The following is a 140,920-nucleotide window of genomic DNA, read 5'->3' on the forward strand; positions in this document are numbered from 1 at the left end:
GAATTGCACCAGTGAACTTGTTTTTTGTGAAATCCAACCGCTGTAAGCTAGCATTGATTCCCAGATTTTGAGGTATGACCCCAAAGAACTGGTTGTCATATAATGAAATGTTTTTCAGTAGCTTGAGCTCAGTGATCATTGAAGGCAACTCCCCAGTAAGATTGTTACTATATACAAGGAGATACTCTAGGCTTGAAATCCTCCAAATGCTAATTGGAATCTCACCAGTCAAATGATTGATAAACAGTTCAAGGTCATGCAATTCACTTAGCATACCCAATTCATTCGGAATTTCCCCCTCGAGTTGGTTGTCATACAATAGCAGTCTTTGCAGAGACTTGCATTTCCCAAGTTCAGGTGGAATTTTCCCAGACAAACGATTTTCAGAAAGGTCAAGTTTCACTAGCTGATCCAGTAAGCCTAAGGAAGAGGGAATAACACCTGTTAAGTTACTATGCACAGCAACCAACTCTATCAAGCTACTACAATTGGCTAACCCTGGTGGAAGACCCCCACTAAAGCTGTTGAATGACAAATCCAAAATACTCAAATTCTTGCAGTTGCTGGAACCTAAGGGAATGACGCCCTGGAGCTTGTTTAGGCTGACATATAAATAGATGAGGTTTTGAAGATTGTTAAGACTGTGGGGCAAAACTCCCACCAACTGATTCCCACCCAAATAAAGTTCTTGCAGTTTAGTACAATTCCCTAAAGACTCAGGAATGGTACCCGACAACCTATTATTAAATAAATAGAGAACCACAACCTTACTCAAGTTGCCAACATTCATAGGAATGAAACCACTTAAGTTGTTATCATTCAAATACACAGACTCTAAACATGTAAGTTGAAACAATGATTCTGGTATTGCACCGCTCAAGGAATTAGAATACAAGTTTAGGAAGCTCAACTTTTGCAAGTAGTTGAAGCTATCAGGAATGGATCCAGTAAACCCATTTGCGGACAAATCCAAATGAATAAGGGAAGTGCAGTTGGCCAAACCTGAGGGTATGGCACCAGAGAAATTATTACTGCTCAAATCAAGGGTGCTCAATCGGCTCAAGCCAGCAATCTGAGGACCCAGTTGGCCTGAAATGGCAAAACCGGTGAGGTTAAGAGTGAGGACATGGTTGGAATTGTCACAAGCAATCCCAACCCATTTGCATGGATTTGGGTGAGAAGCATTCCAGGTGGAGGTTATGGAAGGAGGCACGGATGACCAGTGGGAGAGTAGAGACAAGAGAGCTTCCCCATCAGAATTCAACCCAAAAACAGTACAACTGTTTTGTATTGAAAAGCAGCAGCATAACAACAATAACAGGAGAAACTTATTACTGATCATTTTTTTCCTAAACTCTTAACTCTTAACAACAGGAGAGATTGTTACCTTCCAGTTCCACCTTGCTAGTTCAAGCTCAAGACTGCAAGTTGATGAAAGCTGAAAACACCCCAGCAAGCATTACTTGGAAGTAACCCAGTAACCCTCCCTCTGAGAGAGAGAGAGAGAGAGGGAGAGGAGAATGAACAAGTACAAGAAGAAAAGAAGAAAACCCAGGTTCTTGTGGTGATTTGGTAATGAATATAAATAGAGACGGTTGATTTGGGTGATGGGTGTGAATCCAAATTCTACCATTTTGAACGTGGTTTCTGCAACAGGTGGGAATGCAGGTATTTAGTTAAAAAGTTACAGAAGCTGCTTCGTAATTTTGCTTTGGGAACAAAAAAAACAAAGTGAGAAAGGAGAATGAAGGAATGAATGGAAATGATAAGGACATGTCAGAGTATGTGGTACCATTTCCAATTCAAATGCTTCCCTCGAGGGACAGTAACTTGACTTTCCCCTGTCTTCCATTTCATGTTTTACTTACTCACAGACATCACCTACCCTTTTCCCCCTTTCTTTCTGAGACATTTCCTTTATTATCTCTCAGCCTCGTAAGCTTGAAAAGGAATGGTTTTAGTGCAATCATCAGCACCATGATTTTTGTATTGATTTATACCTTTTAACTGCCATAATAACGACCTTGAATTTATCCATTAAATGATTTACAACCACTAATATTTTATTTTATTTTATTTTATTTAACTTATGTGTAAATAAAATAAAATATCAATTAAGGAAAAAAAATATCCAAAACATGTTAATTAAGAAAATAATGTCACATGAAGCAAATTAAAATTATAAAAAAGAATTAGGTAAAATTCATGGTTGATTAATTAATTAATTAATTAATTAATTTAAGGCTTGGGAAATTGTCCCTTAGCGTGGATGTGAGAGCAGTAGGGCAGAGGAAGAATGGGGAGTGGGACGACTCCACTTCCAACTCAAAACCTCTTTTATTTATTTAGTAATAAAAACAAAAGGGAAATGAGTGCTTGGCGTGCTTTATTATTTAATTTAATAAATTAAATCTAAAATTAAATAAATACTTTGGCTTTGGCTTTGGCTTTCATCAGTCAACAGTTTCACACTTTACACTTCCCAACTATAAAACCCCGGTTTTGCATTGTCCCATTCACATTGACTCCCACTCCTCTAAATTCTTACCCATTTAAATTAAATATATTTAATATTTGAATTCATAATTATTTTTATATTAAATTTATAATTTATGTATTTACTGATTTTTATTGTTATGTTCGTAAAAAAAAATCAATTGATATGTAATTATGCATTATTTTAAAAACATTAAAATACATTCTTATATACTGAATGCTTATTTACATTTCTGGTGCATTACACACAGAGGCAAAGGGAGGGCCTAGTAGGGGCTCTTGCCCCCAAAGTTTTAAAAATTTATAAAAAATTTTATTTTTATTTTTTAAAAAAATTTATAATTGTCTTTACAAATATTAAATTTTTAATAGAACTATTTTATAAACATTATCTTCGTTCTCTAAATCTAAAATCCTAAGTCCGTTATTGATTATACATATTCAAAACTAGTCATTGTGCTTATTTTATTTTGTTTTTATAATTTACAAGATATATACAAATTATATACAAAAAATAACTTTAAAAAGAGAAAAAATAAAAAAAAAATAAAGTATGAATAGATGAGAAATTTCATATATCATGTAAATATAGTTTTTTGAAAAGTAAAAGATTTAGATAATTATTGGTTTTTTTAGAAAGAAGTGCTCAAGAATGCAAAACAATTTTAAAAACGTTGATTGTTAAATAAAGACCAGAGAAGAGGAAGACTAATTAAATTTTAATTCGTTGGAGATTGTCCCTTCTTGTTGCCTTGTTGTTGATGTGGGAGTGGGCCAGAGAAGACCAAGACTCTTCTTGCTTTCTCCTTCTTAAAAGGGAACAATGGAAAGAGCGAGGAGGCTGGACTGTGAGGGCAGAGACTGGACAATTTCACGGCAGTCCACTTCAACTGAAAAGCTCAATAAATGCTTTCTTATGGATGCGTGTTTGGCGCGCTATATTTACAAATTTAATTAATTAAATCTAAAACTCAATAAATGCTTTCGCTTTGCTCTCATCAGTCAACAGTTTCACACTTCACATTGAGTCCGACTATATTTTAATATTTGTAAATATATTTTCAATTTAAATTATACATTGCTTGTAAAATTCGGTCGACCCCATTCTATTACCTATTCTACATTAATCCTTTTTTCTTTTATAAATAATCATAATTTAAAATTTTCAACAATAAACATAATTTATAAATTCAATATATCGAGATAAGTCTCTTTTGAAATACCCTTTTCTCTTGTATTTAGGGAATAGAATGGAATAAAATAAAATAAAGTAAATATTCTATAAAAATATTATTATATAATTCGATTTACAAAATAAAATAAGATAAAAATTACTATTATGATTTATTATAATATTTGATTGATAAAATTACTTTTAAAAAATAGATATACCTTTTATAATAATATGTAATTATCTTTTTTTATTTTATTTTTAAAATATTAATGATTTAAAACTTATTTAAAATAGATCATTTAAATATTTATATTTTAAATATTAATATTTATCTATAATTTAATCATTATTATGCTTAAATATTAATAATTTTAATAAATTTCTAAATTTGAATTATTAATTTTTTATAAAATTTAATTAAAAAATTAAACTTTTTAATTTCTTTTCATTTCTATTTTTTTTATAAAGAATATTTTTATCTCATCAATTATTCCCCCACCATGGAATAACAAATTTTATGCGAGAGGTTGGAATTAACTAATCTTTGATTTAGAGCGATTTTGGGAATAGAGATTGAAAATAGAGCCACTCCCCAACCAAACATAGTGATGTGTCCCAATTTTTCTTAGTCCAAATTTTTCTATATTTAATTAAAATCATCTTCGTGGGTCCTAAAGAAAGAGCAGAGCTGACCACCTTAAAACTTAGAAGGCAAGACTAAGGTCAGAGCCGCAGGATTAACCTCCCCCATCCATAAGGGAAGGGAGATGGGGCTAACCACTCTGCCAATAGGTTTGGCCGACTTCACTGTTGTAATAATAATGGCTATGTATGTTGCTAAGAGAAATGGAACCGCTCAGCTAGAACCACACTGAGCAAGTCAAAAACCACCATAAATAGTTAGAGATATTAGGTATAATTAGTCTATAACTGAAGGATTCAAAATAAACCAGTCAGTCACTGTTAGAAAATTCTTTTAATTCACTGCAAGTGCAAAACATTAACCGTCCCATGTCTTTTTTACCATTTTTCCCATTTCTTTTCACCCTACCCTAAGCTTGTGCCCTGTCCACAAAACTCCATCACTCTAACTGCATCATCATATACCATTTACAAAGAAGAAAATAGAAGAAAGACCCAAGACTTCTTCCAAAATAAAGAGCAATGGAAAACGGGCAGTTAGAACATAGAACAACCTCGACACCCGTTGCAACCTAAGAGCTGTCAACCGAACATCCGCATGGGGATGTTTCAACTCTTGACTACCACTAAAACATTACCTGAAACAAACATATCAGCTGAAGTACCCTTCACCTCAATGCTCATACAGAGTAGCTTATCCTGCATATAAATCACAGCGGCATACATCTTTCTAATGCCCTTAAAGTTATGCTTTGAAGACCTTACAAATAAATGCTAACAAGATGATAACCGTCCTTTCACTTGACTGGAAGCATATGGTGTGTCTAAGGCTATGGCAATGGTCATAATACTTCCTCATAATAAATGAGCAATGCTATGCTTTCCTACCGCTTTTTCAGATCATAGTAGTGACATGATATGAAAATTAGGCTTATCTTAGAATGTCATGTTATTAATGTAATGTATTTAGATCACAGTGGCATACATCTTCCCAAAATTGTTCCTATAGTTATGCTTTGAAGACCCTAATATGGTAAAAACATGTTAATCATTTTTTTCCACTTGACTGGAACGAATAGTGTCTATGGCTACGGCAATGGTTCTAACAATTAAACGTACAGAATGAAAAATGGTATGATTTTCTACGCTTTTTAAATCAAAATACTGCCATGAAATGAAACTGAGGATTATCTTTGAATGTCATGTTAGTAATGTAATGTATTTAAATCAAACTCCAGATGTATGCTGCGTGATGCGGTTGAACCTAATATAGGACAACAGTAGTCCAGCATCATGGTATGGTCAATGTTGAATATGAGGTAGAATAGCACGCAAAATACCCAAAACTGTAGATAATGTGCTACTTCTACAAATGTTAAAAGTTATCTCAAACCCTATAAAGTTAACCTGCCATAACGCATGCTGCAGACAAATGCATGTCTTAGGTAAACTGATATAACATGAGCAAATGGTGTGTTCATGAAACAACTATGTGCATTCAAACACATGAGAAGAGATGCTAATGCTGATGTTGACAATGAAATGGATGCATGCAACAGCTGCAAGATGCATCCTAGCATGTAACAGTTGTATTTGTTGGAGCACAGAAAACAGAGAACATCCCCTTGATCTACTGGTAAGTCATTGATGGTGGAGCACCATTTGCACCAGGGGAAGCAATGGGATGACCAGAGTCCTTCCTTTTACCAAAAGGATTCTTAGAATATCTAATTTTTAAGTCAAGAAAGAAAACCATCTTCAAATAGGCATTTATATTGCAAAAGTTATGAATGCAATATGTAAGCTAATAACATCACCAAAACAAGGATGGTGCCAGGGGGGTAAGGGAGTGGAATGGAACCCCCTAGCTTCTCCCAAACTCTTATTTAGCCCCATAGAAGTTTTTTCACTTTTCTTATTTAGTTTAACTTGGACCCCTTGATTTTTCTAATTTCTTTATTTAGCATTCAAAATTTTTAAAATTGTTTTGCATTCTTGAGTACTTCTTTCTAAAAAACCAATATTTATGTAGTTCTTTACTTTCCCCAAAACTAGATTTACATGATATATGCAACTTTTCAACTATACATACTTTTTTTTTTATTTTTTCTCCTTCTAAAGTCATTTTTTATATATGATTTGTTTATATCTTGCACATTATCAAAACAAAATGTAATAAGTACAATGACTAGTTTTGAATCTGTGTGATGCACAAGAAATGTAAATACAACAAAGCATTCAGTATATAAGAGTGTATTTTAATGTTATAAAATAATACATAATTGAATTTAAATTGATTTTTTTTACACAAATCACAATAAAAGATAGCTTATAATTCAATTATTAATTTCTAATGACTAAATTTATGAATTATAAAGCTAATATAAAAAAATTATGAAAATAAAAGTTTATTGCCCCAACCCTTCTTAAAAGGACCGAAAGCATAGATTGAAGTTCTTAGAATACAAATTCGACATTAAAAAAGTATCGTGTTCATCTAAAATGGAGATGTTTGTGGAATGTCATCTTCTAACCTACACTGAGATTAACAAGAAGCAGTACAAGGGGTAATTATTAGGTAGACAACCTGTCGGATTGTAACATTGAAGACACATTCCCATGAAATAGCACATGCACACAGCACCGATAAATATGCAACAGTTGACAGAATAAAGAAAACCAAAAACAAGAACATTTAAAACAGTAAAGCCACGACAAAATGCAAAAAGGATACTGTATTCGCATGCCAACAGAACCAGAACTAGGGATCACAGCACCCTGTAAATTGTGGTGCACATTGGTTGCAGTATTGACATCCTGCAAGTTGGGGAAACAAACTCTAAGCTTATGGAAATACCCAAGAAACTTTCATTCCATGAATTATCAAATGCATCCAAGTAGATTAAGAGAAGAAACTTACTTCAAACTCTATAAAGCAGACAGTATGCCTTTCTTGTCTCAAGATCTTCATTTGCTTAAAACCAGGTTGACTGCATGTACAGCAGCAGTATCAAATCAGTGAGCAACTGAAAAGTTACATTAGAAATAAAACAGGTCATAAACTAGCCAGGGGTTAAGACATTCTTACACACTGAATAGGCCCCTTAGTTCTTCCTCATTAATATTCTCTCCAAGATTGCCAATAAATAAGGTATTGCAAGGAGGGTTATCTTTGGTATTCTGCCAACAAAAAATTTGTTAAAAACAAAATAATGAAGAACCTGTAAAATTTACTTGGTTACTCATTTGACAATCAACTGCTGGATGTATCATAATAGGAAAAATAATCATACCACTTCAAACTAGGAGAAAAAAAAAAAACCCTACTTATAACAAGGATCGGAAACTTGAGACTTGAGAGAATCAAACAGCTATAGAAGAAAATGCCCTTGTTATAGCAATATATTACCCTAATACACAATCAAACAGCTATTATACGCCAGCTAAGGTATTTGCTTCAAGTTCAGCTCAGGCATGTTCCTCCATTAGAAAATTTTTCTCCAAGAAAATTTCAGAAAATGCAGCAAATCTGAACCTCATCAAATTTGTCAGTCTCTTCTACAGAATACAAATTCTTTACAACCACAATTATTACATCCACATTGGGAGCCCTCCCCATCTCCTTTCCTTTCTAAAACATGAAAAAAGGCAGGTTGCAAGCTAGGGGTGTCAGAATCCTCGCCAAGACAAAGAGGAAATATTTTCAGGATAGAAGAGTCTTAAAAGGAGATCTTTCTTGCATATGCAGAATTTGAGAAACACATTCATCCTTGGTTGTTAGAAATGCATAATGAAAATTTTAAGCCTTGCGAAATGCAAAGCCTGCTGTCATAATCCTATGATCCAACTTGTACTATTAATCATAGAAAATATCTTCTTAGATCAAAAACGATAGCTTAGTCTAGCAAAACATATTAGGTAGTGATGATAGAATGATAACAGTTCTATCAATTAAAAATGAGATTTAAAAAAGAAAAATATATTAAGGACAAAAAGGCTAGCCAATAGTGGACAATAAAATTGAAATCATTTGTATATACTTGGACATGCAACATGTACAATATACCAACAACCATAAGGAAAACTTAATAACAGATGACTGGTGGACACGGACACAAGTATCACACCAAGAGCCTGTTGGTTCCAGTGAAAAATCAGGGGTCCAGGGCAGTGAGAAGCACTCCCACCACACTACTCCATGCTACTAAACAGGCCTTAACCAAACAAGGGAAGTCCAACATCGCAACTGCCAGAAATTCATAAACAGAAAACATGGCTGCATAAAAGTATTTTTGATGATTTTAAATGTTCTTTTGGTACATAATGATCTATAATAGTGAGTATGTATATTTAAATATGAATTAGTTTTCATTGGCTTCCAGGGAAAACTGCACATGATGGATGCCGCATGTAAGTTTCTCAGAAAGAATGAATAGCATCCTCATAAGTTGCAAGCTCTCCGTTCACTAACAATTATCCACAAAAGCATTGGGCACAAGGTCATATCTCCAGTGTCCGACAAGCCAACTTTTCAGTTGAAGTTCATTATAAAGCCAGGTATATGATAACAAACTAGAATTTTTCATCAAAGTCAATTATTATGAAATAGATAGTAAAAAAGTGCCATGTACATAATTTAGAAGGACCTAAATGGGCAATAAAAATTGACACAAAATCTAAGCCATGGGAGAAATGGCATGTGGCAAATAGAAATTACCTGAACAGGCACGTAACTGCTTGGAGCCGGTACAGGAGCAGGGGTTGGCATTGGTACTGGAGGAACAGGATAACCTCCATACGGATCATATGGAGGAGGAGTTGGAGCCATATACCTAAGCCAAATACACCAAATGTTTAACTTAATAAGAAATGCAGTAACTACAGCTGAAATTATTTACTGCTAAGCAAACTATGATCATAGCAGTATCCAACATTCTGGCATAGCTTCTTACCCTTGTGGTCCCCAAACAGGAGCAGGAGGAGGGTGAAATGGAGATGGAGCTGTATAAGCACTGTGTGAATAATCACCACCAGTTCGCAAACGTTTGCTTTGATCATATGCATTAGAATCTGCTACTATACCTACAGAATAAACATCACAAAATAAAAGTGTGATCTTGATTATAGCACAATTTGCATTGAAATTTTATCAGATTACTATGCCTCTCCCTCTCACTCACTCACGCACACCACACACACATTCCCACCTATAAAGTGGTCAATAACCAACGGCCAATATTATATCTTAAAGGCTTTTCAAAGTAAAAGGATATTCCACTATTTATATTAGGATTTTGAAAACAAGAACAAAGTACAGAAAACCTGGAAGCAAATAATTAATTAATCAGTAGTCAATAAGTATTGGGAACTACAATATGGCAATTTAAAAATAGGAATTATTCATGTGCATCAAAATAATAAGCTGGAACAGTCAACTAAAGATCTAATTCCTGTGGGGATAAATAAACTTCAGAAGACAATGTTAGGACTCTTCAATGGGAAACTTCAAACCGTACAGACCTTAATCAATAAAATCAAATTTCAACATAGAAAGAAAAGCCCCAATAAAAATTCAAACAAGTGACAACCAAAAAACTTCTTCCTGCCATTTGGCCCACAATTTCCATAATTCTCGCTCCTTTTTGTCAAAACTTATGATATTGCTCCATATTACCATAGGGAAAACAAAGAAAAAGGACAGAAGATTAAGAAATAGATGAAGAAATATATTGGTTGACAATCAGCTATCTAAATGGAATTTTCAACTTTTGGATTAGTTCCCAAGAGAGAATAGCTGTTTTAGAATAAAATATTCAACTTCATTGGTGCATAGACCAGACAAGTATGCTACAAACAAGTCAAAAATAATCATTACAATAAAACGCTAACAAATATTTATTTACTTCTTTTAATATTTGCAATTTTCTTTATCGATTGAATTTTAACACTACAGATCAAAAATATCAGAAGAATCTCCAGAGCATACATCTAAAATCAATCCTGTAAATAAAAAGTATTGACAATATTTCAGTCACATTCAAACCAATAAATGCACTACTTTCAAATTTCCTTTCTCAGTCCTCTTCTGTTCTTTGAGCCATCATCTCATTGTCTTTCATTGTTCAGGATTACTTCGCACCAAATTATATGTTTTGCACAAATTTATCTCCAGAAAAAAAAAAATCTGTCTATATGTTTCTTGATAACTAAGCAAAGTCTTTTTCACTCTGGCATTGAAACCCAGGTGTTAAATGGTGACTCACCTCTTTTAACAAATAGATTCTTCTTTGCCATCTCTATGTGCAATACCGACTTTGACTCAGCATCAAAAAGCATGTCCTAATAACCACAGAATCAAACACAATCAGTGCTTCCAAAAAAAAGGATTGTATCAGATGGTTAAAATAAAAACACCAATTAAATATTTATAACACCTGAAGGGAATCTTTTGCAGCAACTGCAAGTTGTGCACTTGAGAAGAGAGCAAAACCCATGGGCTTTTCTCCCTTGTAGTTCACTTGCGAAGCCTCATAACCTGGAAGCCATCTCAGCAAATTCTGTAGCTCTCTCTCTTTAACATCTTCAGGAAGACCCGTAATGAAGATAGTCCGAACCTGAACTCACAACAAAATTTTCTTTTAGCTTTCCAATATCGAAGGAAAGTCCAAAGAACTTGTACATGCAAACAAAAAATAAGTCCTCCAAAAGTATTTGCACACGAACATAAACGTGCACATATCTACACAAAAATAAGGCTCTGATTTGTTGTTACTTCTTCAAAAGTTGCTAACACAAAAACATTCATTCACTCAAACACGAACAAATAATTAAACTGTAATGCACATTCAAAGAGAATCGTGTCGCAGCTTTAAAAACCAAATCATAGATTAGCATAAATATTCATATTTAATTATTAAAAAATATTATTTTAATTTTCGGAAAGAAAAAAGCAAATACAAATTGGAAGCTCAATATCTATGTGAATTAATCTATATACAACTGATTTGAGAGAGAAAAGAAATGGAATCTACAAAGCTGAGCTAAGCGAAAAGAAACTAATATATTTGTAATTACTTATAAATAAGGTCCGATTACCATCAAATCCTACAATTCAGACTCAAATCTATGGCTTGAATGGAGTAAATCGAGTGAGAGAAAGAGAATTGACCTCGTCATGAGAGGAAGCAGGTGGAGGAGGATGGTGGACAGAAGGAGGTGGTGGAGGAGCGGCTGCTGCTGCGGCTGGTGGGGGCGGAGGTGCTGGTGCCGGCGGCCATTGCTGGTGATATGGGTGGATTCCAGCACCCGCCATGTCAAGATCTCGATTGAAACCCTAAACCAAAACTCGAGGTCGAGAGGAGAAAGAAAAATAGATCTATGAAAACAGAGAAATAAAAGGACGAGAAACTAATAATAAAAAGGTAAATAAAATGACAGACGATAAAATTAAGTAAATGGACCTAAGCCGGCCTGCTCCATCATTAGTTGGTAGGACGGAGCGGCTACCCGTTCAGCACTTGGAACAGGTCCGACTTAAACCGGGTCCTAAATTTTTAAGCTAAATTATTTAAAAATATTAAAATATTAATGTAAAAAATATTTTTTTAATATACGAATAATAAACTTAACTTAACTTCGATAGATCCAGTTGGGTGCTTGAATTTTAAGCCATCAAATTGGATTTGATTCGATTTATGAATATGTGTTTTTTTCATTTTATTCGTTATTATTTTTTAATTATAAAAAATTAAAATTTAGTAACTATTTTTTTTACATCATAATATTTATAAAAAGTTTAAATTATTTAATAAAATTTAAATAAAAATTTATTCTTTTATTGATTCAATCAAATTCATATAAAATAAAATATTTTAATATTTTTATTTTAAATAAAATATTTTAATATTTTTAAATTTTGATTAAAATTATATAAAAATTTATTAATTTAAAATATATATTTACTGCTCCAAAAGTTTTAACATCGTTAATGAAAAAATAAAAAACTAAAATATTTTTTTCTCTTTCTCTCACATTTTTTTTTCAGACATTGACCGATCGGTGACACTTCCTTACGCCGACCACTCATCCCATGACCAGGATTTGACATTCTTCTATGTCAAGGAGCACTAGATCTGGCGTAATCTAGAGCTCCAAATCTAGCCCCTTTTACGATAGCTCTCTCAGCAGGGAGTGTGTTAGATCAGATCGGTTCTAGAGAGAAAACAAGGTAAGTTTTTTTAAAAAATAAAAAATTAAAGTTTATATAATGTTGTAATTTTTGATATGTTTGAAGGTAAAATTGTCAAAAAAATATTACAACGTCGAAAAACTAACAAAATTCTTATCGGTTAATTAACAATTGAACTTATATGTTCAGTAATATACTATTTTTAAGATAAAGTGTTTATTTCTCAAACTAACGACTTATATTATTTTCGCATAATTTTGATCAAAACTTAAAAGTGTATAGATATTTTATCTATTATTTTAACTCAAATAAGTTTATATTTTTTTTTATAACCAAATAAGTCATTGACTTAGTCAAACATAAAAGGGTAAAATACACTTAATATTCTCAAGTTTTAATCATAAGTTTATATAAATTTATTAATTTTCAAATTAAACACTCAATCCCAAACGTATAGACTATATCAATAACCTAAATGTAAAATTAATAAAATATCTTTTGTTCACTAATGTCTTTTCTCCCTGACCAATTGTTGAAAGGGAATACTCCGATTGATCACCTCATGGCCAGATCTGATCATTAAAATGCCAAATACGATCAAATAAAGCTCCCCCTAAACTGGGGAGCACCACCTAATTTTCTGGTGCTCCTTCGATGAGGGGAACACCATGCTCCCAATCAAGTGCTTCCTCGATCTGGGGAGAATTTATCTAGATAGATCTGGCACTCTTCGGTTAAATCCGACCACAAGGTGACTAGCCATGGGGTGGCCAGTTGGTGAGAGGGAGGTGGGATAGATTTAGATTTTTTTTAATTATAATTTGGTAATTTGAAAATTAATGAAAGGTAAAATTATATTTTTAAATTATCTCATCATCAAACAAACAAAAACATCAATAATTTGACTAATATGTATAATGAGAAATATTATTTTGGAACAGAGTGTTTATTTTAAAAATTAACAAACTCGAGTAAAATTATGATTAAAATTTAATAGTGTTAGTGTGTTTTACTTAACATAAAATGACAAATGATATTTTGAATAATTATAATTAATTAACAATTAATAGATAGAAATACAAAAACTTGATTAAATATAATGAAATAATAAAAAATTATTTAAATAATTAAAAAACTTTTTAAATATTATACTTTATTTATTAAAAGTACTATTCCTATTTAGTTCCTATTGATAATATGAAATATTTTATTATAAAACATAATAGTTTGTATTATTTGGATGAAAAATTGAGAAATAATTTTTCACCATTTGCAATAAGTGTCTGGCAATATTTAATATGACGAACAAGCGACATCCATTTAATTAATGAAATTACGTAAAATCAATATAAAGTAAGTAATAATAACTAAAATTAGAGTATTTATGTCAATTTATTTTTCCATAAAATATATTTTTTGTTTCACATGCATTTATAAAATACTTACTCGCTCTTGTAAATAAAACAACAAAGATGATATTTAAAAATATTATTGAATTATTTACAAAAATTGAAATAAGTTTTTATTTATTTATTTCATTCAATTAAGGTTTGTACTTTTATTTTAAACCAAATTATCTTTCATTAGTAACGATTAATTAATTATCATTAGTTAAACCGTCACTTATTATTTTTATACCAATTAATATTAACATGACATATTAACATCTCATAATAGATAATAATAATATATAATAATATGATTATATAATATTTTTACTTTTCATATTGATACCATTTCAATCGTTATAGGAATATAAAATGATAAATAATAATTAATTAATAATACATAATTATATTTTAATTATAAAAATTTATTTAACTGAAAATGAAAATAAAAAAACTTGATTAAATATTATAAAAATAGAAATTTATTTAAAATGTATTGAATATAACAAAAGAATTATTCTTTAAAGTAAAAAAAAAAAAAACTTTTCTAATGGGCTAAAGTGGGCCGTTGGGCCTATGATGAAAGGTCTACACTTTGCCTGCTAACCCAAAGAATTAGCAGTCAGGCGGAAAAGGACAGGCAAGTAAGAAAGTGAGTAGCGAGGGTTCACCATTTGGCTTCCTAGGCGCAGTCAGCAGAGAAGAAGAAGAAGAGGAACAGAGAAGAAGCGAGCAGAACACACCATGGCCAGCACCAAAGTCCAGCGGATCATGACCCAGCCCATCGTACTTCTCTTTCTTCCCTTCTTTTCTTTCCTTTCTTCACATGCCTTTTAGGTATTTTTCTCGTTAGACATATTGTTTAATTTTTTTAATTAATTTCTGGTAATTGCAGAATCTGATTTTCAGATTTCTCCAAAGCGTAAGTCTCTCTCTTTCTCTTATTTTTTTTTTCAAATTATGTGTAAATATATATATATATATATATATATATATATATATTAAATTGGTGGATTTTCGTAACAATTTCTATTGGATTATGGCAGAAAGCTCGCATTCAGATTTGGCTTTTCGAACAGAAGGATTTGAGAATCGAAGGACGTATCATTGTATGTTTAATTATTCTAACAACTGCTATATATTTTTTTTAATTTTGTTTATATTTTGTAGAAAAGGAATATTTGTCTGTTGATTTTTGGATAGTTACTTTGCCAAAGACTGATTTTGGATGGCAAAAGAAAGAATCCCTATGTTTTAATTAGTGTTTCTTTTTAGTTATTTGATAATTTTTATTCAAATATAGTGTTGCTTTTTTAACTATTTTATGATAAAGTTGAGAAAATAACTTACAAATAGTGTAAATCAAGTGGGTAGACTAAAAATTTACTGGAGCGTTTAAACTGACAATGTTTACGGCCGTTGTTGCTAATGCTATCTATGGATTTTTCAAAGTGCAGATGTTTTAGGACCTTGTTTTTGCTCTTAAAAGTTAGAAACTAGGAACATAGAAACTGTTTCTTTTGGTCTAGGCATTCAGTAGAAACTGTTTCGTTTGGTCTACATATTCTTCTTCCTTTAGAGATGTGGTACATGTAAACTTAATGAGATTGCAAGTTCTTTGGTCCCATAAATAGCATGGGCAACATGGAAAGTATGCGAATTAAAATATAACATGCACGGATTGTTTTTGCTTTACAATGTTGCATGTACGATTTGCTTTTGTTTGTCTGTAGTTAAATAAAAAAATAGTTTTTTGGTGCTAGTTATTACTGTGGCATTGCTTCGAATCTTAAGAATTGGCCATGGCCAAAGAGACGGGGGAAGATTGAGTGATGCTGGATGTTATGGCCTTCTGTTGGAAAACCTCTCCTAGCATCTATTACTTGTGGTGTTTGCATACAATAATATCTATAATTTCAGAATTCAGTTAATTAGAGACATTCAGTTAGGTAGCTGTTTCAATTGTAAGTTGTGGATTCCCAAGGATATATTGTAATAGGAGATAAATATCCTTTTTTTTTTCTATTTGGGGGAAGGGGGATTCAAACTCAGCTCTTTGACTAGGACCATTGAGCTAAATGCTCAGATGTCGGAGAGAAAAACTCTTATGTATGCATGAAGTGGCTGGCAATAAAAGAACCCCCTCTCCCCCTCGTAAAGTTCCAATTTCCCATCTCTTAAAAAGGAATAAGTTATGAAAGCTTGTTATTGAATATGCTGTTAATGTGACCAGAAGAAAGTAGATCGATGCTTTACACTTCTGCTTACTAGTGCAAAAATGCACGAATTCATATACTGTTGATCTATCTTATCAAATTGCATTGTAAGCAATGTATAAATAGTTTTTCTGCATGCACCTTCTTATTTCCTCTGTGATATGAGGATTAAATCGTGCTTCTTTTCATTTGTTTCAGGGGTTTGATGAGTATATGAATTTGGTTTTGGATGATGCTGAAGAAGTCAACATTAAGAAGAAAAGTAGAAAGTCACTAGGTAGTTACAAAACATTATATTCTTCAGTTTTCAAATGTTTTCTCTTTCATTAGTTTTTGCATTTTCCTGTGACATTACTAATTTAATCTTTGGCTTTGTTTAGGGAGGATCCTGCTAAAAGGGGACAACATAACTTTGATGATGAATGCGTATGTTGATACTCTCTCTCTCTCTCTGTCTCTCAGAGTTTATTCCCCTACATTCTTTCCAATGTGTAGGCATAACCTTCTTTTCTACTCTAAAATGTTTCTTTTCCTCCTTTTTATTTATTTATTTTTTTTTTACGTCCAGGGGAAAGTAAGGAACAAGTTCGAGGCCACAGTGCAATTTGGTTCTCCTTGCAGCTATTACTATAATGAATATGCTGCTCTATTGTAGTAGTTTAAATGGTGTATCCTCTGTTGCAGTAGATTTTATGACAGTGGAAATGCATTTTATGCATAACCAAACTGCAAACCTTTTGTATTGTATCATAGCAAGAACAGCTTGATGCCTTACAATTATTTAGATCTGTTGAGATTTCAGCATCTGCATCTATGTCCAACTTGATACCTACTAAGTAGTTTTTCTTTTCACCCCTCCTTCGCCTCTAAATTCTCCATATTTAAAATGTTTCTTCTTTTTGCATTGCATAGCCATCTGGGTAGATTTTCATACCTCTATGCTACCGCATCCCAGGCGTTGGATCTTTTATATTCTGTTGCTGGAGTTGGCTGACTTTTTGCTATTGATTGTGATGCTTGTGGTTGTTGGAGGGTGTAGCAGTGATGACAATTATACAAGCCTGGGTAGTAGCTGATTGGTTGGTGAAGGTGAAAGATACTTTACAGCATTAATTGAGCTTTGAAGCTAAGGCTTTGTTAGAATTTGAGGGAAAGGCAGGAAAATAAAAGTTATGTCCAACGCCGTGTGTCAGGGTCTAGACCGAATTGTAGGGTATTGCTTGATTTTGGTTTATTGGGCTTCATGGTTTTATTTTACAGTAGGCATCACACTAAATGAAGATGATGTGAACATTTAAATACTTTAATGTGAGAAACATGACTCTCTTATGAGATCGTAATTAGTGAGGGAAAGTTACATTAATAGCATAGAAATAACTTTTTTTTTTTTTATAATTCGGAGGGGAGAGATTCGAATTGTGTTTTTTAGATAGGGGATTATGTATTAATCAATAAGCTAAATGTTTGGTGCCAATAGTATAGAATAACTTTCATTATCAAGGATTGCAGATTTGAAAGCTTTTCACACACTAGAAAAACAAAAGGAAGGTCAAGAAGAAATACTAAAATAACCCTTGACCCACAACCAGCAGTGTTGTGGCATAAATGACGCCTCCTGACCATCACCTAAAAAAATAAAAACAGAAGCACCTTTGCTTTCTGACACATCTCTGGGACAAAACATTGCTATGATATAAAGGAGGAAAGCAGGACAGACTGCTTCTTTATATTGATAGCCAGGTTTCATTCTCAACTTGTTGAGCAGCAGAACCTGTATAGTTTACTAACCCCTCCAAATGGAATATATCTCTCCTAAACCAAGCCATTGGTGTTGTTATCTTTCTCTATAGTTTGAGGAACACAAACTCTTCAATAGCTGGTACTGTTCCTATCTTCCTGAGGGCTTCCTTGTCTGGTTCTTCATCTACTCCAATTGCCATGATGGCCTTGTTCCTTCTCACTGTCCTCCCCACACTCATGAAGCTCACATTTATGTTACCTTGACCAAGTATGTTCCCAACCTGGCCAATCATGCCTGGTTGGTCGATTTGCCTGCACAAGATGAGGTTCCCTTCTAGGCTCACATCCACTTCAAAGGATCCTACACGAGTCAAATGTGGTACCCCATATTTCACTCTTCCTTCAATGCTGATTTCCCCATTTTCCGACACAGCACTGGCAAACTTGGAGTCAACATTGGATATCAGCACCTGGATTGAATGAACAGGGAACTCAGGGGATGCATCGACAACCACACGTTCCTCACTGATCCGTAGCCCTTTTTCCTTGGCCGTGAAATCTGCATTGACCAGGTTGATGAATGAGGATGATATTGGCTCGATGATACCTTTTGTGATCATGGCTCGCAGAAGCCTTGTATCCAAGTCATCAGGGTCTCGTGCAGATTGGTAAACCACCTTCACAGATTTTATTCCCCTTCCCCCAGCCACCAGCTGCACAGCTAACCTACCCAGTTTCTCAGCTAAGACAACATATGGAGCCAACTCTGTCATAACCTCCTGAGGAACCATGGGAGCATTGACAGCAGTTGCAGAAAGTTCTCCTTTCAATGCTCCAACTACAGCCTCTGCAATTTCGATTGCAACACCCTCCTAACAAATTGTATTGGATGCCAACGCATTCAAAGAGTTAGAAAAATGTGAGAAAAGTGTGAAGCCATTTGGTAAAGAGAGGAAATAATTGTACCTGTGCTTCCTTGGTGCTAGCACCAAGATGAGGTGTGACAACGACATTCTCATGCTGCACTAATTTGCTGTCTTTGGCTGGAGGCTCCTCTGTGAACACATCAAGTGCTGCCTGTGCCAAACCATTGTAAGAGAAATTATCAGTCTACGAAGTAAGAAAGGATTGCTATTTGCATGGGGAAGAAGCTGTCATCTGAAGTTAGAACTCGATTTGATCAGACAAAATTTCTTTATAGTATTTATGATTGATATTGAACAACATGAGAATGTAAGGATTAAATAAAGGTTGCTTAAGTTATCCCATTAAGCTTATAACAGTGTCCAACAGAATCAAGTTGCAAGGCAATTAAACATGAAGCAGGGAAGCTTACCTGTGCCACTTTTCCACTGTCAAGGGCCCTCACCAATGCTTCTTCATCAATGACTCCACCTCTGGCAACATTGACAATGCGTACACCCTTCTTCATCTTCCCAAAAGTGTCATCATTGAATATCTTTGAAGTAGTGGAAGTGAGCGGCATATGCAAAGAGATGAAATCTGCAGTGGAGATGGCCTGATCAAAGGAGACCAGATCCACACCAATAGCTCGGGCTCTATCAGCTGGGGCATATGGATCATGAGCAATAACATGCATTCCCAAACCTTTTGCCCGTCTTGCAACCTCTGATCCAACTTTTCCAAACCCCATCACTGCTAGTGTCTTTCCAACCAAAGATACACCCACATACTTGCTTCTTTGCCATTTCCCTGTCGAATTGCACCCAATCAGTCATCTTTCAGCTATGTCACACACACAGAAACAACTAATCCCTCAAACATTTTTACCAATTTATCATTCAAAGTAGGAACAAACATCTAGCTTTGTTTAGAATTATTGTGCAAGAAAAGCTTTTTGCAGAAACCCCAAAATCAGCATATAGTACTTGTATAAGAGTGTTCTTACTCTATGCATAGTGAGTGAAGCAAGCCTTTCACCAAATTATGTCAGGAAAATAACATGCCTAGAAATCAAACATCAGCAATTTAATTTTGTCTAATTGCATCAATAATTTTCTTCCCTTTAATCAGAAGAAAAAGGTAGATGATCCCACATTCCTGGCATGCCAAGCGAGTACTTCCTCTGTTTCACCAATGATTGTGTTGTCACTTTCAATTCTAAAACTACATGATTAAGCTACTTAACAATTTACAAACACATGCATCATGCATGCATGTGCTTGAATGTGTTTGCATGCATACATGTATGTACCTTTAACAAATGTAAACTAATTATGTGTATGAATGGCATTAGCCATGTGAACCAACTACCCACTAGACCCCCGTCGGTGAAAAAGTATCCAATGATATTTTTCTTCTTTATTGTCTGGGACACAGACAATGATGTTTCTCCTTGGAAAGCAACAAATGTTATGGATCCACAAATCCATTCAAAGATCCAAAAGTGTCCTCCACAAAAATACAAAAGACCCAGAAATGTTTGCACAAGGTGGGCGGAAAATCGACCTTGTCAAGCTGCGATGAGGCCATTATACTAGTATACAATAATAGTATTACTAACTTTAACCAAAACCATAAGTACTTCATCATTTCGCTATGACAGCAGATATCATAAGAGCAGATCTGAAACAGTTAATTAAGATGATATTACGGGAGTAGATAGGGTGCTTCAATCTCATCTCAGGTGGGTATAGGATTCTGAAAAGCTTATAAACCTGAGTACTGTGCACCTATCAGTTAGCTTTCTGGAAAGAGAGTAATGGTCACATCACATATAACAAAGAATGAAATAATTTCAAGGAAAAATGAAGAGAAAAATATTAGAAAGAGCCAAATCTTTCATCATGAAAAACTTGATTGATTTCCAGCTCTAAGCTCTTTGTTTCTTTCTGATCCCATATATTCCAGAAAGGCAAGCAGAAAGAGAAAAAAAGATCAAACAAGTTGAAAACAAGAATAAATTAAGGCACCCTTTACCAGCTTTCATGGAGGCATCAGCCTGGGCAACGTTTCGTGCCATGGCGGCAATCAACGCAATACCATGCTCGGCGGCTGCAACAGTGTTAGCGGTGGGAGCATTGACCACAAGACAACCGAACTCGGTAGCAGCTTGCAGATCAACGTTGTCAATGCCGACGCCAGCTCTTCCCACCACTTTCAAACGCCCTTTGGCCGCTTCCAGAACTTGCCTCGTCACTTTGGTCCCACTCCTCACGATCAACGCATCGCACGACGAGATCTTCTCACAGAGTTGTTCAGGGGAAAGATCGTAGGAGCAGTCCACGTCGCCGAAGCTACGTAGAAGCTGAAGACCCGCTTCTCCAAGTTTCTCGGAGACCAAGATGGTCGGTCTTGTCCCTGAAGAAGAGACACCCTCCGCCGACAACAACGAGCTGGTCTCACGAGATGACTCGGCTGTTTTCAAGGCGCTGCTGGTGATATTTGCTGCTAAACAACGAGACAATGATTGCTTAGAATCATCCTGACAACCCCAAGAAGAAGAAGCAGCAGAGAGCTTCAAATCAACAACGGGTCCTGCTGGGTTTGTGCTGTGGAGGAAGGAGAGAAGCTGCGAGGGTCTTGAGGAAGAAGACGTTGGCTGCGCCTGAGAGGCGGTGATGATGGAACAAGGGTTGAATATGGAGGAGGCCATTGCATTCGAAAACATTTGATGATTGATGTTTCTTTCGTCTTCGGCCGGTCTGTAAGTCTTCTCCAAAAGTTTGTGAGGAAATGGAGGGGTGTTTGCTATATTTAATAGAGCTTTTTGACCGCCAATTTTGGGATATTACTATAAAAGGATTTTACCTTTGCAACCTTCCTTCCGCTTTCTCGTTTTTACTCCTATCCGAGTCAATTAATTTGTTACCATTTTTAGTATATAATTTAAGAGATTTTTCTATGTGAGGTCAAAATTTTTTGCTTCTCTCAAAAATCCTATACGTAAAATTATTTTATATGTACCTATTTATAATTAAATAGTCTCGTTACGAATAGGTAATACAGAAATATAATTATCATAATGAATTCACATAATAATTCGTTTAAAGTTTTGAGTCAAGCCGATTAAGTTATTCGGATTAATGTAATATTTTTTATTTCTCTTTGATGTATATTTTTTTTAATTATTTTTTAAGTAAAAGAATTGACATAACAATCATTGAATAATGTGCCAAAATTAAATTTGGTATAATTTAAAAATCATTTTGAAAAGTCTATAGATAATTTATAAAAGTCAATACAACACATGGTTGGTTGGTGGCAAAAGTCAAGAGCTGTGTCATTAAGTTAACTCGATTTGATTGTCGCGTTGATTTGAACATAACTACAAACGAAAAGTGATTAACAACAAATTTTTTTAGTTTTCTTTTAAATAAAAAGTTATATCTTCGTGTGAAAGTTATTTGGCTTAAAAGTTATATCATATAGTGTGTTATAATATAACTATTGGATTACAAGTGAGTTTTTCAAATGAATAATTATATTTTTTGATTAAATGATATATTAAATAAACATTTTTAAATTCAAAAATTATGAAACAAATGAAAAACATTTCAACTTAAAAAATTAATTATGAAAAGTTATCTTTTTATATTATAACTTAAAATATTATATTTTATGAAACAAATGGTTAAGATAATACTTTTATATAAAAATTATATTATATAATTTGTAAAGGTATCTTTAAAACATAAAGATACCTTATTAAAAGAATTGTGTTGCAAATTTATATAAAAATTTTATTATCAATTATTTTGACACATAAAAAATTAATAAGACAAGAGTAAAATAATCAATAACAAGAAAATATTATGTTTTGAAAATAAACATAAATACTTGACTTCAACATCTATTAAAAAAGTTTATATTTTTTATAATCTATTTGTTGCAAAAAATAAGTTATAAGATTAAACAACTTTACAAACTTTCAAATATATTTAACGATCTACCATCGTAAAGTACAAGACGAAATTAGACGTAGATTTCATTATATTTTAAAGTTATTTGCATAATTTTCCTATTATATACCGAGTGATAAAAGTGAAATAAAGCTTAAAAAAGGTCTCAAGTCTTAAAATTAGTTTTTACCAATTCATTAAATTCTAACTAAACTCTATTTACACCAATAAATTTATAAATTTTATTTCTTATAAATAATCGAGCAATTGAACTCGGAAGATTCAAACGCTTTAATATTTTTCTTAAATTATGCCTTCAACATCAATTAGAAAAATTTTTTCTATGCTGATAATCCTTTTAAATGTCAAACAAGTAACTATCTCATTAAATAATAATGAAATATTAGATAGTACTCCACTTTCAAGGGTTGTCAATTTCTTTGGGGTTGGTACCAATTCTGATTTATCCTTTTACTAGTTTATTTGGTAGTAGTACAAAATATTTCTGCTGACAAGGAGGCTAAACTTTAATTAGCCAATTGATCATAATTTAATTTCATAAAAAGAAAGTTAAGTTATAACAAAATAAAGACAAATTAAAAATATTATGATTCCAAATATCAACCAAAATAAAAATTACAGTGAGAAATTTCGACCCATTTAAAATATAATAATAAAACTTAATATTGAACTATAATATAATAACAAATTTAAATTTAATATTTTCATAACTTATATACGTAATATGTATGATTTGATTTAACTAACACCGATATGGAAGACATTATACTACACGTTGTTAAATTAAATAAACAAAATAATAATAATTTTTTGTATATTAAAAAATATTAATGAATTAAGTAATCTTCAGTGATTGAGTATTTAATTCGAAAGTAAATATTTTATTTAAAAAAATTAAGTGGGAATCTCTCTTTTCCACTATTTTATTAAAAAAAATAGCCTAGCGGTCAAGCCATCATGACGGTAGACCATTTAGTCTTTGTCAAGCATTATACAAGAGAATGGTGGACCGGCAGCACCCATCATTATGGGAGGGCCGAATTGCAATTTTGGTTATTTAAATAAATAATAAATAAATAAATCCAAAACTATAGGAATTATATAATATTAACCAAATTAATTTGTTTGTACTAAGGTTTGGGCTGTGCCATGTGCGCCTTTGGATCTTCATATTTCTCTGTCTGATCACACTTACCTTTTGTCCTATAGTAGGAATGTTGAACAATAAAGTACTAGGTACTTTATTGATAAAATACTAGTACTCTATGAGTATGTGATAATTTTTGAATTTTTACTCAAATTTATATCTAAATATCCTAAACATCACTTTGTTAAATAATTGTACCAGTTAAACAATCAATTAAAATTAAATTTTATGTGTAGTACAATAAAAATTAAATTAATAAATTAAAAATAATTCATAAAAAATAAATGAAAATGTAAAATCATTTTTAAAATAATTAATAAATTTTAAGAAGTATTATATTAATCATAAAAAATTATAAAAAATTATAAAAAATAATATATATTATTATTATTTATAATCGAGTTTGGGTAGTGGGTACTTTATGAACATTATTTTAATCTTACTCGAACATATAACTGTAATAATTTTATTATTCAAACTCTACTCTAACTTAATTATAAAATACTCTAATTGTATTTAAACGGGTCGAATAATATAGAGTATCAATTAAAAGCCGCCCTACCTCTCTGCCTCATTCACAAGGATTAACCTGTTAGCTTTACTGTTAAAAGTGAATGGAGATAGATAAGTAGGTAAACCATACACTAAGTGGTCATCTCATCATGAGACAGGGACTTATCCATACGCCTGGCGGCTTGAGTTGAAGCCTCATGTACGTTGGGAATCTCCCCTTTTAAGTTGCTTAGAAAGAAGAAGCAAAGGAAGCAACAAAAATGGAGAAGAGAAGTTACCTTGAGATTTGCAGTGAATGATCAAGACCAAACTCAGCTGAATGAGGCCAGAGAGAAAAGAACCTGAAACATTTACCATCACATGAAGTGCATTCATCATAAAAAGCCCATCACATGATGGAACAGATAGTTGGAGTTGGCTCATAAACCATTTTATAGTATAAGGTACGCTGTGGGCACTGACAACAACTTCATGAAGTGAATTTGTAGATTTCTTTTCTGGTCCTTTGGCTTCTCCCACACTGCTTATGGTGGCATACCCAAGCTTTTTCCTAAGTAAACAGGTCAAGTATGCTGAATCAATTCCTTCTCCAGTCATGGCAACCTGATCTTTTGTCTTTTCTTGCTCTCTCCACCAAGCTCACACCTGTCAGAGAAAACAAGGATTAGAATTCAGAAGAACATTGAACATATGAGTTTTTTTGATAAATTAATTTATTCAAACGATGCAATATATACCATCTGCTACTGCAGCAATCCTCATGGCCTTGGTTTTTGCATTTGTCACAATGCAGCAAAACACCAGAAATACTTGGATTCTGGCCAAGACAGCCACCGGTTATGAGGAAAAAGAGCAAACTGTTGGCAAGCTAGTTGAAGACATACCACATATGAAGGAGTTTCTACCTCCTGATCAAAGTCCTCAACCTCCTTGATTTTGAGGAGGGGTTGTAGCTAGTTGAAGGGTTTTCCTGGTTTGAGGTCTACAAGGCACAACAATTCTTTGCATCTCAAAATACACCGTAGTGAGTAGGGCTGCAGGGTATTTTGTTCAACTGTAAGGGAAGACTCATCGAGTTATTATCATATAACTTGGAATGATTTACAGCAAGCTGCTTATGTTTCTGGTTTGACAATGTATTGAAATTTTGATGAGTCTTGCTACAAATCACATAGTATTAAGAACAGTCTAGCAAAATACTATAAAGTTTAATAACTTGGCAAATGAGTAGAAGCCTGGACAGAATTAGTATTGATTATTAGAATGCATGGTGCTAGAAACTAATGCTCAGCTATACTGTTTTGCATTAAACTGATATTCTCAAACAACACTGACCTTTCACCAATCCAAAGGTTGACCTTTCAGATTGATGATTCTAGAGAGGAAACCGCACAAAGAGGGAATACATGCTCAACAATGACTACAACAAGCAAACAGACAACATAGTCATAAGACTCACCATTGTAAGTGATAACTCCTCATTAATATTGACAAGAAAAGTGTAATAGCAGCAACAATTCTCTTTCATATTTCTTTTGGGGCTGGTACACTAATAAAAACAGAGAAATCCATGACAGCAAACTCTAGCGCTTAACAAATGATGCAACAAAGTCACTTTAATAATAGCTACTAAAAAATTACAGCAAATTTCTTTGACAGCACATATGTTAACTCGTTTAACATCACAGGCTTAGGAGCACACGACAACCCTCGGCACTAGGCTTTTGAGCCTGCAACGCCTTCTTCTTTGATCTTTTCAGCTGCTTCAACCTCTTAGCTATCCTTTGGTGGGGGTCTCCTTGCACTTGGGGTTTAGCATGAGTTTCTGGGTTGTACTTAGATTGGGGACACGCCACATAAACAAACGAAGTCGGTTCTGGCCTTGTAACAGTTTGCCTTGAAGAAGATGGTTGGGAACTTAGCTTCTGCTCTTTAGCAATTTTGAAGTCCAAATCAGCCTCGATATATTCCACCATTGCAGGCTTGCTCAAAGGTTGTTCATCACTGGAACATGAATATCATCATCGTTTCTGAAGTCACTGAACCTTGTGCTCTTGTTAAATATGATTCGGCTCCATTTGTCAATCGCATCCTTAGCAAGTCTTTTGTTGGAAACTGTTTCCTCCTCAAAAAAATACTAATTAATTTTTAATGATTAAAGTTTTGATATTATTAATGTTATTGTCAATTATTTTTTTTCTTTTTTTTTGTGTTTGATTAAAGTTAGGTTGCTAAATATTGATATATTATGTTAATTAATACATTAAAATGTTCATCCATTATTTTCTAGTTATATATATTAATTTATGATATATTTGAGAGAAAATAAAAAGGGGAAAGCTTAGTATTGCATATGATACTATTTGTCAATCTTATGTGGTTATAGTCATGTTTAAAACTTATTAAATAAATAAATTAACCAGTAAATCAACTATATAACTTGTCAGAATTGATTTAGAAACTAGACCAAACCCACATTTAACAGAAAACCAATGGTTTGACAATGAACTGAAGTGACTTTGTAGTATAAGGTAGAATGTACTGCTTATCTTTCTCAAAAGCCCCATCACATGGTAGTTGGATTTTGATCATAAACCATTGTATAGTATAAGGTACACTGTGGACACTGGCACTGGCAACAAACAAATCAATTAACTCGAACAGAAGAGAGGAATGGAATAATAAAGAAAAAGAATCCAATAAAAAATTTGTAACACCCTGAGTGCTAAAATGAAAGGCCATGTTCTGCAATTTACATTTACATGACAAGTACTATCAGTTCATTCCCTCAAAACAGACCACTTCTCATTCTTCTGCACCATTCTTTTTGCCTTTACCAGACATGTTATTCTTACTGAATAAACCAATCAACAGAAAAAAAGTACTCGTGTTGAGCCAGACATGTAATCTATCTATAGAGAGAAAAAAAATTGCAGAAGAACCAATACAAACAGAAAGACATAGCAGGGTAGCAGCATGGTAGAGCCTTTTCATCACCAAAAGGTATCATTTGAGTCGTGTTCGCTCTTTGATTATCTTCAGGCCAAGATATCTGGCAAAACAAAGTAACACCGATTAGATTAGTTAGTCTGTTTTAACTTGGATAGTGAAGACAAACTGAATTGACAGCAAAGCCAACACTTACCTGCCAAGCATCATCAGAGTGGCCTGAGGGTTGGTTCCTGGTGAGACACTAAACGTTGATCCATCAACTACTCTGAGTGCATCAATTCCAATAACGTGGTAATTGTTATCAACCACTTTCCCAACAACACAGCCGCCATGGTAATGCCATATGGTGCTGACAGTACGCCGGCAGAAGTCAGCCATCTGTTCGTTGTTCAATTGATCAACAGGCAATTCAGGGCCAACAAATCTGAAATTTCTAGTCCCAAACCATTCGCGGAACTTGAAATAATCCATAGATCGACTCCTCAACAAATCACCAATCCTGCGTGTGCCATTCACACATCTCTCCACATCTATGGGATTGGTGAAGTAATTGAACCGCACGATGGGATTGAGCCGGACATCTGTTGAGGCCAACCTTAATGAACCAGATGAAAGAGGGCCAACAATCTTCTCCATGATGGTAGCCACAGTTAAAAACAGAGGGGAAGAAGGTGTCCGAATGAACACTGACCGTGCAGGGGATGTAAAAGGGATGACATTTGAAGCTGCCTCAACATAAGCCCCGGCTTCAGTTATCCCCACAACTTGTATCAGCGAGTGCTCCAATGGGACTGGTGGCACAATCGAGATGCCATTCCTGGGATTATCATAGAGGAATTGGCCTACATATGGATGGTGGTATGCAACCGGGATTCCCCAGCTAGACAGGTATGACCTTGGACCAATCCCACTTAACAGCAACAATTGCGGGCTTCCAAGAGCTCCAGCACACAGCAGGACCTCGCCTTGTTCCTTCACCATTGCGTGGTGATACCTTCCCATTTGGTCACGAAACACTACCCCTATGGCAGACTGCCTCTGCCTAGCGATGGCATTTGAAGAAGATAATGATGCTAACAGTACCCTTTCAACACTTGCATAGATTGCTACTTTAATGCTCCCGGGTCTTGCGTAATTCAGAAGATCAGCAGCGCTATGCCTCTTCCCGGAGCTATCAAAGGTGGAGCCGCCGATCTTGGTCCCAACCAAATGGTCCAAACTGAAGCCATTGTAAGGATCAACTCCTGCCTCTATCAACCCATCCCTAACAGCGGATTGCCAGTTCTTTAACTCTGGCCTAAAAACAACCCTCCTCTCAACCCACTGGTAGGACTGGTTAACCAAACTAAGATCCCAATTTACACCTGAATGCTTATAAAACTCTTGGTCAGCTCGGCTATAGAAACCGGCATTGATGGCACTGCTGCCACCAAGAATGCGGCCGCGGGCGTTTGGGACGCCGTCCTCGGAAGTAAAGGCTTGAGCAGGTGAATCGTAGGTGTCGACCTGGGTGAGTGTAGTCAAGAACCCTTCTTGAGTCATCAACTGTTGGTTTCCATAGGGAACTCCACCTCGTTCTAGGACAAGAACCCGATACGACTGCGACAAAGTGGCGGCTAATGGACAACCTGCCGTTCCTCCTCCTACAATGATGTAGTCGTAGTAGTCTTCTGATGGAAGATCCGTCGCGTTCAACACAAAGTTCAAGTAAACTGGATCTGTACCAAAAACATAAAACAATCACAAACCCACCAAGAAATTCGTTTTACAACTCATTCTTTGAAGAATAAAAAAAAAGCTAAAACATTGAAATTTTCTGTCATTTTCCAAAGAAAGCAGAGAAACCAAACAGAGGCAAAGAAAAAGAAATTTAAACTGAATTGAACTGAACTGACCGCGTTGAGGATGTGGTCTTGCAAGAGAAAAAACTGGGTATAATAGCAGCAAGAACGCAACGCATTCAAGGAAAAAAACAAAGAATCTCCCCATTTTGCTTTTCCTGGAGGAAAGAGAATGTTTCTCTTTGGTGTTTCTTGGAGGAGAGAGAATTTTCTTGGAGAAATAGTAGAGAGAATGTGGGTGAAATTTTCAGTTAAAGATTCAGTTGAAGATGGTTATGTCGATTTGGGCGCCAATCTAAGAGCAAAGGGTCCTCCAAGAATCCAACGCTCAAGATTCCTTCATCCATTAAGTTTTTTAACTTTTGTTTTCCTTTATTTTCCATTTTCATTTGCTTTTATCGCCTTTCCTAATGAGAAAAATCTGTAAATAATCTGAAAACTAATTTTTTAATTTTTTAATTTTATCATAATATTTTAAAAAATCTATAAACTATTTAAATTTTTTAAATAAATTATTATTTTTTATTATTCAATTAATTTTTAATATTTTTATTTTAAGTTAAATAAATTTTTATAACTCTATCATTAATTAAAATGAAATTATACTTTTTATTTTCTCCATGACAATAATGTAAAATGTGGAAATATCACATTATTATATTGTCATGTCAAATCATTATTTATTATTATATATATGTTAATATTGCAAGATATAATATAATAAGTGATGCTTTAATTAATAAGAATTAATTAAAAATTAGTTACAAAAATTAATTTAATTTAAAATAAAATTATAAATATTTAATTTAACATAATAAAATAATAACATTTATTTAAAATTTTAAAATAATTTAAAAAGTTTTTTAATTATTACATTTTTTCTTCTCTTTATATTTTTTTTCTTTTCTTCTCCCTTCTTAAAGGAATTTTTTTTGTCAAAAAGGAATATTCTTTATGGAAATTTATTAAAATTAATTTATTACTTCTGTTTGGTATAATGAATTATGATCATAATTTTTATTTTATTATTTTATTAATATTAATATATCACTTATTTATTTATTATTTATTATAATTTTTTTATGAAGATTTAGATTTTTGCTCAGGTTTCAAAATAAAATTAAAAAATAATAAACAAATTTAAATATTATTTTATTCTATTCTTTTACCTTAATATTTTGTATTTCTAATTCTCCTTTCCATATGCATTGTTCTGTTACTAAAAATTTTGAATTCTCTTCTTATTTGTGTTACTTACTCATTTCTAATTCCCCCTTCCATATCCACCATGCATTTACTCATTCTCCCCTGCGTGTCCCTACCCGCAATTTTTCTAATTTCCTCCCTTATTTGAGTCACGACAATTTAATTTTTATTTTAAATAAAATAAATTTTTAATTTTAATAAAAAAATTAACCATCATCAAATCGAATGTCAATCATAGAGCAAAAATTACCTTAAATTAATTATATATATAAATTTTTCTTATAAGATCACTTCATAAATTTTTAAGGACATGTAATTAGAATTATATACTCGTCTTCGAGAAATCAACTCTCATTATCCCACCATAACGCATGTCGAAAATAAATAATTACTTAAGGTAGCTTTTGATATCCTTTTCAAGATTATCATGGTGATTTAATTGCATCGTGATCTTATTTCCACATGAATACTATAATTGATGACCTTAAGATCAACATTTTTTTTTTGTATTTTTTACTTAATAATAATTAATCGCAGAAGATAAAAATCACCATATTTGGTATCACATAAAAAACAAACATATTTTGTATAAAATATCAAAATAACCACTTTTTAGAAGTTAATAAATTGACAAGTTATGATTAATTAAATCAATAAACAAATATGAAAAATATATATAGCATAATACCTAAAAAGCCTCTTGAATTATTCATAAAATTTAAATAAATTCTTATTATTTTATAATATTAAATTAAGTTCTTATATTTTTATTTTATGATTAATTTTCATTAACCATGTTTTATTGGTCATAAGTTCTTATGCTACATGATGCTGATCTGGCATGATACCATATCATACTAGATGATAATGTACTTCATTGAAAGTAATAAGAGAATAAAGACTTTTAAATTTTTTTTGATAGTTTAACAATTTTTTTTAAGTATTATGTCATATAAATTTATTTTTGATAAACTAACTTTTAATCTTTGAATGGAATAATGAATTTAATTAATCAAAATAATAATGAATTTGCTATCAAAACAAAAACTATGTGCATAACCAAAGACAAAAAATGTGGGGAGAAATATGTACTGTCATTTGAATTGGTTACAATTTTTTTTTTGAGAGAGTAAGGTTTGTTTGATAAAATTAAAAAAATTCAGCACTAAACAAATTAAATTTTTAGTTCTAAAAAAAATTAAGTAGTGAATCTTTATTGCAAAAATCATTACATGTTCTAATTCTAATAAAAACTAAATAATAAATAGATGTTTTGTTGTTTTTATTTTAAAAGTTAAAATGAAAAATAAATAATAAAAAAATATAAGGTTAATGTAATTAAATATAAATATAATTTTCTCGAATTAGTGTAAAATCACCAATTTTTTAGCAAATGTAGTGAAAAAGTAGACTTAGTAATTTTGGACACGACACATGGTTAAATAAGTTTGGGTTTAATCTTAACATATTTAGTGTCTAATTATTTGGATATATTTAAAACTCGAAAATTTTCTTATCCTAACATGTTAAATATGAGTAATATGTTTAAAATATGTTTAATTAATCGTATTATTGTATTTAAATGTATAAACGATTTTAATCATCTTATCGTATTTAAACATATATACATGACACATTTATCAACTTGTTAAAAACTAATAGTTAAAGACTATTTTTGCTTTGCTTAAATAATTTTAAATAATTATTTTAATAAGTTTTTCAAAATTTATAAAGATAAAAATATAATTATGTCATGCCTAAACCCTAATTTTGAATTTTTTTTTTGTTATATTTGATGTTATTATTATTTTGTTGGGTTATAATTATTTTTATAATTATTGATATTAAATTTAAATAATAAAATTATATTTAATTATAAGTATTTTTATTAAATCGTGCTAAATGTGTTATTTTTATTATTAATTGTGTTGTGTTGTATATTGACACGTTTAATAAATGTATTATTTGTGTCGTGTTACACGGTTATTAAACATATACATATACATATTTTAGAGTGAAGACACAAATATTATTTATGTAGCATTCATGTTTAACCTTAACGTGTTTCGTATTTAATTGTATTTAATATATTTAAGATATGAAAACATGAATTGTCAAGTTTATAAAAAAGTTCATAAATTTTACGGTGATCACTACACACTAAACACTATTAAAAAATTACATAATACTTGAAAAAAATATATAAATTATTAAAAAAATTTAAATAAGTCTTTATTTTTTAAGTAAAATACTCTTACTCTCTAAGTTTTGATTGAAATTATATAAAGGTTCATTAGCTTTTAAAATAGATATTTAGCCCAAAAAATTTTTTTCGCTAGACACTTAGGTTCAGCTATTAGTCAAACATCAGTGTTTTCGTTAATTTGATGACGTGACAAGTGTAAAAAGATAATTTTATCCTTTATTAATTTTTAAAATTACTATTATATAATTTTATTAATTAAAAAAACCTCATCAGATAAAAAAATCGATTTGGTGCTCCTTTCCCTGATCGGTGCTCCCCTTTCATGGGGTGTTGGGGAGCATCGATCTGTGCTCTTTTTTTAAAATTTTTTTTAAAATATAATAATAATTTTTAAAATTAATAAAGAAAGAAATGACATTTTAATTTTTTTTAATATTTGCTAATGGTGTTTATATTTTTAGGGTAAAAGTGTTTATTTTGGAAACTAATAAATCTGTTTGAAATTTTGATTAAAACTTAAAAGGTTGGGGTATTTTACCTTTATTTTTTCATTGTGTTCAATAAAACCCTTTTACTTATATTTTGAAAATTTGATTAAATAGACTTTTTAAAATCAACAGTTAATTAATTATTATTAATTATTATTTTATATCCATATAATATTAACATGACATTGGTATAAAGAGTAAAAATACCACATGCCATTATCATTATGCTACTTGTCATCCATTAAAAATGTTAATATGTCATATTAGTCTTATGTAACATAAAATGTTAAGTGATATTTTGATTAAAAAAAATTTCAAGAGTTTGATTCAACGCAATAAAAAAATAAAAATTTATTTAAATTTTACTAAATAATTCATCAATCTTTTTAATTATTATGGGAAAAAAACCTTAAAATGGGAGAAAAATAAACACTATCGTGGAATTGAAGGAAAAACCAAAAAAAAAATAAGCGAGAAAAAAAAAATAGAAGAAGCAAACTCAAAGAACTGAAAAATAACGGTCGGCATCAAACATAAACTAAATCCGAAAAATAAACGGAAAAAGAAACTTACAAAAAAGACAAACAATCTTAGTCCCAACGAAAGGTTTTTTTTCCTTTTTGTTTTAAATTCGAAAGGGTTTTAAACCTGATTTTGTGTCATTTATTTTAAATTATTTACATGCTCTTAAGATTTTTCGATTCTTTTAAAAATTATTTTATTACAAAAATTTAATATTTTTTTCCTTGTCTGAATAAATTGAAAAAAATATTTTATTGTTGGAATCACCTTCGAAAAAAATATTTTTCACCTAATTTTTAAAATTTTTTATAATATAATAATATAATTATATGGTTTTGGCAAACCCGGAGCCAACCTTAGGTTGCCTCCTTTTGTATTGGTTTTTTTGTCGTTAATTTTTGAATTTAAAGAAAATAGTTTTTTTTTACCTCCCTCCCGCATCTACACCTAAGCGAGATGTGGCGAATATCACGCGTTGAATGGGCGAGTATTATGAACGGTCCAATAGTTGAACGGCAGCTGTCTATGAGATGCCCGGAATGATGACGTGGAATAAAATAGGACCTGATGGCGCTTGGGGTAGAAGTTGTTTTAAACGTACAATTCAAATAACCTCGTGATAATGATATGCTACGCACAGCACTAGATTTTTAAAAAGTGAAAACACCATTTTGTTTCTTCTCTCGCCGGCACTGGCACTCGGCAGAGAAACAAAAAGCAAAATTCAAAAAAAGAAGAAGAGGAAGGAAAATTCAAGAAGAAAAAAGAGGAAGCTCTTTTTTCTTACATCTGGAGCTCTGCATTTGGGGAGATCGATTAGATTAATAGAAGGAAATAGGAATTAAAAATGTCTTCTGAAGAAGAGAAATTATTGAAAGAGGCGAAGAAATTGCCATGGGAAGATCGGTTGTTGCACAAGAATTGGAAAGTAAGGAACGAGGCTAACATTGACTTAGCTTCTCTATGCGATTCCATCACGGATCCGAAGGACTCGAGGCTCCGCGAAATCGGTCAGTTTTTTTTTTAAAATTTTTGAAAAATAATTTTCTTAGGTTTTCTTTTTTTAGTTGTGAACGGCGCAGATCTGATTACTCAATTGTTTGATGGATCTTTGTGATTTTCAAATGTACAGCTCCGTTTTTCAGAAAGACGGTGGCGGATTCGAATGCCCCGGTGCAGGAGAAGGCGTTGGATGCTTTGATTGCGTTCTTAAAAGCGGCTGATGCTGATGCTGGAAGGTGATGCCGTTTTCTTTATTGAACTTGTTTTTTGCTGAAAATGTGGTGTGTTTTTTGAAATCTACATTTTGTGGGGTTGCTTCCTATTTTTGATCTCTGAGTGTTCCGGTGTTAGGTATGCGAAGGAAGTGTGCGATGCCATCGTGGCGAAGTGTCTCACTGGTAGGCCTAAGACAGTTGAGAAGGCTCAGGCAGCCTTCATGCTCTGGGTAGAATTGGAAGCTGTTGATGTTTTCCTGGTATGTTTGATAATGTCTTCGAAAAACTTCTTTTAAAGCTATTGTGTGATCCAAATTAATATTTGATAAATTTTGATAGAGTGGGGAGTAGAGAAAAGGAGGAAAATATCATGAAAAGAAGAGTAATACCTTATTTGTTAGACTCATTGCTCTGCATTGGTATTCTTCATTTACTGTGGGATAGATTAAGATGTGCTCAGGTTTCTTGCCTTACATACAGTGACTTGGATATATTACAACAATGTATAAAAGCATAAACAAATCCAACCTTAATGAGTTAAATGTTATTGGATTGAGGTTGGGTTCTCATTCTGCCTTTTCCTAAGCATGCTAGAACTCTCTGTTATATAGTTGTTAACTGAAAATGAAAATAGAACTCTCAGTAAAATGTGTTTTACACTCTCACTTCTTTTGTACTTATCTTGACTTACAGCATGTTTCATATTTGTGGTTTAGGAGAGGGTCTAACGATGCCAAAATTTAGTAAGGCAGATGATTGAAATGTGTATTTTATGAGATGCAGTGCTGAGTTAAATGGCTCGTAAAGTGTTTTGCTGGATAGTAAGTGAACTTCTTTGTAGGTTGCATAAGTAAATTTCATTAAGGCCTCTTCAGACCTGTTTGAATGGGTCTGCTTCTCTTGAGTCTAGACCATTTTGCTCTTCATTGGTGGTATTTTGTTGGTAAGTGGTTAGCCACATTTGCTTCACTTGGATTTTTGACCCATTATGATGACAGATGATATTGTTGGGAGTTTGAAGTGAGAGTCTAGTAATGCAAATGGTTTGGAAAATAGAGAAGAGAATAGAAGAGACAATTATCCTCTCTATTGTACGGTAAAATAGAATATAGAGTCTGTAGAAGGTTCGTTTCGTGTTAGTTCTCTATTATTGTGACTGCTAAAATAGCTTTTTAAGGAAAAGAACCAAACAAAAATCAGGACTTGTGTCTGTTTTGAGGGGGCTGGGGAAGATTTCTTTCATTCCAAATGCTTTCCAGTTTCTGCTCGACAACAATGAGAGAGAGAGAAGCTTGAAAATGAAATGAACTCCATTATTTACTTTGCTTCCTTCTTTCCACTGGACAAAAGATGCTATGAGTGCTTAAGTGAGGATTCCGATCATCTGCTACTGCATTGCTTTGCCTTTGGTTTTTATGCTGAATTGCTTTCTCTCAAGAAGTTAGTGGTTTGGCTAGAGTAATTTCTTTGGATGAATGCTTTGAAGGATCAAGCTCTGATGGGTTGGTTACTGGTAGGTCAATGCCTTAAACAATCTAGCTTTGCTTATTCCTTTCATATGCTCTCTACTAGCAATTGGACACAGACAAATGCGTGTGATAATAATTTTTTTTATTAAACTAATAAATTGAAATATACATTATTAAGCTACACCAAACATAGTTGGGAAAAGTTTGTCTTATCTCATGTTTACCTTTTAACATGGTTTTGAAAATTAAAATTTGAAAGTTTAATCAGTTCTTCAATAAAAATTTGTTATTGAGTTTTATTTTTTTGACATAACTCGTAAAACTCATAACAATAATTAAAGGTAAAATAATGCTAGATTATTGACAAAAAAATTAAAATTGTACTCATCATACATTCTAGAATAGTTAAAAATGTCAATAGCATTCTCAAATATGTAAACAACCAAACATGTTTAAGAATAAAAGAATTAGGAAATGGCAATGTATCTGAAAATTGTGATTTATCTTCAAATCTGTTGAAGGATTGACTTACAAGCAAACCGGCCACCATTTGGTAAGGGAACAAAAACTCAATCAGTGATTTGATTTAACAAACAACCAATATTTAAAAAAAGAAAAGCAAAAAAAGTGCAATGTAGGATTAACTTGATCACGTGCACAGTGAAAAGTTAGGTGAAAATGGAATAACAGTGCCTGGCTAGAAAAAAATCATTCCATCAGAGATGAGGAAGAAAAAAATAGTAAGTTAATGACAAAAAATTAACATATCTTCTTATATGATCTGTTTTTACTGGCAACAACTTTTGCTTTACAATTTTCTCTGCAACTTGACAAAGAGTAGCAAAGAATGGGAGAGTGAACAGTGAAATGTTGAAGTCCTCAGTTTAATTATCCTATATGGAACATTCTAGATGTGGTTTAAGTATATTTGGACTAATTTGACCTGACAGTTGATTGGCTTTTCTTTATTTTTAAGGGCAGTAAAGTACTTTTGTGAACATTTGAAATTTGAAATACGCATCAATTGAGAATACCTAATGAATATAAACTCAGTTTACATAATGAGAATACCTAGCTAGAGGTAACACCAGACTTAGTAATCGGTATTATCTATATTGTTGTAATTTTGTTTGCTCAACCACTTTTTACATGATATTATACTTTCCCAATTTTGCATATATGGCATTCAATTTTAATTTTTATTATATATTTTCTTTTATTCTTATATTAGTATAGATAGTACTATTATCTATTCTAAGTTGTTTTTATTTAAATTATTTATTCTAAGTTGTTGTTATTCAAAGTATGCAATATTTTCTAAATATTGTACATATCAGATAACTACTTTTATGAAAATAAAATTACGGTTTGTATGCATTTGCGTGTGCCCAATTGCTAGTATGCTCTGTACTAATATACCTTCAATAGTAATATGTTCCACCTTCTTCTCCTTCCCCCTTTTCTCTGAAAAGAAAAATATTTGCCAGTTAGGTAATAGAAAGAAACTAAGCTGATGAAAGAGTTTATAGAATATGATTAGAGATGATTCCTACAGAATGGATCTAAATTGTTTAGAATACTATCTCAAATCAATAGAGTTGATACAATTAAACATACCTGTAACAAACAAGATACATATTATTGGACATTCATTGGAGTATCGAATACAAATGAGACTTAACCTTTTTGAGCTACATTTCCTTTTTTCTTTTCCTCATTTTCTCCTCTAAGTAAACATGCAATTTCCTCTCCTCATGTTGGGGCTACAGGGTTGTTTTCTATAGTTCTAAACTAAGTTGCAGGGCATTAGGACTCTGTTGTTGGACAAATCTGAAGTTGCTTAATATGCATCGTTCTATGAAGGTTGAAAGGAACTAGGAAAGGTTTTTGGCCTGACACTCTGTGATGGATATAATCTTAGTGTTTATGTATATTTGCAAGTTCTGATATTGCAGTGCATGATTAGAGCTTCAAGTACGACTTCTTTTCTTCTTTTGTAATTATGGAAAGGTCTGTTTACCTACATTTTGCTTTATCTCTATTTTTCTTTGGTTTCTGTTGGGGCATTTGAAACTGTTTGGTTTCTTTTGCCAAACGAGAGAAATTTATGCTTATTGTACAGGGGTTGTGAGACCGGTCTGCACACAGCAATGCCCAATGCTTATCTCTCTCATATATCGGGGCCCAAGTATTTCTAGATGTCCTTGTCTTCCTGGAGAAAGTGTTTCATATTTCTGGATTTTGGGTTCTTTAAGCTGCGTTGTTGTCCGAGTCTTTATGCATCTCATTTTTTCTGTAATTGGTTTTATTTGGTATAGGAGAGATGTTCTGGTGACCCCTTTACATGTTTTTGTGGTAACCATAGGATTCAATGGAGAAGGCCATAAAGAATAAAGTTGCCAAAGCAGTGGTGCCCGCAATAGATGTCATGTTTCAAGCCTTAAGGTTCGTATATGAGATCCCCTCAATGCAAACCATGCATTAAGTCTATTACTTGTTCCTCTGCAGCTTCTTATTGTCTGTTTGCAATTAGTGAATTTGGAGCCAAAGTTGTCCCTCCTAAAAGAATCCTGAAGATGCTTCCTGAACTTTTTGACCATCAAGACCAAAATGTCCGTGCATCCTCCAAAGGACTGACTCTTGAGCTCTGTCGTTGGATTGGAAAGGATCCTGTCAAGTCAATACTGTTTGAGAAGATGCGTGACACTATGGTACAATAGTATTAAGTTTAATCTGCTCTGCGGATGCCCTTTTCCTGTTATATTGAAATAATTTTTTTTTTCTTTCTGCCTTTTAAGAAAAAAGAGCTAGAGGCTGAGCTTGTGAATGTAACGGGCACGGCCAAGCCATCACGGAAGATAAGGTAAATTCCATGTTTAGAAGCCCTTCTGCAATTTTGCACTGTGCTAAATATGCTTGAGTTTAAAATTGTGCTTTGTTGTAATTATGCATGTATTTAGAGAAGTGTTGTGCTTTCATTTCTTTGAGCATGTATTTGAGCTTAGGTGGTATCAGTTGGAGCAAAGGGCAAATCAGGGAAATGAAGAAGAATGAAGTACTGCTTTAATGCAGGATAACTGAATAAAAGTACTTTGAATGAGTCATGTGGCATTTCTTTTAAGTTGTTGAAGTTGCCAAAGCAATCTTAACTCTGGTTGCCATAAACACAAAAAAAAAAAATGCAGCTTATGACGAAAAGACATAAAAATAATGCTTAAACATCAACTAGTAGGGGCCATTTTGAGCTCATATTAAGAATTCAAATATTGAACATGTGGCAAAATAGGGTTCACATATTAGAATGACTTTGGTACAGCTTCAAAATTTTAGAGATTACTTCCAGGGATTGGTAAAAATGTATTTATCTTTTGAGATATTCAAATAAGTAATTGAATTGTTGGTGCTTTTTTACAATTTTATCTGTCACAGTCGTATATGTGCATGAAAATGAATGAGAAAATTCAATTGGAGAGACACAATTTGAATATTGTAGTGAAGTTTCATGTGTTCTTGTGTCTGTTACAGCTGATTTAATGCATATCCCTACAACAGTTGTATCTGCATGTTTTTAACGATTTATGAGTTTGTAATTTAGTTTACAAATTTTTTTGTCCTATTTTAAGCTCTTCATTATCTTTTTTAGATCTGAGCAAGACAGGGAGCCAGAACATGAAGCTGTTTCTGAAGCTGCAGGCCCTGGCCCTGTTGAAGAATCTGCAGATAATAGTATGTATTTCATTTTGAACTTTGGATTGCATTTTTTTTATATTTTCTTAATAAGGCTAATCTCATACTTTGGCTTGTATATCTGTATTGTCAGCGCCTCAGGAAATAGATGAATATGAGCTTGTTGATCCTGTTGATATATTAACTCCTCTGGAGAAGTCTGGATTTTGGGATGGAGTGGTTAGTACTCTCCCTGTATCTGATATTATTTTGACAAACTGTACCACGTATTTAGTTCTTCTCTTCCTTTTGATATTAGTGATTCTCAAATTGGAATTTCTGAGCTGCTGACTATCTCTTCTGTTTATTGAAACTTTGTCTCTGTCTTGTAGAAAGCTACCAAGTGGTCAGAAAGAAAGGAGGCTGTGGCTGAACTAACCAAGCTTGCATCAACTAAAAAGATAGCACCCGGTGATTTTACAGAAGTTTGTCGGACATTGAAAAAGGTTATTAATCTGCTCTCATTTTTTCAAATCCCTCATAATGGGGGAAGGCCAGTTTGCTTCAATCAAAATTCAGTCAAAATAGTGGTTGAACACTGTCTTGGTGTTTTGTCTGCATGAATAATACCATTTTCACTACATTCCAATCAAAACCCTTTTGTTTGTGTTCCTGTTTTACTACATAACAGGTTTATTTATCTTTTTTATCACATTCAATCATGGTGTCATCATACATGTTTTACTTGTCTGAGGATGACATCATGTCTGCATGAATGCTCTACCATTTTCGCTACTTTTTGTCTAAATCCTTTTTCTTTTTCCCTTCGTGTAGGAGGTTCCTTAATCTTTTTCTATCTCATTCTGAAGTGGAACCTGGATTCAAATTTTTTTTTTTTTTGTTATTTACTTGATGATTAGTGTGACTGCTACCTGTGGTTGTGAAGCATTTTTGAGTATAGGGTTATGTTGATAGTAATGGATGCATACTATGTCTTTGTGTCTTACCTCTGCATGTCAAACTCTCCTCCAACTTTTAACCTTTATGTTCTGCTATGCTTTTGGTATTCGATTTGCCCAAGTTGTGTTTCTGCCTGCAGCTTGTTACAGATGTAAACATAGCTGTTGCAGTTGAAGCAATCCAAGCTGTTGGGAATCTTGCACGGGGATTGCGAACTCATTTTGCTGGCAGTTCACGCTTTTTATTGACAGTTTTACTTGTAAGTGCAATAGAACTTAATTATTCATGAATGCATGTAACTCCATACCGTGTTTCTTCTTGTCTGTTTTCGAAGTATGCCTTTTTTTGTTTCTTTAAATCTGCTTTACTTGTGTCGTTTTACTCTCTTGCTTCATTTTTATTTTCATCAAGTCATTTGGTTGTGAAATTTTAATTCTTTAGGTGAAACTGACAGTACAATGTTTGTCTGTGCATTAGTTGAGTTGCTTTAGTCCTCTCCTCTGAAAACAAGTTGCACTTTTATGTAAAAGTTCATGCTATTAAGGGTCATCCAGCTCTGATATTGATTTATTGTTTATTTTGTTCCATATATAGATTTGATCATTTATGGATGTATTAGGGGTTTAAAATAAAGTTATTTCTTGTATGGACATTTTCTTCTTGAATAGGAAAAATTGAAAGAGAAAAAACCTGCTTTGACCGAGTCACTCACACAAACACTTCAAGCAATGCACAAAGCAGGATGCTTAAATCTGGCGGACATTGTGGAAGGCAAGTTCCTATTTAACCTAATCACTAATTTTCGAAGTTGTTGTTATCTGGAAAGAGAACTTATATTGTTTTTTCTACTTCCTATGAAATCACATTTTGATTCTCTTTTTTGAGTTTGTTCCCTGTCTTATGGTGCAGTTTCTGACTACGGTTTACAACTATATTTTGCTTTCAAAATATAATTGTTTACTTACACTGACCCTGGTTAGGTGGTGACTGTAAATGCTATAATTGTTTAATACATGATGTTTCTTGCAGATGTTAAAACTGCAACAAAAAACAAAGTTCCACTTGTGCGTTCATTAACTTTGAACTGGGTCACATTCTGTATTGAAACAAGTAATAAGGCTGTTATTCTGAAGGTGCATAAGGATTATGTCTCAATCTGTATGGAGGTCAGTACAGCGTTCCTTTGAATAATGCATATTCTAGGCAAGAACACTTTAATCCTGACAATTTTTATCTATTTGTGCTTCATATTGATCGGAGTCTCCATGCTGGGTCCCTTCCCTTTCCCACTGGGAGAAAAGAAATGCAGTAGGAATTAAGGAAAAAAGAGAAATGCTGAGAACCTTTTGAAGAATTCCATTATGTGATTGTGTACATGTTCAGAGAACTTATAAATAAAACTTACATGTTCAGTGTTTAAGTATAAGTTAATGCTCTTATAGCTTCTTAACACTTTATATACTGCTCTAACCATCAGCATGCTATGAAATTGGATTGCAGTGTCTTAATGATGGGACCCCAGATGTGAGAGACGCAGCCTTTTCAGCTTTGGCAGCTGTTGCTAAGGTAATATTTTCACTTATCGTGTTATCCTTTCTTCAATTCCATAAGCTCAGATATTTTACCCCAATATAATTTGTCCCATACTTATTCTCTCTTAGTCTGTCGGTATGAGGCCATTAGAGAGGTCATTGGAGAAACTTGATGATGTTAGAAAAAAGAAGCTCTCTGAAATGATTGCTGGATCTGGTGCTGCTGTGTCTGCTAATACTAGTTCAGGTGTGTAAGGTTTTCTGTGCATGCTGACCATTGCATTTAGTGTTGGAATTCTTGGAACACTTTTTAACAGGTATTATGTCTTGGTTTCTTACAATTTATCATGATTTTTCAGCTGCTGTTCAAAATTCAGGTGGAGGTGTGTCTTCTACGGAGGTGAGTGCACTCTTGATGATTTTTACACATGATACTATCCAGTGTTATTTATTTGCTGTCTGTAACTAAATGATACATTCTTCCTGACATTACTTAGATCTGTGACCTTAGTGAGCATCAATTTTGCTAGGAGCATTATAATAGAAGTTAGGATAAAACCTATTTGTGGCATACTATCTAGCATGGCTGGTAAGCCTTGAAGTATATGCAGAAGATCTTATAAATATTCACAAAGCAAGATGAAAGTGTTGAGTTAGATGAATGTCAGAAAGGAGTCTTCTGATTTTTGGTGATCACACATGGATGATTGGAAGTATAAATGCTTAATATTTACATGGTTAACTTTACAAAGGCATCTCTGGGCATATTGATCATGTTATTTTTGTACAATTTTTTGTATTACAAAATAAAAGAAATGCTTGATGATGTCTTTATTGACATACGGTGACTTAAGTTCTCTTTTACCATGTTTCCTTTTGTAATCTGCATGTGGAAAATTGTTCAGTTTTACATTCTACAAAGAATGCCAGAAAAGCCAATTATGATGAGAAAAACACCTTAATGACAGTATCGATAAGTTGAAAATACTACAAAAGGCTGAAGATACAGTTTATGATGTTTATATTTGATTATTTACTTCTATGTTCTATAAATGCCGGAAAGGTTAACCATAATCAAATGAGAATAAACACCTTACTGCCAGAATAGATAAGTTGATCTGATATGAAAATACTACAAAAGGATGAAGATACGGCTTATTTTGTTTATTATTTTAATAAGATTATTAGTTATGAATTAGGATGATTTATATTGACACTTGCATTTTGCACGATTTATATCCAACTTCTATGTAAGTACTATTTCTTATTCTTTTTTTGGTTGTCTTGTCTGTCATGCTAAAGAATTGAGAAAATTCCATCATGGATCACAAGCTTATGATGTTTTAGTCTATTGTGTCTATGCAGGTTTCAGAAGGCTCATTTGTTAGGAGATCAGCAGCGAGCATGCTTAGTGGGAAGAGACCTGTTCCTGTAGCAGTAAGCTTTAATTATGTAGTTATTTGGTTTCTTGAAAATTGTTCTAGTGTCACACCAATTGAAATTTTGAACTGTTTATCAGCCTGCCAACAAGAAAGGGGCTTCAGTGAAGTCAGGCAACAATAAAAAGGTAGAAGGAGCTGGGCGGCCAGAAACAGCAAAATTGACTGAAGCACCTGAAGACATTGAGGTATACTTATCTGTTAAAGCTTTTTCTGATTGTCATTACTGCAATAGCTTGAAAGATCTTAATATCTTTACTTTTAATTTGTCTGACAATTACAGCCAGCAGAAATGAGTCTTGAAGAGATTGAAAGCAGATTAGGTTCCCTCATACAGGCAGATACTGTTTCTCAATTGAAGAGTGCTGTATGGAAGGAACGTCTTGAAGGTTGGTTTTTTTGTTTGTAACATCCTCTTGACTGTTTGCATGTCTATAGTTAATAGATTTGATGGTGTATTTGATATGAGATGGAATGTACCGAAGGTTATAGATAGTTGTTACGTTGCGAATTCATAATCATGCAAATCATATATCTATATCTATATATATTATATATAATATAATTATATCTTATATTATATTTAAATACATATAGAGTCGGCTACTATGTGTAATTAGGAGTGCTCATAAATAATAACTGAAAGCATACTCTCAGATTTTCATTATTAGAAGAGGTGCTTGTATCATATTGATACAGGCAACTAATGTCTTTTAGTTTTTTTTTCCCCTTTGATTTCTATCCCTTCATATTCTATTAATCATTGAACTTGATGGATTTATTTCTTTTTCTTGCTTTGTTATTATTTCTTGAACTAGAGAAGAGAAAGAATCCAATTTTTTTTTAGCCGGGACTGTATTGAGCTGTAATTTTCTTTATAGAGTTTCTTTTAAAACATTAAAAGAATGCTTTAAAAAATTGAATCTTTTGAAAACAATTGGACTGCTATTCATTCAATTAGATAATAAAATAGGGAAACAAGGGTTCATATAAGGTTGCTGTATTATTTACTAGCTAGAATTGCTATTATTAGTTTCAAAAGATAAATGTCTATATTTTCTCCTCTAATTCTCTCTTTAAACTTGGGTGATAATAGTGCTATTTTACATAAGAAAGTATAATACAAGTTATCTTTGAATTTTAATTGTTGCTTTCTAGTACATTTCTGTGGTTGTCAAATAATTTCAAACTTTTATATTCTAATATAAGTTTATATCTTCTATTCTTTAACTTGATTATAACTTTATCATGCCCTTTTTTTTTTCCTTTCTTTTGTTGGGTATCTTTGGATATAGAAGATGCTTAACTCTATGTTTTAAATTATAATATTTGTATGCTAAGTGAATAAATAATTTTAAATATATTATCATTTTCTTATTTCAAAATTATTTGAAATAATTAAGCATGTCACTAGTTCAATGATATTTATATTTATGCATTGTTGCTTTTAAATTCAGTGCTGAAAGTGAGAAGGTTATGATCTTTTCCTACCAGTAACAGTGGTTCTGTACAGAGTGTTAGGTCTTTGACTAAAATGTTGTTCTCTAAGATTTGTAAATAATATCTAAAATTCTATGACAAGGATGGAGAATATTGCAGCACAAGGTACAATATGGTTCCTCCGGTTGGTTTGGGTCTAACTCGCTAATCTGATCTTCAACCATGTAATTCTGAATTTCTTATGTTACTTTTCATTCAGCAGAAGCTTCTGCTAAATTTCTTCAGAATTGCCATCAGGATAAACTCATTTATCATCTGCTTTGCAAGAGGTTTTATTTGGGTTTCTGATTTTCTTAGGCTATTGTGTTAGTTATGAGGTTTATTACAGACATGGCATCCAAAAGGAGGTAGTTATGGAAAAGACGTGAAGCCCTTGAAATTAGGACCCATAAATTCCAAATATATGTCTTAACTGTTGTCTTTTATTTTTTGGGTTTATGTATTTTTAATTCATGAGTTATTAGTCATGGCCTTTACTAATATAATTTCTTGAGCCGAATGGTCTAGTTAAAATTAGCTAGTTTATGGGTTAAGTGCTTCATTTATTGTTTCTTTGGTAGTCTTGGAATGGTTTTTTGCTAGTTAGAGTTATTTTATGTCAACTGAATTTTCTGACTGGGGTACCCAAACTTCTCTGATTGCAGCCATATCCTTACTGAAACAACAGGTTGAAGGTATACAGGACCTTGATAAGTCTGTGGAGATTTTGATTCGTTTACTTTGTGCTGTCCCTGGTTGGAATGAGAAAAATGTTCAGGTATATCAAAGATATATGCAGTTTTAGATGGCAGTTTTTCTTCTTTAACTTCTCTATATCTCTCCCCTTTTCTCTTAATAGTGGGAAATATCAAGACTTTTAAATTGAACAATGCAGGTCCAGCAACAAGTTATTGAAATTGTCACTTATCTGGCCTCTACTGCATCAAAATTACCAAAGAAATGTGTTGTGCTTTGCCTTCTTGGTGAGTTGTAGGTTGAGACATGCCCCCATACCGTTTTTCAAACAACTGGCTTTCAAAATGTGTTGTGGTTGTCCTTCTGCTATCAGTTTGCTTGTAGGCTTGTTTTTGTGCCTAAATTTTTTCTATCTTGTGACGAACTTAAATCTCATTCAGTCCGACATTAGGTTACCTGTTTTTATTTTGCCTAATTGACAGGTATAAGTGAAAGAGTGGCAGATATCAAGACTCGTGCTCATGCTATGAAGTGCCTCACCACTTTTTCTGAGTCAGTAGGTCCCGGATTTGTTTTTGAAAGGGTAAGTGAAGTTCAAATAGCATGTTGTGATCATTAGTTCTATTTTGCTATCAGTTCAGTCGATTGAGCATTTACCGAAGCAGAGATTGAGATTATTCTCTTCTGTTACATTTGTTTTCTAGTTTTGTTTTGCTGTCACTTGAATAATGTATTAAATAATTACTTTTGTAGCTTTATAAAATCATGAAAGAACATAAGAATCCCAAGGTTCTTAGTGAGGGTTTGTTGTGGATGGTCTCGGCTGTTGACGACTTTGGTGTATCACATCTGAAATTGAAGGTCTTTCACTCATCTGAACTATTTCTTTTTCTTGTCACTCATAATTTTTTATATAACTGTTAGCGTGGTTTATTTATATGATATTAATTTCATTGCAGGATCTAATTGATCTCTGTAAAGATACTGGACTGCAGTCCAGTGCTGCAGCCACCCGAAATGCTACAATTAAGGTTTTGGGTGCTTTACATAAGTTTGTTGGTCCAGGTGATGACTGATGACCTGGAATTGTTCTGTATAGATTGTCTATCTGACTTTAGTTTGTAATTGAACATTCTATGAAATTTCCTTTTCTCACAGATATCAAGGGGTTTCTTACGGATGTCAAACCTGCATTACTTAGTGCCCTCGATGCTGAATATGAAAAAAATCCATTTGAGGTATGTACACTATAGTGTTAAGCCACTGATTGGTTAAGTTGATAGACCAACTAAATTCTGACGTAGTAATCTTGAATCATTGAATACCATAGTACCCTTAAAAAAATTATTAAAAATGAAATAAGTTCTGGACAGTAAAGCAATATCCTTTCTATTTCTCTTTCTCTCATTTTTCCCATACTTTTATCTGCTGTTATCCTGTTATCTCTTGGGTATTTTTTGATTACTAATTTGTAAAAAAATGTATGTATGGACACACATGTTGTGTGTGTCTCAAAATTCTACTACATACCAAGTTTAAGGATAAGTGACCCAGATACTGATTGTATTTTATGTATTGCTGTTCAGGGTACTTCTGCCATTCCAAAGAAAACTGTCAAGGCGTTGGAATCCACATCTTTGTCAGTTGGTGGACTTGATGGTCTGCCACGTGAAGATATTAGTGGAAAGATCACTCCTACCCTGTTAAAGAGCTTGGAAAGTCCTGATTGGAAGGTACTGCACTATTGCTATCAATATGTCTGATCATGTTGGCATTCTCTATTCTTGTGTTTGTAGTGCATGCTGATGCATGATCATTCCCTTAATTTGAATTTATGGTGTTTTACCATGTTGTTTATCCATTCTAGGTTCGTTTGGAGTCTATTGAAGCTGTCAATAAAATTTTGGAAGAAGCTAACAAGCGCATTCAACCTACTGGAACTGGTATGATATGGCTTTGAGAACTTTTCTGGACTAATTGGGGACCATCTTTGTTGTTTATTCTGCTCCAGCATATTTTCTGTTCTGGTAAGCATTCTGATCAGTGGGTTATTTGACTCCAGGAGAACTATTTGGTGCTCTTAGGGGGCGGCTATATGATAGCAACAAAAATTTGGTTATGGCCACCTTGACTACCATTGGTGGTGTTGCATCTGCATTGGGACCAGCCGTCGAGAAGGCAAGCAAGGTTTGTGGACACTATTTATTAGTTAAAAGATCTTGTTTATGTTTATTGTTTTGAAGAATGAATTCATGCATGAATTTGTTCGTTGCAGGGAATTCTATCTGATATTTTGAAATGCCTTGGTGACAATAAGAAGCATATGAGAGAGAGCACTTTGTCTACTTTAGATGCTTGGAATGCTGCTGTTCATTTTGATAAAATGGTAACTGTTTATCTAATTTTATTCTGGTAGTTTTCATTAGCTTTGTTGTTAGGTATCTAAAGTAATTTTTTTGTTTTAGGTTCCTTACATCACTTCAGCACTAATAGACACTAAGCTTGGGGCGGAAGGACGTAAAGATCTTTTTGATTGGTCATCTAGGCAACTGTCTGGACTTAGTGAATTTTCTGATGGTGTGCATCTACTCAAATCAGCTGCCACTGCCATGATGGTAAGTTTTTGTTGAATAGATAAATATTTCGTGTTTCCTCTTCCTATATTTGTTTCCGAGTCATTTTTAACATATCTGCATCGCTGAAATCCATCTTAGGATAAATCATCAGATGTTCGCAAAGCAGCGGAGGGATGCATTGGTGAAATTTTAAGAGTTAGTGGACAGGAAATAGTATGTCTACCTAAATTATGTTGCTGTTTGAATTTAATTTTTTTGTTGTATTTGACTGTATGATTTTGTTATTCATTTGTGTTTAGAGTAATGCCTGAGCATCTTAGCTTTTGTGTATTGCATCTTATCAGATTGAAAAGAATCTTAAAGATATACAAGGGCCAGCTTTAGCTCTTATCCTTGAGCGGATAAAACCTTATGGGTCTTTCCAAGGTGTGCTTTTGTTTGCTTCGCCTTGTTTTTTCCATCTCCCATTCCTCTCCCTCCCAAATCCCAATCTTTCTATATACTAATCTGTTTTTGTATCTCTCAGAATCACTTGAATCATCCAAAGGAGTTTCTACTGGACTAGCATCAAAAACCAACGCAAAGGTTGTAAAGTCTACTTCCAATGGTGTCACAAAGCATGGAAATAGAGCTGTAACTTCGGTAGGTTTTGATTGCTTGGGTTTGTTGCTCTTTCATTGGAAGGCTATTAATCATCTTGTTTTTATGTGGCTTTGAAGAGAGCCATCCCAACAAAGGCGTTGAGACCAGAAACCATGTTGTCTGTTCAAGACATAGCTGTCCAGTCCCAGGCTTTGTTGAACGTCAAGGATTCAAACAAGGTAAGGTTGGGTGATTTATTAATTTGATACTTGTTTGGAGCATATGTATATAAGTATTCACACTTATTTGGTGCATAACCATCTGCATTCTTATGATGTTTTCTTTGGCCTTTATCACAGGAGGAAAGGGAGAGAATGGTGGTAAGAAGGTTTAAGTTTGAAGAGCCGCGGATTGAACAGATCCAAGATCTTGAGGTTTGTTTTTGTAGACCTTTGCTTATAATGATTTGCTTTCCCATTAATTAGTATTGATTCGCAAGCGATGCATGGTATGCATCTCTATTGCAGAATGATATGATGAAGTATTTCAGAGAGGATCTACATAGGCGCTTATTGAGCACAGATTTCAAGAAGCAAGTTGATGGTCTTGAGATGTTACAAAAGGTTTTTCCATAATTACATTCTTGTTAAAAGCTATTTTTGGGGTTATGTGAATACTTTTCTTATCTCAATCTTCTCAAAATAATTGCAGGCACTCCCTTCCATTGGGAAGGAAATAATTGAAGTTCTGGACATACTTTTGAGGTGGTTCGTTTTGCAGTTTTGTAAATCTAACACAACATGCCTGTTGAAGGTAAATTTTGTTTTCTTTCTTTATTAATGCTTCATTTTCTTTATTTCTCCTGTAGAGTTGATAAATAATGGGCAGTTTGTGATATAATGATGTTTTGGTTTGCATTTAATAGGTGTTGGAGTTTCTTCCAGAACTTTTTGAATCGTTGAAGGGTGAGGCATATGCTTTGACTGAGTCAGAAGCTGCCATATTTCTTCCATGCTTGATAGAGAAGGTCTTGTTCATGATCTTCAGTTACATGAATTTTTCTATCTGTGTAGATATCTGCATTTCAAAGAATGTTGCTTGGTGGTGATTTAAATTCTTTTGAGAAGCATGTGGCACATTCGCGAAAGTGAGCCAAGCGTGTTTGTGAGCTTTTTGGACTCGAATCATGGAATACTCAAAACTAAACTGTTTCACTGTCAAGTTGAGCTGGCCAAGTTTGAGTATCGTAATACTTGGCTTGAGCAGCTTGCCAACCTACTTGAGCTTTTGACTGACTTATATTCCAATAGTATATTTTATATCTAATATGCAAATATATAAACAAAACATGAAGTCAATCTTCTTTGTGCTCTTATCTCCATGATAATGGAGCCAAATCTAGTTCAGAGTGAGTAGCTAGATTTTTTCTCTGTGTTGACCTCAAGTTTTGAAAACTGAAGCTTGGGTGAGATCATACTGAGTTTCAAGCGTTCGATCAATCAAGCTCAAGAATTTTCTAGTTTTGGTTTGGTTAAATAAGACTCTCATATGGGACTGATATCTGCATGTTGGACAAATATATTGATTTCTAAGTATGATTGCAGGTGGGACATAACATTGAGAAAGTTCGAGAGAAAATGCGGGAGCTGGCAAAACAAATAGTTCAAATGTATTCGGCCTCAAAAAGTTACCCTTATATTTTGGAGGGTCTTCGTTCTAAAAACAACCGTACTCGGATAGAGTGTGTCGATCTTGTTGGTTTCTTAATTGATCATCATGGAGCTGAGGTTAGAGAATTGGACTCTCTCTCTGGCTGATACATTCTTATAGTATAATTAACTCTTTTTGCCTCTTAACAACAGATAAGTGGTCAATTGAAATCATTGCAAATTGTTGCAAGCTTGACAGCAGAACGAGATGGTGAAATTAGGAAAGCTGCCCTAAATACACTAGCTACTGGATATAAGATTCTTGGTATGCCATGATTTAATGCAACTCCTATATTATCATAATGTTGTATTGCACAAAAACATGTTAATCTTAAGAGTTCTCTTTTGTAGTTATTTCTTGTGCTGCTTATTCAACTCATTTCAGTTTAGAATTCCTCCTATGCTTCTTGCTTCTGCTATGTGATTGTTGAAGTGCTTTTTCATCTGTGTAGGTGAGGACATATGGAGATATGTAGGGAAGCTAACTGATGCTCAAAAAAGCATGCTAGATGATAGATTTAAGTGGAAGGTCAGTGCATATTTTGCTTTTATATGTTTCTGTTTCATCCTTTTCAAACGTAATATGATATGTCAGGTCCGAGAGATGGAAAAAAGGAGGGAAGGCCGGCCTGGTGAAGCAAGAGCTGCTCTAAGGCGTTCTGTAAGGGAAAATGCGTGAGTATCTTTCTTCTATCCTTTTGATGTGAGGATTTACCTCACAGCTCCTTGATGCTTTTGTTCTTTTATTTTTATGATATGATGATTAAAATTAGAAGAGTAACATTAGGCTTTTTCTGTTCTCAAAGTTTACGTATAATGTCTACTAGTTTCTGCTCTATGAGTCTTGTGCTGTTGGTTAGGGTCAATCGTTTGTTTAATCCTCTTAAAAACATTATGATGGTCCGCAAAATACTTTTACATACTCTTATTTTGTTTTGTCTTGTGTAATGTGGTGCCATGTTCTACAATTTCTGGTATAGTTTCTGTAAAAGCAGATGGGTGTATTGTGGCTGTCAATATTAATTTGAACAGTCAACTTTAATTCTGAACCTGTTGAATTATCTTTGTAAGAACTGAGGAGAAATTATTTGGTAAGCTTTCCTATAAGTTAGCTGTATGCTCAAATTAGTCTGTGTGCGACACGTTATTGAAAATGGTCATGTCAATTTAATGTCGGACTACAGCTTAATGGCAAAAACTGTCAGATTAGTAAAAGGTATCTTTCCCCCATTTCATTTTACGTGACAATTCTTTTAGTGCCTATAGCTGACATGGTAAATACTAGATAGGCCCTCCTAATATTTTCTTAGTTGCTGAATGTTCTAAAGATCTTGTAGCTTACTTCAATTGTTCAACTTTTAATCCTTGTATCCTTTTGTTTGCCAGGCCTGACGTAGCAGAGCAGAGTGGTGAAGTTTCACAATCTGTTTCTGGGTCAATATTTGCAAGGTTTTATTGATTTTTAGCACCTTTTTGTGTCATCTTTATGATCATGGATTTTGGTTTCACTATGATGGATTTACTAATGTTGATCTCCTCACTTGCATTGTTTTGAATGTCTTTATAAACTCAGGAAAAACTATGGGCAGCCTGACCTTAACATGGAGAGACATTTAATGCCTCGTGTGCTTGGTGGTGTCACTGGCCCCACAAACTGGAATGAAGCTTTGGATATCATATCTTTTGGTTCCCCTGAGCAGGTTCCTAACTTTGTCTAATGTTAATCTTTTTTCTCTTTCTTAATATGATGTCTACCCTATTTGTAAGAAGGGTCAAAGTTGTCTATCCAGAAGATGTAGAGAAAGTCTTGATTTGAAAATTATGTGTGCTAACATTAGTTTTTTAGAATGGAATTCACAATGTTGCATTGATTTGTTGAGTTTGTGAATAATTCCTTTCCATATTAAATTTTCATTGCTCGAGATGTTCCATCAAAATGAAGAAAAATCTAGGTTTGAAATGGTTGGCATATAATTAAGGAATGTGTTTAATGGGAATGAATTAACGAATAATTAGTGTCTCTGATGGCTATTTCATAGAGCCTGGATCTTCTTTTATGTTTATTAGTATTAAGCATTGGTTTTCATATTTCTGATTCTAATTAGTAGGATGCCTTTGACATAACCTTAGTCTTAGAATCAGATGAAGTCTCTTGAGTAGGTTGGTACACTTTTCTTGTTTGAGTTATGAAAGATTACTTTTAATATATTATCTGTGGTATGTCAATGTAATCAGGTTGGTTATGGAGATACTGATCTCATTTTAAATTCCTGCCTTTAACTATACACCATCTTTCATGTGCTTATTGTACCTCTGCCAGATCTGTTTTTCAAAATCAACATTTACGTTCTTCTATCATGTTATTTTGAAACACACTTGACATGGTTTTTCATTATTTTGAGTGGTTTGAAGTCAATTTTGTGTTCCAAATGTTGAATGAGAGCCATGTTCTGAGCTTCAGATACATTTTTGCAGTCTGTTGAAGGAATGAAAGTTGTCTGCCATGAGTTAACACAGGCCACCAATGACCCAGAAGGCAGTTTGATGGATGAACTAGTAAAGGATGCAGATAGACTCGTTTCATGCTTGGCAAATAAGGCAATCCAACTTTGTAGTTTCATTGTGATATGATTATTAATTTTCCTCAACCATTCAGTTCCTTATGTATAGGATTAAATGGGTTACTTTTGTTAGTAACACTTTTTTCCTCCTTCGTTAATTCCTTTCCTTTGTCTCTCTTAATGTAATAGGTAGCCAAAACATTTGACTTCAGTTTGACCGGAGCATCGTCAAGATCTTGCAAATATGTCCTAAACACGCTTATGCAGGTAAATTTACAATCTAAAGTACTAGTAACTTTTCTTTTTTAGCCTTTTAATAGAATCTGATTGTGGTTGGGGGATCTTATCTTATCTTTCTTTCTTTTTTTTTCTACCTTCATAAAAGAAGTTCTTTCTATTGCTCTGTTCTAAGCAGTAAGTTAAATTAATTTATCTTCTTGTTTTGGTGAAGAAACTTGGTGTTACTGGATGTTTTGTTGCAAAATACTGATTCTTTTGAGCTTTTTGCAGACATTTCAAAATAAGAGACTTGCACATGCAGTCAAGGAAAGCACACTTGACAATCTTATCACAGAACTGCTACTATGGCTTTTGGATGAAAGAGTTCCCCATATGGATGATGGCAGCCAACTTCTGAAAGCTTTGAATGTCTTGATGCTTAAAATTCTGGTTGAACTGCTTTAAAGTGCTTATGTTTTTACCTCAAATTTATGTAGCTTCCTCCTTATGTTCTAACTGATGGTTGTACATGCAGGATAATGCTGATCGAACCTCATCCTTTGTTGTCCTGATTAATCTCTTGCGTCCTCTAGATCCCTCAAGATGGCCTTCACCTGCATCAAATGAAACTTTTGCTGCAAGAAATCAGAAGTTCTCTGATCTGGTTGTCAAATGTCTTATTAAACTCACAAAGGTAATATTCATTCTCGTTGCTTCTAGGAACATTCATAGTCTGAAAGAATTCATGAATAGAGTGCCAATGCTTCAAGCTGCCACTGAGTCATTATCCACAAAAGCGACATAATTTCCCCTTGAGTTCTTGTTTTTGTTGACAAATTAATTTGTTCAAGAATATCTCTTCATGTAGCCATATGCGTATCGACAATTAAATGGTCGGGGTTTTCCTTCTTTCTGTCTTTTTTGTTTTTTGGATCAATCTGATGTCCTAGAAAATTTTGAACAAGATTTCTTGCCACAATCACTACTAGCATTCACCAACTTAGTAATCCATCAAACAAGAGTTTTGTCATATCAATTATGCAACACATATACTTGTGAGGAGACCATTTGCATTGTGTGTGATGTTAAACTAGAAGGTCATCTACGTATTCATTTTCTGATGTTAAACCTGGACGGATTGCTAAAACTTTTTACTTAGTAATTGATGACGAAATATGAGAACTTGGTCATGAAGACAAAGGGAAAATTTATATATACTCATCAGTATCGAGAGACTGAATGAAATCATCAGAGTACAGTCACTTAAACTGATAAGAAAAATTCCTTCTAATTGTTGCTTATGCTGGAGAATATTCTATCATTTTCTGCTATAGGCATTCATGTATTCATCTATACATGTGTGAATTTGGTTGTTCTCTAGTTTAATTTCATGATATCATCAATTGCATTCTCTGGGATTCAGGTTCTTCAAAGCACTATCTATGATGTTGATCTTGACCGCATCCTTCAAAGCATCCATGTGTACTTGCAAGAATTGGGGATGGAAGAAATCCGGAGAAGGCACGTCTTAAACTCAATATTTTTCTTTTTTGTTTCCTCTGTGTTGAATGTTGTTAATTTTTATCTTGGTCTTGAATTGATAAATTTATTTCTGTTCTCTGATGTTTCTGCCTTCATGATTCTGATTTAAGAGCTGGAGCTGATGATAAACCATTGCGAATGGTAAAAACTGTTCTACACGAACTTGTCAAGCTTCGTGGGGCTGCAATAAAGGGTCACCTATCTTTGGTGCCCATAGACATGAAGCCTCAGCCAATTATTCTTGCCTATATTGATCTCAATCTTGAGGTAGTAGTAAATTTAATAAATGAACTATTCCAACTTTCTTAAGTTTGTGTATGACAACACCTTTTTTAAACTACCCCATATTTTTAATTTAACAGACTTTGGCTGCGGCAAGAATGTTGACATCAACTAGCCCTGGTCAAACTCATTGGGGTGATTCTGGAGCCAACAATCCAGCACCTGCGACAAATTCTGCAGATGCCCAGTTGAAAGTATTGTTATTATTTTCAATACTTGATATTTGTCTATTACTAAAGTTGTGATTGTCCTTGATGTTTATTAAAATTGATTATTCCTTCTTTAAATCTAATTTCTCCCTTTGAATTCAACAATTGTCTTCTTACAGCAAGAACTTGCGGCAATATTCAAGAAAATTGGTGACAAGCAAACATGCACTATTGGTCTCTATGAGCTTTATCGCATCACTCAGCTATACCCCAAGGTAATTAATGTAGTTTCTATTGTTCATCTTGAATGTAGCTAAGATTACTGTGGAGACTTATTTTTTTTTTATATTTGTATTAGGTTGATATATTTGCTCAGCTCCAAAATGCCAGTGAGGCATTCCGCACTTATATTAGAGATGGCTTAGCTCAGGTTTGTATTGTTACCCTTGCAGAGTAAAATTTACTAGTCAGATGTTATGCTTGCTTATGCGTTTTACTTACATTGCAGATGGAGAAGAATGCTGCAGCAGGAAGGACTCCTTCAAGTTTGCCAATGTCAACCCCTCCCCCTGCTTCTCTTACTGCTTCATCGCCTGAATTTGCCCCTCTTTCCCCAGTACATACAAACTCTGCAAATGATTCTAAATCATTAAATACAAAATCTGACCCAACGAATTTCACTTTGCCACCATCATATACTGAAGATAACAGGGCTGGTAATGCCATAAATACAAGAGTTCTTGGCTCGGAAAATGCATTGGCAGACCAAAGAAATGAGAGAGTTATGAGTGGGGGTAATTTGCTGTTGCCTTTCCTTTTGATTATTGCTTGTTCATATACTTTAAAAGAAGGATTTACCAGGGAAGCTATTGTTGGAACTGCAGTAACCAGTGGCACATTGGATGCAATCAGAGAAAGGATGAAGAGTATGCAACTAGCAGCAGCTGCTGGGAACATAGATTACGGAACCCGGCCTTTGATGTCCGTGAATGACAGCTTAAATCTCGGACTCTCTACTCAGACTCGTCCACTAGATCATCCCGCTATCGAGAATCCGGCACAAGGCGGCATACTTCCCATGGACGAGAAGGCATTGTCCGGGCTTCAAGCGCGGATGGAAAGACTAAAAAGCGGAGCACTCGAACCTCTTTAAAAACAAGGTGAGATGTACACAAACTCTCTCCTTTTTGTGCATTTTCCTACAACCTGTCATCAAAAGCCCTTGTTGTAAATGAAAAAGGGGAAAAGAAAATATACAGTGCAACAAACCTTAGAAATGCACATGTACAGTGTTTCCTGCGGCATCTGTATATTTTGTATTGTTCAGCCCTGTTGCCTTCTAGAATATAATTTAGTTGTAGATGCACCAATTTTATTTTATTTTTAATTCACTTTAATTTTAGAAGGTGCTATTTTGGGGTTTTTCGTGAACTCTGTATCTGACTGTAATATCAGGCACAGGCATATTTGATAGAGTAAAATTTTGTTGCTGAGAGAGTTGGATGGGGTGGAACCATTGGGTTAAGAATGTTGATAACTATTTAATGAAATACTTTGATTTTCCCTTAAAATTTCAATTAAGTCCCAATGTGTACTGCTAGCTGAATTCCCGTTCGATTTAGTTTTTATTTTTCTTTGTACTCGAGCTTTGCTCAAAAAATAGTAAATTTTAACCTAAATTATCTTCATTGATCGAATTTTAGATTTCTTTTAATTCAAATTTTGTTTGGAAAAATAATAAAAATCCGGGTCATGAATTTAACATAATTATGTTAAAATATCAATAATTGTTGTGAAAATTAGGACATTTAAATTAAATCTCAAATTCAAAACTTAAATATGATATTTCATTTGTCTAAAGTATTTACTAAAAACTCAAGTAGGTCACATTTTACTTGAATAGACTATTAAAACAATTCAAATCAGGTATCGAAAAATTCAACTCGTTATTCGAATAGTTTTTGAATGAAACTTCAATAATTTCATAATACATTGTAAAGCATCAAGCGTTAAATTATTAAATTATTTTATCATGTGCCCAAATTCAGAGATGCAAAGTGAGAACATCCCCAAGGGAAAATTTGTTTTTAAAGTTTTGCCCAATCGCTAAAGAATGGGGGGAATGGGTCCAGACTCCAGGAACCAGAAGCAGGGAGGGCCAAGCATTTTTTTGCCTTGAAAAAATTTCCCATTCCACGAGAGACCCCATGTCTGCCCATTGGCTCAAACCCCCATTTTCTTCCCTCCCATTGGATCAGTAAAGAACACTCTCCATCAGAGCGCGTGAACCTCCCTTTTTCTTTTTTCTTTTTTTTTGTTTTTTACTTTCATAATCTCGATTCCCTCTCTATTATTTATTTACAGTTTTCCTTTTTTTTAAAAAAAAAAAAAAAATAAACAAAAATAAAAAAGATTTGGCTGTCCTGTCGTCTGGCTCCCTTCAATTTCAAAGCTTTATAACAAATCAAAGGGGCAATTCTTTCTCCCTTTACCTCTCTGTTCCTTTTTCTTTTGAGTATTCTTAGTATTTTCCTCTGCTCCTTCTCCTCCTCTTCCTCCTCCCCCTCCAAGAACCTTCCTTGCTGCTTCTCCCCTGAAGAATAAAGAGCAAAACAGACTCTTTCTCCCATTGACTTCCTTCTTCCCTTCCTCTCCCGAGAATCTGTATCCGAGAATAAGGAAGGAAGGAAGGAAAGAAGAAAGAAAGGAAACCCAGAATCAAGAATCGAGGATTGAAGCAAGAGAAATAGAAAGGGGAAAGAGAGAAGTTGGATGAGAAGAAGGGAGATATGAGACCGATTAATCAACAACCACAACCACCGGCAGGTGGGTTTTCCTCCAACTTCTCCTCATCATCGTCGTCATCATCAGCCCATAGGAGTCGTCCACGTAGAAGAGCCGACCTAACCTTACCGCTTCCCCAACGCGACCCTTCTTTCGCCGTCCCTCTTCCGCTTCCGCCGTCCAACAACTCCGCTACATCGGCCTCCAACGCGAACGCGACGGCCGTTCAGCAAGTCAACTTCTCGGAACTCGACCGGGTCAACCGGGTAGGGAGCGGCACGGGGGGCACCGTCTACAAAGTCCTCCACCGCCCTTCGTCTCGCGCTTTTGCCCTCAAGGTCATCTATGGGAACCATGAAGAGTCCGTTCGGCGTCAGATCCGCAGGGAGATCGAGATCCTTCGTGACGTGGACCACCCCAACGTGGTCAAATGCCACGAAATGTACGATCACAACGGCGAAATCCAGGTTCTTTTGGAATTCATGGACGGCGGATCTTTGGAAGGGACCCACATACCTCAGGAGTCCAACTTATCAGATCTAGCCCGACAAATCTTGAGCGGGCTCAACTACCTTCACCGGCGACACATAGTCCACCGCGACATAAAACCCTCGAATCTGTTAATCAACTTCAAGAAGAGGGTGAAAATCGCTGATTTTGGGGTGAGCCGAATCTTGGATCAAACCATGGACGCATGTAATTCATCGGTTGGGACTATAGCCTACATGAGTCCGGAAAGGATCAACACGGATTTGAACCATGGGCGGTACGATGGATACGCTGGGGATATTTGGAGTTTGGGTGTCAGCATATTGGAATTCTATTTGGGGAGGTTCCCTTTTGCGGTTGGTAGACAAGGGGATTGGGCTAGTCTTATGTGTGCTATTTGTATGTCTCAGCCGCCGGAGGCGCCGCCCAGTGCTTCCTATGAGTTTAGGCATTTTATCTCTTGTTGTTTGCAGAGGGATCCCGCCAGGAGATGGACGGCGGCCCAGTTGTTGCAGCATCCTTTCGTAGTCAGAGGAATACCAGGCCAGAATCATGCTGCTCAGAATCTACACCAGTTATTGCCTCCTCCACCTCCTCTTTCTACTTAGTAGTGTTTGCTTGTTCTTTTTGGTTTCTTTTCTTCTTTTTCTCTGAAAAAAAATTTTTCTGTAAGTTTTGGTATAATGAGCATGTTCCTTCTTCTTTTTCTTTTCTTTCTTATGTTTCCATTAATCAATCTTCTTCTTTCTTTCTTCTCTTTTTTCTTATGATAAAAAGATAGTAATCTTTACAATATTAGAAAAGAAAAGGAAAACTGTCCGATATGATTTTCCTTCCCTGGTTTTGGTTTTGTTTGCTTATTCTTATGCTTTTCATCTGCTTATTATTATTATTATTATTATTATTATTATTATTATTATTATTATTATATGAATGAGTTGCAATGCAATTCATGGGTTTTGGTTAAAACTTTTGGAAATGACTTGTTGATGATGGTTAGATACAAAGAGAAGGTTTAGATTTTGCCATGGTCATCAATTGTATTAAATAAAAGGGAATGGATGTCTTATCTCTCTGTCTGTCTGTCTGTTCATTATGATTATCTACCCTGGTGGTGGAGGCAAATTATAAAAGGGGAAGTCCCACATCTTGGATTGGATGCCATGCTTATTATTCTTTGGAATTCTTGTGTTGTTTTTGGATACCCTTTTTTTGGGGTGCTAAAATTGTGCATCAGTGGCCCCTCTATTTTTTGTAAAGACAATGCTTATGTCTTTACCTCTTTCTAATAGCTGTGTATGCAAATGGAAAACCAGGGTTAATTGGGTGGAATCAAAAGGTTTTTCTTGTTGATGATGTAAAGTTGTTCCATATCTGGAAAGATATGTTAGTACCCTTTTTTTCTCACCTTTAGATTGTCCAATTTCCAGTTCCTTAATTGGCTTTTTTAGGGTTTATTACTTTACATAGAAAGTGTGATTAGTCATATTGTGATGCTTTTCGGACTGGGATAATTCTTACACTGCTTATTATTCTCTTTTGTCGATTCATATACAGCATGATGCATCATTCTAAGATACTTTTGTGTGATTGGAACAATGGGACTGAGGTAGAGCAAATGCCACAGATAGCATTTGTCTCTGTGTTTGATTGTGGTTATTATTGTTTGCTTGGACTTTTGAGAATGTTATGTTTTAGCCTAACCTGCTCAGTGGAAGTCAGTCTTATTCTGTAAAGTATGTTCTGATGTGGTGGTTTGAGTTTGTGTATGGTTTTCATTGAGACTCTTTTGCTGTTCCAAAATTTGGCCAGCCTGTCTGTGTAGTTCATTCTTGTGATTAAGGAGAAAGGGACAATAATGATAAATCAAAGTTTGTTCTGATGATTGTATGTGCATGCCAGTGGAGAAAAAAGGCTTCTTATAGTTGTTGTATATTGCTGAAAAATGGCCTTTGCCAGAGGAGTGCCTGCCTGCCTCTTGCTTGGCTACAATGAGTTGGGGTTGCAAAGTTTAGGAGATTGATTGAGTTGGGGTATCTAGCCATCATAATTTCATGATAAATTCAAGTGAAGTTCTCTTCTTCTTCATTTGATTTGGGAAAATGGAGTTAATAATTTCTAACTTATGGTTCGATGTCAGATGAAAGTTTGGGGTATAAGATGTGAGAACCTTTATCGAAAGTTTCATTCTTGTATTAGAAAGCAGTTAGTATAGGTCTTACCTTCATTTCTAAGGGCCAAGGAGCTGGGAGTTGGGACCCCTGGATCTAATCTTGCATTGATGCTGGAATGTTTGAGATGTTGTCTAGCCATGCAAAAACAAAGGCTCTACTTATCCTGAAAATAAAAAAGTCTAGGCCATAAACATAAGTTAAACAAATAGTAGTGGATTATTTGGGTAAAGAACTTCTTTCCAATTATTTGAATATAATCTTTTACCTATTTTTCTTGCCACTTTCCCCTTTGACTTATCTTTTCCACCTGTTATTTCCTTTACTTTTCTTCTCGTTTTTTAAGCTGTTTAAACAAGAAATGTACCCTCAGGTTTTCCCATCACCCTTTCCATCCTTTCTCCTTGCGGTTCTCATTGGTTTGAGTTCTCTTCCTAGGGCTGTCCATGGAATTCTTTGACACAAACAACGAAATAAGAGAATGAGAGGGGAAGTATGCGAGAATATGTGGAAGTGAACTTAAGACTAACAACTGGTATAATCCCTCAAAGATTGGATATAATTTGCTTGGAATGTGGTACCGATGGTGTGAAAGTCACGCTAAGGAAGATAAATCAAGTGGAAACGAGGCAATAAGGTTGCCAAGGAAGATTAAAGGTCAAGAAAGATGACACAGAGAGAAAGTTTAAGCTATGGATGAGATAGCCCAGAGACATAAGTTGAGTGGCGATTTGCCCACAAGGAAAGGGTCCAATTTTGATGTCCTAAATCAATAGGCCATAAGTTCCATTAGGCCGTAAGGCCAATATCAAAAAAGCATACCAAAGGAAAACTAATAATAATAAAGCCTAGTTTATGTTCCTTAACACCAAAACCTGGGTGCATCTTCTGTCAAGTGCAAGTCTTAGTGCCTGACAAGAACCAGCCAACTTCCAAAGCATAGGAGTCTCAAGAAAATAAAAGTCTACAAAACCCACAACGAATAATGACCAAAAGAATTTATGGCCCATTAGTGCCTACTTTTATAAAGGAAAATGTTAGGAAAGGCAAAAGGCAGCGAAATGAATGCGAGTGAACAACACATTCCTAACCCAGTGTCTAGCGCTACAGAGCAATTCCATTGCATCGAATCTATGACAGATAGATATACAGAAACAAGTAAATGAACCAACAAGATTCAGTAAAATAGCAGTGTTCAGTGTTCACCATATGCCATAAATATGTATCGTACAATTATCGAATCCTTGAGTAACAGAGTTCAAAGCTTAAAAAGTTCAAGGTTGGATGCACATCAATTTTTAATGTACCAGCAAAATAGTTGGGTAGATGATTCCCAGCAGCAAGCCGATCCAAATTACTGCCTTGTTCCTTACATAAACTCTTACAATTTCGGCTAACAAAAAAACTCATACAATTTGTTAGTAAACAAACTTCATCACCTTCAATGTAAGATATTGATATTTACCTAATGGAAAAATGTGTTTGGAGAAGTGGAGCTATATAATGATCTAATTTCTTCACAGACATAGCAAGGAAATTTCAGACTTGATTGTTCAAAGGCTTATCATAACCACGAGATGAAACGAATCTAAAGTGTTTGTTGTGTGTTTTCATCAGACAGTCAGGGATGCACCATTGTCTGCTGCTGTAAGATTGAGGATCATTGTAGCTGCCTTAAAAGACCTGATTAAAAGATACCCAATGACAAACATTTCAACTTCTCAAACCATAAGGCAAAATAACATGAACAAGACAGTTAAAAGAGAAAAAGTAATGTAAGCATTTTGCAATGTACTGGTAAAGTCAACCTACTTAGTAGAATATTAACTTTTATGCCTAGGATATGTTGTAAAGGAAATTTGATTGTTTTAACATACGTACAAACCTAAATAATGTTGTATTAAATAAATTTTGTTATTCATTTAATTTTACAGATCTTCCAAACAAAATGTGATTTCTTACACTAATGCTTTCTTTTCATCTGCAACGTGTGCGACCTTCAAAATTCAAACTACTTATTAAACATCTTTGTCTCATTATTAGACGTATAAAAGTAATTCATGAGGATGACAATAATCTAAACAAAAATTAATGACGCTAACTAATTACTGAGTATAGTTTACCAAGAAAAGTTATCGGATTTAAACTGATATATAGAGATACCAATTAAAATCAGTCAGATCCCAAAGTCAAAGGATCATAGTCAAAGGTTGAATTGGCCCCAAAAATGGTTAGCAGGAAAAAAGCTCAATCCCTAATCTAGAGATGTGCCAGATAGATCAATATAATTAGTAATAAAAGACTCTACTTCTCTTTTTATTTTGTCAAGGTTTAGTTCCTTACAAACCACTCCATAATACATGTCACTCTGTTTGTGTCCTGCTCAGTATCAATTTGGATTCTTGTTATATTTTAGTGTTCCAGTGGTGTAGCTCCTTTTGATTGAATGAGATGCATGGAAGTCCCCCATTGATAAGCAGACTGCTTGCTAGAACACTCAAATCATCCATTTGAGATTTTTTATTCTTATTTTGATACTATAACACCTTCTCCCTTCAGTTTCTCTCCATCAAATTAAAATTTCCCCACATAACCACATTTCAGATTCCATTCCACTTTTTAACCCCTTCCCCTGATATCCTCCTCTACTTGAATTTATGTCTCCAAACCACTCTCTTACCAGCATTATTTTTACATCTTGTGTTCCTAATTGCTTGGCTTCAAGTCCCTCAGTATTGTTTGGATCTCCTTGCCAAATCCTCTTTATCATTACAGCACTCTAGTGCAACACTAATCCAATTCTAAATTAAATTAATGCAGGGGAAAGGGAAGATGAAGGATGGGAATATGCTAGTTGAGGGAGTAAATCTAGGACTTTATTTTATATTTTACAGGTTTGAGTTGTAACTTTTACAAATATGTAGGCTGTTTTAGATTATTTAGGTTATTTTGTAACAATCAGTGTTTTACCCTTTTCCAAGTATTGGGATTTAGGGTTATCTTTGATATTTTGCATTTCATTGGGGTTAAGGGTATAGTTATAGATACTTATGTTATTTTAATATGGAGTAGGTTTGATTGTTGATACATTTGACATTGAGATTTTGAATTGAGAAAGACTTCACATTTGAATTAATGCAATTGAGATTTTCAAACTATTATTGAATGTTATAATTCTGGGTTATCTGTTCTACATCAGAGATTCTACCAAACAATAGAACTAATTGAAAAATAATAAAAACCTAAATGGACTGATATAAACTTTAGGTTTAATAATCCAGCTAGGTTCAAGTCTGTTGTGTGCATGGCTAAACGAAAGAATAAAGGCTATGCCAAAAACAGTTACAATCAAGGCTTTGCAAGTGGTAAAATATGCTTTATAGGGCAAACGCCACAAAGAGACCACTGTCCTTTCATCATAGAAATTATGCACTGCAAATGGTGGATTCAAATTCTTGGCACGTAGTGGCTCCTATTTAAAACTCTGGTCACAGGTAGCCTACTCTGTAATTTGTTTTGACTAGAAATTCTTTCAAGCTTCTAAGCTAAAGCAATCTACAGTACTCACTATGTTACAAAAGCAAACAGTTTTGAAAGTGGGAATTAAAGCAAAGATATTCGCAACTATATTGTTCTTTTGCATCTGCCATGATGCATACATTATATATCCCAACTCTTAATAGCGCTAGAATCTATTTTGTAATGTTTAGGTTTAGAGAGAGCATATTTGAAATGTTTGCAATAGCAATCTTAGAGGAATTTATCTTCCAATGAATTGAATTAAGAGACTAGATTTTAAAAACAATTGCAATGGATTAGAATTTACAGGTTGTTAATGCATTTGACATGAAGAGCAAGATATTTTAGCTTAATTTATCCTGCTTTCTATATGATTCTGGAATATAATAAAATTGATATCACTTAAATGCACAACTGCATAAACCGAAAAATATAAATAACTCTTACTAAAACTTAAAAGAAAACTCTGCATACCATGCTTCAGGTGTCTGATATCCTGAGGCTGAACTTCCAAAGCAAGATTGAAGCATCTCAGTATTTATCACACCTGGACTAAGTGCTACAACAGCAAAGCCATCAGGCATTTCCTTTGCCACCGCTTTACTTAAACCCTCAATAGCCCACTTTGATGCACAGTATGGTGCAACCTGTTGAGACACAAGGATGTTTCAAATTTGGTTCACTATTACTGGAAAAGATTTAATTCAGCTTTAAAAAATGCAAACAACTGCCTATAAATTCATTTCTGTTGTTTTCACCAATGGTTCCTTCATTTCAGATAAACAACTATGAATTTTCGCTTGGGCTAATCATAGCATTTAATATAGGATAATAAATACACGAAATGTGAAAAAGATGAAATCCTGAATTTACCAGGGCAGCACCAGATCTTCCCCATCCAGAAGACATATTAACAATAATCCCTTGCCTTTTTGGAATCATCAAAGGGATAAAGTGACGCATCACATTTGCAACCCCTTTAACATTTGTATCAATCACAGTATCAAACTCTTCTGCTGGTACCTCCCAAATTCTGTTGTTTTTATTGATTGTACCTGCATTATTTACTGCCAATACCCTAATGTTAGCAAAGTAAAGACTGAAAGAGCAGAAGCTACATGGATTTCAGCTTAGCACGAAATGTGCTCTAAAGCTATTGATTTATATTCACTCCAATTTTAGATTAAGAAACAGACATAAAGCAAAACGAGACAATTGCCCTATCTATATTTTTGTTCGTTTAATAGCAGTTTTTCAAAATTAATGTGACTATGGAGAGTATGATTTGATTAACGAATCATAAACCAATGCTTCGCTAATGATTATGTACTCGGATTGAGTATAGTTGAAGACATGCCTAAACATTTTCGACTAATCAGGCAGATACTTCAATTCCTCATAATTATGTCAAACTAAGGACAAGTGTTTTTAACTTGTAAGAAATGAGGTAACCTAGAACTGTTCCAGAAGCAGTTAAACAGAGCTTAATTTCAAATCTAACGTTCTTCTTTTTGGGACAAGAATTGGAAACTAGAATAAAAACCTAAAAGGCTAAAGCAAACAGCATTACCGATTATGTCTGGAACAACCTTCTTTTCCATTACTAACCGAGCTAGCTCCTCGACGCTGCTATTCGACCTCTGCAAATTCAAACGAAAAAAGAAAAAAAAATCATTTCAATAGCCAAAAAACAGAGCAGCCTGTAGAAAGAGCACAGAAGTGGAGTGGCGAATAGGGGGCGAACCACGTCGACATTGAGGAGAAGGTGACGGTCGGGGGCGGCGAGCTCCGATTGGAGGGAGTTGAGTTTTTCCTGGGCGCGGGAGCACCCGATAACCGTGTGGCCTCTCTTGGAAAGCTCGAGGGCTAAGGCTCTCCCCAGCCCTTTGCTCACTCCAGTTACCAAAACCGTCTTAGCCGCTCCGTTAGACCCGCTAAACGACGCCGTCGTCATTCTTCACTTTTTCGCTCCTCCCCTCCAAGGACACAAACAAACAAACGAAATGGTTATACTTCCTTTGGATTTGAATTTCGAAACTTGAAAAGCGTCGATGTAAATTAAAGAGCAGTTGCCATTGCCACCGCCTTTGATGTATATAAAACAGCGTCTAGAAGTAACGGTGGACATGAAGTTCAACCGCGCGTTGCACGAGATTAGATATAATTCAAATAATATTTATAATTATTAATGATATTATTAAGTATTAGACATATACTCAAACGAACTTTAATAAAAAATTTTATTATGTTTAATTATTCTAAAATTATAAAAATTGTTTTTATTATCATTTTATAAATTAATAATAATTTTTAACTTTTCAGTATCGTTTTCATCCAAAAATAAATTAAAATATTCTAATCAATTTTTTACTCTAGACAATGATATACAGACGTTCACTGCTAGTTCTGCAGTGATATAATCGATAGTTTAAGAAATATACATTGTCATTTGAATTTAACTCAAATAATAAAAGTCTGATAATTTTAGATAAAATTATTAATATTTTTTCTTTGTGAAAATTTTTAATATTTTTTTAAATAAAATATACATATACTTATCACTGAATCAAATAATGGAGTACAAAATTTCTAAATAAACAACCCGCCGGTAACCCGACTTGATTCTCTTCTAGATTATTAAGCTCCTGCTGAAATGTACTATTTGTTTGCCCTGAAAAGAGAAGGAAAAGCTGATGTTAAAGAAAGACTTCCATTGTGGAATCAATAAGAAACATAACCATTAGTCCCTAGCGTTCAGAGCAGGTGCATGAATGGTATCAAAGCAAGCAGCTAAAAAACAGCTATTCCATTTCTAATTTGCAGGCTATGGGGGATACTCATCCAAATTCAACAAATATTGCATGAATAAATAGATTGCATCTACTATAATCGGATATCGGCTATCCCATCCGTACTCTTGATTCTTAACAAATCATCAATCTGCTATACTTATGAGTATAGAAAGGACACTGTTGACTTTTACTATCACTTACAAGCTTAAACATTATCGATAGTTTACAAAATAAATATTTGTTCTTAGTATTTAGTGTCAAAGGGATGAATAAAAACTGGCAAGGCCGAGAGTTCTTCAACCCGATTTAGCACAAATAATTGCTTTCATGTGGATTTTGCCACCAGCAACACCCATATGTTTTGTTGCTGGGTTGAGAATACTTGGCCACAGAAAAGGGCATACAGTACCCTTTTCCATGTGTACATTCAGCTTAAAACCTGCCTAAAATCATTTTAAGACCATGTTTCGCTCTCTCAATAAAAATAGCCAAGGGTTCTCCAAAAGCAACCAAAGGATGCCGACAAAGAGACTCAAGCAAGAGATTCAAGGAAATTACATAACATAATTTTTTGCAGGGAAAATAGAACATTGAAATTCACCTGCCAAGGAAAGAATCATCTTCAGTACTGATAATTATTTCTTCACCTGTTTCGAGATAAGGTGGTACCTGAGGAAGTCGCAAATTAGGTAAAGAAAAACACAATGTTTTCAAATTGGCTAAAAAGATAAAAGGGCATCAGAGCAGCAAATCCATAAGTAGAAATGCCAAGAAAGCTTGTAACTAGATGCCCTATAACAATGATTATGAGCAAAATCAACAATTAAGCAATAAATTCTTCTAGTATATAGTCCATGTAATTCAACCCAATCCTGCCCAGCCTCCAGCCATAGACAGAAGGTTTGTTGGCCCATTCTATTTGGTTAAATCAGAATATGTGGATGATATAACATGTGGGTTTGAGATTCCATACACTTAATGTACATAAATTCATTAGCAAGCATTATAGTTGAGCACAACGAAATTATAAGCCCCCACCAAAACTCTCCCTCCACTAGTAATTTCTTTGTCCAATAGGCATAACAATCTACATGCACAAGGATGTACAATGCTTAAGGCTAAAATTTTATAGATAATTCAAAGAAATAGAAATCAATTGCATGTTCAACTTACTTGAACAGTGAGGCCATTGTCCAGCAAAGCCTTTTTATACCTGCAGCAAGAAGAAGTATAAAAACAAAATCCCAAGTCAAAAGGCCTACAAGTGATTTAGCAAGTAGAATTCTTCGACGGAGCACATTGCCATTATTTAACAAAATATATCATGATGTAATATGCAGAGACATAACATTTGGAATTACCACAAGCAATTATTTACTAATTTCTTAAGATGAAGTAAAATTAGGAAAAAACCATTAACAAAGAAAATGATTAACAACATTATCATACTGAAGTTTGATTGAGAAAAAGAAACTAACGTATCCTACTATCAGGGCAGAGAGAGAGAGAGAGAGAGAGAGGGAGGTAGATATTGTTTGTGCCATTGTTGAAAGGGAATTGCAGAAATCTAAACTGACCACTGAAGTCAGAGAGAGAAATCACATGGATAGGGACAGAGAGCAGATATGTTACAATGAGAAGAAACTAGGGAGCAGACTGGATTCTAAAGTTTTTTAGGTGCAAATGATTGTGAAGCTTTTAAAATCCTAAATGGATTTTGCCCAAATTCAAATTTGGCTTCTTTAAATCACTTCCTAAACTATGAATTTGGATTTATGTCTTGAGTTCAACCCAAAATATATATTCATCTTAAACACACATGTCACATGCACATCAGAAGCAATCACATTCATAACACAAGTCACACATTCACAAATTGTTTCTTTTTTTTATTTGACACATGGACACCCATTGGGCCTAAGGCTACAGAAAGCGAGGCAGCCCTTTTCTATTTCATAAATCTCAAGATTCAAACTAGAGACCTGCAAGTTGGAGTCCAAGGTTCTAAACGCTGGGGTGTCCCCATGGGGACAAATACAGAAATTGGTGCTCATTGTTCACCATCTCAAAAAACAAAAGAACACGTGTATATAAGCAATATTAAATCATGGATACTCTAGAGATCCAAACGATAATCATTATTGACTTCCCAACTCTAGAGCAAGGGTCATATAACTATTTCTCACTTCAAACGCCAAAAAATATATACTTATACATGTCCTTTATAATGCATGTTGACAGGACAACCCATGAAGGTATAGCAAGTGCTATTGTTTGGATATTTATCGTAATCTTTTCAGCAGCTTATCAAATACATATCTATCATGACCAAAATTACTGGAACAAGTTCATGCAAAAATTTAATTAAGCAGCATTTCTCAGAAAATATTCTGAGGCATAAACAGGTTAAAATGACATAGACATCAATATAGTTAAGGATATAATGAGCATTTATAAGATGGAAAACATACCGAGGGGTGGACGTAATCCCCTTCATTGGAGCTTGTGTTTCCTTAATAGTACATGTTACACGCTTTGGAACTGATGCGCTCAAAGGTCTTCCATCATATAACTGCAATCTAACTTTCATTTCCTCTGTTATGCATGACATAATATTTAGCAAGACAATAGGAGTTCAATCAAGACAGCTAACAACCATGGAGCATAAATTGCAATTGCAATCAAAGAAAATGCTGACCATCAGCAGCAGAGAGCCACGAAAGAAATCCACAACATATTTAGAGGGAAAAAAAAAAAAGGAAACTAAATAACATTCTAGGACACTAAGGCTCAAAGCTTTTTATCAAGTCATTGAAACTAATGGAGCACTCCAGCCAAAAAAGAATAAACTGATGGATTACTTCAGCAGCAGCCTCCAAGGGTGTTTAGGATGCTTGAATGGTTCTAATGCCAAGCCCTAATTTAGCACATATCCAATGATGAGAAGCTAAGACGGGAGCTTGAGTAGGCATTTTTAGTTGTTTTTGACTACATAGAGTTATGTTTCTTTAAGTTAAAGTCATTGGCTCTTATTTTATTTTTCTGTTTTTCATGTAAATTGTATTTTCATGATTTTCTTGTTCAGATTTTGATCTAGGCTCTTGGTTTGTGTTTTCCTTAATCCTTATCCTATTGCATTTGTTTTATATTAAGTTTGCTGTATTCTATTTGGAGTTTGAGTATTTGTTAAAATACTAACCGGAACAGGAGTTCTATTTCTTTTAGCATTAGAGACAATAGGAGTCTATATATATCAATTAGCAATGTACTCTTGCTATTGAGATATAGAGTAATATCAGATAATTTCCAGTATTATTGCTTTGTGATTGTACAATGCAATCAATCTAAGGCATGACTCATAAGGAATTCTAGGTGTGAAGCTTAGGAATCCCTTTTTTTATCCCTTTCTCCTATTCCAATTTTTCCTGTTTTCCTCAAGTATTGAAATCTGAAAACAGCCATAAACCCTAACCTCCTAGCTGTCCTACATCAGAAAACCTAATGAATCGCAAAAATGATACGTATAAAGGTAAGAAGCAAGACAAAGATAGTGATATATCAACAATAAAGATATGCATGAAACTAATGGTTGATTTTTATTTATGGAAATCAATTCATTAAAAACTACATACAAGAACTATAATACTACTGCAATATTCATTTATTATAACTAACTGCAGAACGATTCCCTCCAAATGGTTGTCTTTCCTAAGAAGAGAAGACAGGTAGCCATTAGGTCACAACAGCTTCAAATATAAGTGGGTATAATTTGAAAAGGCTACTTTGAATAAAACAACTGCCCCACGGCTCCCAACTAGAAGTAGCATTCACTAGTAGATGACAGCTAGAAAAGGAGGTTAAAAGCATGGTAGATCAAGTTGCCTGTTTTGATGGCACTGTAACAGGGATGGTGATAGCACAATACTGTGGCTAACGCAACAGGAAGATCATTATGCATGTTGTGGTAAGTATGGTGAAAGTGACAGTAACAGGGGGAGTCAATTGAACTACAGTGTTAACTAGAGGTAGCAATGGCATAACAGAAAACAGAGGTGCTTGGTATAGAAGATGAATTACAATTACTTCCAGCAGACCAAGTACACAACCATTACACAAACCAGTCTTAATGTTGATCAACCTTTTAGGTATGCAGCAGACGTTCCAAATAAGTCCAATGGTACTTGCAGTTGGTCAAATGTCTCAGGCCTGACAAGCAATACAAAAGAAAGAAAACTCATTGATTTTGTAGAAATTTGTTTTTTCACTGTAAATGCAAAATATTTAGAAAGTTAGTTTTGGAAATGGATGGCAAACCAAATAAAACTCACTCAATCAGAAATGCAGTGTTCTTTTCAGTGTACAAACATGAGAAAGACTTCTCCTCAACAAATACTCCTGCAACAAATAATATATAATTAAGCTAACCGAGACAAAGTGACGGATCCTAAGTCATATCAATTGTTCAAACTCAATGCAATACCATAACCATAGCCCACAAATCCTTAAACTTAAACAAACCGGTAAGTTAAGACGCATACTTTCAACAGGCTCCTCAGTGCCAAACCGTAAACTTACTTTGTTTCCATTGTCAACATCACGAAGCTCCAGCTGAGTTTTGGAGAATAAACAAAAGAAGAATCTGACATTATGAATGTTTAGAAAATAAATTAAGCAAAACTTTTATACCAAAAAAAAAGTTAACCAATAATACATTTTTCTCAAATTTATTTTCAAGATACTATACAATTTTTGATGCCTTTTAGCAATTTGCTTACACTTTCTCCCTTCATTACATATGTTTTATCACTATTTCAAGGCAAGTGTGCATTCTGAAAATAGGCAAAGAAAATCTAAGATTCTAATCAGCACCCAACAACTGAATAAATCATAAGATTACATAGGAGAACCTGCATCATTGCACCTCCTCTACCTCGCTGCTTATGCTCTGATTCTACTACCTGCAAACAAGTTATATAAACAAATCTCAAACTACAGCATTACGTAGCCTAAAAACAATCTTCAAGCAACAACCAAGGCATCTTTAATGGGACAAAGTGCAAATAAGTACCTGGTAGACACGTCCTGAGGCAGTCATAGATTAAAAGTAGCATTAGTTAACAGGTATATCACTTCATGGGGAAAAAACAAAAGGATTTAAAATAAATTTTGGGTTATGAAGTTAAAAGCTAACCCGATTTTTCAATTACATTGCCAGGCCGAAGCTGCAGCACAATCAGGAGTGATCACAATTCACAAAGAAAAACTTGTTAAGTAAACAAAAACAAAACCCAAAAGGAAAAATGTATTAGCTATGCAAATATGAAGCAAGAGTATAGTGGAGTAGCGGAAAAGAGAGAAGTTGTACGAGTGAATGTGATTAAACATGAAGATGAAAAAGGGAAACAAAGATTACATGGATAGCATTGACTTTGACGCCGCGGTCTTGAGAAGCAGACCACGGAGAGCTAAGCAGAGAGTGATGGGAAGATGGGCAAAGCGAAGCGAGAGTTGGATTTGCAGCATTGGGTTTGAGAAGGAACGATAGGGATGCGGACAATCTCTTGCCAACTTCAAGAGCCTTCATTTTTACACACTGCTTGTGTTTGTGTTTATGCTTATGCCAAGTCATTATATATATATATATATATATTTGTCACATTGATAGGAAATTAATTATGATTTAATCAATTTCATAATTGTTAAATATATCTTGACATAATATTTTAAAAATTTTTAAATTATTCAAAAAAATTTAAATAAATTATTTTTTTATTACATTTAATCAAATTTTTATATTTTATTTTGAATTAAATTTAATAATTAATTAATTATTATCGATAAAAATATTTATCATTTTATATCACGTGACATTGACTTAGTATGTTAATACGATATAATGACATAATTACATAATTTTGTTTCCCTCCAAGTCAACATTGTTAGACCTAACAATTTTAGATATGATGCGAGAATACACAGGGTTAAACAAGTTTGAATTTAATTTTAACGCGTTTTATATTTAATCGTGTCTGATACGCTTAAGACACAAAAATTTTTATGTCTCAATTGTATCAGACACGAGTAACATGTTTAAACATGTTTAATTAATTATGTTAATCATGTTATCGTTCTAATCGTATTATCATATTTAATAGTGTATACGTGACACGTTTTGAATTTATTAAAAATTAATAATCAAAGACTATTTTAGCCTTACTTAAATAATTCTGATTTGAAATTGTTCATGATTGATAATACGGTTAATGATATGTATTTAATTATGAATGAAAATTATGAATGATTTTAAATATTATTAGTATTTTAAGATTAAATGTTAATGAGGGATTTTATCATATTGCATGATAATGAATTTTATGTATGTTATTTATGTTAAATTTTATTATATTTGATGTTATTATTATTTTGTTTTGTTATAAGTATTTTTATAATTATTGATTTTAAATTCAAATAATAAAATTATATTTAATTGTAAATATTTTTATTTAATTGTGTTAAACATGTTATCAATGATGTAAACGTGTCAAGCATCATGTTGTGTTATACAGTTATTAAACGTATATATGTATGTGTTTCAGATTTAAGACACGAATATTATTTGTGTTTAACCTTAACATGTTTCGTGTCTAATTATGTCTGACACATTTAAGATACGAAAACACAAATTGCATGGTCTAAACATGGTTAACGTCATGTTAATGTTATGTGGATATAAAATGAAACATGACATGGCATTTGACTACCGTGGTCGATTTAAGATTTTATATGAGAAGTGATTAAAAAATAACCATACGATCAAAATTTGTTTTATATATAATAATAAAAATAAATTAAAAAGTAAGGGATGGTGGCAAATTAAAAAGTGACGGGTGGTGCCACCACTTTCAATTCGGACAATTAATCAACTTCGGATCTATTTAATTCAAAATAAAAGTAAAAAATTTAATAGAATGTAATAAAAAATAAACCTTATTTTAATTTTCTTAAACAATTTTAAAAAGTTTTTTAAAACATTATGTATTTTATTTTTGAATATCAAATACCCTAAAATATAATAAAAGATTAAAATTAATTATAAATAATATATATATAAAAATCTAAAAATATTATATTTATTAAAAAATTAAAAATATACGACCTAAATGTTACAAGTCGGAATTTAAGCCCAATAAAAGCCCACATTTCCAACCCAAAAGGCATGTATGGTGGTAGATTTACCTCATTTCTTACTGATGTGAGATCCATAATATTCTACTTCATCCAATTTTACTAATGTAAGATCCATAACATTCTAGCTCATCCAATTTTACTAATGTGGGATTTGCAACAGTTTACCCCACCCAATTATTTTACGTGGGATCTGTGATATTTTACCTTTCCCAAATTTATAACGCTCTTGTTGCACTAGCTCTTTTATCTGTAAAAGAAAGAAACATTTTTTTTAAAGCATAAAAGAAATAGACATTTATATTAGTCCGAATCTACCTCGACCTTTGTATCTCTCATGAAAGTCCACATAAGTAAAGATTCGAGTCTGCATGATGTGAAGATTTGGATATGTTTTAATACCACTTGTCACGAACTAGAACTTAAATTCAAGCTCAAAACTCATACAGTCTTAAACTTTCACATCAATGAAGATTCGGGGTCTGCATGATGTAAAAATTCAGATTTGCTCTAATACCACTTGTTAAAACCTTAAATAAAAGAAGAAAATAGAGAGTTATTTAGAGCAATGATATAATTTGTTATTTCTCTGATGTGTGTTACAAATAAGGAGCAAAGGCTTATTTATAGACTGATGGATAGAAGAGAGCAAAAGTCGATTCGGTCATTTTTTGGTTCGATTTTTTTGTAAAACAGACCAAAAAATTAATCTCTTTTAACCGATCGAACCACATTGTATCAAAAGTCAATTTCGATCGATTTTAAGAGGCTTCGGTTCGATCAGTTTCAGATCGGTTTTTATGGTGTGACTTGGGGTTGACTTGGGCTGTGAAGGATTCAAATAGAAAAAGAAACACAAAAACAGATGATTAATAATAATGGATCCATGGGCTATGAAGGATGTTTGTTAGCAACCGATTGGTAGTTGAAGCACCAGTTGAAGAATGGAAGAGAACCAACTTGGTTGGTGGTTGTTGGTTTAGGGTTTAGTATGAGAGGGAGAGGCGAAAAGGGAAAGGAAAATTAGGGGGGTCGGGAGAAAGAATAGCAGCAGCCAACAGATGTGCTGCTGCGTTAGAAGGGGGAGGAGGGTGGGTTTAATGAAGGGTAATATTGTGTTTCCCCCATAAAAAAAGTACTTCCCGATCTGTTAATCGGTCAGTTTGGGGGGGAAAGAGTCCCCCTTGACGGCCGAGCCAATTGACCAATGAGGCCGATCAAAACAACCAACGGTGGCTATTGCAATTGACGATTGCTATTGGTTGCCCGATTGTAGCCGACCGCTGCACACTCCTACTGATGGCCCCTTTTAGTTAAATAAGATTAAATTACATGATAGAGATAAGATATGATAAGATAAAAAATTTAATTTGAAGAGATAATATTCAAATTAAATCTAACTACTAATATAATATAGTAAATCTACATTTATATCTAGATATACATTAGTAAATCCAAGAGTTTAAATTAATTTAGACATTCTTAGGGGTTTGTGGACATTTCTACCCCAATGTCATGGGTTGGCCATTTGGATTGGTCTGTTGGGGTATTTGACCTGCTGGTTTGTTTGGGTTATTTGACTTATTTGTTGGGCCTAAATTAATCTGAACTCTTAGATTGTGACACTGAATTAGTTACTTTTTAATTCAAATTCTCTTTAATAATATATATTTTTAAATAAAACATACATTTCTCATGTCAAAAAAGTTTTGTTTAAACTCTAAATCTTGAAGCTTTTTTTAATAGTTCTGAAGATCTAATTTTTTGTTTCATGTTTCAATCGAAAATTAAAAAAGAAATTTAAATAATTGGATAGTATAAAACCAACATCAATCTTGTCAAAATGTATTATATTGTATTGTAATAGATGCATTCATCATACATATTGTGTATTTTTTTTATAATTAATCAAATATGATATCAATATATATAATTTTTTGTTAATATCTTATCTTATCACGTAATATATTTTGTATATAATATAACATTAATAATTATATTAAATCTTATTATGAAATTTTTTTATCATATATTGTGTTTTTAGTTGTGGAATTTCTTGAAAATGTTCAACCTCAGTTTGTATTTTGTTTTATTTTCTATTATTTATTTATATATTTATATATAAATATTGTGTAGATTGAATTGAAAATAATTACAAGTGATATGACTTTCACCATTCTTATAAAAAAAATAGTTGTATTCTGACTTAAAATATAAGTCATGGAAATAAATTTGAATATTCACATAAATTTATCATTAAAGAAAAAAATTATTCGTATTTTTTTAACTTAAAAAAAATCAATTGACGATATATCTATAATTATAACTCTTAATTTGATCATTATATTATTAATATGATTGTTTGTTATTAATGTTAAAATTTTGTATGTCATTTTTTTTCAAGAAATTGTTAAAAATATAATTTTAATTAAGTTGATATTAAAGTTTTAACATTTTAAATTGATCATGAAAAAATGATTTAAAATATATAAAAAAAGAAAATTAAGCATTTGAAAAAAGAAAGAAGAAATAATTTAAGAACGTTTAGAATAAATGAGTAAATATGGTGAAATATTATTGTATTAATAAAATTATTTTTTATAAATTTTAATTAAAATATTTATAGTTAAAAATAATTTTTATATTTAATAATAAAGTTAAATTAAATAAGCTTAAATGAGCATACTGAGCCCAACGCAGGCAGCACTCCCCTACAAACATCAACGAACAGAAGAGGACGTAAGGAACTCTGGTAAACTTAACAATGGGTGAAGCCGAAACAGCTCTAAAAGAAGAGGAAGGAGGAGGGGAAAGAGAGAATCATCAGATGGAGAAAAGCAGGAAGGAGAAGAGGAAACAAATGAAGAAGATGAAGAGGAAGCAGGTGAGGAAGGAGGCAGCGGAGAAGGAGAGGGAGGCGGAAGAGGCAAGGCTCAACGACCCTGAGGAGCAGATGAGGATTCAGAGAGAGGAAGAGGAGGAGAGAAAGAGGAGAGAGATAGCGTTGAAGGAGTTCGAGGAGAGGGAGAGAGTGTGGATCGAGGCTATGGAGATGAAGAGGAAAGCTCAAGAAGAGGAGGAAAAGGAGGAGGAGGAGGAGAAAAGGAAGGATCTAAAGGAGGATGCCAACGGAGAACAGGTTTCTTTATTCGGCTTCTTCTTTTTATTTTTTTGATTGTTTTCTGTGGTGTTTGGTTTCTCTGAGAAAGTGCAGGAAAAGGGGAACGAAAGTAAAAAAGAAAGGAAAACATTTTAATCTTTAGTTAAATTAGTTTGTGTGAATGTATTCTGTAGCTAATAGGAAATTTGTGTTTTATTTGGGTTAATTTTCTATGTTTACTGCTAGGTGGAGTTTGTTATAGTCACATTCTTACAGATTCTTCATGAAAGAATTTGGACATTTTGTGTTTATTATTTATAAAATGGGTTTCCTTACATTATCGAATGATTGGGCAGGAAGAGATGAGTGATGATTGGGAATATATAGAAGGGTCACCTCAAATTATCTGGGAAGGAAATGAGATCACTGTCAGGAAGAAGCAAGTTAGGGTTCCAAAGAAAGATGCAAATCAAAAGAGTAAAGAAGAGGTAAAGCTGCAACAGTCACCCATGATTTGGTTTTTTTATGCTATGTTTTCTCTTCCGCTTCCAGTGACAATTCTGGATGTTGAAGGATTTTGTTCCACAGGATGCTGATAGGCCTACATCAAATCCGCTTCCTCCACAATCTGAAGCTTTTGCTGACTACCTGAATGCTTCTTCAGCACAACAGGTGTTAGAGAGTGTAGCTAAAGAAGTACCTAACTTTGGAACAGAACAGGTCCACCATTTATCACTCTTGTATGCTAAATATGGATCTTCATGTAAACTTTATTCCCATGCAGATAGCTACCATACCTTATGTTCTACGGATGCAATCTTTCTCTCTCTTGGGGGATGGGGAGGTTGGATTAGTCAGGAATCATCATTCTAACCTCATGATTGCAACTTTTGATAGGATAAAGCTCATTGTCCTTTCCACTTAAAGACTGGAGCATGTCGATTTGGTCAGCGTTGCAGTAGAGTTCATTTTTACCCTGATAAATCATGCACGCTACTTATGAGGAACATGTATAATGGTCCTGGCCTTGCTTGGGAGCAAGATGAGGGACTTGAGGTCTGTAAATGCTGCCTTCATGCGATCCTTGTGACTTGTATCCTGATAAAAATTCTGCCATTATCAAATTACTGCCATACTTGCAATCAATTCATAGATTGGGTTCTTTGCCCAATAAAGGGAGACATTCAAAGTTTGTTGCACAACAACCCTGAATTATCTGTATTGTTTTTTACAACTCTGAAGGTATGAAGGTACATAAAAGTGCCTTCAGATTTCCACTTTTAAAGTCATGAATCGTCTTATTTTATCATGCCATTAGTCAATGTTTCAAATTCATATAATCTTCATCTTTTTTAGGTTTTTGTCTAGGCCATTTTTTGCAATGCCTTAAAGTATATTACTGATGTGTCATAGTTTGAAACTGCACTTTGACTCAGTTTTTCTTTAAATTGTTATTAGTTTCTTTAACTTAAATCAGAGATGCATGGAGTCACTTCAGTGGAGGTTCTTGGTATTGGCATTGGTTGGTTGACATTAAAGCTATTAGCTAACCTGTATCCTACTTGCTGGAATGAGAGTGATTATCTTTGACTTTTTATTTTTCTTTTTATCTTTTAATTTTGAATCTGTTTCCCAAACTACACTACAGCATTTTTTTTTTTTTTACTTTTTCCCCTTTCTCCTTTTCCTGTTTCATCCTGTCGTCTTTTGCCTTATACTCTTAGACCAATCATTACGCCCATAATTTTGGACTCATACTGTATTAGCTATCAGGTAAAGACACATTTATCCTTGATGACATTTTACCTGTTGGCTTCTTCTAGTGATCCATAAATACTATATAATTCAAGTTAATATGACGAATAAACTTTCATGGTTACACTACTGCAATCATTTGTTCCACTTGTGTTTATTGCTTCTTGAAAACTAGTAGTTTCAACTGGCAAGGTTATCTTTAATTTGTAGCTGTTTTTCCGGCAGTTATCATCACTTACTCAGGTCTAAGAACACAGAGAGCAACATCAGATTGTATACAAATGCTGTTGGACTTCTTTTACTTCAGAAATCTCTGAGGAAAAGGAGAATTAAGAACTTAGTTTTAGTGTATAGAAGTTGTCTCTACCACCTAGTATTAGATAAAGTTTTTAACATTTCTTTTTCTAATAGTTGGTGTAGGGGGAATTTGACCTTGAGACCTCTATTTTGCAGTTAAAGTGAAACTATGGTCAGGTTATTGACTTGGCCACAGCTATTGTCTTTTCCAGTTTGTTTTAGTTTAGATCACAAGGAGAAGAAAAATATGATTATATTGCTCCTACTTGGTACAATCTAAATGCCTTAGTTTGGGGTTCATCAAAATAGCCTCATTTATCTGAATTTTAGGCTTCATAATCTGCTATTTTCTAACAGTCTGGTGGATTCTGCAATTGCACATCATGCTGGTCTGCGATTGCTTCAATTGCAGTTGCTAACTTATCTAATGCCCTCTGTTGATATATCAGATTGCTTTTGTCATCAAGACAACATTAGTTGTTCATGTCTCAACCCCAATGCTCATATTGGTACAGCAGTAAATGATAAGTTACCTTGGTTTACCAATACAGTTCTACTGTCCTCAAGGTGAATTTGAGATTGCAACTGGCGATCTTAGGTTCAGATATTGGGGAGGGAGGTGTGTGTTATAAGAGGGAAGAGGGCTACCTTGTTTTTTGTAGCCTCAAATGCAATAGTGTTCCATATGTACATAATAATAATAATAATAATAATAATAATAGAGAAAAAAGGAAAATCAATAGAATACTACTTAGCTGTAGCTGTTTATATACAATTTATTGCGGTTGAAATCATAAATTAAGAAGATCTAATAAGCCTCCTATCTTTGTCCTTTCTTTTGTTTACATTAGCTTTCCATAAAGCAGGGATCATATTTTAAGTGAACTAGATTCTTATCTCTTACTAAGTAGCTTGGTTTCAAAAACTTTTGAAACTTGAATGTTGTAAGAAAATCTAAGGGAAACAATACATATTTAAGCATGCAAGGAATTGGCACAAAGAATTATCTTTATATCTTGAATTTACAAATTGAAAAAAGTAATTCAAACAAGCGAAAGAGAGTAGCTTAGTTTTTTTGAATGAATTTGGTCTAAAAGATTAAACATTACTGGTTTTTTGCTCACAAATTTTCAAAAGAAAAGCTTTATATATTTTTGAAAACCAAATGCTAACCTGGCTAAGGTTTTACTCTCTAATTAAATTACTTATTGAAATATTTCATATATATATATATATATTATCCTTAGTGAACTAGTTGTCAGGAGGTACACAAACCATAGTAACCATGTGCTATATGCAGATAGATGTGTTTATGTGTTGTCACATACACACACATATAGATATATTGCATGCTTATACAAGGATTTTATACAGTTAGTTCACCATTCCTTATTTAAATATTAAGCATAGTTATCTCACCATTTTATTCCATTTCTTTATCCTTGTAAAATCTAATTGGTCTCATGGTGGTCATCCATGAAGAATGACTTGTAGATGAATGCAGAAAATTAATAGATTGAATTTTGTATATATATGATTTATATGTTATCTATCTTCTTTTTATCTTATTACTTGAAGATATCTCTCAAAATTATTGGTTGATTTGTTGTCCTTATTGTTCAGTATACGGATGAAGAGGTTGAACGGTGTTATGAAGAATTTTATGAAGATGTGCATACAGAGTTCTTAAAATTTGGGGAAATTGTGAATTTCAAGGTTGCAAACTGCTCTTCCTGCCCAGCTAATGATGTCTATAACTTGCTTTCAAGCTGACCTATAAATTGAAGCATTCTGCAACTTGCTTTTCTTTTTTGATCATTATTTTATTGGATATTTTATGATGGATTTTGTTTAATAAGTACAGTCAAAATATAACCAAAATTGACAAATGTTTTCCCTTTCTTTTTCTACTCAAAATTAACATAACCTTTAGTCAGTTCTCAGGACGATTGAAATTGTGTAGGCATGTTAGTTGTTCTCTTCTCTATGTTTGGTGACTGGACTTTTTTACTTTCAGTTTTTTAGATTATCATTTGTGATGTCTTGGTCAGGTGTGTAAAAATGGTGCATTCCACTTGAGGGGAAATGTGTATGTACATTATAAGATGTTAGAATCAGCCGTCCTTGCTTATCACTCTATCAATGGGCGATACTTTGCTGGCAAACAGGTAATTCTTTCCCTCTATGATTTAATTAAATGCCATTGCCACAGGGAAATACTGAAACATGTGAAAACTGAAAATTTTGGTTTAGTCTCGGGTTGTGATAAATTTAATTAAGTATAGGACTTTTTTTTTGTATTTTAGCCTTATATTTTCCATAATTGGTGGAATTACTTTAATGCTGGCATTTGATAGATATTTGTTGTTTTAGAATAGTTTTATTACCATTTTCTTGCATATATGGAACATGGAACAATCTTTTAAACCAAATGAACAAAAAGTGATATGGGTATCCTTACTCTTATGCAGTATTTTATTGACCACAAATGAAATATTTGCCTGCAATCGCATTTGTTTGTGAGAGCTATTATGAATGGTCACTACATTCTTGTCCTGAGATGCAGATATGCATGGCTAGCCCTTAAGAATATAAAACCAATTACCATATCCATGGGCCTATTTTTGCTTTCTGGTTTCTTAAATTCTTGTGGTTTCATGATAGGTAAAATGTGAGTTTGTCAACCTTACCAGATGGAAGGTTGCCATTTGTGGGGAATTTATGAAGTCAAGACTCAAGGTACTTTTAGCTTCCTCGTTTCATGCAACAGTAGTGAGATTAAGTTCTTCATTGGCTTTCATTGTTTTCCTCTGTGCGTGATTTGTTGGATTGAGATATTGCAAAAGAGAAAAAGAAAAAGGACCAGCAAAATTATCTTGTGTTTTCTTATTGATGCTAATTCCAAAAGATAGTGTTCTTTCTAAATGATGATCTGTTTCATCTCATATTAACAGACGTGTTCTCATGGAACTGCCTGCAATTTTATACACTGTTTCCGCAACCCTGGTGGAGACTATGAATGGGCAGATTGGGACAAACCACCCCCAAGATATTGGGTGAAAAAGATGGGTGCTTTATTTGGATATTCGGATGAAGCTGGTTTTGAGAAACAGATAAAGCAAGAGCATTCAGGGCAGGCAAGGAACCGTAGCCGGGTGATAAAATCAGATGCTGACAGGTACGCAATTTTAATTGTAGTAATAAGTGTGACTTTTGGTTTTATCATGTTGCCCTATGCTTCGTGTTGATGTTGTCTGTTTCTAATAAAAATTGCTTACATGTTAATGGGGGTAGAATGTTTGGATTTTAGATTTGTTTGTCTGTTACAATTTTACTCCTTTAGGTTTAAAATTGAAGTCCATTGTCCTACATTTGGTAGGGTTTGTTCAATGTCTCATTATTTTCTAATTTACATGGTAGGCACCGCTCAAGAAGATCAAAATCCAGGGAGATGAATCGTTTGATTGGTGGTGCTGATAGAAGCCCTTGCATCGAAGATGATGTTGAAGAGAGTAGTCATAGTCAAAGGGGCAAGAATAATGATAGAAAGCAAACAAAAAGTTTAGATGGAAGATCATATAGAGAGAGCAAAAGTTTAAAATGGGATCAAAACAGAGAGAAAAACCATGATACCAGTTCTGATGGAGGTTACTCAGACAGCAAAAGGGGCAAGAAAATTGACAGAAAACGAGCCAAAACTTTAGATGGAAGATCAGACAGACAGAGAAGTTTAACATGGGATCAAAACAGTGAGGAAATCCATGATACCAGTTCTTGATGGAGGTTACTCAGACAGTAAAAGGGGCAAGAAAAATGACAGAAAACAAGCAAAAACTTTGGATGGAAGATCAGACAGACAGAGAAGTTTAAAATGTGATGAAAATAGTGAGAAAATCCATGATACCAGTTCTGATGGAAGTTACTCTGACAGTAAAATGGGCAAGAAAAATGACAGAAAACGAGCAAAAACTTTGGATGGAAGATCAGGCAGACAAAGAAGTTTAAAATGGGATGAAAACAGTGAGCAAATACATTATACCAGTTCTGATGGAGGTTACTCACACAGCAAAAGGGGCAAGAAAAATGAAAGAAAAAAAGCAAAAATCTTAGATGGAAGATCAGACAGACACAGAAGTTTAAAATGGGATCAATACAGAGAGAGAACTCTTGATACAAGTTCTGATGAAGGTTATTCAGAGAGGGACATTGATGCAGCTAGAGATGCTGATGAAGTTACACACCATTGTCATGCAAAGGAACATTCAAAACACCAGAGTGAATCATTGGAATACTTGGCTGACAATAGGAGCTTCAAGAACAGAGACTATGAAGACACAGAAAATTCCCCTGCTCAGACCAAGAAAAGGACTAGGCATAGGAGTAGCAAAGGGGGATAAACCAAATGACTATGGAAATTTGGTATTTTACTGAAAATTAAACACTAAATAGATGTTTTATTGATTTTTTTCCTCAGTATTTTACATTAGTGAAAGTTAAAAAGGAAAAGTAAAAAATTACAAAGGAAAAGATTATAAGGTTAATTTAGTTAAATGGCAAAATTTTTCTTAATATTACATTTTTGACATTTTTTTTATTAAAAATCTTTTATTTAAGTGGTTTTTAAAATGAATTATAAAATGCTTTGAAATTGAATTTTTTATTTTAATTTAATGATTTATTAAACATGATCAAAATAGTAAACATTTTTTTGGGGGTTTCATTTTAGTCTCAACCCTTGAATGTTTCATTTGGGTTTTTAATTTTTTAAATGATTTTATTTTGGTCTTGTTACTAAAATATTTCGTTAAAATTAACGTAATATCACGTTACAGTGATGATAATATATACGTATATATATATTTGTAATAAAATTATCAAAATATTTTTATATTAAAACCTAGTATAATTGTTCATAATTAAATGTATTTTTGTAATTTTATTAGATGAAATTAATGATGTCATTTAATTGAACTTATGAATAGAGATTAATTGAGAAAAGAATAAATTATAGAGTGTCACGTGGAAAAAATTATAATTATAAGAGATGTAGGCAAGTTTGTTATAAGATTGATTATAATTTTTGTAATTTTTACTATTTTCTTAATCATTTTAATATTAATATTTTCATATCTTTCTTTATATTATAGGAATCGATAAATTTACAATTTGATACAAATATCGGATATCATCTAACCCCTAAGATAATAAATTACCACTTTATGTGGGTTGAGTCGGGTTTGGATTGACTCACTTTGAGTTGAAAAGGAAAATTAAGTAATTTTTCAATTTGCTTAGTTTTGAATTCAAGTAATTTTAAATTAGACAAAAATGATTTAAGTTTGGATCATTTTAGATTTAAATTATTAATTTTTAAAATATAATTTGTTAAAATTTAAATGAGTTCAAATTATTTACATTTAGGTTTTATTATAATCAATTATTTTGATATTCAGTTGATTTCGAATTTGAATTGTTTCAAATCCATATTATACAGATTCAAATTATTAATTTTTTTTAATCAAATTCTAATTGGAACTTAGGTAGTATGTAAAAATTTAAAAAAAAAACTGCGAGGTTAGTTAGTATAAATATTTAATATTTTGGGGTCTTTTCGTAATTAGATCTTTTCTAAGTGGACGGCTTCTTGTTCTTTCTTCAAGTATTTCTCCTTTTCCCCTGGTTGCCGCCGCTCTTTTTCCCGTTTGGCCAAACGTATCGTGGAGACTAATTAATGGGGTCGTTGAAGAGGAAGTCGGAAGGAGAGGAGGCATCCTCGGAGTCTCTGCCGCAGAAACAACACAAGGGAGATGGCTCAGTCATGGCGGACGAAGCCGTGGGGTGTGTACATGAAGTTTCATACCCAGATGGTTATGTTCCTTCAACTTCCTCTACAGTTCCAGCTGACTCTAAACCCGCCAAGGAATTTCCTTTTACTCTCGACCCTTTTCAGTCTGAAGCTATCAAGTGCCTCGATAATGGCCAATCTGTCATGGTAAACGTTCTTTTTCTTTTTCTTTCTTTCTCTTCATTTGGAATTATATAAATCCCAGAAAGTAGAGAAATCGAAATTCTAATTTTAAAACAGGTGTCAGCGCATACATCAGCCGGGAAAACTGTAGTAGCGTTGTATGCAATTGCTATGTCTTTGCGGAATAACCAGCGGGTTATATATACTTCACCTATTAAGGCTCTCAGCAACCAAAAGTATAGAGAGTTTAAAGAAGAGTTTTCCGATGTCGGTTTGATGACTGGAGACGTTACAATTGACCCTAATGCTTCTTGCTTGGTTGGTATTTTACTTGGTATTTGTTTGATGTTCTATCTTTTTTTTTGTTATTATTATTTGATTTCTTAATCTTCCCACTGAGAGGGTTGTTTGATTGCAGGTGATGACCACCGAAATCTGGCGTAGTATGCAGTATAAAGGGTCGGAGGTTGTTCGGGAGGTGGCATGGATTGTTTTTGATGAAGTGCACTACATGCGTGATCGTGAAAGAGGTGTTGTGTGGGAAGAGAGTATTGTTATGGCACCAAAGAACTCTCGGTTTGTATTTCTTTCAGCAACTGTGCCTAATGCAAAGGAATTTGCTGATTGGGTGGCAAAGGTGATTAATCCTTGCTTGAATATATTCACCAACTTTCAAGTTGAAAATAATTAATGAATGCTTATTAACCAGCATAACTTCATTAGTCTTAGTAGGCTATATATGCAACATGTGAAAGCTTGATTTTATAGTTTGGTATTTTTGTCCTCCACAAATTGATAGTAGGAAGGTTTTCTTTGAGGAGCTACAAAGAGGAGAACATTAAAAATTAAAACTACATACATCAGTCCAACTCAAGTGCTTGAGTTTAAATCTGATTATTACAGCATAATTCATGTTAATTGCCTGTGAAGCCACTACCTTAGCATTTTTAGTCTTCCTGTCAGTACAACCTTGATTATACTATTTTGATATTGAAGTGGCTAGGACCTGCCAGCATAGAGATAAAGACTGGTGTGTTTGCTTTAGTCCATTAAGAGGAGCTTTAACATTTTGACAACATTGGACTTTTTTTGGGGTTATTTTTTTAAACCTGTTCTTTTTGAAATTATTTTGCAATTTGTTGTGATTTGGGTGAAATATGGCATGGTGTAGGACACAAATTTAAGAACCATGCTGCATGAATTCTTCTAGTTGCAAAGCATGTGAAGGATCCGCCTATGTATTGTGAAAATTATACTTGTAAATGGTGATTAAATGTGTATTGGAAAGTAATGGACAAAAAAGTATAGAGGGAGCTAGACCCTTCTTGAACAACCAAGAGAATTGTATTGAAAAATAAATAAAATTCTTCGATGTTAATGCTTCAAAAAAGAAATAAAAAGAGAATCAAAGATATCAAATAGCATAATAACTTTGCGTTTTCTTTTCCTTTAAAGCTTTCCTATGTAAAATACCAACCCTAATCCTGATGGTCCCTGCTGCTGATTCTTGTGAATGGATTTTGTGCATAGAAAATGGTTATGAATCCTGATGACATTATGCACATTTGTCCGAGTAGGTTATTTTCAGAATCAAGCACATTAGATTATATTGCTAGGTGCTTCTATAAACCATTATTTTGTAGCTTGTTTAATTGTAAAAATATGTCTGCTTATTTTGGTTCTATGATTGCAGGTTCACAAGCAACCATGCCACATTGTTTACACTGATTATCGACCAACACCTCTTCAGCATTATATTTTCCCTGCTGGAGGTGATGGTCTATTTTTGGTGGTAGATGAGAAAGGAAAATTTCGTGAGGATAGCTTTCAGAAAGCTTTAAATGCTCTAGTTCCTACAAGTGAAAGTAACAAGAAAAGAGATAATGGTAAATCACAGAAGGGGTTAGTGATGGGAAAAGTTAGTGAACAAAGTGACATCTTCAAGTTGGTGAAAATGATCATTCAGCGACAGTATGACCCTGTGATAATTTTCAGCTTTAGCAAAAGGGAATGTGAATTTCTTGCAATGCAGGTGGGTTTTGTTTTCTTTTTTTGTTTTTTGGTCTGAAGGGGGGGGGGGGTTGACGGTAAAACCCTATTTTTTTTCTTTTTATATGTATATTATTGGTGTGGGATAAGGAAGACATGGATGGATGGCATGTCTTGTTTCCTCTTACAAACCAAAAGATGCCTAACTATTGGTTGCCTTCTTTATGGTATGTTTTAAAAAGAATTGCTGGTCAGCATTATGCTATGGATAATGTAATGCTGGCAAGTTAGTATTAGATGTATGCTGTCATAGTTTTTGGATTACTACCAATTCAAGTTTGGCCGAGTGGTTGTTGCTTCACCAATAAGAGTTTGTGAAGGTTCATTTCCTCCTTTCATTTTCTTGTCCTTGTACAAATGTACTGATTTTTTTTTTTTTAAATATGTTTAAATTCTTTAGGCAAATGCACCACTTATTCTGTCTTTTTTTTTTTTTTTACTTTATCCAAAATATGTGAGCATCCTGTTCTTTGTTTATGTTTTTAACTGTAGATGGCAAAGATGGATTTAAATGATGATGATGAGAAAGGAAACATAGAAACAATCTTTTGGAGTGCCATGGATATGCTTTCCGATGATGATAAGAAGTTACCTCAGGCAAGTTGTTGTTCCTCTTCTTCCAAATGCTTGATAAGTGTATGAATGTGAACTTATACTTGTATGCACATGTATGCATGCAGATGCATGTGTATGTCTGTTTGTAGAACTCTAATTTTATGATGATTACCTGGTCAACAAGTGGAGAGTTAGTCCTGTCAATCAGGATCTTGTGTCCTTTATTAGTTACTTCTGGCCATACATCCTTTAAGTTGTGAACATTTAGTCAACTGTGATTTCTTTTTTTTTTTGAGAATGTAGTCAACTGTGATTTAAGCTGTTGTTTTTGGGGTTTTTTTGGTAACATTTCCTATTTCTCGAATTTTAAGTTTTCAATATTCTTTATATACTATTTTTTGTCTAGGCACTTCCAAAGTAATGGAAACAATTTGAAATTTTTTTTTGGTTTTGATTTATATGTTTATTTTTTAAATGTTGATACTAAATACTTGTTTTCGTCATTTAAAAAAAAAAAACAAAAGATGGAACACTCAGAAACAAAACTAGAAAATTAAAACTGTATCAAATGGAGCCTTCAGTTGCTCCTAATATTTTATGAATGTGTTTCGACATTGAGATCTATGATTGACTTTTATTCTGAGTATCTTATGACTTGTTCTTTTGTTTCACTGAGCTTTTTATTATGCCGTTTGTCATATCCTCTTACAGGTATCAAACATGTTACCCCTTTTGAAACGGGGAATAGGTGTGCATCATTCCGGCTTGCTTCCCATTCTAAAGGAAGTGATTGAGATATTATTTCAGGAAGGGCTGATTAAGGTTTGGAGTACAAACTCAATTTTTAATTCTTTAAGCTAGTGATATATTTAAGGTTTAAGATTGGCTATAATATTATCTATAATTAAGTACTAAATTTGCCTACAGTTGTGGAATCTTCAATTATCAAATTGAATGGTTAACTATTAGTCTGCCAGCTAGGTTGTATGTGTTCCTTGCTCACATTTTGAAGTCTATTTTCCAATAAGTTTTGCTGTTATTTACTATACTATTCTTGTTTCATGATTTTCACCCAGTTGTTCATTTGAGTGTCTGAAGTGTTTTTGTGTCATATGATTTGATAGTCTGAAACTTCTCACTCTTTTTAACCTGGTATATTTTGTTTCTTGAATTTGTCTTTGGCAAATGCTTAAGTAAGTTTCTTTTTTGTATATCTGGTCATGCATATGTGCACACACAAGCTTTACGTCTGTGGAAAGTATGTGAATGCCTGACCACCTTTTTGCCCTCTGTTATGTGACCTTCAATTTGATCACTTATTTTTGAACAGACTGATTTAAATAAATATTGTGAGCCCGAGACTTCTATGAACTTTCTGAGTACTATATAATTTTAGGTCGATTTATATTGGTTCTGTATTATGTTAAGCATCTCAGAACAAAATATTGCGTGTTTGACTGTAGAAAAAAAAATTGTTTTCCATTTTTTTTGGCTATTCCTTTTGATTCTTTCTTTTACCAGAAGTACAAAGATTGAAACATATTTCTTCAGTGTTTGTTTGCCACAGAGACCTTCAGTATTGGGTTAAACATGCCTGCTAAAACTGTTGTGTTTACAAATGTTCGTAAATTTGATGGGGACAAGTTTAGATGGATATCTAGTGGAGAGTACATACAAATGAGTGGCCGTGCTGGTCGTCGAGGTATTGATGCACGCGGAATATGCATTCTTATGGTGGATGAAAGGATGGAACCATCTACTGCTAAAACAATGCTCAAGGGAAATGCTGATAGTTTGAACAGGTATGTTTGCTTTACCTGATGCAAAATGCTTAACTTAGTAAAAGGCGGTTCTCTTGATTTGATGATACTTGGATTAATGGTGTATTTCCAATAATGCGGTTTTACGGGTTTCATGCTGCAGAACATTCATTCATGATACTTGTTAGTTTATAATGATGTCTTATCTGCAGATCTTTTTTCTTTTCCATTCGAAAAGGAACTTTGGGAGGGACTGATTTGTTTACACCAAATCAGACCATGAAAGGTTCTGGGGCCATGATTAAAGATTCCAGTTCCTGGGCCTTGTTTAGTAGGAGAGATGGAAAAGGGAAGCAATAAAAAAGTTGGGAGAGATAGAAAATCGAAAGGGGAACAAACATTTTATTTTTTGCACTATTAAAAGTGAAGGATCTCAGCTTTTCTTGCTTTATTTTAACATAACAGAACTACTGTAGTGTTATGTGTAACACCTACTGACAACAAAATTTGCATAATCAATCCTTTGTTCTGGGGTTCTTAACTTGTAAAAGGGGGAAAACATTCTCTTTTAGGGGCACAATCATTTTGAGGTAACGTTTAGATGGTTGTAGTTGCCGGTAGCTGATATCTAGTTGGACATACTTCTTGATAGCAACTATATCTTTTTGTTGTGAATTAGGATGATGGTTAACTGCTAATAAGCTAGGGTGTTAACATCACTGGACAAGGACTGACTGTTTAAAACTTGATTTAAAGGATGCTGTAGTGGAGAAGTTAAAATTCCATAATCAAAGAATTATGAATTTCCATCCACACGAAAAATAATTAAGGATTTAACTGGTGCTTTTCCATTTCATTTCAGTGCCTTCCACCTAAGCTACAATATGCTATTGAATCAATTGTGCTGTGAAGACGCTGATCCTGAAAGTATGCTTCGTAATTCGTTCTATCAGTTTCAAGCCGATCGTGCAATTCCTGACCTTGAGGTCAGTTGTTATTAGATTCCAGAATTGTTTAATTTTATGTTGATCTCTTGATTATGGTTATCCGGTTTTTGAATATTGAAACTGATTTTAATATTATTTACATTATTGGTAATCAATAGCAGAGAGTAAAAATATAAGGTATCTGTTATTCTTGGAGACAAAATGTAATTGTTAGTGTTTAAGCCAACAAATTGTGTTGAATTGCTATCCAGTTCAAGTGGCTAGCATTCTCTGGTCCTCAAAAGGCATTTACTTTTAAAGTTTCTCCACGGTTGGAGTGGAAAGGGGCTAGAAATCTAGAGGAGCAAAAAGGCAGATGGTGAAATATTCCACCTCTGGAGCTATAGAAAAGGAGCACTGTGTTGGTGCTAGTGTGTACTTTGTGTATAACCAAAAAAAAAAAAGTGATGGGACCTAAGAAGAAAGATCATACATTTCTGTGTTTTTTTGGATATTCTTTTAAGTGTACATTTCTACTAAATGAAAAATCTGATTTCTTGATAATTATGAACTCTTCTCTAATGCAAACCAAAAATGCCTAAGATTTTTAAGCTATTTAACTATTTTTAGAGCTTTTCTCAATTAATCTGATGCAAGATATTATAATTTGCAGAAACAAATAAAGGCTCTGGAAGAAGAGAGGGATTCCATGATAATTGAAGAAGAAGATAGTTTGAAGAATTATTACAATCTGATTCGGCAATACAAAAGTTTGAAAAATGATGTTCGTGATATCGTGTTTTCTCCAAAGTATTGCTTACCCTATATGAAATCTGGCAGGCCAGTATGTATACAATGCATTGATGATGAAAAGTCTCCATCTTTCTCCATTGAGGACCAAGTTACCTGGGGTGTTTTAATGGACTTCCATAGAGTAAAAAGTGTTGTTGAAGGTGAGAACACAAGTTGATCCCTTGTAATTGTCAAACAGTGCCTTAACATTTTGAGTTAAATTAATTGCAAATATGTCAAATTCTTGATGCAGATGATGCCAGTAGAAGACCAGAAGATGCAAGCTATGGCCTTGATATTCTTACAAGATGTGCTGTGAGCAAAGATGGTCTTGGAAAGAAAAAAATTAAGATTGTCCCTTTGAAAGAGCCTGGGGAACCTCTTGTTGTTTCTGTGCCTCTCTCTCAGGTAAATTCCCCGTACTTCTTGGTTATTTACATATTCTCAGTTCAGGGGGCATGCACAATAAGTTAAAATAGTGAAATTTGTGTTGTTTTTCTTCTAAAAGTATAAAACAGTTGTAAAGATAGCTTCAGCAACTATGGAATCTTACAGAAGGGAAATGTCACGGGTACATGCAATGTGCATATAAAAAATGCACATTGGTCACCAGACATTCAGAGTGTACAGAACAAAAGCAGGACATATTTACGAGTATCTGTATTCTGTACTCATGCGAGCATTTAATGCCTATAGGCATATACCTTTGCATTTCATGTGTGTGCAGAACCAATTACCTTCCCTCACCCTCTCCCCCCTGTCCCCCAACATATTCAATATGCAGAATTGTAATAGAGTACCGTAACTAAAAATCATTAATGAGGTGAACAATATTTATCTATGTTATTTGTTTTGTTTTGTTTTTACATTAGAATTTCTGATTACAATCTTTGGACCATTCTTTTATTATTTTTCAGGTTGATATTCTTTAAGTAGTGAAGCAAAATTTTGCTACTAGGATTTAGAAGATTGGCTTCTACTTGACTTGGATTTTTCTGGTTCCAGCTATGCAACTGATTGTATTAGTATAAGCAGTTAATAGGAATTTGCTTCTAACTTACTTTTTGGTCTTGGTGAAACTAATCTCCATCCGATAAAGGAAGAATTTAATTTGTTATTTTATGCCTTGAACAGGTTATCAGTCTAAGTAGTGCACGCTTGAACATACCCAAAGATCTTCTGCCGTTAGAAGCTCGCGAGAATGCCTTGAAGAAGCTTTTAGAATTTATTTCTAGATATGCTAATGGGATGCCCTTGGAACCCGAAGAGATGAATGTATATGTTTAATATTTTCTTCATGATATTTTCTGAAAAAAATATAAGATTTTGCTTTGTTCTTTCTATTCTTTTGTCTTTGGATTAATTATCAAATTATTTTGCTATTTCTCAGATACAAAGTAACTCATACAAAAAGGCAGTCCGTAGGTTGGAGGCATTAGAGAACCTGTTTGAAAAACATGAAATTGCAAAATCCCCACTTATTGAGCAAAAGCTTAAAGTTCTGAACGGAAAGGAAGAATTGACAGCCAAGATCAGATCAATTAAGAAAACAATGCGTTCTTCCACAGCATTGGCTTTTAAAGATGAGCTTAAGGCCAGGAAACGGGTTCTAAGGAGGCTAGGGTAAAAAATCATTTCTCTATCATTGCTTCTCTTTTGTTGTCTAATTTTCCTTGTGTCATGGTTTCATAACTTGATAGCTGCTGAGCATTGATATTTTTTTTGCTCAGGAGCTCTAGTTACTGGTTTTATTGTTTTTTCAGTCTTAGAGAACACACGATGATCAGCAGTCTTTATCTGCAATCAAAATGAAGATCCTCAATCCTCTTTTCTTTTTTTTTTCGCAGAATAGGATCTGTCATTTGCAACCACTTTTTTCTAATGCATATCACTCTAGTCCTTGTTTTTTTCTCACCTTCTAAAAGCATATAAATCAATCAAATGTTCCTTTAATATTTATGGTTGTAAATGCTTAATGATGCCTGTAGTTTGTTATGAATTGTCTATTACATTCTCCTTTCACTCAAATTTACTCTTGGCTCAAGCTATTTAACTTAAAGCTAACTATATCCTTTTGCGGTTTTAATATTAATGGGTAATTCTTCACATCGCTTAAGCTTGTTGCACGGAGACCTATTCTCCATATGTTTTTCTCTTATATTGGACATGATTGCAGATACATTACGAGTGATGATGTTGTTGAGTTGAAGGGCAAGGTTGCTTGTGAGATCAGTAGTGCTGATGAGTTGACTCTAACAGAGCTAATGTTCAGTGGGATTTTTAAGGATGTAAAGGCAGAAGAAATGGTGTCTCTGCTCTCTTGTCTTGTTTGGCAGGAGAAGCTTCAAGATGCTGCAAAGCCCAGGGAAGAACTTGAGTTGCTCTTTACACAACTACAAGATACAGCACGGAGGATTGCCAAAGTTCAACTTGAGTGCAAGGTATAGTAGAAACTTCATCTTGCTATGCTTTTTTGTTTGTTTCCATGTTATGTTTGTAGTCTTGGTTTTGGATTTTGGAAAGCACGTTAGATAAGATGCCTGGGAGGGTTTTGGAACTCAAGTCAGGTGAGTTTAGATGTCTGGTTTTGAGTTAAGTCTAACAATTTGAGGCCTGATGGTGTCTTAAACATTTTGGTCATTATCTTTTGAGATATTTGGACAAGGCCAGATGGGAGGGAGAATTGAACCCTGGACCTTGGCCCTCCATTGTATGGGTATTGGGTAACAACCATTGGGTGATTGTTGGGTTGTTTTGAAGCAGGCTTTTCTTGTCATAAGGAAAATGTCTACTTATACTGGGTTGTTCTGAGTCCAACTTGGTAGTTGAGCTCAAACAAGCTCAGTTCAGAAAGAAAGGTTGCAGTTTAATTTTCTCATTTAAGATTCTGAATTAGGATGTTTAATTTTTTTAATTTGTATTTTTTATCTAAAAACCCAATTCACCCAGAATTTAGGACCATATCAATAACAATAATTAAGAAGGCTTTCTTGTTCTTTGTGTACGGTACACAGAACTAGATTAGAAAGCAAAGGCAAAAACAAAAAAACTAACAAAATGTGGTTCCCAGAAGGAACTATTCTTCTTTTTCTCAGAACAGCTACCATAGTAGCTTTGATTTAGGGAGCAGTTTTTCAGAAGATATGGAACCAACACATGCCCAACGGTATATCTTCTGTCCATCAGCCCAGACACCATACTGTCCACTTAGAATTGAGACATTCTTTGATTTTGCCATTGTAGCAGTCATAAGTGATTACAGCTGAGCTGGTGGTTTCATTGTTGTATTGCAAGAGTACTTATACTTGACTTACAGGAAGTGTTTGTCCGTTTACAGGTCCAAATTGATGTGGAAAGCTTTGTAAGTTCATTTCGACCAGATATTATGGAAGCTGTATATGCCTGGGCAAAAGGATCCAAGTTCTATGAGATTATGGAAATTACTCAGGTCTTTGAGGGCAGCTTAATCAGAGCCATCAGAAGACTTGAAGAAGTTCTTCAGCAGCTTATTTCAGCAGCCAAGTCAATTGGAGAGACAGAGCTCGAGTCAAAATTCGAAGAGGCTGTCTCTAAGATTAAAAGAGACATAGTATTTGCAGCATCTCTATACTTGTAGTTCAGTTGCTGGGCAAGGATCAAGGTAGGTCAATCGAGACGATGATCATTTCTGGTGGGAAATTTTCTCTTTATTCGGTAAGCTGAGTTAAAGCAAATGTGAATCAGGGGGAGGGAAGATTACCTGCAAAGTGATGCCCCATAGGGCATTTTCTCGGACAATAGATTAAGATGGATGGAATTCTACGTTACGCCGTCTGCAACATTTCTTGCCTTGTAAGTTATTTCTCCCTCTACGTATTTGCATGCAGCAGCCTATAACAAAAAGTGTCCTAGAAGGCAGAGAGAGTAAGATGCTATAACTGTTCTTGACACATGATTGCTCACAATCCCTAATGTTATATTTACTCATGTACTATGCTGTATAATATTACAGTTGAAAAGTTTTTGTTTCTGCTTCAAGCTTCTTCTATGCCATTTTCGGTGGAGCTAACTTGTAGTGAATTGAGAGCATTAGTGCACTACCCAATTTTGCTGATGTGATATATTTTTATAATTAGTTGAGACTTCCTGAGTCCTTAATGAAGCAATTTGATTTAGCATTTGTGGCTTAATCTTGTTCTTAATTTTCCATTGAATATTCTGTGAATTATTAGATCGAGATACATTTCGTCTATCAAGATTTTATTTTTGAAGATCAAGTATTTTATTATAAGATAAAGGAAAAACATTTTAAAAATTAATTGTAAATAACATGTTCTTTAATAGCATATATTTTTAAAATAAGAGATGTATTTTTGGTGTAGTTTATGCTGTACTCAGTATATCATATTGTACATTCCTAAGACTATTTAAAATAATATCACAATATAGTAATTTTCAAATAAGATAACTTGATGATTTTAAATCGAAGGATAATTTACACTATGGCAGTGGTGTTTGGGGGACGAATAAGAAGTGAGTCGGTCGCGCGGAGTCTTAAGGCGATGGGGTAATAGGATTTGATAAATAATTTTATTATAATAAGTTTTATTTTAATCTTAAGATTATTAAAATTAGTCAATGATTGTGGGATTATGAAATTTAAAAAATTTTGAGAACAGGTTTCTACTAGTGTCCATTTCGTTTGTCATTGCACGACTAACGCATTAATATTTTCATAAATATGACTAACGCATGAATATTTTTATAAATACGGAAATGATATAATAAATAGAATTTTCATAATTCATTTATATATAAATTTTAAATATTTTAATATTTAATATTATCAATATCTTATCATAATAAAATGTAGTACTCGTACGTAAATAACTGTAGAAAAAGTAGCTTAGCTTAATATCCAAAACTTTAATTCTCCCCATTATAGAATTAATGTCTTAATTGGTTCGATGATTTCAGGGCAATCACCAAAGCCGAGAGTGTTCCATTTTTTGTGTTTGACGTGAATACACGCGCATTAAATGCGCGTACCCCTCGAGAGTTTCCACTGCCGTTTCCTACCTGTAGATTTTCTCCACTCAATCATCAGACAGATAATGTTATCACCTTATTGGACTTTTAGGGTTCAGCGCAAGTCAAACCCTTCTAGAACCAAAAGTACAAATCAATCAAGCGTATGTGCCTAAATACGGCCGCACGGGATAAAAGCCGAGAAGAGGACAATTTCGTAGTCTTATATACCGAGGTGCAAAATCTAGGCGAAAATGTCAAAATCCATAACATGTCCGATTTTCGATTCAGTCATTAACTTCCTTTCCTTCTCTCGGTTGTCACAGTAGAGACAGATCGACGTCCGCTACAAGCTCACTGAGCGGACTCAACAGAGTCGGTCAGTCCCAAATCCCAAAACGAAGATGGAACTCGACATGGGAACCATGGCGGCATCCATCGGGGTATCGGTGCCGGTGCTTCGGTTTCTTCTATGTTTCGTGGCGACGATACCGGTGAGTTTTTCATGGCGACTTGTTCCGGGTCGACTAGCTAAACACGTTTACTCCGCGTTTTCAGGAGCGTTGCTTTCCTATCTGTCATTTGGGTTCTCTTCGAATCTGCATTTCTTGGTGCCCATGGTGTTGGGTTATGCTGCAATGGTTCTTTATCGGCCCAAGTGTGGGGTTATCACATTTTTCTTGGGTTTTGGTTATTTGATTGGCTGGTAAGTGTTTTTAATTTATTTTCCCTTTTCCGAATTTCGTGGAAAAATTTTCTTGGTAGATTTGTTTTACATGTCATGTTTTCGTGGTTGTCCTTAAGGAAGATCAGCATTTTGTTTTAAATGTTGGGTTTTTAATTCTAGAAGTTGAATTATTTCTATTCTAGTAATCAAATATGGAAAGTTTGATAAAGAATGGAAATGTAATGTTGGACTTAGCAGATGAAAAAAGTTCGATTTAGTGTGGTCCTGCTTTATTAGGATTCTGTTTCAATTTAATTGAAATGCCTGCCTTGGAAGCCAACTGATACTTTCTTCTTAGGAAAGAAAGTCAAAACAAAAAGTTCAGGAAGGGTGTTTTATGTTAGAGAGTACGTTCCGTTTGTATGAATGAGAAAAATTATGAATGGATGAGAGTTAATATGATAATCTGATGTTTGTGAAATTTAATTTAATCTCGATAAAAATTGGTGAAATCTATTGGCAATTTGGAAATCTTGCACCCAACGCTTTTGCCTTTGACCTGTTGGGTCTTCACGCCAAATTGACTGACAAGATTGCATGTTTGTCTTTTTGAATACTTTAGTAGATGCATGTACATACATTATTCCTTTACCATCTAAGATTATAAGATGCTGAAAATCTGGGATAAGAGTATTGCTTATTCAATTGTCTGTTGAAGTTTGTCTAAAAGTCCTTTTTGATGCATGCATGATAATTCAGTACTTGTAAATAATGCTTTGTTATTTCAGAATTCTTGACTATTCCTATACGTTTGTAGCCATGTATATTACATGAGCGGGGATGCATGGAAAGAAGGAGGCATTGATGCGACTGGTAAGCATGTTTGGAATTTCTCCTTCGCATTTGAGAAGTTCTTCTTCAAAATTTGATTACAAGAGTTTAAATTTTAAATGATTTTTAGATCTGCTATGCTTCAGTGATATGGATAAATTAGGTTAATCTTCATATTGCTGCCTTTGGTTGTGATGAACATCAACCTGTAGTTTATTGCTATTTGTGTCATAATATCAAATTTGTTCGCACCTTGACATTCAATTGTTTTAATTGCATTTGCATATATGCACGCTATTATTCAAAGATTTTCTGTAGCTTTCTCATGAGTGCTCAAGAATTCTTCTTTAGCACTTTACACATGTCAGTTAATTGTGGAGCACTATCTTCCGATATTTAGGAGCCTTGATGGTCTTGACACTGAAAGTCATTTCATGTGCAATAAATTACAATGATGGGTTGTTGAAAGAGGAAGGGTTACGTGAGGCTCAGAAGAAAAATCGGTTGATTAAGTTGCCTTCATTGATTGAGTATTTTGGGTACTGCCTCTGCTGTGGCAGTCACTTTGCTGGTCCAGTTTACGAGATGAAGGACTACCTTGATTGGACTGAAGGGAAGGGGGTAGGTTTCTTATGTTGTTTGTTCACCTGCATGCCTTTTCTACTCTGAAGTTACTGGTATGCAGCAACTTTAATAATCTTGTTACTCTTTTTCCCTTTCAAGATATGGGCTCATTCAGATAAAAGATCTCCATCACCTTATGGGGCGACTTTCCGAGCACTTGTCCAAGCTTCTATTTGCATGGCATTTTATCTGTACCTTGTACCGTATCATCCCTTGACACGTTTTACTGAACCCATATACCAAGAATGGGGATTATGGAGGAAGTTGAGTTACCAGTATATGTCTGGCTTTACAGCACGTTGGAAATATTATTTCATCTGGTCAATTTCGGAGGCCTCTATTATTATCTCTGGCCTTGGTTTCAGTGGATGGACAGAATCTTCACCACCGAAACCGAAGTGGGATCGTGCAAAGAATGTTGACATCCTAGGGGTTGAGCTGGCAAAGAGTTCTGTTGTGTTACCACTTGTGTGGAACATACAAGTCAGCACCTGGCTTCGTCATTGTGAGTCTTTCATTCTCTATTTTTTTTCTGTTTTTCGTTTGTTAGGTTTGCTTAAAAATGATGTTGGTATATTTATGAATATATTGCTTAAAATCTTACAACTTTTGGAATTGGCTTCTGAACCTGTCTTTGGTTGATCCTCTGGCTTGAAATTGTAATTTTTTTTTTGTTTTGAGGGTTCTTGATGCAGTCCACTGGCAGCCTTTTTTTTATATTTGTCAAAATCTCCTTCAAAAGTTCTATTTTATGTGTAATAAGTCAACACATGTAAGAAGAAGATAGGTCAGTTCAATATGAAGTTTATATACATTTGATTACAATATGGTATGGCTTTCTGATGTTTTAAAGCAACAACAGTTATTTTACATTTTTTAGCATCAACGATCTCATTAATTTCTGTGGCAACATTATAGCACACACAGGATTAAAAAATAAGATATCTTGAGTGAAAATGAAACTTATACTCTGTTGGTGCAGATGTTTATGAGAGACTTATTACGAAGGGGAGGAAACCTGGGTTTTTCCAGTTGCTGGCCACACAGACTGTCAGTGCTGTTTGGCATGTGAGTCATTTTACTTTACTGAAAAAGTTTTATGATGTTCACAATACTTGTCATCTTTTTTCATTTTGGTACAAAACAAATTTATAAAATTATGATTGACAGAATTCACCCAAAATTTCCCTGGCACTTCTCTCATCAGTTCAATTTTCTTTTGTTCACGCGTTTTCTCATTTGTTATAGGGATTGTATCCTGGGTACATCATATTCTTTGTTCAGTCAGCTTTGATGATTGCTGGTTCAAGAGGTACTGATTTGAGAATCCTTATTGCTTTTGGGATCTATTATTAGCATTTATGTTTGTTTATCTCTTCCACTTTCTTTCTGAACAGTTATTTACCGATGGGAGCAAGCTACTAATATGGCTCTTGTGAAAAAAGCATTTGTCTTCATGAACTTTGCTTACACACTCTTGGTTCTGAACTACTCCGCTGTTGGTTTTATGGTTAGTCTCTGTCTGTCTGTCTGTCTCTCTCTGAGTTTAAACCATCAGCTACTTGAAGCAGAAATTCTATAATTTTAGGGTGATGATATATGCACCCAATCAAGCCATCCTTCAGTCGGCCACGTCACTGATGGATGGATGGTGCGGGATGAGCAAGAGGGATGAATAAATATATCATTTTCCATAATATTATAGTTTTTAATATGCTTTTCTTCTTGTATGGTACAGGTATTAAGCATGCATGAGACACTTGCCTCATACAGTAGTGTGTACTATATCGGAACCATCCTTCCCATAGCATTGATTCTTCTTGGTTACATTATACCCGCAAAGCCTGCCAGATCTAAAGCTCGTAAAGAGCAGTGAGGCTAAAGCCGTATATTCTTCTTTCTGGAGTGACGAAGAGCACTGGTTTCTCTGGTTAGGATGATTTGTGATGCTCTTACCACCCTGGAATTTTTTAGCAAGTTTTAATCTTATTTAAACATGATATGGAACAACCATTTCTGAAGTCTTGCAATGTTAATTTTATGCTGATGGCAGATTGATTCCTGTTCATCATTTTTTTTTTTTTCTGCTGCTTTATTCCCACAACTAGATGGTGTTAGCATTGGAGACAGTTTGGAAGTTTTTTGTTTTCCCCCATGTTCCTTGCGTGTGGTGTGATTATTCCCAGCTTTGCTTTTGGCTTTGGGCTGGCATTGCCATTGCTGTTACTTTCCAAGTACCATTGGCAAAGGTTCTGGTCTTACCTGAAAAGCCGAAGAACCGGTTAGTCAAAAAGTAACAACAAGGCAGGCTGGATGTGGATGAGCAGATGAGAGAATTGTAGGCTGTCAAATTGATCACGTGTCATAATGGTCAACCTTTTTATTATTCCAACCTCTGGAATTCTGTTCCAGCTAGCATCTCAATGGCAAAATCATACCGGGAATGTTACATTTTGACTTTAGCGAGTCATTTTAATTGATAGTGCCATTATTCTCTTTCTAGAAAGTTAATCTCACCACATGAGTAGTTGTCACGAAATTCTTATGCTTTTCGAAAAAATTAATTTGATAGAGTCTGCAATGTTTTTATTTATAAGTTTAAAACTCTTTTTTGTTTGTACAATATGAGATTTCATAATATCTCTTTCGCTTGAATCGTAACACTTTTGTCTTCGAGTCACGTTGGTTACATTCACCTGCCAAAGTATTTGGTATATCGGAATTGAATTCGAATTGATTTTGTATCATTTTGTTATGAAATTATTATTATATTTTTTAAAAAAATTAACATAATAATGTTTACAACATTCACATTTAATAAATTTATGATTTATTTCGTATTTATTTACTTTTGAGATTTTATCACATAACGTTCATGTTTATAAATTTTTTGAAATTTCTTCAATTTGTCTATGAAATTGAATTATTTTATTCTCTTCCTAGGAAGTTAGTCTCACCACATGAGTAGTTGTCACGAAATTATTACTCTTTTCCGAAGAATTTAATTTGATAGAGTGTGCAATGTTTGTATTTATAAGTTTAAAACTCTTTTTTGTTTGTACAATATGAGATTTCATAATATCTCTTTCACTTGAATCTGTAACACTTTTGTCTTTGAGTCGCATTGGTTACATTCACTTGTCAAAATATTTGGAACATCATTCACCTGCCAAAGTATTTGACACATTGGAATAGAATTTGAATTGACTTTTTATCACTTTGTCACAAAATTATTATTATTTTTTGAGATTTTATTACGTAACGTTCACGTTTATAAATTTTTTAAAGTGTTTTCAATTTGTCTATGAAATTGAATTATTTTATTTTTTTCTTTCGAAACACTTGACGCATTATTTATTTTTGCCCTTAAAATTTGCCTCTTGTAGACATTTTTAATACAACCCAGTTCATAGAACTCAATCACTGCCTTTGCTTTAATTCAAATCCAAAGAAAGAAAATGGGTAGTATTACTTCTTCAATTTAACTGTTCCTAGATAAATTTCCCCAAAAGAAATAAAAATGCAAGAATGACTCAACAACAGTTCAACTTACGACACTATTAAATTGATTGGATCATATCATATTGAATTGAAATGAGTGTCTTTTCAGCAACCATGAGGCAAACAGACAGATGCCAACTGGCTGCAGATATTCTTTTGGGCTAGAGCTGGCCTATTGCCATCTTCTCCTTTTCAAGATTTGTTGCTTTCCAGTTTAAAGGGACACCACCCTTGGCCTCCCATTTGATTTTCCTATTTTCTTCTTTATCCATTTTCATTAAATTTCAACTTAAATTTAATCAATCATCTCAATATTTTCCTTCATGTGAAAAGATTATAAACTTATTATATGACATGAATCAATAAAAAAAAAATTCACTGATTAGCTAACAGATAGGATAGTATTTATTTTGATACTTGTATTAAATTTTTAAGAATATTTTTAATTTAAGGTTCAATAATTGTGTAGGAAAATTATTAGATAGATTCCTGTCTCAGGTTCTACCTCCAAACTCAAATTAACACCAAATTGTTGGTTGCTGTTTACATATCCAAAACAAGAAAGGTCATTAAGAACAAGAATGAAGACCAAAAAGATCAATCCCACAACAAACTTATGTTACCAAAAAGAACAAGAAGGTATGACTTGTATCGGTTTTTATAGCATCGTAAATTTGTCACGAATCCATATTTTTAATTTAAAAAATGTATCGAAATAGAAGAATGTTTTTACTTATAAGCTCAAAACCTATTTATTTTTTACTAAAATGATTTACGTGAGAAAAGTATTGTATAAAAAGAATGCATCTATTCTATTCTATGTTTTTCAAAATAAATTTTTTATAATAATCATAAAGTATTTCTCTTATGCTGAAACAATAAATATGTAAAATCGTAAATGAAAAATGAATTTATACAAGCAACCATAACATTTTATTATTATGTAAGATTATAATTGACGTGATGGGAGTAATTTACCGAATAATTTCTCTTATGAAATATTCATTTTCATCCAAAATAAAACAAAGAATTAAATGACTCTAAATGCATTGCATTCCTCATAAACTCTTAATGTAAATGAAAGTAAAATGGAAAGAGAAAAATGGAATACATAAAGGGGAAGAATCTATGAATTTGGTATGCAAATAAATGTTTGGAAACGTAAGAAATGTATGAAAAGCCAACGTTTCCTTGTTTGTCTCCTCTTAACTTGAGCTAATCTCCAAGCACACAGGATTTTTATTTTGTTTCTTTATATAGTTAGATTGTTCTGCTAACATTCTTCCTTGGTTGGCCATTAATTTTCCTCTCCTTTTCTCTTCTCTACCCTTTTGTTTCCCTTCTCTCCTCATTGCTTCTTTGAGGAGAAAATAGCCTTCTTTTTTTTTTTTCTTTATGATCATTTACATGCAGTTGTTTGCTTGTAAAATGACCAAGTCAAAGCCTAAACCTTTCCTGTTGGAAGCAACAGTCTGAGGAGATCTAATGTTCTTGCTTCTCTTTCTGGCTGCCTCTAAGTCAAGGGAAGACTAAGAAATATCTCCAGTTTGGTTTTTTGGCATTTACTGCACAAGCAGTACTTTTATTGTCTTACGAGCTTGCATGGTTTGATGATGAATTCAAAGGTTAAAGGGGTGTGTTCAATGCCTGACAAGAAACCTGTTGGCGGTGCCAGTGAAGGCAGTGTGAATCCTAAGGAGTGGGAAGTTACGCCAGGAGGAATGTTGGTTCAGAAGCGGAATTCGAGTTCCAATCAGAGTTCTGTTCCAATTCCCACCATTAGAGTCAGAGTGAAACATGGCTCTACGTATCATGAAATTCGTGTTAGTTCTCAAGCAAGCTTTGGTAATTGGAATTCTTTGAACCCTTTTCTTTGTTATACCTAAATGACTTTGAATGTTCAGGTTTTGCAGTGAAAGAGTATAGGGTATTGATTTGTTTTTGGTTTGTAGGGGAATTGAAGAAGATGCTGGCAGATCATACTGGATTGCATCCCTTGGATCAGAAGCTGATATACAGAAAAAAGGAGAGAGATTCAAAGGCATTTTTAGATGTTGCAAGAGTGAAAGATGGATCAAAAATGGTGTTGGTTGAAGACATTGCAAGCAAAGAGAGAAGGTGTCTTGAGATGCTAAAAATTGCTAAGATGGAAAAGTCTTCCAAATCTTTATTGCAAATTGGCTTGGAAGTAGACAACTATGCTGAGCAGGTAATTCTCTCTGAAACATCGTCTGCCTGTTTTCCACTTCTTTTACCACAATTTTTCTGTGATATATTGATAGAGATTTTGTTATGAACATTGTTCTTTCATTGCAACTGGTTAGGTTAAAGCTTTGGAGACAACAGTTGCTAGAGGCAGCAAAGTTCAGCAGATGGATGTGGATCATTTAACTGGACTCTTGATGACAAGTTTAGTTAAATTGGATGAACTGGCTGTCATTGGAGACTTGAAATCCCAAAAGACAATGCTAGTATGTTGGCATTTGTGATTAGCTTATTACCTTTGAAACTTTATTTGTTTCAGTTCCATTAATAACTTTTTCTTTTGATCTTTCTTGAAGGAAAGGAAATTGCAAAAGCAGGTTGAAACTCTTGATGCCATGAAGTTGCAGAACACAATGCCAAGAAGCAAAGGAGACAAAATCCCAGTGAAGCAACATGAGCATTCAATAGGGAAAGGGCCTATAGCAACACAAAAGGAGCAAACACAAGAGAAGCAGAAGAGTTTAATAGCGCAAATGCCTATGCTGCAGCAAACACAAAGGCACTCTGAACAGTCAGTTGTCTTCACAACAAAATGGGAAACTTTTGACTAACATTGGTGGCAGAAAAGTCCAGTTTCAATGCTGAATTGAGATGGGGATTCCTTGAGTAAGTCCATATGATGAAAGATTATACAGTAGCTAGAATCAAAGGGCTTTCTCTTCTTTGTTGGACAATAAAATTTGATCTTATCCTCACACTGTCGGTTTGCATCTTTCACTTTGTTGTCCTTGTTAGAGAATTGGTTCTTTGCAAATTGTACATAGAAAGTGAGGAAAAGTGGGGGAAGAGCCTTGGGGGGGTTAGGAATGGAGATTGAAGGCTTTGTTAAAGCAGCTATTCCATGTTCTGTCTCTCTTTTCTGAGGATTGGGACCACAAAAGCCAATCGATCTCACCTTTAAGTTCAATAGTAATTAATGAGAAATGAATGATCTTTCTGGCATGGGACCAGCAGGCCTATCAATTCAAACTTTTTAATCATATATGTGTAGCCTGTTCTACATGCAAGAGATTGATCAATGAACAAGTTTACTTTGGTCACCTAAGAATCTTTTTTCCTTGTGAGGTTGCAAGAATAGGGAAACAAATACTAAAAAAACCAAGACCATTAGGAAATGATATAAAGTAATTATACCAGAATCATTGAAAGTTAGGTTTGAGTTGGACTTTGGAGGGCAAGACTCCTAAGAAAGGCTTAAATATTACTTCAATAATGTATTATATATGCACAGTGGCGCTTATAAATTAAAGTGTACTTGAGCCTTGAAAGATTCAGTATAACTCATATTGGCCGGACTTGTGGTATTTGGTTAGTGCCAGATTTATGTGAATTATAGTCTGTGTCTAGACGGAAGGAATAAAACAGCTCAGGTTGCTTGATTGCAAGTGGCCAGACAATAATCCTTGCAAGATTATAGAATTGCATCATGCCCTGTCAGATGTGGATAATCTTTGCCTCAAAAAGTTGTCACACTGCACATTAACTGAGGCTGGATATTAGAAGGGAGAAAAAGGATTGATTTTGAAAGATTTCTAATGTTAAATTCAGATAACATGATAAATAATAATCATGAAGGAAGAACCAACAAGGAATGCAATGAGTTCTATACAAGGAAAACAAAAAGATTTGAGCCCCAAAGATTTGAAGTTGTCAAGAAAAATATCTGCTGCTGCTTCTTGATTAGCTTTGGAGTAAAGGAGCAAGAACAGGCAAAGCTTACTCCTTTTCCTTCCATTCTTCCTTTATGGCAAATTCTTTTGATAACATTGGAGTTTCCCTCTGCTTGGTAGTCAGACTATCACTTTCTAAATATGGTTTTGCAGGAAAGCAAAATTAGTTCATTCGACTTGGGAAATGAATTACATGTGGGAATCCTGATACTCTTGGGACAATATTCTAACTTCAAACACAAATAGTTCACCAGGAAGGTGGGACTGTTGCATTTAAAGTATAGTTAACTACTTCTTCCACTTTGCAGTGCTGCTTTAAATTGCCATGACACATCTGCCTCTTTACTTATAGAGACACTAAAATTTGATTGAGATATATCATTTCTCGATCAAAAACAACAAGCACAAAAGCATGTGATAAAGCCTGAGATCCTTCTCACCGGTCCATTCGCTTTGGAGTGAAGACGCAACAATGGGGCCAGGCCATTTTTATTCCTTAAATTTTCTACCTGTCATTTTTCCTTGTAGGCAATAGCTAGGCAAAGACCAAGACGCAAGAGCGAAAGTTGGTCCTTGCGTTAAGGATTCATGTTTCCAACCAAAAGACATTATGTTAGATGAAGGAATGTTATTATTTGTTAGGCCAATTTAGTCGTGCAAGGCCTTGGTCTGAGTTTACCTATGACTTGGTATTTGACATTAGAGGTCTCCCGTGAGTGAAAAGTTGGGCCTTCTTTGATATTTCTTGTTATAAGCTCATATTTTTAATTCAAAAGATTCTTATTTATAAACTCAAAATTTATTCCGTCTGTTATTAATGTGAGATACGTGACATTTGAATTTAGTACGGATGTTGCACTAGTTCTTTCTCATGTCAATTTCCGATAAGGCCATGCAAATAAATGGAAAACGTACAAGCTAGCCTAGCACCCACAAAATTTAGAAATTTGGTATCTTCAATGAACATCTGACATGAAATGGGGGACCTAGAAACTCAAATAGCAGAGGCCATTATCAAGCTTCTGTAACATAAATAAAGATACAACAAAAGCATGCTCATAATTAATGAGTGAAAACTTGTAGTTCCAAACAGACATGGTAGCATAGACATAAAGATACAACATTTGGACGATTATTAATTTTCAAAAAATCGTAATGGGATACTAATTTGTATAAGCAAGGTTAATTTTTTTGTATTAATTGTGATTATGTTTGGGTGAAAAACCTCAAATCTATATATATATATAGAACTGATAAAAGGTACATGAAGCTTGATGACACTGCTAAAATTTCAGACGGAGACAGCAAGGAAGCAGTTGGACAGAATGGGAAGACAAGAAGGAGCCTCTTCTTAAGAACTGATCATTCAAGAAATTACTACAAAAGCTTGACTGCAATGCATCAAACTGAAGAAATGAGTGGGAATTGGGAAATTATCAAATCCTCCACAATAAGCCATCACGAAATTGCTATGATAATCAAATGGTTTTCCACAAGCTGGTCTGATTTCTGACAATTTTCCTGAGCCAAATAATGACATGATCAGACACTGTAATAATATATATTTACTGTCGGCATATAAAAAATATAAAGAGATCTTTTTTCTTGGTTGTTGCATATTATGAAGAAACTGTAAATCGAATGAATTCTTCATATGGAAAAGGATAATAGAAGAACTGATTGCAAAGGTGTTAAATGCTTTAGCATATTATTATAAAAATTTGGCCAATCGCCTAATTCCCATTGATGAAATCTATCAAAAAAATACGAAGCATGTTGGGACTTGGGCATTGGGAATTTGGGACTGTGTTTTTACAGAGATACTTCACAATTTTCCAGTGAAACCTTCGTATATTATTGGATATTGTCCGTAATTTATTGTTCCAATTTCCCCAGGGAAAAAGTCATTGGAAACTTGGTGTGATTGGCAAGAAAGAAAAGGAAAGAAAAAGCTTTCTCAGGTCTTTGGTTTTTCCAACAGAGCAGAGAAGTACCACTCATTCTTGTCGACTCCACGATCAAGTTTCTTCCCCGAATTCCACCTTAGTTTCTTAAATCCAATTCGACCTAGCATTGGAACATAGGTTTGGTTCAGCTGTGAGCCCTGGCAGAAGAAATGGTCAAGCCAGAAGAGGCCCCCTGGCCTCAACACTCTGTAAATGTCATACAAGGTGAGCTCAAGCATGGCATCAGGGATCCAGTTGCTCAAAACATGCATTGAATGCACAATATCCAGTGTGTTGTCAAAGAATGGAAGCCTCTGCGAAACACTAACATGGATCGGGATCAAGCCCCTGGACGCAATAAAACTATTGAAGGGGCCATCAAGATTCATTGAGCTAGTGATGATGGTGATGTTCCTCTCCCTCATCCTTGCAGCAAAAGTGCCACTCCCACCTCCAATGTCAAGCCCAATTCTGATAGTCCGAGGAGGCTTTGTTTGCAGAACTTGATCGATTCAATAATCTAGTCCTCTGTCGTAGAGCCACCTTCTTTTTTCTCTGCCCTGCAAGTCGAAGCAGTCCTTGCAGTCAAAGTGCCCTGGAAACTTGTTGCGGTTAATCAGGCACTGGTAGCTTTTGCAGGTGTAGGGATCCCAAATTATGCTGGAATCAGGCGGAATTGCCCACAGGCTATCTGGAAATGGTGTTGGCTCCACATAACCAACTGCGGATTTGGGATGGCATCACCGGCGAGGGAGTGGTTCACACCCTTTGACCATAAGCTTTTGAGGCAAAACATCATCTACCGGGCATTCCCCACCGAAGTCATACGTCATGTATTGAGCCAGCTCCTCTAGAAACCTCAAGCAGCCTGCTCCAACAGGCGGATAGATCTAATCGGATCCCATCCTTGGGGGGTACCCTAATGGAACCTTCTGAGGGAGAATCGCAAGCCTGAGTTCATCAGACATAGCAGCAATGCTGCCGAAATCATCAATGAACTTCATAGCTTCACTTGGTTTCTCGACGCAGGGCCTGCACAAGCAAGTTGGTGGAGTTGATCTTGTGGTGTAACTCAGCAATGAGAGAGTAACTGGCAAGGAGTTGGGCCTTGGTAGAGTTGACCTCTTGTAACAGAGACGTGGAGTCCTGAAGGAGGAGATGAGGGAGGTGGTTGGAGTGCGTTGATAAGCTGAAAGGGCCAGTGAAGATGTAGACAGAGAGAAGGTTTGTAACAATGACAAGCACAAGCATCTTGAGCTTGTAATGGTTGCGATGGGGCATTGAAAGCACTTGCTTTCTTGGGTTGTCTTCCCCTTCATTTCCCATGCTTCTTTGTTTCATGCAAATTAGATTCCGTGCAGACTGGTCAGATTAGATTGGGGAAAGGAAAAGAAACCGAGCGAAGAACATGGTAATTAAATGCATGCAAATTAGCGCAGAACGAAGGCATGGCTTCACGTTCTGATGGAACTTCGTTCATTGTGATTCGCTGGAGGAGGCGTTAAAAGTACGATCGTTTCTGATGGGCCCTCACGTGCCATTGCAGAGGCGCCGATCTTTAGAACTCTACATCCTTATTACTAATACATTCTAGATTATCTAATGTATCGTGGAGGTATAATATCTACACACTATTAAAATATATAAAAATAAAAATTAAAAAATTTTAAAATTAGTATTTAAAAGATAAATATGAAAGTTACTGATAGAGTAATACTTTGGGTTATACTGATTAATTTTAATCATATTAATATTTAAAGGATAAAAAGAAATTATACTATTAAATTTAAGCTTGTGTTACACTTCTAGTTTGTATTGATTAGAGTTTGGGTTGGGGGAAGCTCCAATTGGCAAGTCAATCTGCACAAAAGTTCTTCAGACTATATTACAAATGCTTCAGTCTCCGAGTTCATCCATTGCCAAGTAATTCTCTTATGGAAATGACTATGTTGTAATGACAGTGGATCTCTGCAGTCATTTTCTCACCTTCTGGATAGCTGTAGCAAAGTCGGATTCAACTTCAACTCTGCTGCTGCTCACCTAATCAAGATGCCAAAATGCATACCTCATCACTCCAGGTCAAACACTGCAATTGCCCAAGCTGTTCAATAATTCAATCATCCACTTAGCATTATTGTCCTAATATTCCAATCCTGCATTCCTGCGGCTATTGGTTTCCAGCACCCGACCATCTACATTATGCTTGCACAACCCTTCTTGCAGCTTCTCCTAATTGAAGCATTTTTTTTTTCTCTTTCTTCTTCCCTTTTTGGTTCATCAACTTTACCCGTTCTGCCATGATTCTAACTATAACCTCCTTTTCTTCTCATATTACTTCCCACTTTGAGTAACTGTGGCATGGGCCAGTTGATCTACTCCACAATCAGCAAAGTTTCCCTAGAAACTCAATTACTCTCAATGACTTATTTTTTGGAGATTATTCTCCTTCTTTAACCTAATACTCCTTCCATTCATACACCAATGATCTTCCAGATCACTAAATCCAATTCACAATAATCTTAATGAGTGGTTGCAAGAGAGAGTAAGGAGCTGTGTAGTCAACTATTTCTTTGGTTTTAGTTTTGCAGTGTTGATATTCATAGAGCTTCTATTCACACATTTAAATGGCTCAAAAAGAATCTATAGATCATAATTGTGGAACACTCTTGTGTAGATTGTTCCAACAGTAACAATACAGCTTGAAATATGTTTCAATGGCAAATAATATATACAGTTTGAACAATGATTCTTATTCTATATGCCAGAGGGAAAGTTTAAAAACTTTCCAGCATCTATAGTTTAGCCATAGGTCTCATTTACAGTTAAACAGCCACATTGCAAAGATCTAAACCTGCCCAAATGTATAATCCCTACTGCATAGGAAAATAATCCTTGTAACAATGAAATGGACAAGTATCACAAAAACAATCAATGTGAGCATTTAGACAGAGAGCTCAAACCTTGAAACCATGTTCCCATGGAAGAACTCCAAGTCTAAATCGAATCACACTGTAGCTAGCTGTTGCGAGTGGCTGTAACAACATAAAGTCTTCCCAGGAACATATCCCGTTGTCCTTGATTTCGCATCACCCAGTTATAAAATGAATCACACAGTAGCTAGCAGTTACTACCATAGAGATAGTTGCTCTGTGATGGTGGAAACAATTATGGAGTCAGTTCAAGGAATTCAATCAATATACTTTTTCTTTTCCTTCTATCACTTTATAAAGAAAAATGGGAAACTGATCTAGTTTGCAAGGTATCCAAAACGGAGGCTTTGCAATGGATATAATAGATAAGCCCTACGAAGACACACTTCCTGAAACAAACACAATCTCTATCTGAGAAAATTTTAGGAAATTACCATATCCACTAATCAGATTCTTCATCGTCATCAGTTGGGGTTCTATGGAAATGCCCCAAGTATTGGAACCGTGATGTTTGACTTCTATTGGAAATTTGCGATCTCCTCTGCCTGGGCATTAAACCTTTACCAGAAAGGGAATCAAACAAGACCCCCATGTCCATTTCCTTTGGGGCACTTCTATGTTCATTTTCAAAACTACAAAAGCAACCAAAGAAAACTCAGCAAAGAAATCAAGATTAGCCCCCTCTCTATTTTCTTTCTTTTTTTTTGGTTCAGAAACTGGGGGAGGGGGGTAGCATATCTGAAATTGCTGAAGAATTACACAACTGCTTGATAGGGGAGAATTGAACCTAAATATAAATACATGATAAACTTAAGGAATTGACACTGATAAAACTGAAGTGAGCCACACCGTTCTCGAATAATTTTAAAGGCTTCCTTGGTTGCATAAGATAGCCCTGTCTTTGGATCACGGTACCTAAAATATCAAACGACAATTCAAACAAATAAGGTTGGATGGACTTAGCCAAATTGATATCTCTTAAAATGTGAAGTACCATTAAACTAACATTTGTATCAAATTAAAAACATGATTTATTATCCCAACTCAAGAGAAGCCTATCTCTAACTCATGGAATTAACTTTTGTATTTCCCAACGTCATGACGTTTGTTCAATACATTTAGGGGCTATTGAAAACTGATTGATCAATGATTGTTAGCATGGCATCTTAAACGGAAGAGCCTAATGTCAACATCAGACTAAAGAAAGATAAAAGTTAAGGTGAAAAGAACTTCACCAGCTCTAATTAATTCTTTAGAAACTTAGAAAAACAAATTTATGAAAAACACTTCGCTCAAAGAAAATTTTAATATGCTCCAAGTACAACTGCTTAGAAATCATCATTTAGTTCCAAATGCTGCAGATAACAATTTAGTCGGCAGCCAGACTATAAAATGGAAGATCAAGAAATAACCATTATGAAAACAAGCTCTTACTTGGCAGGCAATCCAGTAACAGCACAAATGGCCTTTTCTGGGTCTGGATACAAAGATAAATAAAATAAATAAATCAAAAACATATTCATGGAGCAAATAAAAAATTATCATTAAACAAAAAGACCAGGTAAAGCCCCTATTAGTTTTAGTTCTTCAAAGCATGATAAGTATTTTAATTAATATCAATTTGGATTTCCACTTCTGCTTTATCAAGAAAATCTATTGAAAAGTTCATTTCTATAAGCCGAGAGTGTTAGATAATTTAATTGTAATTAACATAGCATTTGTGGACCATTACAAAAATTTAGTGACAAACCAACTTTAATGTTATTAATCCCCTTGGTAACAAAAGCCACCCATAGCATTTAATAGAAAAGACTTTTATTATGAGAATACAAATTCTACAACCATTAGCTGATATCCCAAAGCACCTCATTTTCCCCTTGCAGTAACATTAGATTACCTCAAATGGTGGAATGGCAACTGAAGACTAAAACAGAGAGATGCTTAATTTCAATCCCCATGCAAACCCTATTGATCCTAGATCTAGTACAAGCAAAAATAGCTGAACTTGTAGTAGCAGTAGATATCTAAACTAATGCACCTACAACTAGTTCCAGAAAATGCAGGGGTTAAAGATTTTTCAACTTCAACAGGTTGCATTACTGAATGATTGTGTTAAAATAACAGCCAGGAAAAATAAAATAAGAGAAAGCCAAAAGAAATAAAGCCAACAGAGGGAAATTGAAATCTAGATCAGCAAAGTTCTTTAGCACCAAAAATCAGATTTCTGAGGCTCATGATTTCTGCAATTAAGTCATCAGAGGGATTTATTATTAATAGACCCAAAAAGCAGAGGAAAATAAAGCCAACAGAGGCAAGAACCCACCAAAAATTCTTCAGAGATATGAATGATAAGAAAGAAAATGAAGAGTCCACATCAGCAATTTTGTTAACATTAACTCATGACCACATGGAACTTACATGGGGGCAATGTGGTTGAGAGCTCTGACTGAAATGACGATCCTTTACTAAATTCTAGATATGAACAACCTGAAAATGATTGCATAAATTAGCATAAATCAATTTAGTTAACAAACCCCATATAATCAACAATCATATATTCAATTTTTCTTGCATTTGAGAACTAAAATCAATAGCTATTAAGGGACTCTTGCCATCTTTTGACACATATTTAATCTGTGGACCGCTATATACAGGCTTGTGGATTATTGCTCTTTTCTTAACTTCTTCCTCTCTTGCCAACACACGCTCTAAATTCCTTAAGTTCATAATTTCTGCAAAATTAAAATACCTAAATTCAAGTTAAAATCAAATAAGAAGAAGCTCAGAAATCTAAACTCAGAGGGAAATTTCCATCCTTAACCTGTTTGTGCTGCTTCCAGAAGCATCTCTTCTTGAGTGATCCTCTTTTCTTCACCTTCTTTTTTCCTTTTTACTGGCTGATTATAAAAAGGTATGTTAAAAACATAATCACATTGGATAACTGCATTTCACTCCATAATTCCAAATTATATAATCACATAATGTGCGTGTGTGTGTATCCATATTGTATAATCACATGAAATTTATATCACAAAACACGTGATATGTATAATAGTGTTAAGAAGCTGAAAGTGAATCAAGCAGTAGTCATGGAGCAACCGCAGTAATTATGGCCAAATTCATTCATACAAGTTAGTGGGGATCATGAGGACATCCCCGACAACTATTAATGGAATGCTCTCATGACCTTTTTTAATGAATTTGATCACGCATTTATAAAATACGTTATATATATATATATATATAATTCATGAGTTTCAACCAATGGTCCATGCAAGTTTTAGAAAATAATAGTAACGATGTTCTTGTTGCTTTCTAACTACATCATAGTCTCAAAGAAATAGCAAACTTCACAATGAAAAAAGTTAAAGCAAGTGACTGTAACCATTTATGCATCTCAATGTTCAATGACGGAGCCCGCACTCAGATGCATGCACAAAGTATAGGATGATATTATGACCTTGAAATCTTTATTAGGCAATTCTACATATACTAATCTAAATTTAAACTATAACACCGTTACTGCATATACTAATCTAAACTTAAATTCACCCCTAAGAAATCAAAATCAACACCATATTGGTTAAAAAAATCACATCTACTACATAAACTGTTATCTAGTGTGAACTCTCAATGCTAAGGATATCAAATCACATTAGTGGGTACATTTACTTATCTTGTCCTCTACACTGGGGAAGGAAAGCCATTTACTTGTACAAAGACATCAATTATACATGGCTAATGTATGAAATACTATGGGGCTTTGAGACAACCATGCCCCACACCTCTCCAACATCATCCTAATTCTCTCATCAGTCACAACTAAATAAAGCTTCCAGAAAAAGAGTAGTGTCAAGAACAAATATTAGAAGGATAATACCAGAACAGTCCAATAAGAAAACATGGGTCAGATTATTTTGCTTTAGTTTGAACCAATCTCATCAAAATAAAGAAAAGCATAATATATAGCTGCTAGAAAAGATATATGCACTGACTAATACAATGATCCATTTTCTTTTTACGTTTTTGAGATGACTACCAATGTATGCTAGATATATGTCCCTAGAAAAGAACAAGGAATACAGATACAATAATCGAACTTGCCTTCATTGTTGCTTGCAAAGCAGCACGTATTGCATCTCGCTCAGCTTGCCTAACAATGACTGAAGTTCTTGTAGATTTCCTAATGATTCTCTCACCTTCTGCATCATCAGGGGCATCATGATGTTGTGGAGAGGTAGGCTTTTGAGTCGACTTTTCATCCTTGGGATCACCATCTAACTTCGAAAGGACTTTCTTTTTCTTCTTTTTCTTCATAGAAGGCTTTCCAGGAAAAATTAAACGCTTCTTCGTACGAACCCTGAAAACAAAATTTAATATAAATAACAATTGCTATGAAATGGAGATGTAAATATGAATGAGTTGGGGGGTAAAAGAAGCAAAACCTTTCCTCCGTTTCATTTTCTGCTTCATCATCTGGCTCAGGTTCCTAGCACCCATAGTCCGTAGAAGGGAGTCAAATTTCAACAGAGGAAATGAGTGAGGTTTAATTGAATACGGATTAAAACAAAAGTAAAGATGAGAGCAATACACACATCTTCATCAAAATCGCTATCAAACACATCAGCAACCTCCAGTTCTTCTTCGTAATTGGCATCATTGTCTTCCTGAAGAGAAGAGGCCCACAAACAGAAATAACGGTAAATGTATGTAACATATCATATCTTCCAAAATTATAACTCCATAAAAACTAAACTCCAAGAAGCACTGATATTAATTCCTAGTCACTCCAAAAATTGGTGTTAGAAATAGAATAAACAATTAGGGTTTAGGGCTTTACAGGAACTTAAGGGACACGAATCCACTCATAATTTCAACACGTCATGTACCCATCATCTATGAAAATAATGAGTATGTTTACTCGTACCAGTGCTTATGAAGAAGAAAAAGAAGTGTAAGCTTACCTCTTTGAAAGCCTCTTGATTCCAAAACAACTCGTCTTCTTCAGCTTCCTCGTCCAGCAACTTTGTCATCCTGGCAATAACAAATAGCGTTCAAATATTTCCAGAATTTTTTTTTATTTTAACAAAAAATAACAAAAATAAGAAAATTAAATCAAAATTATACTATTTCATCTTAGGTTGAAGTTGTAACCTTTTCCCTTTTGTTGGCCGAGAAGCAGGATCCAGAAAGACGTGTGTCTCTTCTTCTTTACCAGTTTCCATGGCTGCAACAAGCTATCAAATCAAAGCAGGAAGAGGAGGCCGGAAGGATTTATGGGTTCAGTTGATAGTAATAGGAAGGAACCCAAAGAAGTAAAGAAACGCTGGATTTTTTTTTTTTATTTAATCAGATTCAGGGGAGAGAAGGAACAAGGATTTGAGTAAAGGCCAGCCTTTTTGTCTAGTTAAAGAAGATGATCGCGAATTGGGCCCGGGTTTCCTCTCCCCGCCCTTTTAAGACTTCACACCAACCCGAACCGAACCCGAATTTTGTAAATAACCTATCCGATCGGGGTCGAAAGGTTCGGGTTATTCTGCCACATGTGTAATGGGGCTTACATTTCTAATGCAAAGATCATGTAACGTGTTCACATTTTTATTTTAAAGGACGTAATATCTTAGATTCAAAAGATTAATTGAAATAATAATTTTTGACGAAAAATTATTCTTTGAATATGTGAACTAACAATTTAAAACATTTTGTAAAAATAATTATTTTTTAACGAAACATCTATCGTACAAAATAATTATTTTTTTATAAATTTTTAATTTCTTAATTATTCTTTATAAATTTATCGAATTTCAAGTTAAATTGCCGCTTTCCACCCAACACCTATTAGGCATCCATCATAGTTTGCTTTTCCATCTCCGGTGATCAACGCTATTAGCTTAACTTTCACCACAAGATGAATTTCGATAAATATATATTTATAAAAATTTATTTAAATTCTTTTAAACAGTATAAAAGTTTTCTCCTCTTGCCCTAAATAAGTTTGAAATTTAGTTTCGATTCGAATTGAACCCGAATTTTAAAAATAATCTAATAATCAAATTAAAATATTCAAATTATTGGATCTCGTATATCATGAACTCATATTTTTAATTTAAAAAACATATAACAAATTCATATTTTTAATCTAAAACACATAATATATTTTAGAATTGATTTTGAATGAAATGACTATTTCATGTTTGATTCAAAAAATTAATTGAAATATCGATTTTTGTTTTCCAATGAAAAATTATTCTTTGTCTCGTTAAGGAATAGTTAAATATTTTTAATTTCATGATTATCTTTTACAAATTTATCTAAATTCAAATTAGATCCCCGCTCTCCACCCGACACCTACTAGACATCTGTGATGTTTTCGCCGCATGATGATTTGCTTGGAGCATACACATTCATAAGAACTTATTTAAATTTTTTTAAATTCAAAATTGGTAATTTATATTTCATGAATAAAGAGAAAATAGTATGTATCTTATTGTATGAAAATGAAGCAGCAAAGATGGGATTACAAAGCACACATATCATCTTCGGCTATACAAACGCTTGTTAGATTGACGGTTTCACAATTGTCTGCAAACTTCTTCTCTGATGCGGAAACATGGACAGAAGCATCGGATTAGATCGACGCCAAAATCAATAACACACCCCAAAAACCCAGCCGATCTCTCTCTTCTACCTGCCTGCTGCACCACAGGCAGGCCATAGACGGGATTCGGAACCAAGTATTGCTGATAGGATGGAGCTGGGCCAATGGGACTACGATGGCTTTCTGTTTCTGATACAGTATCTTCTTGTGTCGGGTACTGAAACAGAGTTGGATATGACAATTCTGGGACTGGGAATGGCTCAGCATGATCCGCCGTATGAATGGCATCTTGGGTCAGCTCTGCTTGCAGCCATGATGGCAACGGTGGCGCTGATGGCTGCGTTGAGGCGCACGAGTAACAGCAATGACAATGGGAGGAATCAGGATATGACGGCTCAAGGCCGAGGGACTTTCTTTTTCTCGTCTTGCGTGACCAGAACTTGAGCTTCTTCAGAGCTTTGGACATTTTCATGGTTTAATGGAGACTGAGAAGTGAGCTAGCTCAGCCGCTTTTGTTGGTAAATGTGGGAATATATGTAAATAGTCGTACATGATTCAAAAGGAAAAAGCGCTTCCCAGCAGCGGATTCTTATACACTTTTTTCTAGTGTTTCAAATTTCATGGCCGTTGCCACAATGCCACTTCACCCACCACAAAGTCAAGGATGTGAACAAACAGGACACAAATATATCAACATGAGCATTGCTAGAATCACTCAGTGTCCTGTCAAGATTCAAAAGAAATAAGTACTTCAATTCCACATGGAGTAAAAAGAAATAAGGTACTTCATTCTCAATGACTAAATAAATTGATTTTGAAAAACTTATAACAAGATAATGATTTTGTGTCAAACTAAAATAAACCCAACTTAGATCCTGCCGACGTCAAGCACCAGAAGGAGGCAAGCATCAAATCAGGCGGGAAACAATGTCACCCCAAACGCTTCTACGAACGGCATGAGATTGGAAAATCTTGAAAAGCTTATAAACATGGATGCTACACACCCCATCAAGTCCAAAGAGAGTATTAACATACACTGACTGAGAAAACCGTGACACCAGCTTTAACATACACTGGCCCAGCAAACCAAGTGATTAAAGTTCATCCTGTTTGATTATAGCTTCACTGTGGAAATACTAAATCATATAATATTAACAAGCAAGTGAGAAAAATACACACTAATCAACTGACAACCAAGTCCTGGTCATTTTCCCAATAACCACAACCAACTGTTTTACCCAACAAGAACAAAATGAAAATAAACCAAATCTGTTTAAGCAATGGAATAGATCCAGCTATGACAAACAACCAACTTTACCTTGAAGCAGTTACGAACAAGATGATGCTTTCATGTGAGAAAAACGAAACATGAGCAGCCTGGAAATTAAAACTGATGGGGAATAACCCAAAAAATATATATATACAGAAAACTAGAAGAAACATATCCAAATCTGCAAGTACCAAAAGATTGCAAAGCTATATATATTTATGTACAAAGGACAAGTGTGCCATGTTGTATATTATATAACAAAAATAAATTGACAGAAGGCAAAAAAAAAAAAAAGGAAAAAGACAAAAGGGCAACTTTCAATTGAGCAATGGGAGGAGAGAAACTTTTAAGCCTGCTTAAAAACCAAATGAACAATCGCTATTAGATTTTGCTTCACAAAAATTTTTTAAAGTGCAGAAAAATCTAATTATATGAGATCTAAACCCTATCATTGAGGCACATCTCACTCTTTCCAGATGAATTTGCTGCCAGAACAGCAGACTCGCAGATGCGGATGCTGTAGCAAGCCATTTCGGCATTGCCATCAATGGCGATATCATTAAGGTAATGCAGATATAGACAATGTTGAGCACTACATTCTTTTCTCTCAGCCTCTTCTATCGTTGCTTTCCTGCAGCACATAAAAGCCTGGGTACATTAGCACCCAGGACTAACAACTGAAGACCGGTCGTCAGTGTTGACAACTGTGTCAACACCAGGCTTGGCTGGTTTGCTATCATCATTGACTGGAAGTTTTATCTTGGGTGATAGCTTTTTAACTTCCTCTGATGTATAGATAAAAATTTTCCTCACCATGCTGCAAAACTCACTGCAATGGAAGTTCACAGAAACAAATGGAATAAGTAGCAGAACCACCAATGAGCTCAGATTCACACTGTACCATAAAATCTCAATTATATATTTTCAAAATTTCCACGAAGTTAATTTCACTAATCAAAAAAACAATAGAATTTTTTCTGATAAATTGTTAAAAAAAAAAAGTTAGTGAAGTTTATTTCTTAACATATTATACCTTTCTCAGCCTTGGTGTAATTTAAGTCCTTTTTCCATTTATATCGCCCATCATTTAATAAGACAAAAATGTACATATAATCAAAATAACAAATTAACCAGTAGACCTATATGAAACATTTTAATAGATGGATCCTACGAATCAAACAAGAATGTAAGTATAGGATTTAGTAATATCCTGCACCAAGAATATAGAACCAGTAAGGGAAATAGGAAGGCTGAACTTACTTCCAAGGATCATCCCCAACCATCATCATGTCATCTTCATCATCAGTATAGACAACCTGCCAATTCCTAGCAGACCCACAGAGCTGACCTTTAATGTCAAACAACTCCTCCAGCTTCCTTAGCAAGTCCTCATAACAGTCAAATCGTGTCAAATCAACGGCCCTTCCAACCACCATACCTTGCATGTGAACCTGAAAAAGGCAAGCTCACTTAAATACAACAATAATATGTTTGTAACAGACACCCGGTATCCTTTTATAGAAAGTTAGAGAGAAAATATATCTACTGAAGTACCTCTGTACATTTAAATGCTGCATAAATACACAAAAGAGGTTTACTAGAATGTAAAATCAATCCTTTTTGGAAGGTTCTCTACAGTGTTTCTCCAGCATGAAGACAAAATTTTAGACTAAAATGCAAATAGATCTTGACAAAAAGCTACAGCTTTACATAAATCAGACAACAAAAGAACTTCCAATCTTTCCAGGGGATTCTAGTCTTAAAAAAGGTATTTTCTTCTCAGCAAATTAAAGCAAAGGAATGAGATTGGATGACCTTAGTGCAGCTCCGAATTTGCTTGCTCTGTGACTCCTGAGGAGATCTCAGGCATGACTTCTCAGGATCACAACTTACATAAGGACGATCAGATCGATTAAGATTTGATGGATCAGAGAGCTGGTCAGAGTCAGCATCTACTGATGGAACAAGCCGGTCATCCACTACAGTCCCAGAAACTGTAGCCACAGGGGAATTTTCTTCCATGTTCACATTGTCAAGTTGAATACCAAACAGCCTGCAGCCATTCCCAGGGCCCGGCTTTCTTTCACAAGATTCTTTGTTAACAACTGGTGCAAAAGATTCTGTAACACTCTCCACTCTGTTAGACCAATACATGGAGTTGCTAGAAACTGCAGCAACTGAACCATTCCCACTAAAGCCCACAGAGTTAGGCTTTGCAGTAGAGGAGAATTTAGGTGATGAATGTCCACGTTGTGAATCACAATATGAGAAAGCAGGAGATTCAACTGGTGATTTCCACATACCTATCACATAGAGTGTTCAATTAAAATCCAAAGCAAGAATTTAATGCAGGTACTGACAAGTAAACAATTGTACCAAGTGAAGAAAGATCTGAAGATGGTGTAGGTAGAACAGGTGGTCGAGCCCGCTTGTTCCTTTGTGCAGGTTGTGAGTTTGAAGAGGTATTAGTCACAACAAGTGGCTCCAGCTCCCATGGAGACACCCTATCAGGGCGCAGGATTGATGAAGGTTCATCCCATTGAACCTGGAAATAGCCAAAATTGTAATAAGAGTTTCACAAGGCAGATATCCCAAAATGTGTTTCGTCTCAATGCAGAACAAATAAGACATGACATGAGAAATTGGGTAACCTTTAGAGATCTCCACTCAGAATCAGCCCATCCAGATGATTTATTATCCCCAACACCAATAATTGTGCCACTGAACCTGCAGGCACAAATGATGGCTGGTTAACAAGCACTACCAATTCTTAATCCAAAGAAAAACAATGCAGTCAGATGAATACCTTCTTTCAGGAACCTCTTCACCCTCAAATCTCATTTTGAACCTCATCCCAACGGATAGCTTATGGCTACGAGCTTCAAGATATTTGTTTACACTCACAATGAACTCAGACCGGCTTGTTCTGATAAATATAATGCTCATTAGAACAAATATACACAAAACACAAGCGTTACTCATCTTTATATGATCAGGGCAATAAAAACAGATCTTAAGCATCGAACTCCACTGAAAATGCCACAAAATAAGAAGAAAAAGGAAAAAGAAACAAATGTACAGGCATATAATACCATATTCTACTCCATTGTATATATAATATCACAATTATCAATATCACCTTCTAAAGTGTTTAACCAAATCCTCTATTTCATTTGTGTCTGAGGAGATATTTAGTCTAATGCACCTCACCCTTAAGGATAATATGCTTAATACAAGCTAACAGAAGAATAAATTATGACCTCAGAAGAGATCAAGATGCATATAGCTTCAATCCACAAAAAATTAAATTCAAGATCAAACATGAAACAAAAAAAATAAATGTGAGCATATGCATCAACTCAAAAACTGCAAGATACAATTTCTAATTTGTAATTAATTAGTAAATAAAATAAAATAACTACTATAATGATGATAATAACAACAACAAAAATGGCTAAGGACATTGAAAAAGACAGATGATGATGTAGGGTTACAGTTGGCTGGCTCTGCAGGATGAAATACAAACCTTGGCTTGTAGAAGACAGAAAACATACTTCCTGTAGCAATGGCATGGGATGCAGTGGCAAGCACCCCAAGATGCATGCTGTGACTAGATATAACAGAAGATGGCATGTTGGTCTGTTGTCTCATAAGCCTCCTCACACCAACACGCAGCTCCCCATTTGTCCCCCTGGAAAGAGAGGCAGTTATGAATAGATAGGTCAGTAGATTATATAAAATTAACAAAAGAGAATATCTATTTTGTCAAAAAGATAGATCTTGCCTCAGGAATATAAATGCATCACCGGCCACTAATTTTTTGGAACTAACAAAGACACTCCACCCAGTAGTGAGTAAGTGGCGCCTCGGTTGCCCTGCAAATAAATTTAAATGCTAATGAACCAAGAAGCAAGAAACAATATTATTATCAAATCACCACTAGTACAACATCAGAGAAGTCTAGATGACTTAAAAGATAAAACTAAAAACAATAATAAATTTTTTCAATTTTAAATGAGTACCAGTAAATTAGAGGAGACATTGCAAACGTAGGTATAATGAACGCAACAGGTAGTTTTGAATGATGTTAACAGTGCAAAAACAGTGAATACATTCTGAACAGAAACAGAAGCTAGATCCTCGAAAGCATGATGATTCACCTTTCAAAGCCCATAGTTTTATAAAGGGATTATACCAAAAAAATGAGTCAATTCTTCCAGTTTCTACAAACATCAATTTCATGATTCCTGACAGATAACAATTCATTATGAAACTAATATTAACTTAATCATTTGAAAAGAATATGTGATGGAGCATGATACTGTAACAGATAGATACTTAAAGTTTCTCTTTTTATTTAAAACTTAAAAGTCCAAAGTAGCCAATAAGTTTATCCCACAGAAAGAGCCAATTGTCCCCACACAGCTACTGATTCCAACTCCATGACACTTGCACTGCAATCAACAAGTGCCTAAAAGGCTCTTCCCTAATTCCAACAAACTAAGACCTATATAATTTTCAAGCTACTTGATTCAAGGTCATAAGATGCTTGGAACATATTTGCCTTTAACTCTGCATACATAAAAGTTTATCAAAATTCAAATATTAAAAATTTACATGTGCTGAGCACCATAAAAGAGAGGTGTCCAGTAAGCAGATGGCATAGAATACAAAACAACTTTGACTAAGCTTTCAGCCTACATACTTGAAAATTTCCAGCTCTCAATAAGGCAACTTAGTAAAACATCAACCAAAAAAGTAACGCTATATAACCTCGAAAAATATGCCGAAAATGCCACTCATTGCCATGCAGATCAGTTGCAACCAATTCCTGCCAAGGTGGCTGCTGGGTCATATCCTGGGAAAGGAAGGAATTGCATAAAAATTTCAGAAAAACTCTTAACATTTGTAGTATCTCAAGATGAAAAAAATGCAATCAATGTGTCAAAGCTAACCAGTGGGGGCAGACAATCATCTGCATGCCGACGCAAAACCGAGAATCCACCATGGGTGCTAGTGTCAGAAGCAGTAAGAGTTTTGCAAAATGAATGGACTATGCACCTTTCAGGTTCAGGAAGTGGGGGATCTGAGCTCGTAACCTCACTTTGCTGGACCATATTGGAGAGCAAAAAGAAGTGAGGGCAGCCCAAACATACAGAAAGATACATATACAAATCATTCAAAGTAATTCTGACAATAGATTGCAGAAACTAAATGTAGCTTTCCACAGCGACATGTTTATGATGAAATGAGTGAGAGATTGATAGACAAGGAGAGGGAGAGAGCTCACATCAACTTCAGGTACCAGAGTTAATTGTGCATAAACTTCATCCGTATCAGGTTCAGCCTGCTCTTGAAGGTAAAAGTCATTTAGCACAAGGAAACAAAGCAGTAAAGCTCAGAAGAAAGTAAAACCAATAAGTGTGAATAAATTACCTTACGCTGAACAGAAGCCACTTTGCAAAGTATTTTAGATGGCAAATTAAACGATGGCATTTGGTGTTCTAACCCCTGATGCATTGATGCCTCAAGCTGTAAATAGAGAATAAAAAGAAACAAAAATTAGAAGCACTACCAGAGAATAGAAGGAACATAGTGTGAAGTAAAATTATAGACCTACATACAAAACTTGATGAATAATTAGGAACAGAAATCTTCAATAGATGCTATGGAGTTTTATCAGAAAACTCAATTGACCACATGCATTCTAATTAATATTCCAAAGGTATAGGAACACCAACTTGACTGTAAACATCAGGCAACTGACATTCAAATGGAGATATTGCAAGCAAATTGCGTGGTATACAAACATTTGTATAAATACATAGATAACAGTAATAAATTATTCCACAATCTATGCATCGAGGTATCTGTCTATAAACTTTTGAAGTTCATTGCTCACATTAAATTGATGGCAATCCTGAAAGATGTTTAGACAGTACAAGTTAATAAGGCTCATCCATTTCTTCCCTTGCACATCTTACTATTAGTGCTTCACCAAAAATAGAAAGAATCAAACCAAAATTCAAAAATTCATACCAGATAATTTCTTCTCCATAAATAACCAAGAACCTAGAATCATGCTTGTGAGTACTAAATGCTAACTGGCATAAAAAACAATATTGACACCAGGCAATTCAAAATAATAAAAAATGGCAAGGATTTATGAACCCATCCAACCAAGGTTTTATCAAGCACAAGTCAAAGCAGATAACTTTTTAACTTATGAAATAGAACCAATTTAAAAAGTTACTAGATCCACAAGTTTACTGTAAACATACCTGTTCCATGTGACCTTGTGGGAAGTAATAAACACGCTCCCCTTCACGAGGAAGTGTGACAAGAGGTCCAGCACAGGCATGCCATAATTCTCGGTACAGAGGACCATCTTTGATACCTAAACAAAGATGACAAAGAAGAAAAATAAATTTAAGCCACCATTGTGTTCTGTAATACCAAGAAATAAATCAGCTAGGCTGGTGGAACAAAAGTTCAGCTCGAAACATAGTGGAGAATCTCTTTTAAACTTAAAGTAATGTGTACAATCTTATGCAAATATCAATATTACAGTTGAAATTAGCTCAATCCCTCCTTATCATAAATTTTTTATATAAAAACTACGATCAAGGTTAACCATCAACCATTTTGAATTTTCTGTCAATATTTGAGACATGTAAAAATATGTATACCATGTCATAAACATTCACTCAGATCAAATTCTGTATTAAGTTTCAGGGAAAAAAAAAAAGTCATAAACCTGCTTGTTGTTCAGCAGATGGAGCCGCAAAAGCCATAGAAACACCACCAAAAAGAAATCAGCAGAAAGCAATCAATCTATGGAAACCCTGTGATAGAACAATGGTTGTAACAAAAGGAGACAACATGGAGTATATAAAATAAATAAATCAAGAAATATTAATTTCCACACCTGCAAAGAGTAAAGCCATTAATTAAGATTGCATTAACTCTTACTTTATTGTCTGTTCTGATCTTTCAAAAAAGCTGATCAAAAGCCTTAATTACTAATTACTACCTATGTGTCAGTCTACTCTGCTTTACGCCTTAAATGAAGCCCAAAAAGTAAAATGTCTCAAAACTCACAAACCAAAACAAAAATGATACGGATGAATTTCAGTTAATTTGAACGAGATGATCCGATTGTTCTTTACTATAAAAAGAAACCCAACTTTTTGAACTCTAAAGAACAATAAGAATTGAAAACCGAAAATGGGATTAACCCCTCCCCCACCCCCAACCCCCAATTCTGCAATAACAGAAATCTTCTGCAATATTTGCACATGCTTATCATATACGTGACAAAGAGAGAATAGAATGAAAATAGATTTAAAAGAAATGAGAATGAATTGGGATCTGATAGAAATATAACATCAAAAAATCGTCTAAATTTTTTTTTAAGGGAACACTAAACAAAACTAATAGTCCTCACTAGTCAGTGATGAAGTGCGATAGAACATCAGCATTTCCCCCCTCTTTTCTTCCATTTTCTGACCAACCAAACATCCAAAAAGAAATATTAATTCAAAGGGAGAAGAAAAAAAGGCTTTACCCCCTTGGAGTCTCCTCTCCTGTGTTCAATCTGAAGGATCCGAAGAAAGGAAAATTAGGGCTTTGAAAAACCAAAAACAGATCGAAAAAAATACGTCAAAGAAATTATTAAAAAAGAAGAAGAAGCAGCAGCGAACAGTGTTCAATGAGTTTGTGTGCGTCAATGTTTGGTCGAAGCCGACACGACCTCTTTTGGCTATGGCTGCCTCTTTTTCTGTTCTTTTTCTTACACGCGCACACACACACACACTCTCTCTCTAGGTTTTTCCTTTTGTTTTTGTTTTTTTCCTTCTTCCTTTCTCTCTCTTGATATATGTCCGAAAGCAAACACTCCCTCACATAAATATAAATAAATTATTTTTTATTTATTTATTTTCTACAAATTATTTTAAACAAACGGGGAAATCGAGAGAAAAGAGGAAGCCGTGATCCAGCGCGTGCCCGTGAAATCCCTACAGCTCCTCTCCACTGTCCCTTTGTTCGCGCACAAACAATTTCCCCTCTGCCCATTAATTTAGCTTCCTTCCTTACCTGCGTATCTTAATTAATTATTTTTTAATTAATTAATAATTATTTAATTAATCATGTTTTGTACAATTTTTGAAATTATTCTCACTGTTTTGACTGGAAAAAAAGGCTCCTCCTTTTCTACTGTGGATTTCCCTCGCGTGACTAAAATCTCCTACAATAAATGCAGAAGATTCAATTTTTTATTTTTACCTTTAAAATGTCATTTACTTGTTTCATTAAATTATCATGACCTATTAATAATCACAGTAAAAAAAAATCCTTTTTTAAGTCAAATATTTACCACGTGATTTATTTCAAAAGAAAAAAGAAATTAACATGTGATGAAAATTGAGCTATTAATGAATGTGATTTGCTTAACTTTTTATTCTCTATTTCATTATATATGAATTATGCACGGAAACACGAATAGACCTAAAATCAAGTACAAAAAATGTAGACAATATGTAAATAAGAAGGAAATACAAATATAAACTGCTGTGCTACAAAAGGAATTAAGAAAATACTAATATAAATCAATACGTTACAAAAGGAATTATGAAAATACAAATGCGTGCTAGTGTGTTACAGAATAAATTATGAAAATACATATTAATGCCTTTAAGGGAAGGAAATACAAACTAGCCTATTCTAAACAATAATTGTTTGTGGGATAGGGATGTCAATGGGTATGCTTTATCTGAATATTCAAAAGTACTCAATTCAATTATATAGAGTTCATATATTTTATATTTAGATCTGAGATAGGTTCCGGTGGGAATTTTATTACCTATATTGAGTTTGAGTAAAGTATGAGTATCACCCTTTAGATATATGATATCTAAACTCAATTATATAAATAGTGCTATACCCTAAATCTGATTATATATATAAATTATGTAATATATAAAAAAAACTTGTGAACGATGACAGTCAAACTTATACGATAATAGACATTAAGCCATGCTTTTGCCATGTGATTTATTTAAAAAAAACCATGTGATTAAATTTGAGCTATTTCGTGAGATTTACCTAACTTTTTACTCTATATTTCATTGTAGATGAATTAAGCATGAAAACATTAGTTGACTTAAAATCAAGTATAAAAAAAGTTTTAAACAATGCATAAATAAGAAGGAAACACATATATGAACCCGAGTGATACAAAAAGAATTATGACAATATAGATATCAACCAACACAAATACTAATTATTACCTTTATTAGTAATTTTATTAACTTTATTTATATGATTACATTTATATAATTTCATTTTAATAACTTTATTAGTAATTATTACCATAGTTTTTATAACATTTTGGTTTTTATAACATATATATATAACAAAGTAATGCATATAAATATATATTATATTAAATTAACATATTTGTGATTAGTGATGAATAAAGACTGTACATATTAAATTTTGGGTTGAGTTTAATTATCTTGAGTAAAGTCCTGATTAGGACTCTTTGGTTTAATTAGAAAATAGTCTTAGGTCGAGTGGATCATTGATGTTTATGATTGAATTGGATACAGGTAATAGGGAAATACTTTAAATGGCTATGGGGTGTCAATGGTTAACTTCTGGTAATAGACAAAAATCGTGGATTGAAAGTTGCTATGGTCTAGCTGCATTAGTGATAATTGGTGATTGTAAATCAAAGATGGTTTTATAATCTTTTAATTGTATTCTAGGATGGGGAGTTATTATTAGATACCCAATATCCTTAAATTGGATTTCTTTTTAGTGCTTTGGGGCTATTTCGTGTTTTTATTTTTATATGTAATTCATAAAATCCAAAGTTATTTTGAGTTTGGTACGTATCAAGCAATAAAATTGCATACTTTTCCAAAAAAATTACTTATACTTATTATAAGTAAGTAATTAATATTTTAGAAAATGATAAATTTAGTTAATAATTAATAAATAGTATATTATAAATAAATAACAAAATATTAGTTTTGTTTATAATTTAATAATAATAAATAAGTTACATTATACATTAATGTCTAATATTTTATGAATATCTAAAGATACTATTATTATTATTATTATTATTATTAATTATTCATTACATAATAAGTTTAATATAAATATATTAAAGTTTATTTATTAATAATAATTATTTATTTATTAATAAAATACAAATTATTTAAATTTTTGTTGATATAGAGACTATAGAGACTCAAACTTGTGTGTGGATGAAAAATACCCAAGACTTTTACCAAGTCTACCACATGTTAAAATTATTTTTAATAGTTACCAATATAATCAAAAAGTAAATCAAAATAAAACTTAAACACTAATCCCTAACTCCTAACTCATGTGTGTGGCTTATCAATCACTTTACCAAAATTTTCCTCTTTTGCTCAAATTAGTCAAACCTTTACCACTTGTTGCCCCTTCTCGTGATATGACCAGATAAAGGTTGAAACTAAGACAGACAATTGTGTCGGCTGAAGCTTTGTAGTTCCTTTTACTTCTTATGCCGGTTGAAACTAAGGTTTTTACTTTTTCTTTTTCTCTTTTTATTTTTGTTCCTTTGCTGCCTGATTTCTTAGGATTCTTTGTGAAAGATTTGGTGAATGGTCAAAGTATTACTTTCAAAGACTTAAAAATTAAAAGTCAGTGGCCAATGAAGGTTGGAGTAATTTGCTTAGGCTTTTCTTTTATCATGTTCAAGGTTTGATCTATTTGAGTTTAATAAATGATGCATGGTTGTTATTCTTACTTCATCTAAGATTGTGGTGATGTTTGGACGATTTCTGCTACCTTGTCCCTTAATTTTTTCTAAGATTAATAGATGTTTTAAGTCTGTAGGTAAGGCTGTAGTTTATGTAGTTGTATAGTGCACAAGAGGTGGCTTATTGCTATTTTTTTGTAAAGCGAGGGTATGACAGTAGCTAGCTACAATTATGTAAGTCTCTACTGCTGTCATTTTCTAAGTAAAAATTACTTATATGAATGAACTATTTCAACTTTCAAAAATAAAAAAGATGCTAGAAGTGCGCTGCATTTGACTCAACAGATTAACAATTTGTGGATCCAAATCTTACAGAATATAATCAAATTTAATCATAGTATCTTACTTTAGAACTAACTACATATGTATCCTTGTTGCACTAGGAAATAGATAAACAATATACCATTTAATCAGATAATATATAGTAATGAACAAACCATAAAGTATCTTACTTCAACAATCTGTCCGGAAACTACCAAATTAATAATGGATAGGATAAAATATTAAAAAGACAATTAACATGACTGATAGCACGATGCTAATGAGTTGGAAAGCAGATGTCACTTTGGCCTTATCATTTCACGCTACTATTGTGTATGTGTGATATGTTTGTGATTTTAATTAACTTGTGAGCTTTTTATTTTGTTTGCTTCAGATTTCATAGTCTTACTTTGATGTTATGGGATTGTAACTGTTATTTGTAATATTTAATGATGTAATGCAGCTAAACAGCTAGACTTATGTGTTTGTTTGTATACAATGCTTCAATTATTTATTCTAATGTTTTATTTGTCTTTGTCACTTTTATTTCTTTGGGAGTCAGGATCATAGGACGAATGATCATCTCATCTAGAAAACATTAGTTCCGGGCAAATTATAGTTTTTGCTTGGAGCTTTGCAATATAAGTTTATAATGGTTTATATGTAAGGTGAATAATTGGGAAAAATTAGGAAGATGGTTGCAGACAGATTGTGCCTTATTTGTATTGTGGAATGTTAGAATTGCCTCATTTACCAAAAGACATTAAAAAGATATCTTTGTTTTGATCATACTTTTTTACTTTTTCTGCCACTTGTATATTTGATTTCATCTTGTGGGGTATAATCCTATATTTGATTGGTCTTATGTTATTTATTAATAAAGCCAAAAATAAAAGTTATACTAGTAATTAATTATATTAATCAATGTTCATTGATGGACAATTAACATTTTTTTTAGTATTTTTATTTTTATTTTACATTTTGTAAATAATTTTGTAACTATAAATAAGCTTAAAGAGGCTGCAGAATTATATTGCATAAAAAAGGCATGTATAGTTTGAAGATATGCTTTGTGTATCAAACTTTGGAAAAGGAAAAACATGACTAGGTTCCTTGTTTTCTGTTCTTAACTTTTTTTTTCAATGATGCTTTCAATTAGTATAAAGTGCACTATTTCAATAGGGAAACTAAAGCATTCATCATGACCACATTGACAACCTTGGTTGAGACTTCTTGTAATTTGACAGCTAGAATTCGATTCGCATGCTTCGACTGAAGTAATTGGAGGGCTGAAGACTACACACACTCACGTGTATAGGTTTGGTACTCGAGTGCCTATTACAACTCTACTTAGTGACATACACAGTAATGCCACAACATCTGAGTCAATGCGTGACCCTATCAACTCAAATGCTGCAAGTCTCACAATTGCATTTAAAGAAAAAGTGAAAAATCTATCCAAAAACTTGAGTAAGATACATGAAGAAATACATGGGAAAATACATGAAGAAATACATGGGAAAATACATAAAGAAATTAAGAATGTAATAACGAAAAGCACGAGTGAATATATTGTACATATGGAAACAATTATCGTGAGTAATACGCTTTTGAAACAAGAAAATGTAAGTACTTTAAGCTCAAATCTTGACAAGTAAGAATGCAACATTTCATGATATGATATCTCTTTTTCGTTGTTAGACTTGGATACTTTTTAGTATGTGCATATAATAGCACATTTAGCTTTATATTCATATGTGTTTGACATTTTTATATATTGTGTATTTATAACGATTTTTAATTATATGAACTTGACTTTAAATTTAGTTTTTAAAGCGTGTTTCTCTTATAAATTTTGAATGCCAATTATGGATGCCAATTGATAATTAATTATCGAAATTTTAATTGGTAATTTTGGTTGAAAAGGTATTACCGACAGAATATTCCATCAAAAATTAGTAAAGGAATTTTCATTAGAAATTTCCAATGAAATTGTCACGGTATAGTCGACGAATTATGCATTTTTTCTGATGAAATTTTCTGTTGAAAATTTTTGATAGATTTTCAATGGAAAGTATTTCCAACAATACTTTTATCGACGAAATTTTCAATAAATTTTTTTGTTGGAAATTTGTTAGAAAATGACATTTTCAATGAAATTTTAACTTTTTCCAATGAAAAATTGTATTGAAAAAAGTTTTTTTTTTGTAGTGTAAAATGAAAAGGCTTGGTTGATACATGTTCTTAATCGATGGTGGCTTGTATATATGTACATATTTGTAACATACAAGTTTAGATTTGTTTATAATATAAATAATTTTTCATAATACAAGGTTTCTTTTCTTATAACATGGTATTAGAGTTCTAGGTTTGATGGATCAAAATTTTTTCTTCTTTTAACATGGTATCAAAGTTTCGAGTTTGATAGGTCAAATATTTTTCGTAACATGATATCTGAGCTTTAGGTTCTATAAGTTAAGGTTTTTTTCTTTTCTAATATAATACTAGAGTTTGGAATTTGATAGATTAAAATTTTCTCTTTTTCAAATATGGTATCAAAGCCATCTAGGATGTTAGCAATCCTTGTGTCACAAGCTTATGTATTATTTCACATGTCCCACACATTGACAATTCCTGTCGATTTCATAAAATAACACCACAAAAACCCAAAACAAACCTTAAACATCAAACTACATAATATTTTCAGCTTTCCTGCTGCCCAAACACTAAGCTACCTTTGCACCAACGCCCAAAAATCAAGTGTGATAGTTGTCAATAGCTTTTTTTGAAAAAAAAAAAGTCTCAAATAAATGACTTTTATGATTAAAATATAAGTAAATGAAAAATAAAAATAAATTAGAGAAGAAACTAATTCCTTGAATAATTTGTCTTAATATTACTTATAAAAATGAGAATACATATCTCACAATTATTATAACCATATTTGATGGCAGTTTGACCTAATCGGTTTATAGCATGATAATGGCCTATTTTTGTCAATACAAAAAAAAACAGCTACACATATAACCTTGATTTTCTTTGTCAATTTGATTGATATTTACTGTGGCATTACAACACTCCAAAGGTGGAGTGTTTGTAGTGCGCGATAGGTAGCCAAAACACGAGTAAAGCATCTTAGTGACATCATCGTAGTCAAGATAAGCTAAAGGCATTAGTAACAGGATTAGAAAAAACACAAACAGAAAGTTGATTGAGCCAATCATGCTGTATGAAGTTATTTAATAAGAGTGTTATTTGAAGATAAGTAGTATTGCTTTAAAAATAAAAACAAACTTTCATATTTATAAAGGTAAAATGAAAAGGTTTGGCTGATACGTGTTCCTAACTAATAGTGGCTTGTATATATATTGTTAGGAGTGTGTTAGCTCCATAAGTAAGTCACAAGAATGTCCACTAAAGGACATGTGTTTTTTAATAGGATTAAGCATTAAATCATTATATAGCTTTTTATGGAAGCAACCACGACCCTTACAAATGCTTTTTATCTAGATCAAGCAGAACCAAAAATTATCTTTTAAATAAGAGCAAGCACAACCCATAATTTGCCTTTTGATTGAAGCAAGTATAAACTTTGCATTAACTTTCAAGACTAAGTTAGAATCTTTACAAAAAATAACAAGAATGCCTTTAAAAAATAGATTTTGTTGAGTGGGTTCAATAAAGGAAGAATGTCTAAAACAATGGGTACAATGATAGGAGTGAAAGCAAAAATTCAACTCAAGAAATGCATGGTTTGCTTTTTGTTTCTCTTTTTTCTTTTCAAGACTTTGATTTTCAAGAGTTTGGCTTTTTTTTTTTCTTCCATACTTTTAAATGCTCTTAAAGTGTCTTTTACATAATTGAAGAGGTCATGTAGTCATTGGAGATGAGTTAAACCAGAATTTAATTATAAGACACAAATTTACAACAAATCTAGCCATTGCAGAAACTTTAGGATCGACTACAAGGCTCTTGGGATCGACTATGTTTCTTTAAATATTCAAATTAGAGCTTCTATAGTCGAATACATATGTCTTCTACCCGAACCACTTACTGAGAGTGCGTAACTTTGAAGTTTTGGCGTTGAGGATCGACTACTTTTCTTTGAGGATTGACTATGGCTCCTCAAAAATCAGATTTCACTTGCTCACTACCTTAAGTTCGACTATAGCCTTTATGGGATCGACTATGGCTATGTCTTTTCAAGTTTTGTCGCCCATTCTGCTATAAGATCGACTTGCTTTGCTCTAATATCAGTTGGAGCTTTGTTTCATCAAAATTTCTTGTGATTTAATCATTTAGCTTCAATCATATCTTTCTTGTGATCAAATATCAAGTGGTGACTAAGGTTCTTAACTTAAAACAAGCTTGGTGCTGTGTGAATCAATCATTTTGAATAAACTCTACCACTTGTTAACCTATTTTGCAACTTCAACATCTTAAGGATAATTCTCAGAGGGATAATAAATACTCATATAACTAAGTTATGCAAACTTGTATATACTAATGAAGTGAATGTGTGAAAGAGTTTAATGACTTCAAGAATTCACACAACTAAAGTAGACAAGCTTGTAAATATATAAGAACAAATGTATGAGAGTTAAATCATTGCAAGAATTACCCAAATAATATTCAAGCAAATTATGATTGTTTTGTCATAATCAAAACTATAATCATTTTAAAGCTAACACACACACACACACACACACACACATATATATATATATATATATATATATATTTGTAACATACACAATTTATATTTTTTTATAATATATATAATTTTTCACAATACAAAATTTATTTTCTTATGACATGGTATTAGGAATTCAACTTTGATGGATCAAGATTTTCTCTTCTTGTAACATAATATCAGAGTTTCGGGTTTCATAGATCAGTATTTTTTCGTAACATAATATCAGAGCCTAAGGTTCAATGGATTAAAATTTTCTTTTCTTGTAATATGATATTAGAGTTTCTAATTTTATGGATCAAAATTTTATTTTTTTCTAATATGGGATCATAACATCTAAGGTGTTGGCAATCCTTATTTCACATGCTCATGTTTGTTTCATATGCTTTACACATAGATAGCTCTTTTCAATCCCATAAAATAACACTATAAATACCCAAAAGAAATATTAAATATTAAACTACATAATAATATCAACTCATTTACTATCCAAACACAAAGTTACCGTAGCACCAACTCAAAAAAAAGAAAGAATAACAGTTATTAACAGTCTTATAAAAAAAACCTTAAATTAATGACTTTTAATATTAAAATAGACATAAATGAAAAGTAAAAAAATGTAGAGAAGAAACTAAGAACTTAAGCAATTAGTCTAAATACTACCTCTAAAGATGGAAATGCATATCTAACAATTTTATCACCACATTTGGTAGTAGTTTGTGCCAATTGGTTTACGGCATTAGAACGACCCATTTTTGTTAATACAGAAGAAAATCAGTTACATATATAAACTTGATTTTCTTTGTCAGTTTGTTTGATATTTAACGCAATATTACAACACTCTAAAAGTAAAGTATTTGTGGTGCGTCACAAATAACCAAAACACGAGTAAAGCATCTCAATAACATTATTGCAATCAAAATATACCAAAGCCATGGGTAACAAAATTAAAAGAATGAGCACAAAGAGAAATTTGATTGAGTACATCATGATGTATGAAGTTATTGTAAAGTAGTATTATTTGAAGGTGAGTAGTATTGTTTTGAAAATGAAAAAAAAGTTCTTATAGTTATAAAGTTAAAATGAAAAGGCTTGGTTGATATGTGTTCTTAACTGATGGTAGCTTACATATATATATATATANTAGCTTAATATATATATATATATTATATATATATATATATATATAATAATATAATATATATATATATAATATTTATATATTAGATTTGTTTATAATATAAATAATTTTTCATAATACAAGATTTCTCTTCTTATAAAATGATATAAGAGTTTCAAGTTCGATGGATCAAGATTTTTTTTTTTAATAAAGTATCAGAGTTTCAGTTTTGACAAATCAATATTTTTTCGTAACATAAATATTAAAGCTTAAAGTTTAGTAGATTAAGATTTTATTTTCTTGTAATATGGTATTAGAGTTTCAGATTTGATAAATCAAAACTCTATTTTACTAATATTATATGAGAGCCATCCAATGTGTTTGCAATTCTTATTTCACTAGCCCATGTGTTGTTTCACATATCCCACACAACGACAACTCCTGTCAATCCCATAAAATAGTATCACAAGTATTTAAAAGAAACATTAAAAATCAAATTACAAGATAATATCAGCTCCCCCAGTGCCAAAATATAAAGTTACCATTACACCAACTCCAAAAAATAAAATAAAACAGTTGTTAACAACTTTATTAGAAAAAAAAAATCAAATTAATGACTTTTAATATTAATATATTTATAATTGAAAATAAAAAGAAATTAAAGAAAAGACTAACACCTTAAACAATTTGTCTCAATATTGCTCCTAAAAATATGAATGCATATTTCACAATTATTATAACCACATTTGGTAGCAGTTTGAGCTAATCGATTTGTAGTATGATATTGTCCCATTTTGTTAATACAGAAGAAAGCTACATATATAAACTTCATCTTCTTTATTAGTTTGGTTGATATTTACTGCAACATTAAAACACTTCAAAAGTGGAGTATCTGTGGTGCTCTATAGGTAGCCAGAACATGTGTAAATTATTACGATGATATCACCGCAATCAAAATAAGTTAAAGCCATGAGTAACAAAGATTATAAGGAGTATAGAGAGAAAGTTGATTGAGTTAATCATGGTGGATGAAATTATTGCAAAGGAGTGTTTTTTGAAAATAAATAGTATTGCTTTGAAAATGAAAAAAAAAAGTTTTTATATTTATAGAGATAAAATGAAAAGGCTTGGTTGAAAAGTGTTCCTAACTGATAGTGACTTGTGTATAAATATATATTTGTAATATATATAATTTAGATTTTTTTTATACTAAAAATTCTCGTAGAGCCCAACTACCTTGTCAAAATTTTATCAATTAATAAAATAAATTACATAAGAAGGGAGATGTAACACCTTACCTCCAGTTTTGCAAGAAATATCAAGAATAAACCTTACCCAAGGTATTACTTGCCATGCATTTTCATACATGCAAAGAATGAGTAATAGCAATGGTTTACAAAAATCTATAAAAAAACAATAATAATAAATTAGGAGTGATACTCCCTTACATTCATTTGAACTGAACATATGGTAAATTAAGTTTATCTAATCGTAACATACCTTGTAATTTACCCTGTGCTTGAGTTAAAACTTGCAAATTTGCATGTGAGTAGCCGCGATTAGATAAATAATCTTCAACCTGATTACCTTCACGATGAATATGCGTAATTCTTTAAGATAATTGCTACAAACATTGTTTAATAGATGCTAATAAGTAGTGTATATCATGAGACCTCTTACATCCTTCTTGAATAATTTGTATCACTACCAATGCATCCATCTCAATCCAAACTTTAGTAATATTAGATAGTTGACATAAGATTAGGCCCTTATGTAAGGTCGATTTTCACTTTTAAGGAACTATTGGCACTAAGGTTTTCAGAAAAACAAAAAAATAAGCATACCTGTATTATCTCTTAATACACCCCCACCATCTGCATTATGAGAGTTATTCTTTAAATTACTATCAACATTTAATTTGAACTCACCTATCAATGGTTTATGCCAATAAATTATTTTTGGAACCACAGAATGCTCATGTTGAAACTTTATTCCCACTATATTAGCTATTTGAATATCATCAACCTTCCACTGCCATCTCTCCAAAAGCTTACGTTGAAATAACTGGAACAAAAGTTTCATAATTTTCCAAATTATTTTATTAGGCTACATACTAAGGCCTCTATGTTTTGCATCATTATGTTCCACTCACAAAAACCAACAAATAAATAATAGTAGTAAAACCCAAATGTGGCCTTGTTTAACATAATCCCCTAAATAGACCCATGCCTAGATAATTTGAATAATATTTTAAGGATGAATAATGTAGATTTAAAATAATTTTGTAAAATAATTCCAAACCTGTTTAGCCATTGGATTATCCTAGAGCACATGCATGAGAGATTCCTCTGAATTACAGCAAATGCATTTAGCAGTTAATTGAATACCTTTATTTTTCATCATTAACTCCACTGGTATTCAATTATTTAGCATTTTCCACAAGAAAAATGAAATAAAGAGAGGAATATATTTGTGTCATATAAACTTACTAAGAGGATTATATGAATGCTATTGTCGATTTAATTCGCATGCAGTTTTTGTAGAGAATTCACCGTTTGGTGTAGAAGCCTAATACGCAATATCCTTTTCACAAGCATCAAAAGGGATTTCCAAAATATCTTGCACCAAATCCTCTGGTAACACATTCTTTAATTCCTCAACATTCCACCCATCATTAACATAGAATTCATTTACTTCATTGAATTAATATAAGAAGGGAAGAATGTTACCAGAAAGTGATCACCCACCCAATAGTCATGCCAGAAGAAAATGTCACATTTTCTGGTTCGCCACCTTATGTTCTGTTCCACAACATGGCAACCACTTAGCATTCTTTTCCAAGCTTGAGAATCATAAATATTTGGCTACACAAGTATAGGAATTTGGCACAATATTTAGCCTTCATAAACTTTGACCAAAGGCTATTACAAGTTTTAAATCTACACAACTTTAAAGAAAAAGCCTCAACCACATCCATCAATCGTCGGATGTCGAAACCTCATTCCATGCAAGGAAACGTGACTTTTTGCCATGATGCACAATGAACTCGTTTAGCATCCGTTGATCTTCCCTATAAAAACTTATTAAACAGCCTTTCAAGTTTCTTAATTACACACACCGGTGGCTTTAGTACTTGAAGAAGAAAAAACACTTTTTAAGAGAGTTATCCGACCCCTTGAAGATAATACTTTATTCTCCCAACCTGCGATTTTATCACGTATCTTTGTAACAAGAGTATCAAACAATAATACCTTTTTATGCCCTTTACACAATAGAGCTCCCAAGTAAGTAATCAAAAGGCATGAATGTGTGAAGTTTATAGCTTAAGTGATTATCTGCCTTCTAGTGTTTGCAATTCTACGATGCGTGATAAAACAACTCTTATGGTGTTTAACTCGTTGCCCTAACGCTATTTCATACTCTTGTAAAAATTGAAGAATTCTCTATAGGGCCAATTTACTACCATTAGTAAATATTATGTCAAACCCTGTTCTATAAAATAATTACGACGTCATTTACATGCTCAATAGAATGTTTGCATATTTAGAAAGTTCGAGGACTCGTTAAAAGACGATATTGCCCCTAATGGTACCATTAAGTCAATTAAGCCTCAACTAGTTCAAATAGGAATTTTAAGGTGAAATTAAGAGTGTCACAGTTCAGGGATGACTCAAAATGGTAATTCGGAGTTCGAGAATCAATTTGAAGTCAAACCGAAATTTTCACTATCAAAGGGGAAAATGATCATTTGTCACTTGGGCACAAAATGAAAATTTTTAGAAAAGATTTTTTTTTTTATCCCATTTGACTTATTGGAGTATGATTTGAAGTTTAGAAGTGAAAAATTTTAATTTCGGTATAATTTTGAGTATAGGGGCGAAATGGTAATTTTGCCACTCCGAGGCCAAATCGGTAAATTTTCACCTCGACATTTGTCCAGACTAAGGGATTTTATTCATCATGGAAATGGATAAACATGAGAAATGTGTGGTGGAGAATTAAAGAATTAAAAGTTAAATATTTAAAATTTGAACCAATAAGGAAATGCCATGTGTCATGTTTTTATTATTTTATTATTTATTTATAAAAAGGTAAAAAATCAGCCCATTTCTCCCATAGTGATCAGCCAAACCAGAAGAGAAGAGAAACCAAGACAAAACAAACCCTAGGTGGAAAAAATCAAAGAGAAAGTGTTGGAATTCAAGGATTTGATCAAGCAAAGGTAAAATTTCTTTGATTTTGCTAGTGATTTACCTTACCCATGCATTTTCCCTTAATTTCCATGGTTAAATTACATGTTTTCATGATGAATTCATGGCTGGTCAAAATGGGTATGGAGAGGGAATGATCTTGGATTGGTTTGATTTTTAGGTATGTTAGTGTTTTTAGGTAATTAATGATGTGTAGCATGAAAACAAGTGAAGAAAACCACCAAAGGTTTGGAACCCATCAATAGCCGAATTCTCTAAGTGAATAAAGAGGAAGAATGGGATGTTATTCTAGGTGATTTGATTAAGAAATAATAGTTTTTGGTGTAGAAATTAATGAATTATGGAGAGAAAATTAAGTAGGAAAAATCACGGAGTTAGTGTACCATTATTGGCCGAATTTCTAAGGAAATATTAGCTGATGATCTTGATGTTTATTTGAGGAATTATGATGAATAATGATGAATTATGAGCCTAGAAAAATAATGAAAATTTTCGGAGCAAAAATAAGAATTTTTACCCATTAGGGGTATTTTCGTAATTTACTATCGGGACTGATAAATTGAATCTCATTCACAGTCACTAAGGTAATTTAAGTATAATTGGAGTGTAGAAAGTGAGAAGAATTGATTTGGAGTTAAATTGGAGATAATAGGTCGAATTAGGTCAACACCGCATTTAAGCTGTA

The 140,920-nt window shown here is 33.7% G+C and overlaps 17 protein-coding genes and 1 pseudogene across 25 annotated transcripts in view; 8 read left to right on the forward strand and 10 right to left on the reverse strand.

Annotated features, from left to right (window-relative positions):
• LOC18595189 (receptor-like protein kinase) overlaps nt 1-1,947 on the reverse strand; it is a 4,190-nt gene extending 2,243 nt beyond the window's left edge. The window contains exon 1 of the mRNA XM_018123155.1: nt 1-1,947. This exon is cut by the window's left edge and continues 1,644 nt beyond it. Coding sequence (XP_017978644.1) covers nt 1-1,342 — 1,342 coding nt within the window. The 5' untranslated portion in view covers nt 1,343-1,947.
• Nucleotides 4,632-11,731, reverse strand: LOC18595193 (U1 small nuclear ribonucleoprotein A). Its single transcript, XM_007023030.2, has 9 exons — nt 11,481-11,731; nt 10,747-10,926; nt 10,576-10,651; nt 9,265-9,394; nt 9,030-9,144; nt 7,401-7,492; nt 7,233-7,302; nt 7,047-7,129; nt 4,632-6,039 (listed from the first exon to the last, which is right to left on the reverse strand). The coding sequence occupies exons 1-9, from the start codon at nt 11,622-11,624 to the stop codon at nt 5,943-5,945; spliced, it is 987 nt and encodes a 328-aa protein (XP_007023092.1). The 5' UTR covers nt 11,625-11,731; the 3' UTR covers nt 4,632-5,942.
• On the forward strand, nt 14,507-16,956 carry LOC18595194 (small nuclear ribonucleoprotein E). The gene is made up of 6 exons (XM_018122622.1): nt 14,507-14,674; nt 14,784-14,810; nt 14,935-14,997; nt 16,303-16,381; nt 16,485-16,530; nt 16,673-16,956. The coding sequence occupies exons 1-6, from the start codon at nt 14,633-14,635 to the stop codon at nt 16,680-16,682; spliced, it is 267 nt and encodes an 88-aa protein (XP_017978111.1). The 5' UTR covers nt 14,507-14,632; the 3' UTR covers nt 16,683-16,956.
• LOC18595195 (D-3-phosphoglycerate dehydrogenase 1, chloroplastic) lies at nt 17,568-21,460 on the reverse strand. Its single transcript, XM_007023032.2, has 4 exons — nt 20,785-21,460; nt 19,181-19,557; nt 18,811-18,921; nt 17,568-18,716 (listed from the first exon to the last, which is right to left on the reverse strand). The coding sequence occupies exons 1-4, from the start codon at nt 21,458-21,460 to the stop codon at nt 17,949-17,951; spliced, it is 1,932 nt and encodes a 643-aa protein (XP_007023094.2). The 3' UTR covers nt 17,568-17,948.
• Nucleotides 27,088-29,507, reverse strand: LOC18595196 ((R)-mandelonitrile lyase-like). Its single transcript, XM_007023034.2, has 3 exons — nt 29,235-29,507; nt 27,533-29,057; nt 27,088-27,439 (listed from the first exon to the last, which is right to left on the reverse strand). The coding sequence occupies exons 1-3, from the start codon at nt 29,326-29,328 to the stop codon at nt 27,394-27,396; spliced, it is 1,665 nt and encodes a 554-aa protein (XP_007023096.1). The 5' UTR covers nt 29,329-29,507; the 3' UTR covers nt 27,088-27,393.
• Nucleotides 34,239-57,261, forward strand: LOC18595197 (protein MOR1). Of its 4 annotated transcripts, none has more exons than XM_018123439.1 (54): nt 34,239-34,612; nt 34,735-34,840; nt 34,956-35,079; nt 38,654-38,733; nt 38,822-38,999; nt 39,087-39,151; nt 39,932-40,014; nt 40,109-40,194; nt 40,347-40,460; nt 41,054-41,173; nt 41,583-41,685; nt 41,944-42,080; nt 42,415-42,480; nt 42,576-42,693; nt 42,806-42,846; nt 43,794-43,883; nt 43,966-44,073; nt 44,169-44,274; nt 46,030-46,142; nt 46,260-46,347; nt 46,543-46,643; nt 46,814-46,921; nt 47,020-47,125; nt 47,219-47,298; nt 47,647-47,793; nt 47,928-48,003; nt 48,123-48,247; nt 48,336-48,446; nt 48,526-48,675; nt 48,775-48,849; nt 48,981-49,062; nt 49,163-49,278; nt 49,356-49,457; nt 49,578-49,652; nt 49,746-49,841; nt 49,930-50,031; nt 50,144-50,245; nt 50,823-51,005; nt 51,081-51,192; nt 51,380-51,456; nt 51,523-51,602; nt 52,314-52,376; nt 52,501-52,627; nt 53,403-53,525; nt 53,678-53,755; nt 53,999-54,157; nt 54,243-54,401; nt 55,131-55,228; nt 55,360-55,519; nt 55,612-55,725; nt 55,860-55,955; nt 56,039-56,110; nt 56,189-56,474; nt 56,565-57,261. In XM_018123439.1, the coding sequence occupies exons 1-54, from the start codon at nt 34,450-34,452 to the stop codon at nt 56,831-56,833; spliced, it is 6,099 nt and encodes a 2,032-aa protein (XP_017978928.1). In that variant the 5' UTR covers nt 34,239-34,449; the 3' UTR covers nt 56,834-57,261. The 4 variants fall into 4 exon arrangements, with proteins under 4 accessions (XP_017978928.1, XP_017978929.1, XP_017978930.1 ...); XM_018123440.1 differs by having other exon boundaries at nt 55,360-55,516; XM_018123441.1 differs by having other exon boundaries at nt 43,812-43,883.
• Nucleotides 58,149-59,673, forward strand: LOC18595198 (mitogen-activated protein kinase kinase 5). Its single transcript, XM_007023036.2, has one exon. It carries the CDS (start codon nt 58,470-58,472, stop codon nt 59,559-59,561), a length of 1,092 nt encoding a protein of 363 aa, XP_007023098.1. The 5' UTR covers nt 58,149-58,469; the 3' UTR covers nt 59,562-59,673.
• LOC18595199 (NADPH-dependent pterin aldehyde reductase) lies at nt 62,288-66,813 on the reverse strand. The gene is made up of 5 exons (XM_007023037.2): nt 66,388-66,813; nt 66,214-66,283; nt 65,517-65,710; nt 65,118-65,290; nt 62,288-62,807 (listed from the first exon to the last, which is right to left on the reverse strand). Exons 1-5 carry the CDS (start codon nt 66,595-66,597, stop codon nt 62,738-62,740), a joined length of 717 nt encoding a protein of 238 aa, XP_007023099.1. The 5' UTR covers nt 66,598-66,813; the 3' UTR covers nt 62,288-62,737.
• Nucleotides 67,029-73,043, reverse strand: LOC18595200 (elongation factor P). Its single transcript, XM_007023039.2, has 11 exons — nt 72,849-73,043; nt 72,627-72,657; nt 72,504-72,517; nt 72,343-72,393; nt 71,974-72,043; nt 71,764-71,830; nt 71,574-71,641; nt 69,907-70,030; nt 68,609-68,648; nt 68,037-68,104; nt 67,029-67,314 (listed from the first exon to the last, which is right to left on the reverse strand). The coding sequence occupies exons 1-11, from the start codon at nt 73,017-73,019 to the stop codon at nt 67,302-67,304; spliced, it is 717 nt and encodes a 238-aa protein (XP_007023101.2). The 5' UTR covers nt 73,020-73,043; the 3' UTR covers nt 67,029-67,301.
• Nucleotides 77,312-84,233, forward strand: LOC18595201 (zinc finger CCCH domain-containing protein 5). Of its 2 annotated transcripts, none has more exons than XM_007023041.2 (9): nt 77,312-77,759; nt 78,077-78,208; nt 78,294-78,440; nt 78,618-78,776; nt 81,396-81,488; nt 81,824-81,940; nt 82,437-82,511; nt 82,727-82,950; nt 83,193-84,233. In XM_007023041.2, exons 1-9 carry the CDS (start codon nt 77,385-77,387, stop codon nt 83,548-83,550), a joined length of 1,680 nt encoding a protein of 559 aa, XP_007023103.2. In that variant the 5' UTR covers nt 77,312-77,384; the 3' UTR covers nt 83,551-84,233. The 2 variants fall into 2 exon arrangements, with proteins under 2 accessions (XP_007023103.2, XP_007023104.2); XM_007023042.2 differs by having other exon boundaries at nt 78,309-78,440.
• On the forward strand, nt 83,556-84,245 carry LOC108662616 (splicing factor U2af large subunit B-like). Its single transcript, XM_018123762.1, has one exon. The coding sequence runs from the start codon at nt 83,708-83,710 to the stop codon at nt 84,167-84,169; it is 462 nt and encodes a 153-aa protein (XP_017979251.1). The 5' UTR covers nt 83,556-83,707; the 3' UTR covers nt 84,170-84,245.
• On the forward strand, nt 85,388-95,991 carry LOC18595202 (DExH-box ATP-dependent RNA helicase DExH9). Of its 2 annotated transcripts, XM_018123733.1 has the most exons (15): nt 85,388-85,764; nt 85,858-86,058; nt 86,159-86,377; nt 87,434-87,772; nt 88,282-88,386; nt 89,056-89,166; nt 89,896-90,146; nt 90,967-91,090; nt 91,704-91,983; nt 92,076-92,230; nt 92,957-93,097; nt 93,213-93,445; nt 93,999-94,263; nt 95,160-95,462; nt 95,546-95,991. In XM_018123733.1, exons 1-14 carry the CDS (start codon nt 85,504-85,506, stop codon nt 95,436-95,438), a joined length of 2,964 nt encoding a protein of 987 aa, XP_017979222.1. In that variant the 5' UTR covers nt 85,388-85,503; the 3' UTR covers nt 95,439-95,462; nt 95,546-95,991. The 2 variants fall into 2 exon arrangements, with proteins under 2 accessions (XP_017979222.1, XP_017979221.1); XM_018123732.1 differs by having other exon boundaries at nt 95,160-95,991.
• LOC18595203 (lysophospholipid acyltransferase 1) lies at nt 97,048-101,105 on the forward strand. Its single transcript, XM_007023044.2, has 8 exons — nt 97,048-97,535; nt 98,314-98,369; nt 98,728-98,948; nt 99,051-99,456; nt 99,934-100,019; nt 100,200-100,263; nt 100,349-100,461; nt 100,690-101,105. The coding sequence occupies exons 1-8, from the start codon at nt 97,234-97,236 to the stop codon at nt 100,825-100,827; spliced, it is 1,386 nt and encodes a 461-aa protein (XP_007023106.1). The 5' UTR covers nt 97,048-97,233; the 3' UTR covers nt 100,828-101,105.
• Nucleotides 103,623-105,680, forward strand: LOC18595204 (BAG family molecular chaperone regulator 1). The gene is made up of 4 exons (XM_007023049.2): nt 103,623-104,297; nt 104,405-104,661; nt 104,777-104,923; nt 105,014-105,680. Exons 1-4 carry the CDS (start codon nt 104,063-104,065, stop codon nt 105,266-105,268), a joined length of 894 nt encoding a protein of 297 aa, XP_007023111.2. The 5' UTR covers nt 103,623-104,062; the 3' UTR covers nt 105,269-105,680.
• On the reverse strand, nt 108,072-109,881 carry LOC18595205 (annotated as a pseudogene).
• LOC18595206 (SWR1 complex subunit 2) lies at nt 110,959-116,687 on the reverse strand. 3 transcript variants are annotated; one of them, XR_001928571.1, is made up of 12 exons: nt 116,418-116,687; nt 116,228-116,297; nt 115,859-115,930; nt 115,709-115,752; nt 115,368-115,623; nt 114,085-114,160; nt 113,876-113,995; nt 113,682-113,750; nt 112,698-112,740; nt 112,051-112,178; nt 111,698-111,895; nt 110,959-111,480 (listed from the first exon to the last, which is right to left on the reverse strand). XR_001928571.1 is itself a non-coding variant. In XM_007023051.2 (12 exons), exons 1-11 carry the CDS (start codon nt 116,486-116,488, stop codon nt 111,706-111,708), a joined length of 1,077 nt encoding a protein of 358 aa, XP_007023113.1. In that variant the 5' UTR covers nt 116,489-116,685; the 3' UTR covers nt 110,959-111,480; nt 111,698-111,705. The 3 variants fall into 3 exon arrangements, 2 of the variants coding, with proteins under 2 accessions (XP_007023113.1, XP_007023115.1); XM_007023051.2 differs by having other exon boundaries at nt 112,113-112,178; nt 116,418-116,685; XM_007023053.2 differs by lacking the exon at nt 113,876-113,995 and having other exon boundaries at nt 112,113-112,178; nt 116,418-116,685.
• On the reverse strand, nt 117,836-118,333 carry LOC18595207. The gene has a single exon (XM_018122742.1). The coding sequence runs from the start codon at nt 118,331-118,333 to the stop codon at nt 117,836-117,838; it is 498 nt and encodes a 165-aa protein (XP_017978231.1).
• On the reverse strand, nt 119,314-126,979 carry LOC18595208 (auxin response factor 1). 2 transcript variants are annotated; one of them, XM_007023056.2, is made up of 16 exons: nt 126,835-126,979; nt 126,699-126,728; nt 125,889-125,976; nt 125,413-125,528; nt 124,568-124,663; nt 124,422-124,478; nt 124,087-124,239; nt 123,905-123,989; nt 122,916-123,006; nt 122,658-122,822; nt 121,938-122,057; nt 121,783-121,858; nt 121,508-121,676; nt 120,947-121,434; nt 120,392-120,582; nt 119,314-119,960 (listed from the first exon to the last, which is right to left on the reverse strand). In XM_007023056.2, the coding sequence occupies exons 3-16, from the start codon at nt 125,923-125,925 to the stop codon at nt 119,789-119,791; spliced, it is 2,016 nt and encodes a 671-aa protein (XP_007023118.1). In that variant the 5' UTR covers nt 125,926-125,976; nt 126,699-126,728; nt 126,835-126,979; the 3' UTR covers nt 119,314-119,788. The 2 variants fall into 2 exon arrangements, with proteins under 2 accessions (XP_007023118.1, XP_017978970.1); XM_018123481.1 differs by lacking the exons at nt 126,699-126,728; nt 126,835-126,979 and adding an exon at nt 126,579-126,643.

The sequence above is a fragment of the Theobroma cacao genome, chromosome 6, assembly GCF_000208745.1.
Source record: "Theobroma cacao cultivar B97-61/B2 chromosome 6, Criollo_cocoa_genome_V2, whole genome shotgun sequence".
NCBI classification, from domain to species: Eukaryota; Viridiplantae; Streptophyta; class Magnoliopsida; order Malvales; family Malvaceae; genus Theobroma; species Theobroma cacao.

Coding starts and splice junctions, on each gene's coding strand:
- LOC18595193 (XM_007023030.2), bottom strand. CDS start 11,624: ATGGCGGGTGCTGGAATCCACCCATATCACCAGCAATGGCCGCCGGCA. Junction 10,927..11,480: donor CTGCTTCCTCTCATGACGAG/GTCAATTCTCTT, acceptor TTGTGAGTTCAG/GTTCGGACTATCTTCATTAC. Junction 7,303..7,400: donor CTAAGGGGCCTATTCAGTGT/GTAAGAATGTCT, acceptor CTGTACATGCAG/TCAACCTGGTTTTAAGCAAA.
- LOC18595194 (XM_018122622.1), top strand. CDS start 14,633: ATGGCCAGCACCAAAGTCCAGCGGATCATGACCCAGCCCATC. Junction 14,811..14,934: donor TTTTCAGATTTCTCCAAAGC/GTAAGTCTCTCT, acceptor GGATTATGGCAG/AAAGCTCGCATTCAGATTTG. Junction 14,998..16,302: donor GAATCGAAGGACGTATCATT/GTATGTTTAATT, acceptor CATTTGTTTCAG/GGGTTTGATGAGTATATGAA.
- LOC18595195 (XM_007023032.2), bottom strand. CDS start 21,460: ATGGCCTCCTCCATATTCAACCCTTGTTCCATCATCACCGCCTCTCAG. Junction 19,558..20,784: donor TGATGCCTCCATGAAAGCTG/GTAAAGGGTGCC, acceptor GCAATTCGACAG/GGAAATGGCAAAGAAGCAAG. Junction 18,922..19,180: donor ACAGTGGAAAAGTGGCACAG/GTAAGCTTCCCT, acceptor GGTTTGGCACAG/GCAGCACTTGATGTGTTCAC.
- LOC18595196 (XM_007023034.2), bottom strand. CDS start 29,328: ATGGGGAGATTCTTTGTTTTTTTCCTTGAATGCGTTGCGTTCTTGCTG. Junction 29,058..29,234: donor AAGACCACATCCTCAACGCG/GTCAGTTCAGTT, acceptor TTTTTGGTACAG/ATCCAGTTTACTTGAACTTT. Junction 27,440..27,532: donor ACTCTGATGATGCTTGGCAG/GTAAGTGTTGGC, acceptor TTGTTTTGCCAG/ATATCTTGGCCTGAAGATAA.
- LOC18595197 (XM_018123439.1), top strand. CDS start 34,450: ATGTCTTCTGAAGAAGAGAAATTATTGAAAGAGGCGAAGAAATTGCCA. Junction 42,847..43,793: donor GAGGTGTGTCTTCTACGGAG/GTGAGTGCACTC, acceptor ATGATGTTTTAG/TCTATTGTGTCTATGCAGGT. Junction 51,603..52,313: donor CGTTCTGTAAGGGAAAATGC/GTGAGTATCTTT, acceptor TTTGTTTGCCAG/GCCTGACGTAGCAGAGCAGA.
- LOC18595198 (XM_007023036.2), top strand. CDS start 58,470: ATGAGACCGATTAATCAACAACCACAACCACCGGCAGGTGGGTTTTCC.
- LOC18595199 (XM_007023037.2), bottom strand. CDS start 66,597: ATGACGACGGCGTCGTTTAGCGGGTCTAACGGAGCGGCTAAGACGGTT. Junction 66,284..66,387: donor TTCTCCTCAATGTCGACGTG/GTTCGCCCCCTA, acceptor TTGAATTTGCAG/AGGTCGAATAGCAGCGTCGA. Junction 65,291..65,516: donor GAAGATCTGGTGCTGCCCTG/GTAAATTCAGGA, acceptor GTGTCTCAACAG/GTTGCACCATACTGTGCATC.
- LOC18595200 (XM_007023039.2), bottom strand. CDS start 73,019: ATGAAGGCTCTTGAAGTTGGCAAGAGATTGTCCGCATCCCTATCGTTC. Junction 72,658..72,848: donor TCAAAGTCAATGCTATCCAT/GTAATCTTTGTT, acceptor ATTGTGCTGCAG/CTTCGGCCTGGCAATGTAAT. Junction 70,031..71,573: donor GTCTGCTGCATACCTAAAAG/GTTGATCAACAT, acceptor CATGCATAACAG/AGGAAATGAAAGTTAGATTG.
- LOC18595201 (XM_007023041.2), top strand. CDS start 77,385: ATGGGTGAAGCCGAAACAGCTCTAAAAGAAGAGGAAGGAGGAGGGGAA. Junction 77,760..78,076: donor AGGATGCCAACGGAGAACAG/GTTTCTTTATTC, acceptor ATGATTGGGCAG/GAAGAGATGAGTGATGATTG. Junction 78,209..78,293: donor ATCAAAAGAGTAAAGAAGAG/GTAAAGCTGCAA, acceptor TGGATGTTGAAG/GATTTTGTTCCACAGGATGC.
- LOC108662616 (XM_018123762.1), top strand. CDS start 83,708: ATGGGCAAGAAAAATGACAGAAAACGAGCAAAAACTTTGGATGGAAGA.
- LOC18595202 (XM_018123732.1), top strand. CDS start 85,504: ATGGGGTCGTTGAAGAGGAAGTCGGAAGGAGAGGAGGCATCCTCGGAG. Junction 85,765..85,857: donor ATAATGGCCAATCTGTCATG/GTAAACGTTCTT, acceptor ATTTTAAAACAG/GTGTCAGCGCATACATCAGC. Junction 91,984..92,075: donor AGTAAAAAGTGTTGTTGAAG/GTGAGAACACAA, acceptor TTCTTGATGCAG/ATGATGCCAGTAGAAGACCA.
- LOC18595203 (XM_007023044.2), top strand. CDS start 97,234: ATGGAACTCGACATGGGAACCATGGCGGCATCCATCGGGGTATCGGTG. Junction 99,457..99,933: donor CAGCACCTGGCTTCGTCATT/GTGAGTCTTTCA, acceptor CTGTTGGTGCAG/ATGTTTATGAGAGACTTATT. Junction 100,020..100,199: donor CTGTCAGTGCTGTTTGGCAT/GTGAGTCATTTT, acceptor CATTTGTTATAG/GGATTGTATCCTGGGTACAT.
- LOC18595204 (XM_007023049.2), top strand. CDS start 104,063: ATGATGAATTCAAAGGTTAAAGGGGTGTGTTCAATGCCTGACAAGAAA. Junction 104,662..104,776: donor TAGACAACTATGCTGAGCAG/GTAATTCTCTCT, acceptor GCAACTGGTTAG/GTTAAAGCTTTGGAGACAAC. Junction 104,924..105,013: donor AATCCCAAAAGACAATGCTA/GTATGTTGGCAT, acceptor TCTTTCTTGAAG/GAAAGGAAATTGCAAAAGCA.
- LOC18595206 (XM_007023051.2), bottom strand. CDS start 116,488: ATGGAAACTGGTAAAGAAGAAGAGACACACGTCTTTCTGGATCCTGCT. Junction 112,741..113,681: donor CTCAACCACATTGCCCCCAT/GTAAGTTCCATG, acceptor CTTTGTATCCAG/ACCCAGAAAAGGCCATTTGT. Junction 112,179..112,697: donor GTTACTGGATTGCCTGCCAA/GTAAGAGCTTGT, acceptor TTGATATTTTAG/GTACCGTGATCCAAAGACAG.
- LOC18595207 (XM_018122742.1), bottom strand. CDS start 118,333: ATGAAAATGTCCAAAGCTCTGAAGAAGCTCAAGTTCTGGTCACGCAAG.
- LOC18595208 (XM_007023056.2), bottom strand. CDS start 125,925: ATGGCTTTTGCGGCTCCATCTGCTGAACAACAAGCAG. Junction 122,058..122,657: donor TCTGTCTTCTACAAGCCAAG/GTTTGTATTTCA, acceptor TATATTTATCAG/AACAAGCCGGTCTGAGTTCA. Junction 120,583..120,946: donor AAATTCGGAGCTGCACTAAG/GTCATCCAATCT, acceptor TGCCTTTTTCAG/GTTCACATGCAAGGTATGGT.